General features: G+C 46.9%; 6 protein-coding genes across 8 annotated transcripts; 5 read left to right on the top strand and 1 right to left on the bottom strand.

Moving 5' to 3' along the window:
- Window positions 1-10,282: 10,282 nt before the first annotated feature.
- On the bottom strand, window positions 10,283-14,168 carry RANGRF (RAN guanine nucleotide release factor). Its single transcript, XM_072149942.1, has 5 exons — window positions 13,840-14,168; window positions 11,664-11,780; window positions 11,337-11,493; window positions 11,116-11,210; window positions 10,283-10,600 (listed from the first exon to the last, which is right to left on the bottom strand). Exons 1-5 carry the CDS (start codon window positions 13,974-13,976, stop codon window positions 10,483-10,485), a joined length of 624 nt encoding a protein of 207 aa, XP_072006043.1. The 5' UTR covers window positions 13,977-14,168; the 3' UTR covers window positions 10,283-10,482.
- A 1,915-nt stretch (window positions 14,169-16,083) lies between these two features.
- LOC140128323 (uncharacterized) lies at window positions 16,084-23,801 on the top strand. The gene is made up of 23 exons (XM_072149941.1): window positions 16,084-16,204; window positions 17,488-17,546; window positions 17,760-17,852; window positions 17,921-18,048; window positions 18,137-18,274; window positions 18,492-18,554; window positions 18,919-19,071; window positions 19,165-19,261; window positions 19,342-19,559; window positions 19,678-19,834; window positions 19,921-20,129; window positions 20,266-20,383; window positions 20,462-20,667; window positions 20,977-21,091; window positions 21,166-21,335; window positions 21,754-21,851; window positions 21,931-22,034; window positions 22,640-22,690; window positions 22,804-22,984; window positions 23,169-23,268; window positions 23,344-23,434; window positions 23,501-23,593; window positions 23,669-23,801. Exons 1-23 carry the CDS (start codon window positions 16,182-16,184, stop codon window positions 23,779-23,781), a joined length of 2,778 nt encoding a protein of 925 aa, XP_072006042.1. The 5' UTR covers window positions 16,084-16,181; the 3' UTR covers window positions 23,782-23,801.
- A 1,166-nt stretch (window positions 23,802-24,967) lies between these two features.
- On the top strand, window positions 24,968-35,024 carry LOC140128322 (uncharacterized). Its single transcript, XM_072149940.1, has 8 exons — window positions 24,968-25,176; window positions 25,422-25,484; window positions 32,126-32,197; window positions 32,269-32,357; window positions 32,666-32,720; window positions 33,145-33,301; window positions 34,082-34,279; window positions 34,819-35,024. The coding sequence occupies exons 1-8, from the start codon at window positions 25,165-25,167 to the stop codon at window positions 34,905-34,907; spliced, it is 735 nt and encodes a 244-aa protein (XP_072006041.1). The 5' UTR covers window positions 24,968-25,164; the 3' UTR covers window positions 34,908-35,024.
- A 5,088-nt stretch (window positions 35,025-40,112) lies between these two features.
- Window positions 40,113-69,591, top strand: LOC140128611 (uncharacterized). Its single transcript, XM_072150309.1, has 14 exons — window positions 40,113-41,414; window positions 42,830-42,865; window positions 46,337-46,418; window positions 47,086-47,154; window positions 48,854-48,886; window positions 48,961-49,085; window positions 50,705-50,952; window positions 51,544-51,697; window positions 59,152-59,514; window positions 63,865-63,943; window positions 66,143-66,190; window positions 67,264-67,382; window positions 67,500-67,647; window positions 67,971-69,591. The coding sequence occupies exons 1-14, from the start codon at window positions 41,247-41,249 to the stop codon at window positions 68,078-68,080; spliced, it is 1,782 nt and encodes a 593-aa protein (XP_072006410.1). The 5' UTR covers window positions 40,113-41,246; the 3' UTR covers window positions 68,081-69,591.
- Window positions 69,592-72,104: 2,513 nt separating this feature from the next.
- Window positions 72,105-80,352, top strand: WRAP53 (WD repeat containing antisense to TP53). Of its 2 annotated transcripts, none has more exons than XM_072149937.1 (11): window positions 72,105-72,289; window positions 72,967-73,857; window positions 73,937-74,035; window positions 74,951-75,059; window positions 75,834-75,922; window positions 76,019-76,109; window positions 76,368-76,500; window positions 76,744-76,952; window positions 79,577-79,680; window positions 79,762-79,896; window positions 80,037-80,352. In XM_072149937.1, exons 2-11 carry the CDS (start codon window positions 72,995-72,997, stop codon window positions 80,206-80,208), a joined length of 2,004 nt encoding a protein of 667 aa, XP_072006038.1. In that variant the 5' UTR covers window positions 72,105-72,289; window positions 72,967-72,994; the 3' UTR covers window positions 80,209-80,352. The 2 variants fall into 2 exon arrangements, with proteins under 2 accessions (XP_072006038.1, XP_072006040.1); XM_072149939.1 differs by lacking the exon at window positions 72,105-72,289 and adding an exon at window positions 72,317-72,466.
- Window positions 80,353-85,682: 5,330 nt separating this feature from the next.
- LOC140128320 (uncharacterized) lies at window positions 85,683-96,362 on the top strand. 2 transcript variants are annotated; one of them, XM_072149935.1, is made up of 6 exons: window positions 85,683-85,856; window positions 94,279-94,385; window positions 94,471-94,704; window positions 95,262-95,389; window positions 95,498-95,567; window positions 95,890-96,361. In XM_072149935.1, the coding sequence occupies exons 1-6, from the start codon at window positions 85,751-85,753 to the stop codon at window positions 96,037-96,039; spliced, it is 795 nt and encodes a 264-aa protein (XP_072006036.1). In that variant the 5' UTR covers window positions 85,683-85,750; the 3' UTR covers window positions 96,040-96,361. The 2 variants fall into 2 exon arrangements, with proteins under 2 accessions (XP_072006036.1, XP_072006037.1); XM_072149936.1 differs by lacking the exon at window positions 85,683-85,856 and adding an exon at window positions 86,894-86,984 and having other exon boundaries at window positions 95,890-96,362.
- The last annotated feature ends 15,367 nt before the right edge of the window (window positions 96,363-111,729 follow it).

Genomic DNA, 111,729 nt, shown 5'->3' with positions numbered 1-111,729 from the left:
CGAATGTAAACTTGGGGTACACAGCACAAGAAAACCGTACACTGCCGCCATAGATGGGGGGCATCACTGTCCCATTATTGGTGCATTATATTGGACACATCTCACTACATGACACCTTGTTATTGTCTCGTGATTACACAACATGGAGGATCCCTGTTGTCACCCACCAGCAGCGTCACGTGTTGCTAGGAAACATACAGAACCTATATCACAGCTGTCACTCAGAGAATGGTTGTTATTACGTCCTTTAGCCTCTGTGGCTATCACATAGGGCAATAAAGCCATTAGCGGGGGTTGTTCATGTGTGTGATTATTATTTATTATCCAGAATTACTAGATAAGTCGTAGCGAAAGTGCAGGAAGGTGACGGGTCACATCCTCGGATACCTATAGGGCAGTGTTGGCGAACCTATGGCACGGGTGCCAGAGGTGGCACTCTGAGCCCTCTCAGTGGGCACTCAGGCTGTTGCCCCAGCTTAGAATTCACCAAACAGGACTTGAGGGATCCTACTGCAGGCCCAGGTAGCCCTGGACGTGAACCACCCTGGGTCTGAGACTGCAGGAAGAGAAGGTGTGGACAGGGTCAGATTATCATTGGAGCCACTGAAGCTCCTGCTCTTGGTCACACAATTCTTCCTGTTCAGTTGGTTGTCAAGGGAAGTTCCAATAGCAATCTGAATTTTCCAACTTTCTGTCAACGATATTGGTGCCCTCCGGACCGCTGAAATCTGCATATAGCTGTATAGCACGGAGCAAGAAGATTTTAATAATGTAATGCTAGAATTGCTGTGTTGGCACTTTGCAATAAATAAGTGGGTCGGGTTTGCATTTTGGGCACTTTGTCTCTAAAAGGTTCGCCATCACTGCTATAGGGTCACCGCCCTTGTAACTGGAAGATATTGGCTACGATAACTGAGGTATCGGGTTCTGCATCATCCCTATAAGATAATAAAGAGGGGCTTCTACCGGCCTTCTGGGGTCTAGCGGAGGATCCACATAATATGGAGGACGGGTGAGGAGGCCGCCTAATCTGGTGGTCCCCCACACATAACAATTCCTGCTTCTAATGGGGCCATGAAAAAAATCATCATCTAACACTGGTGTAACAAGACTCTACTGGGCCCTGGTGCAAACTTTGGATGGGGGCCCCAATATACCTAAACCCTCACTGCCACCTGCCCTGCACATTACACCTGAGAACACACATACATGCGACACAGAATTATACTGATAGACCTTATATGTGGTGTCCAGCAGCCCATTAGTGAGATGACAGCAGAGGCCCCCTTGATGAAATGTCAGTAGGTGCCCCCTTAATGAGATCTCATAAGACGCCCCCTTAATATGCTCATAGCAGCCCCTTAATGATTCGTCAGTAGACGCCCCCTAAATGAAATGTCAGCTAAGGTCACCTTAGTGAAATGACAGCAGAAGCCCCCAACAGACGTCAACAACCCCCTTAATTAGATGTCAGCAAAGGCCCCTTTAATGAAATTTCAGTGGAGCCCCCTTTAATGAAATGTCAGCAGACACCCCCTTAATGATATGCTCACAACAGCCTCCCTTATTGATATATTTTCCAGCAGTTCTTATTAAAGAAATGCTCACAGATTAAATACTAATGAAATACTAACAGAAGCCCCTTAAATGAAATGCAGCCTCCTTAATTAAATGTCGGTAGAGAGCACCTTAATAATATGCTGTCAGCAGCCCTCTTAATGACACAAAAACAATAACCTCTGTACTCACCTGACCCAGCGATCCCACGGCTTCCTCTTCTCTCTGGCAGAAGTGCATGGAGATGCATGTCTCTCCAGGCACCGTAGCCTCGCACACTGTATGATACGGCGGTAGCGCTGCTGATAACATCATCAGTGTGTGCAGGCGCAGCGCACACATATCCAAATGCCTGCACCGCTATTGTAATGAATTTTATGCGTGCCTGACACCCTTACAATGGATTCTCCTCACCTCTGACGGGACCCACAAACTACGGGCCCAGGTCCAGCACCGGTCCATCGTTACGCTATTGTCATCTAGAGATGCACAGCCAGTATAATGTCCCGGCCTCCTCTATCCTCGCCTGCAGAGGAGATGGTCTTCCATCAGAAAAATCCGTCTGTATCACCACACATAAACGATGTCCCTATACTCTGGACATCGCCTCCTCCATCCTCACGTTGTAGAGGACTTGGTCTTCATCATTCCAACCTGTGCAGAACGTGGCCTTCACACCTTCAAAGCAGCCTTATCCAGTGATCCATTTATCCTTCTGCGTAGACCATGATGTTGTCTAACCCCAACTTGTCTTAAGACACAGTCTTCTCAAACCTTGACCTGTACGCAACATGAATCCCCCCATTTCCAACCTGTAGAGAACATGGTCTTCTCCAGCTCTCCAGAAGAGACATGCTCTTCTCAATCCCCAACCCTGTAAGGGACATGCTCTTCTCAATCCCCAACCCTGTAAGGGACATGCTCTTCTCAATCCCCAACCCTGTAAGGGACGTGCTCTTCTCAATCCCCAACCCTGTAAGGGACGTGCTCTCCTCAATCCCCAACCCTGGAAGGGACGTGCTCTCCTCAATCCCCAACCCTGGAAGGGACGTGCTCTCCTCAATCCCCAACCCTGGAAGGGACGTGCTCTCCTCAATCCCCAACCCTGGAAGGGACGTGCTCTCCTCAATCCCCAACCCTGGGAGGGACGTGCTCTCCTCAATCCCCAACCCTGGGAGGGACATGCTCTTCTCAATCCCCAACCCCGTAAGGGACGTGCTCTTCTCAATCCCCAACCCTGGAAGGGACGTGCTCTCCTCAATCCCCAACCCCGTACATGCACTTCTCAATCCCCAACCCCGTAAGGGACATGCTCTTCTCAATCCCCAACCCTGGAAGGGACGTGCTCTTCTCAATCCCCAACCCTGGAAGGGACGTGCTCTTCTCAATCCCCAACCCTGTAAGGGACGTGCTCTCCTCAATCCCCAACCCTGGAAGGGACATGCTCTTCTCAATCCCCAACCCTGGAAGGGACGTGCTCTTCTCAATCCCCAACCCTAGAAGGGACATGCTCTCCTCAATCCCCAACCCTGGAAGGGACATGCTCTCCTCAATCCCCAACCCCGTAAGGGACATGCTCTTCTCAATCCCCAACCCCGTAAGGGACATGCTCTTCTCAATCCCCAACCCTGGAAGGGACGTGCTCTCCTCAATCCCCAACCCCGTACATGCACTTCTCAATCCCCAACCCCGTAAGGGACATGCTCTTCTCAATCCCCAACCCTGGAAGGGACGTGCTCTCCTCAATCCCCAACCCTGGAAGGGACGTGCTCTCCTCAATCCCCAACCCTGGAAGGGACATGCTCTTCTCAATCCCCAACCCTGGAAGGGACGTGCTCTCCTCAATCCCCAACCCTGGAAGGGACATGCTCTCCTCAATCCCCAACCCTGGAAGGGACATGCTCTCCTCAATCCCCAACCTGTAAGGGACATGCTCTTCTCAATCCCCAACCTGTAAGGGACATGCTCTTCTCAATCCCCAACCCTGTAAGGGACGTGCTCTTCTCAATCCCCAACCCTGTAAGGGACGTGCTCTTCTCAATCCCCAACCCTGTAAGGGACGTGCTCTTCTCAATCCCCAACCCTGTAAGGGACGTGCTCTTCTCAATCCCCAACCCCGTAAGGGACATGCTCTTCTCAATCCCCAACCCTGGAAGGGACATGCTCTTCTCAATCCCCAACCCTGGAAGGGACGTGCTCTTCTCAATCCCCAACCCTGTATGGGACGTGCTCTTCTCAATCCCCAACCCTGTATGGGACGTGCTCTTCTCAATTCCCAACCCGTAAGGGACATGCTCTTCTCAATCCCCAACCCCGTATGGGACATGCTCTTCTCAATCCCCAACCCTGTATGGGACGTGCTCTTCTCAATCCTCAACCTGTATAGGACGTGGTCTTTTCCATACCAACCTTTATCGAATGTAGCCTTCTTTACCGTCAAAGTATTCATACGTATAACTTATCCAGTTACTTGCCACAGGACATGGTCTCCTCCATTCTTGACCTCTGTATATGGTCTCCTCCAGCCCTGACCTATATAGGACACAAAGCTCCCATTTCCAACCAATAGAGGACATGGTCTCCTCCATTCCTGACCTGTGTATGATATGATCTCCTCTAGCTCTGACCTGTATAGGATATGGTTTCCTCAATCCCCAACATATATGGTGCATGACCTGCTCAACCCCCAACCTGTATAGTATGTGGTTTACTCCTCCACCCGTTGGGTCATCTTAATCCCTAAGCAGTTGGGATGTGTTTTACTTTATCCTCAACTAATCAACTTAAATCACCTTGTGTTATCAACTACTCTACGGATAAAGAAGACCCCGGATAGGAAGACAGATTCTCCATCATCAACCTGCCTAGGACATGGTTTTGTTAACCCTCAAAGAGGTCGTCCGGCAGTCTCTCCATACAGATTTTGGTTTCTTTCATCCTCAAACTAAATAGGAAATAGTCTTGCCCATCCTAAAAATATTCCCCCTATATAGGACCCGGCCTTCTCCATCTTCAGCCTGGGGAGAACATGATTTTACACACTGATAAAAATGTCCTCCAGTAGATGAAGATCGTCTTCTCCATCCTCAATGGGTATAAGACAGTGGAGGCGAACCTATGGCACGGGTGCCAGAGGTGGCACTCAGCACCCTCTATATGGGCACCCTTGCCATCACCCCAGGGTAGAGTTTGCCAGACAGGACTCAAGGTGTCTTGCAGTCCCAGGCAGCCCAGGACCCCAGAAGGAAGCTACAATGATAATCCAAACTTGTTTTCCTTCTTTCTATTGTATTGGTGACCTCAGGTGCCTATACAATTTAAACCCGTGAAAGAGTAGTTAATAATAAGTTACTGCTTAAATTGTTGGATTGGCACTTTGCGAAAAATACGTGGGTTTTGGTTGTAGTTTGGGCACTCGGTGTCTAAAAGGTTCGCCATCACTGGTATAGGACATGGCTTGGTCACCCTTAATGCAATCACCGTTATAATGTACATGACCTTCTCCCTCCTCCAATAGTCCGGGTTGGTCTCCTCCATAGGACATGGTCATCTTCTCTCTCCGTAGTATCTCATGAAGGTCATCGCCTCCTAGTGGATGTCAGTGGTGATGCTTCTGTGTCCCACACTCAGGACGTGACCTTCACGTGTCAGTAGCTCAGGGATGACAATGTGTTCCCACCTCCAGGTCTCCTCGCTTGCTGGTCACCAGGGGACTGTATATGATGGGGACCAGAAGCCCAGAACATGAGGGCTTCCTACTCATTGTCACCGTCCTCCTCTGCTGTATAACCAAGTGACATGCTGTATATACGGTATATGAGTAGTGCCGCCCCACGGCCCCAGTGTGCCCTGATTCCTCATGATTCCTCTAGTGCTAGGAGATGCTGTGTGCTTACAATGTGCTTAGATTATCAGGGTGCAGGGTTTATATACACTTTTATTTAGCTTCTGAACATTCACTGGAATCTGCCACATAGAGAGAGTTGAGATCCAGGAGATGGATATAACACACAATGACACTATCAGCCCTGCTACCTCCCCTATAACACACACAGAGTCAGCTCTGCTATAAAGACATTATCTGTAGCTTGTAGAGCAAGTCTCTGCACACTGCTGCTTGCCGACAGGAAGTGCCTGTGCCTGAGCTTGTCTTGTATTGCAGGGGGAGGGGCAGGGAACACTGCATCCTGCAGACAGGAGAAGCTATTCATGCAAAGAATCTGTCCTGCCTGAACCTACTCAGAAGAAGATTTATGGTCGGATCCTGGGGCAACCAAAATTGTGTACACCAGGACTGATAGACTAAGGTTGGAATTACATCTCATAGGCTGCATTTTTGTTAACAGTGACAGTGAATTAGAGAATGTGTTATTTTGTTATATCGAGTACATTATAGAATAACCCTTTAATCTCCTGCTTGGGCATTGATATAGTGTCCTAACGATACAATGCAGACAAAACTAAAGACATACCGGAGATATTAGAGGGAGTCATAGTTGAGTTTTTTTTACCTACTTGGTTATTTTTTCTCCTTCCTCTTTTGCCCGTCCCATGTCGTCTTCTATTTTGCCTTATTGCCCCTTTAGTCTTGTGCTGCAGAAGACAAGAACCTCTGGACGCTGAATGGCATCATGGGTAGCACGATAGCGCCCTCTATGGGTACATACAGATTAGCCTGGGCAGCCATGGCAGCTGAGTAACTTGTATGTATTTTATGGAATATGGAGAGAAATATGTTCAGGTCTGAATTTCTTTGGATTTATAAATAAAGCTTTAAATAAAAAAAAATAATAAAAAAAAAAAGACGAGTCACCATGTGGCAGCGTTATTTTCCCTTACGGTATTGGTTTTCCATCGTGCGACACATACTATATGGCAGTATTATATTTCTCAGCGCACTGCGGTGTTATTTATATACTTTATGGCAGGATTACATTTACAGACCATAGGGCAGGATTATTTTATAACCGCACTGTGGTATTATGGTAATTTCCCCATGCTGCAGTATTATATATACACCATATGGCAGTATCTTTTTCCACAGTATGGGATGATCTCTACACCACATGGCGCTATTATCTGTATCACCGTAGTGTGATATTATTATTATACCTTCTGGTAGGACTTTTTCTTCACCGTATGGCAGTATTACTTGTGCTCCATATGATATTATATCAGAACTGTGCAGAAATGACATGACACAGGGTCCTAGGACTTGTGGAAACCATCGGTGGATGTCTCTGCCCCATTAACGACATGAATTTCCTAAATAGAACGACCTCTAACCTCCAGTCCTGTGTCCCCGGTCTAATTATAGGGACAAGTGTTCTTCATGAGGAAAGGTCAGGACAAAAGGACTAATGAGCGGAGGATAACGGGACTCAACAGTGTGGAGGAAGATTAGAGGCAGGAATCCAAAATATTCCTCAAACCCCTCAGGTAGAAGATGTACATAGGGGGCAGTATTATAGTAGTTATATTCTTGTACATAGGGGGCAGTATTATAGTAGTTATATTCCTGTACATAGGGGACAGTATTATAGTAGTTATATTCCTGTACATAGGGGGCAGTATTATAGTAGTTATATTCTTGTACATAGGGGGCAGTATTATAGTAGTTATATTCCTGTACATAGGGGGCAGTATTATAGTAGTTATATTCTTGTACATAGAGGGCAGTATTATAGTAGTTATATTCCTGTACATAGGGGGCAGTATTATAGTAGTTATATTCCTGTACATAGGGGGCAGTATTATAGTAGTTATATTCCTGTACATAGGGGGCAGTATTATAGTAGTTATATTCCTGTACATAGGGGGCAGTATTATAGTAGTTATATTCCTGTACACAGGGGGCAGTATTATAGTAGTTATATTCCTGTACATAGGGGCAGTATTATAGTAGTTATATTCCTGTACATAGGGGGCAGTATTCTAGTAGTTATATTCTTGTACATAGGGGGCAGTATTATAGTAGTTATATTCCTGTACATAGGAGGCAGTATTATAGTAGTTATATTCCTGTACATAGGGGGCAGTATTATAGTAGTTATATTCTTGTACATATGGGGCAGTATTATAGTAGTTATATTCTTGTACATAGGGGGCAGTATTATAGTAGTTATATTCTTGTACATAGGGGGCAGTATTATAGTAGTTATATAATTGTACATAGGGGGCAGTATTATAGTAGTTATATTCCTGTACATAGGGGGCAGTATTATAGTAGTTATATTCCTGTACATAGGGGGCAGTATTATAGTAGTTATATTCTTGTACATAGGGGGCAGTATTATAGTAGTTATATTCTTGTACATAGGGGGCAGTATTATAGTAGTTATATTCTTGTACATAGGGGGCAGTATTATAGTAGTTATATTCCTGTACATAGGAGGCAGTATTATAGTAGTTATATTCCTGTACATAGGGGGCAGTATTATAGTAGTTATATTCTTGTACATAGGGGGCAGTATTATAGTAGTTATATTCCTGTACATAGGGGCAGTATTATAGTAGTTATATTCTTGTACATAGGGGGCAGTATTATAGTAGTTATATTCTTGTACATAGGGGGCAGTATTATAGTAGTTATATTCCTGTACATAGGGGGCAGTATTATAGTAGTTATATTCCTGTACATAGGGGGCAGTATTATAGTAGTTATATTCCTGTACATTGGGGGCAGTATTATAGTAGTTATATTCCTGTACATAGGGGGCAGTATTATAGTAGTTATATTCCTGTACATAGGGGGCAGTATTATAGTAGTTATATTCCTGTACATAGGGGGCAGTATTATAGTAGTTATATTCCTGTACATAGGGGGCAGTATTATAGTAGTTATATTCCTGTACATAGGGGGCAGTATTATAGTAGTTATATTCCTGTACATAGGGGGCAGTATTATAGTAGTTATATTCCTGTACATAGGGGGCAGTATTATAGTAGTTATATTCTTGTACATAGGGGGCAGTATTATAGTAGTTATATTCCTGTACATAGGGGGCAGTATTATAGTAGTTATACTCTTGTACATAGGGGGCAGTATTATAGTAGTTATATTCCTGTACATAGGGGGCAGTATTATAGTAGTTATATTCCTGTACATAGGGGGCAGTATTATAGTAGTTATATTCCTGTACATAGGAGATAGTATTATAGTAGTTATATTCCTGTACATAGGGGGCAGTATTATAGTAGTTATATTCTTGTACATAGAGGGCAGTATTATAGTAGTTATATTCTTGTACATAGGGGGCAGTATTATAGTAGTTATATTCTTGTACATAGGGGGCAGTATTATAGTAGTTATATTCCTGTACATAGGGGGCAGTATTATAGTAGTTATATTCCTGTACATAGGAGGCAGTATTATAGTAGTTATATTCCTGTACATAGGGGGCAGTATTATAGTAGTTATATTCCTGTACATAGGGGCAGTATTATAGTAGTTATATTCTTGTACATAGGAGATAGTATTATAGTAGTTATATTCCTGTACATAGGGGGCAGTATTATAATAGTTATATTCCTGTACATAGGGGGCAGTATTATAGTAGTTATATTCTTGTACATAGGGGGCAGTATTATAGTAGTTATATTCCTGTACATAGGGGGCAGTATTATAGTAGTTATATTCCTGTACATAGGGGGCAGTATTATAGTAGTTATATTCCTGTACACAGGGGGCAGTATTATAGTAGTTACATTCCTGTACATAGGGGGCAGTATTATAGTAGTTATATTCCTGTACATAGGGAGCAGTATTATAGTAGTTATATTCCTGTACATAGGGAGCAGTATTATAGTAGTTATATTCTTGTACATAGAGGGCAGTATTATAGTAGTTATATTCTTGTACATAGGGGGCAGTATTATAGTAGTTATATTCCTGTACATAGGGGGCAGTATTATAGTAGTAATATTCCAGTACATAGGGGACAGTATTATAGTAGTTATATTCCTGTACATAGGGGGCAGTATTATAGTAGTTATATTCTTGTACATAGGGGGCAGTATTATAGTAGTTATATTCTTGTACATATGGAGCAGTATTATAGTAGTTATATTCCTGTACATAGGGGGCAGTATTATAGTAGTTATATTCTTGTACATAGGGGGCAGTATTATAGTAGTTATATTCCTGTACATAGGCGGCAGTATTATAGTAGTTATATTCCTGTACATAGGGGGCAGTATTATAGTAGTTATATTCCTGTACATAGGGGGCAGTATTATAGTAGTTATATTCCTGTACATAGGGGCAGTATTATAGTAGTTATATTCCTGTACATAGGGGGCAGTATTATAGTAGTTATATTCCTGTACATAGGGGGCAGTATTATAGTAGTTATATTCTTGTACATAGGGGGCAGTATTATAGTAGTTATATTCCTGTACATAGGGGGCAGTATTATAGTAGTTCTATTCTTGTACATAGGGGGCAGTATTATAGTAGTTATATTCCTGTACATAGGGGGCAGTATTATAGTAGTTATATTCTTGTACATAGGGGGCAGTATTATAGTAGTTATATTCCTGTACATAGGGGGCAGTATTATAGTAGTTATATTCCTGTACATAGGGGGCAGTATTATAGTAGTTATATTCTTGTACATAGGGGGCAGTATTATAGTAGTTATATTCTTGTACATAGGGGGCAGTATTATTGTCTGAGGGAGTGAATACTCTTCATCCTCACAGTATGGAAAATCAATACAACACATAAGATTTGGAAAATTATTTATCAAAATATATGTTTTATATACAGAATTACATGTAGTGTAGAAAAAGGGGTTAAAAGGAACCCAGGTCCTTCCAGGAGGCTGTGACCTTCCTCAGGTCCTTATATACTCCCCTCCCCCAGGTTACAGGGTGCGGACCCCGGGGGGCCTAAATATCCACCTCATTGTCATCACATCCTCATCAGCCGAAGACTCCCGGATCCTGGAGCTGGAAACTGCACAGGAGACGATGGAAATCATCAAGTGTCCAAGGAGAATAAACCCCAGAGGAGACGGAAACCGAACTACTGCTGGAGGGACTGGGGAAGACAAGAGACAGAGATCACACGGATAGAATAGCATCAGATATAATAGGGCAGACTCACAGCTCCACCCACTGTCTGTATAACCCTGCAGGGGGAGGGGCCTGTCATAGCTCCACCCTCTGTATCATCCTGCAGGGGAGGGGCATGTCATAGCTCCACCCTCTGTATCCTCCTGCAGGGGGAGGGCCAGACTCATAGCTCCCCCAATGTCTGTATAACCCTGCAGGGGGAGGGGCATGTCATAGCTCCACCCACTGTCTGTATCATCCTGCAGGGGGAGGGCCAGACTCATAGCTCCCCCAACGTCTGTATCACCCTGCAGGGGGAGGGGCATGTCATAGCTCCACCCACTGTCTGTATCATCCTGCAGGGGGAGGGCCAGACTCATAGCTCCCCCAACGTCTGTATCACCCTGCAGGGGGAGGGGCATGTCATAGCTCCACCCACTATCTGTATCATCCTGCAGGGGGAGGGGCAGACTCATAGCTCCTCCTATCTGTTTAACTTACTCAATGGCTACCGGGTCATTGAAGGTCACCAGGAGGTCGGTGGCGTGCTGCGGTATCCGAAATAACGCCATATGTATCTTCACCGTATTCTGGGCCTAAAAAGGAAAAAAATTTACATGCGACAATCTTGCAGCAGAACTCAATGAGGACCCGTCCGCACTTAATCTCTGCTAAACTACAACTCCCAACAGGACAGAGCACAGTGTGAGTGGCCGACCTACCTGCTCATTGAATTTGGAGACGAGCTGGTGCCCTGTGAGTGCCCATGCACTGGAGCAGCCGCTGAGGGATAGCTGTGCCAGCGGCAGGGGCTCCACACTCACCACCTCCGCCCTGCCCTGGGCCTCATTACTGGCAGCGACGTCTTCAAAGTGGTATCTGCAGCAGAGAAAGGAGCGTCCGAGTGAGGAAGGGGTTAACACATACCCTGAATCCTATGGTGTGCAGAGAAGCTTTTACAGCAAAGCAGTAAAGTGTTGTCTCACAAGGATGTACTGCCATCTGGTGGCCAATGTGATAACTGCAACCAATAGAAATCTCCCCCTCACCTGGCAGCGTCCGGGTCCGACATCCCCTCCTGGTACTCCAGCAGCTCCACAATCAGGCTCTGATCCGTGTGAGCGTGGACAAACACCTCCTGGTTATCAGGGATCTCACGGAGGTCACTGGTGGAAAAACATGTCTATAGTGAGCGCACAGGAGCTGACACTCTAATCCTGAGCCCAGTGTATACAGGAGGAGGTATATACATCATATATATACCCCAGGAGCTGACACTCTAATCCTGAGCCCAGTGTATACAGGAGGAGGTATACACATCATATATATAACCCCAGAAGCTGACACTCTAATCCTGAGCCCAGTGTATACAGGAGGAGGTATATACATCATATATATAATCCCAGAAGCTGACACTCTAATCCTGAGCCCAGTGTATACAGGAGGAGGTATATACATCATATACATAACCCCAGGAGCTGACACTCTAATCCTGAGGCCAGTGTATACAGGAGGAGGTTTATACATCATATATATAACCCCAGGAGCTGACACTCTAATCCTGAGCCCAGTGTATACAGGAGGAGGTATATACATCATATATATAACCCCAGGAGCTGACACTCTAATCCTGAGCCCAGTGTATACAGGAGGAGGTATATACATCATATACATAACCCCAGGAGCTGACACTCTAATCCTGAGCCCAGTGTATACATCATATATATATAACCCCAGGAGCTGACACTCTAATCCTGAGCCCAGTGTATACAGGAGGAGGTATATACATCATATATATAATCCCAGAAGCTGACACTCTAATCCTGAGCCCAGTGTATACAGGAGGAGGTATATACATCATATATATAACCCCAGGAGCTGACACTCTAATCCTGAGCCCAGTGTATACAGGAGGAGGTATATACATCATATACATAACCCCAGGAGCTGACACTCTAATCCTGAGCCCAGTGTATACATCATATATATATAACCCCAGGAGCTGACACTCTAATCCTGAGCCCAGTGTATACAGGAGGAGGTATATACATTATATATGTAACCCCAGGAGCTGACACTCTAATCCTGAGCCCAGTGTATACAGGAGGAGTATATACATCATATATATAACCCCAGGAGCTGACACTCTAATCCCGAACCCAGTGTATACAGGAGGAGGTATATACATCATATATATACCCCAGGAGCTGACACTCTAATCCTGAGCCCAGTGTATACAGGAGGAGGTAGATACATCATATATATACCCCAGGAGCTGACACTCTAATCCTGAGCCCAGTGTATACAGGAGGAGGTATATACATCATATACATAAACCCAGGAGCTGACACTCTAATCCTGAGCCCAGTGTATACAGGAGGAGGTATATACATCATATATATACCCCAGGAGCTGACACTCTAATCCTGAGCCCAGTGTATACATCATATATATAACCCCAGGAGCTGACACTCTAATCCTGAGCCCAGTGTATACAGGAGGAGGTATATACATCATATATATACCCCAGGAGCTGACACTCTAATCCTGAGCCCAGTGTATACAGGAGGAGGTATATACATTATATATGTAACCCCAGGAGCTGACACTCTAATCCTGAGCCCAGTGTATACATCATATATATAACCCCAGGAGCTGACACTCTAATCCTGAGCCCAGTGTATACAGGAGGAGGTATATACATCATATGTAACCCCAGGAGCTGACACTCTAATCCTGAGCCCAGTGTATACAGGAGGAGGTATATACATCATATATATAACCCCAGGAGCTGACACTCTAATCCTGAGCCCAGTGTATACAGGAGGAGGTATATACATCATATGTAACCCCAGGAGCTGACACTCTAATCCTGAGCCCAGTGTATACAGGAGGAGGTATATACATCATATATATAACCCCAGGAGCTGACACTCTAATCCTGAGCCCAGTGTATACAGGAGGAGGTATATACAACATATATATAACCCCAGGAGCTGACACTCTAATCCTGAGCCCAGTGTATACAGGAGGAGGTATATACAACATATATATAACCCCAGGAGCTGACACTCTAATCCTGAGCCCAGTGTATACAGGAGGAGGTATATACATCATATATATAACCCCAGGAGCTGACACTCTAATCCTGAGCCCAGTGTATACAGGAGGAGGTATATACATCATACATGACCCCGGGTGCACACACATGACACACAGCGGCACCTGACATCCCGTGTATTGGGGGGCAGCAGGGCGGTGAAGGCTCCTCCATACAGGGGTCTGTGCTCGGCGCTTTCCTCCATGGTCTCGGGGTGACAACTCCCGGCGTGCGGCGAAGAATAAACTACATCTCCCGTCATGCAGCGGTGCTAGCGCGGCCGACTTCCGGTACGAGTCATCTCCATCATTATAGTTTTGTTTTTGTCTCCGGTTCCTAGTGTTTTATTATGATTTTAGTAATGTTTCTCACTTCTACTTCATGATTTTAGAAATTTTCTGCTGCGCGGAAGTCACGTTGGAAAGAGGCCAAGCTCGCCTCAGCGCATGGAGGGTTTCACGCATGCGCGTTTATCTCTGAGCGGCCGCTTGTGGTTAGTGTTAGTGTAGTGCGCATGCTCAGAAAGAACCGCACCACACGCAATTAACCCTTTGCTAATAGATGTGTCTCTCCAAATGTTTTCGTGTTTTTAATGCGTTTTTTTTTAACCCTTTTGCAGAAAAATAGACAAAAAAAACCCCCACTTTAACTATTTTGCACAATAAATATTGTCACATCTTCACTGGTTACATGATGTGTGCGGCCAATGCCCAAAGCATAAATGAGGTGCACGCCAAGGGATATCGCGACTTAGGGTGGCGGCACACGTGGCGTTTTGAACCTGTTTTGGTCATGCGTTATTTTTTTTTAAATGCATCCCTTTTGTCCAGATTTCCCAATTAAAAACGGACAAAAACGGATACTTTTTTTTAAAAAAAATCGCATTCGGACTGAAAACGCATGACTAAAAATGGACTAAAGAGGGTTCAAAGCGCCACGTGTGCCAGGCCGGGTTCACACATTGCGTTTTGTCTGCATTTTACAACGCATTACAGCTGCTAGGGAGAGGTGATGTGCCTAATTACATCAGTGTTAACATTTCCGCTTACAAAATGCATCATAAACGCGATGTTGACGCATGTGTTAACATTGCGTTTACAAACGTAAACGGTAATGTAATTAGGCAAATCAACTCTCTTCAGCTGTTGTATATGCGTTTCAAACGCAATGAAAACGCGACCAAAACGCAACGTGTGAACGCGCCCTCAGGGTGTGTTCACACGTTCAGTTTTTCGGATGCTGAGAACATATCATGGAAAGCCACCGCTCCTCCTCCTTCTCCTTCTTTTTCTTTTCACTCCTGGTTTAGACATTGTGAGGGCGCGTTCACACGTTGCGTTTTGACCTGCGTTTTCATTGCGTTTGAAACGCATATACAACAGCTGAGGAGAGGTGATTTGCCTAATTTCATCACTGTTAACGCATGCGTTAACAAAACGCATCGTAAACGCGATGTTAACGCATGCGTTAACAAAGCGTTAACGCATGCATTTTGTTAACGCATGCGTTAACATTGCGTTTACAAACGTAAACAGCAATGTAATTAGGCAAATTACCTCACATCAGCTGTTGTATATGCGTTCCAAACGCAATGAAAACGCAACCAAAACGCAACGTGTGAACGCGCCCTAAACTGCATCTGAAAAACTGACCGTGTGAAGGCAGCCACAGGCCGCGGTCACACGTACCGCTAGGCGCCCGTCATAACGCGACGCTAGCGCACAGGGGGAGGTCCTTGGCCCGAACGCACATGCGTTTCCAGGGAAACGCAAGCGATTGTTAAGCCGATCGCATGCGTTTCTCTGGAAACGCATGTGCGTTCAGGCTGAGGACCGCCCCCTGTGCGCTAACGTTGCGTTATGAACGGACGTCTAGCGGTATGTGTGAACGCAGCCACAGACATGGAGAGCGGCGACGCTGTTCCCAGCAGTAATGTTTTCTTAATCCTGGGGGCGCGTTCACACGTTGCGTTTTGGTTGCGTTTTGATTGCGTTTGAAACGCATATACAACAGCTGATGTGAGGTAATTTGCCTAATTACATTACCGTTTACGTTTGTAAACGCAATGTTAACACATGCGTTAACGCTTTGTTAACACACGCATTAACACCGCGTTTACTATGCGTTTTGTAAACGGAAACGTTAACAGTGATGTAATTAGGCAAATCCCCTCTCTTCGGCTGTTGTATATGCGTTTCAAACGCAATGAAAACGCAGGTCAAAACGCAACGTGTGAACCCGCCCTCGATGCCTTTGAACCTGCATGCGGCTAGAACTGCAGGGTGTGAACACTAGTCTGCAGCACCACAGACACGAGGACCACGGCCACTGATTAGTAACCGGTGATGATAATGGGCAGCACCTGACCCACCCTTTATAAGAGGCTCCTGGACCTTGCAGCTCCTTGTATCCTGGTATTCATGACTGTCTGAGCTCTGGGCCTGCTGCCTCATCGGGCTCTGCAGTCATGCACTTCACACTCCTCACTGGGTATGTCCTGGTACTACAAGTCCCAGCAGTTCTTATGCTATAGGGTGTATAGTATGCATAGTACCCTGGGTGGTGTATCTCCTCTTGTATATCCCTCTGCTGTATACCGGACCTAGTTATATGCACAGTACTACTTCCTAGACTTAATGTTAGCTGGTGCTCAGTACTACTTCTCATAACTTGTGTGTAGGGCTGGCGGCACATGTGGCGTTTTGAACCCGTTTTTGGGCAGTTTTAAGCAGTCTGTTTAAAAAAATGCATCTGTTTTTTGACCAGTTTTACCAGTTCTCTTAATTTAAAGGGAACCTGTCACCAGGGACCTAAATTTTTTTTTTTTTTTTTTTACTAAAGACAGATTGCACTGCAGGTGTCATGGGCTTTTACAAACGTGTCTCTCTGCCTTTTCCAAGAATTTGTATTACTATATAATTGTGTGTTATAACTTACTCTTGCATCCTGACAAAATCCTGGGGTAGTCACAGGGGCTGGACTTTGGTTTGGATGCATTTAAAAAAAAAAACATGTGACTTGTCTGAGCTGCAGGCTGTCTCCATGTTTGTGCTCCTGTACAGCTTGTCCCTCCCCCACTGTCATCTCACCAGGCTGTGACCTCTGAGAAGGAGCAGGAGGTGGGGCTGTACAGGAGCACAAAGATGGGGGGGGGGGGGCTAAGCTCTGAGGAGTGAGTAACACAGACGAGCCACATGTTGTCTTTTGAAATGCATCCAAACCAAAGTCCAGCCCCTGTGACTACCCCAGGATTTTGTCAGGATGCAAGGTAAGTTATAACTCAGTTATATTGTAACGCTAATGCTTAGAAAGGCAGATTTGCACTGCAGGTGTAATAAGTTTCTGCAACCTGTCTTTAGTGAAAATGAGGTCCTGGTGACAGGTTCTCTTTAAAGCTGGTCACAAAAGCTTTTTTTTTTTTTCGGACTGGTTAAAAACTGCCCAAAAAAACAGGTTCAGAACCCCACGTGTGCCGCCGGCCCAGGTTAGGTTGTGCACGGTTCTACTTCTCATAACTTGCGTGTAGGTTGGGTTGTTCGCGGTTCTACGTTTCTACTAGCTGTAGTATCAGCACAGTCCCAGTACAGTACTACTGCTAGGTTACTACTTTATACTGAGCTCTTACTTTGCACAGTACCACTACTTACCTTGTGGACACTTATTGGTTACTAGTTGTACATTACGGATCCTGCACGACTTCTCCAGGTAGCGTTGATGTCTCTATACTGGGTGCACAGTACAAGGTCTCACTGCCTAATCTACTTCTTGTTTAGGGTGATGTTGCTCTGTCTCGGTGGCCCCTGCTTGGCTCAGATCCAGAATTTCCCCCCGGGTAAGTATAAATTCTAGTCCCTTTCTACTTGGGCTTCCAACATCACTTGTATCTACTTGTGGTTGGAGTTCAAGGAACCTAATAATTTACGGGGCCTGTGGTATCCTACGATTAAGTTTCGGCGGGTTATCTTTGACCAACACCTCAGTTGTGTCCTGTGGAGATGTTCATCAAGTGTTTGGTCTTGTCTCTTATCTCTCACGTCTTGGGCAGGTGTCTCCGAGACAGAATGTCGTACTCGAACGTTTTGGGTCTGGGTGAGCCAAGATTTCTTTGGGTCCGATCCATGGCAGCTGGAGGTGGTCGGTGAGTAAATAATCTTTGTATTTGATGGGTGTCTCCTCGATGTGCTCTTCTAAGCGTCTTCATTGCAGGTGACTCTGGTGTAATGGATGTGATGTTCCCGAGTCGGGCGGCTCAGTGTGGCTACACGCTCACAAATGATGTATATGGAAATGTGGAAGTCAGAATTTCATTCCTTGGCTGCTGGGTGAAGAATACAGTAGGTGTCCTAGATGAAGGTATCTCCATGAGCTTAGCTACTGAGTCTTATTTACCTCTGACTACTTTTTCTTCTTGATTTCCTTCAGAATGACAACAAGTTTGAAGTCAAGTTTCAGTTCCGATTGGACAGGGACGGCCAGATCAGCATCTATCCACTATCCATGTCCTGCCTCACCGATTCCTGGGTTGTGAGGGAGATGGTCTGTGAGGAGAACTACATGGAGGTGACTACTGATGACCTACAACCCTATACCCTAGTTGTTTATCTTCTGGTTCTTAACCCTACCAAAACCCAAGGCCGTGTGATGCCCTCTACATGTGACCATGGCCACCTTCTTCTTGTCTCTGGTTCTACTACTCATTCATGTATCCATTGCCCATGACCAGCTTTGACCTGGTATACGTGTGTCGGTATTTTTATGTGTTTGCCCTTCGTTGCAGGTCTCTGTTGCGAGGACGACCTCGTCGACTATGCCTCATATTCTTTCTACAGCTGAACCTGTGGTGAGTCTATTGTTTGTAGATGTAGGACTGAGTTGGCCAAGGCTACTTTTGCCTCTGTCTATGCGCACTTAATGCAGTGGGCATCAATTTTAGGGACTGTTTGATTCCTTTAAAAGCCAAATCTTTGCTTCAGTGACCCTGCTTCGTGTTATTTGCCTTTGAGGGACCTTCCCACAGCGCAAAGGTGGTCTTTCACCAGCATCGCTACGATTCTTTGGCATATGTGGCAGGTCAAAACTTTTGGCTTTTTGGTTTTCTGAATCTTTGGCATCTTTTACAAAGGGTACCTTGGTATAATGTGGGGTCAGATGATTAGTGGTCACTGCATCAAAACCACAACCATCTTCTGTTTTTCTACTCCCAGGTGGGCATCTCTCAGAGTTGGCAAGTTGCATTTAACTCTAATGCAGGAATTCCTGCTAAAGATGCCATTGCCAAAGGCTATGGGGTCATTGCAACAGCAACTAGAGTGGTCTTCAGAGCCCCATACAAAACCCCAGAATCCCAGGTTAAGAAGGTAAGGGGCATCTAGAGATTTGGTGGTTGTGTCCCTATATGGTAGGGGTGGATCTTTTTGTGGTCTAATCTTATTCTGGTGACTCTTTCACAGATTGGTAACTATAACATTGATCTTCTCCCGAGTAATACAATGTACTTCAAAACCCTTCTCCGGATTATTGTGGACACAACGCTTGCATGTCCAAATGGTAAATGTCTATTATGGGGTTGGGGGGGGTGTTGTGTCACTTTTTGATTACTCATTCATGTTCTTGATGCTTCTGCCCAGATCCTCCAGTCTTCTCAGCTGATGCCCTCTCCTGGCTTTCTCCAACAATCATCTCTCCTCTACTCAGTGGAGATGTCACGAACAAAGCCTTTTATATGGGGATCAATGGAAAACTGATGAATGAGACCACGATTGAGGAGTACAACTATGTATTTCAAACTGACCCCATCACTGTAGAGGTCACCATTCCCTATGGGTCTCCTGGTGGCTATGTAGAGGTTGGTTATAGTACAGGACAAGATCCTCAAGGTTCTAGGTTGAGATTATGGGTGGTAGTATTGGGACAATGGTTGCCCCCACAGTTCATTCTTGCTCCTGGATTTATCTGTTTTGCAGAGTGATATTGTGAATAACACTTACATGACGATGTACAAGATCAACCTTATCCTTCAGCGCAGTTGGTTGGGTGTCAATGGAGATGACTTCACCAGACATACATCTTATAAAGCGATCACTGCCCCTGTTACTGTACAGATTCCTGTCTTCCTGGACCGTAAGTTTGGGGAAAATTTGTTAGATTTAATGAGTTGTAGAATAAACCAGAAAAAATGTGCACGTCAATATCCTGATCTCTTGTAGATACCCTCAATACAACCAACTACTTCAATGTGTCCTTGGGAAACTTCTACTCTGATATGAAAATGAAGTCCTTCATCATCCACAATGTTCCTGTTCCGCTTCCTGCATTGGGGCCAAAACAAATGACTGTTGTGGCCACCACCAACCCCAACAACACTCGGGTTTTCTACCTTACAGTGCCCTTCTCTGATCCCCTTGTGGAACAGAAGGTAGGAACCATGGTTGGGACCACCATTACTTCCATGGACAGTTACGTAGCGAAGTAGGGCTAAACTACAATTGGTAACTTGTGGACAGGAGTGGTATTTTTGTCATGAATGGTCTCATTAAATTTTCTTTCACCAGTATCTTGGCGGTAAAAGAAGGATGTATATACTCTACGTCACCTATATATTGACCCATGTGTCAAAAAACAAGAATTTGACATATCCAGGTGTTGTGGAGTGTGTCATAGAGAATGTTGGTGAGTACTGATTCATGTTTACTATGATGTATCCAATACATTTGAGCCACTTACAGATTTGAGACTTTCCATTTCTAGAGCCTCCAGAATTCACAAGTAGCTGCAAAAATGACCGAATGGTCCTCACCATAAAAAGAGGTAATATGGATTACTACTTGCTTCCATACATCCGGGAGCTTCCTCTAAATGATGCCCTGGTCAGATCGCAGAATATCACTGTCCGAAGCTCAGAAGCCTTCATGTACATCGAAGTGCCCTTCACTGCTGTTGGTCTGATTCACGAGGTAAAATGTTAGAATAGTAAAATTGGAATGGACTTAAGTGGGTAAACTCGAAAGGCAAGCTGGCACCAAATTGATCTAACTAGACCCTACAACAGCATGGTCACCACATGGCATTGATGGACCACCAAAATTTTGGAATCATAGCCATAGACTCAATGTGTCACTAATTCCAGGCTGTAACTGGATGTAGAACCTGATGGCAATGTGGTGGTGTTGCAGTAATGCTTTACAGCAGCCCATGGAACTTGAGTAGATGGGTATACATATCCAATTGTGGTGATGCTTGTTGTATGTATCCTAACACCACAGGTGGTCACGTTGTCCGGCTCCGTCGTGCGTCTAAACTTCACTTTCAGAAGTAACCGGACTGGGGAAGTAATGTTTTCGTATTCCTTCAGCTGTCCCTTCCCTCCAAAGAATCTAAGTGAGTCCCCTTCTAACAAACTCCAGTGTCTACCCACAGCCTACACTAAAAATTGTGTCTTGCCCAACCCACAGCCTGCCTATCCAATGGTACCATGATTGCAGTTATTGACAGTACACTCTCCAAACCTGCCTTTGATGCCCAGAAGGCCCACTTAAGAGATCCCAAATGCACCCCTCAGGAGTCTACGTCAGAGCAAGCACTCTTCATCTTTTCAGCATTCACTTGTTGGACCACACGCCGGGTAAGAACATTTATCTACCATATACCTATAAACTTTGATTCTGGCTTTAACGTTAATGGGTGTCATGGTGAAATGTGGATCAATGACCTCGTGACTAGCCTTCAAGGGCAAAGTCATGTGTCATGCCCAATTGGATGAGCTCTATGGCAGAGGTTTAACTAGTTTGGGGTCCTTGAGGTGGCTGAAAGCACAGTAGAGCCCCAAGTCTTGATGTACCCCCTCAGTTTACCAAATCACAAGATTCGCCTGTATAAATGGATGGATGGTCTTGAATGAGACTAAAAACCCCATGGAAATGTTGGCCTCCATGAGGGCTCCTTCTAGGAGCCAATGCTATGGATTGTTGGATTCAGAAAATCCCAGTGTTGATGGAAGTGCATAAGCTGATGATCTAAATCTTGATCTTCTCAACTTCTAGTTGGAGGATGATTATCTGGTGTATGAGAATGAAGTGACTTTTGATCGGCAAGTGTTGTTTCCAGCGCAACCCATCATTTCCAGGGATTCCTACTATAGGTGAAGAAACTCATTCATATTCAACGTAAGTTTGTAGCTTCCTTTTGATCCTATATGATACTTTCTTTTTGTGGTCTAGGTTGACTTTGAGATGCAGATATCCGCTCAAAGAAACCTTGTGGGTCAGTGCACAGAAATCTAATGGAGCAGCCAAGCCGGGAATTGCCAACTCTCCAGCAAAAGGTGACTATTCCAAAAAAGTTGAATCTTGGTTTTCACAAGATCTGGTTTCGGACTCTTGATGTGCACCAAAGAACTCTTGGCCTATAGCAGTGATGGCGAACCTTTAGGATACAGTGCCCAAACTACAACCAAAACCCACTTTTACGTTGCAAAGTGCCAACATGACAATTTGAGCAGTAACCTATTGATCTGTTGTATCACAAGTTTCAATCAGATTGGCGTCCTGAGGACACCAATACAATAGAAAGCAGGAGACATTAGGATTGTAGCTTCCCTTCAGGCTCCCCTGAACAGAAAGATTCAGGGGACCCAAAGCAGGAGCTCCAAAGATAATCCATCTCTGCCCACACCTTTTCACACCTCCTTCTCCTCCTGTAGTCCTGTTAGCCAAGTAAGGTGTCACTTTTAAAATGGCACTGAGCGTGACACGTCCTGGGCTGTCTTGGACTGAAGGGGGAAGCCTTGAGTCCTATCTGGTAAATTCTGGACTGGGTGCCCACAAAGGGCTCCGAGTGCCACCTGTGCCATAGGTTTGCCACCGCTGTCCTATAGTTTTGAAACTTTTCCAGCTTTGTCCTGGCATTGACTTAAGTTTTGTCTTATAGTATTACGGAGGAGAGCCAGGAATCATGTTGCTGACCTGAAACTTGCTAAAGGTATAGTGGTGAACTTTCTCCTTCCACAGGGTCCATGTGCAAACTGGTCCCTAGATCTTAATTTCGGCATCCTTTAGTCAATATTCTGTTTTATCCACTTTGACCCCAAACAGATGAAGCCTACGCAACATTTTACCATAATGAAGACTTTCCGGTGTCGGTGCAGCCTGTTGCTGTGCTATACTTCCAGGCAGGGGTGCATGGTACAGAACCAGTTGCTGCACTAAAGGACTGTTGGGCTACAACCTTCCCTGGCCAAGACGGGATCACACGATGGGATCTGATATTGAATGGGTGAGTAAAACAGGAAGTCTATAACCAACTTGGAGTGCAAAAAATTCTTTATCTTCATCAAGAATTTCAAGAACAACCTATGGGGTTTCGGTGTGGGCAAATCTCCTTGGAGATGGTTCATGTTTAGGGTCCCCTGTAGAGCAACCATCTTAAACTAAATTATTCTTGTGTACTTCACGTTTAGATGTGGTGCAGAAACTGAGACCTTCTCCACAGAAGTCCAGACATTTGGAAACGGGCTGCCACGATTTAAGGTGACCCTGCATGAGGCACCAACTAGTCAGGTAAAGGAAGAGGATTGGGTTGTGGGATGTTGGCTTATGATAGTTTACAATGGCTAAATCATGGGTTTCCTTCAGCTCTTCATACATTGTGTGGTTGTTATCTGTGATGCCTTCACTCCGCCTGAGAGCTGCCCTCAGACCTGCAACGAGACGCGACCCCTCCAAGGTAAGTGTAGTTAATTCGCTTATGGGATAATTATAAGGAACCCGGCTGATGTACTATCTCTTCCAGATAAAAGATCTGACCCTCTCCCCAGTGAGGTGGTATCTGCTGGTCCTGTGAAGATCCTGGCACATCCCAATGGTGTGTCTTATCGCCATGTTGGTAAGTTTCACACTACTCTTCCTGACCTGAACAAGTGGGTTTCCTTCTTCTCATCCAATTAATTTCTCTTCACAGCTGCAGAGACCTCATCGTCTACATGGACTTGGGTGCTGTCGCTTGGGCTCGCCGTCATCTCGGCTTTTACTGTTGCTGCGGTTTTCCTCACAATTCGGCTATTTATACACTGAATAAAAAAATTTTCTAATTATCTTGGTCTATTCATCGAATTGGGAAACTTCGTCCATTGTAACTGGTTTTGTAATCGCAGTGTAGATGGATATCGCTGCCTCTAGTGTTGAGCCAGAGGTTCTTCATGGATTGGGTCGTTCAGTGCAGTTGCCATGTGAGGCTCGGTACTTGGGTTATCCAACTCTCAATTGATTGAGGCTTTGCCTTGAATGGGTAAAACTTGCAAAATGTAAAGCACTGGAGTTGAGTGGCTTTTTCAACCATGAAGAACATAACTGTTAGAGGAACTAAAACAAAAGCCTAAAGCACAGATCACTTTGTGGGTTACACTTCTTCTGACTTGTGGTGGGAGGTAATGTTTCGTAGTAACAACATGAACGCATCACAGATCATCTAAAGTCACAAGGCTCAGTGTGGTCTTCCAGGGAAGAGTCATCTGTGTATGAAGAATTAATTTTAGGCAATGCTTCCTGAGAAATCTGTAGACCTCATGGTTTGGGGCTTCGTGGTCCTCACCAGGGTTACTTGAGTCTCCACAGGTTGTGCTCGGACAGCAGAGCTCAGGGTTTTTAATCAGACCATGTGCTGGTGGAGTCCTCTTGGTGGACTGATGCTCAGTCTGGGTTCCACGTCTTGTTGAGTAGTGGACATGCTTCCCTATTGCATGGCCTAAATGTATCCCTCAAAACAATATTGGGCTTGGTTCTGTCTAACGTAATCGTTCCTAAAGAATAAAACTCTCTGATTACGATAGGTAATGGATCTTGTTTTGGGTCGGTCTGTGACAGTGGTTTACACCAGTCCAAACAAGACCTAAGGCTGCTTGTAGATGGCCATGGTCAGCACATGGAATATGGGAACAATCTGGCATTAAACACCACCCAGTGTCACAGAGGAAGCCAACACAATAGTCCTGGTGGGGGAAGAGTCTTGTCGTGGTGTCCAGACCACACTTTATGTGATGTGAGCACTTGACATGCACCACATCCCGCTCAAAGGACATGATAAAAACATGTTACATGTGATGAACCTGCGCACCATGGATGAGGCCACATGTCAAGGATTCGAGACACTGAAGACTCCAGTAGGCCTCAGCTCTGACATGTGGTGGTGGCTCCCGTGCCGTACTGAGGGTAATCTTTCACAAATGCCTTAGGTGTCCCTGGTGATGGAGCTGCATTCTCCACCTCAGTGTACGGCAGAAGATGGTGGGAGGTTACAATGAAGGCGGCTCCTCCAGTGTGTGCGAGGACCAGGCCTCCTACATAGGAGGAGGAGGATAATGCACAGAGGAGAGGATGGCTGCCGCTCAGAGGATGTGATGAATACCGGAGACTGAGCACTGACCACAGGGGGTGGAGGCGGCTACAACCAGAGGTGACATGAACCTCCGAGTAAGTGCTGGGTGCAGGAGGGGGATACACGGGGTGCTTGTATATAGGGATCAGGGGCAGAGAATGATCTATGCAGCATCACTGCAGGAGAAGACATCCCGGCTCATACACATCATCCCTGCAGAGCGATGTCACCTCCTGTATAATATCACTGCTGCATGTTCTGTATACTGTACCCTGTATATACTACTACCCCCCCCCCCCCAATATACATATATCACACACTGACATCACTGCACCTACAGGATGAAGAAAAGCAGAAACTGGACCAATTCCTGACTGACCTGTCACTACTAGGATCCCTACAGGTAACTATTCCTCTACATAGGGGGCAGTATTATAGTAGTTATATTCCTCTACATAGGGGGCAGTATTATAGTAGTTATATTCCTGTACATAGGGGGCAGTATTATAGTAGTTATATTCCTGTACATAGGGGGCAGTATTATAGTAGTTATATTCTTGTACATAGGGGGCAGTATTATAGTAGTTATATTCCTGTACATAGGGGGCAGTATTATAGTAGTTATATCCTTGTACATAGGGGGCAGTATTATAGTAGTTATATTCTTGTACATAGGGGGCAGTATTATAGTAGTTATATTCCTGTACATAGGGGGCAGTATTATAGTAGTTATATTCTTGTACATAGGGGGCAGTATTATAGTAGTTATATTCCTGTACATAGGGGGCAGTATTATAGTAGTTATATCCTTGTACATAGGGGGCAGTATTATAGTAGTTATATTCCTGTACATAGGGGGCAGTATTATAGTAGTTATATCCCTGTACATAGGGGGCAGTATTATAGTAGTTATATTCCTGTACATAGGGGGCAGTATTACAGTAGTTATATTCCTGTACATAGGGGACAGTATTATAGTAGTTATATTCTTGTACATAGGGGACAGTATTATAGTAGTTATATTCTTGTAGATAGGGGGCAGTATTATAGTAGTTATATTCCTGTACATAGGGGGCAGTATTATAGTAGTTATATTCTTGTACATAGGGGGCAGTATTATAGTAGTTATATTCTTGTACATAGGGGGCAGTATTATAGTAGTTATATTCTTGTACATAGGGGGCAGTATTATAGTAGTTATATCCTTGTACATAGGGGGCAGTATTATAGTAGTTATATTCCTGTACATAGGGGGCAGTATTATAGTAGTTATATTCTTGTACATAGGGGGCAGTATTATAGTAGTTATATTCTTGTACATAGGGGGCAGTATTATAGTAGTTATATTATTATACATAGGGGGCAGTATTATAGTAGTTATATTCCTGTACATAGGGGGCAGTATTATAGTAGTTATATTCCTGTACATAGGGGGCAGTGTTATAGTAGTTATATTCCTGTACATAGGGGGTAGTATTATAGTAGTTATATTCCTGTACATAGGGGGTAGTATTATAGTAGTTATATTCCTGTACATAGGGGGCAGTATTATAGTAGTTATATCCTTGTACATAGGGGGCAGTATTATAGTAGTTATATCCTTGTACATAGGGGCAGTATTATAGTAGTTATATTCCTGTACATAGGGGGCAGTATTATAGTAGTTATATTCTTGTACATAGGGGGCAGTATTATAGTAGTTATATTCCTCTACATAGGGGGCAGTATTATAGTAGTTATATTCCTCTACATAGGGGGCAGTATTATAGTAGTTATATTCCTCTACATAGGGGGCAGTATTATAGTAGTTATATTCCTGTACATAGGGGGCAGTATTATAGTAGTTATATCCTTGTACATAGGGGGCAGTATTATAGTAGTTATATTCTTGTACATAGGGGGCAGTATTATAGTAGTTATATTCTTGTACATAGGAGGAGTATTATAGTAGTTATATTCTTGTACATAGGGGGCAGTATTATAGTAGTTATATTCCTCTACATAGGGGGCAGTATTATAGTAGTTATATTCCTCTACATAGGGGGCAGTATTATAGTAGTTATATTCCTCTACATAGGGGGCAGTATTATAGTAGTTATATTCCTCTACATAGGGGGCAGTATTATAGTAGTTATATTCCTGTACATAGGGGGCAGTATTATAGTAGTTATATCCTTGTACATAGGGGGCAGTATTATAGTAGTTATATTCTTGTACATAGGGGGCAGTATTATAGTAGTTATATTCTTGTACATAGGGGGCAGAATTATAGTAGTTATATTCTTGTACATAGGGGGCAGTATTATAGTAGTTATATCCTTGTACATAGGGGGCAGTATTATAGTAGTTATATTCCTGTACATAGGGGGCAGTATTATAGTAGTTATATTCTTGTACATAGGGGGCAGTATTATAGTAGTTATATTCTTGTACATAGGGGGCAGTATTATAGTAGTTATATTATTATACATAGGGGGCAGTATTATAGTAGTTATATTCCTGTACATAGGGGGCAGTATTATAGTAGTTATATTCCTGTACATAGGGGGTAGTATTATAGTAGTTATATTCCTGTACATAGGGGGTAGTATTATAGTAGTTATATTCCTGTACATAGGGGGCAGTATTATAGTAGTTATATCCTTGTACATAGGGGGCAGTATTATAGTAGTTATATCCTTGTACATAGGGGGCAGTATTATAGTAGTTATATTCCTGTACATAGGGGGCAGTATTATAGTAGTTATATCCTTGTACATAGGGGACAGTATTATAGTAGTTATATTCTTGTACATAGGGGACAGTATTATAGCAGTTATATTCCTGTACATAGGGGGCAGTATTATAGTAGTTATATCCTTGTACATAGGGGGCAGTATTATAGTAGTTATATTCCTGTACATAGGGGGCAGTATTATAGTAGTTATATTCTTGTACATAGGAGGAGTATTATAGTAGTTATATTCTTGTACATAGGGGGCAGTATTATAGTAGTTATATTCCTGTACATAGGGGGCAGTATTATAGTAGTTATATTCTTGTACATAGGAGGCAGTATTATAGTAGTTATATTCTTGTACATAGGGGGCAGTATTATAGTAGTTATATTATTATACATAGGGGGCAGTATTATAGTAGTTATATTCCTGTACATAGGAGGCAGTATTATAGTAGTTATATTCCTGTACATAGGGGGCAGTATTATAGTAGTTATATTCCTGTACATAGGGGGAAGTATTATAGTAGTTATATTCTTGTACATAGGGGGCAGTATTATAGTAATTATATTCCTGTACATAGGGGGCAGTATTATAGTAGTTATATTCTTGTACATAGGAGGCAGTATTATAGTAGTTATATTCTTGTACATAGGGGGCAGTATTATAGTAGTTATATTACTGTACATAGGGGGCAGTATTATAGTAGTTATATTCCTGTACATAGGGGGCAGTATTATAGTAGTTATATTCTTGTACATAGGAGGCAGTATTATAGTAGTTATATTCTTGTACATAGGAGGCAGTATTATAGTAGTTATATTCTTGTACATAGGGGGCAGTATTATAGTAGTTATATTACTGTACATAGGGGGCAGTATTATAGTAGTTATATTCCTGTACATAGGGGGCAGTATTATAGTAGTTATATTCCTGTACATAGGGGGGCAGTATTATAGTAGTTATATTCCTGTACATAGGGGGCAGTATTATAGTAGTTATATTCTTGTACATAGGAGGCAGTATTATAGTAGTTATATTCTTGTACATATGGGCAGTATTATAGTAGTTATATTCCTGTACATAGGGGGAAGTATTATAGTAGTTATATTCTTGTACATAGGGGGCAGTATTATAGTAGTTATATTACTGTACATAGGGGGCAGTATTATAGTAGTTATATTCCTGTACATAGGGGGCAGTATTATAGTAGTTATATTCTTGTACATAGGAGGCAGTATTATAGTAGTTATATTCTTGTACATAGGAGGCAGTATTATAGTAGTTATATTCTTGTACATAGGGGGCAGTATTATAGTAGTTATATTCTTGTACATAGGGGGCAGTATTATAGTAGTTATATTCTTGTACATAGGGGGCAGTATTATAGTAGTTATATTCCTGTACATAGGGGGCAGTATTATAGTAGTTATATTCTTGCACATAGGGGGTAGTATTATAGTAGTTATATTCTTGTACATAGGGGGCAGTATTATAGTAGTTATATTCCTGTACATAGGGGGCAGTATTATAGTAGTTATATTCTTGTACATAGGGGGTAGTATTATAGTAGTTATATTCCTGTACATAGGGGGCAGTATTATAGTAGCTATATTCTTGTACATAGGAGCAGTATTATAGTAGTTATATTCTTGTACATAGGGGGCAGTATTATAGTAGTTATATCCCTGTACATAGGGGACAGTATTATAGTAGTTATATTCCTGTACATAGGGGGCAGTATTATAGTAGTTATATTCTTGTACATAGGGGGCAGTATTATAGTAGTTATATTCTTGTACATAGGGGGCAGTATTATAGTAGTTATATTCTTGTACATAGGGGGCAGTATTATAGTAGTTATATTCTTGTACATAGGGGGCAGTATTATAGTAGTTATATTCTTGTACATAGGAGGCAGTATTATAGTAGTTATATTCTTGTACATAGGGGCAGTATTATAGTAGTTATATTCCTGTACATAGGGGGCAGTATTATAGTAGTTATATTCTTGTACATAGGGGGCAGTATTATAGTAGTTGTATTCCTGTACATAGGGGGCAGTATTATAGTAGTTATATTCCTGTACATAGGGGGCAGTATTATAGTAGTTATATTCCTGTACATAGGAGGCAGTATTATAGTAGTTATATTCCTGTACATAGGGGGCAGTATTATAGTAGTTATATTCCTGTACATATGGGGCAGTATTATAGTAGTTATATTCCTGTACATAGGGGGCAGTATTATAGTAGTTATATTCCTGTACATAGGGGGCAGTATTATAGCAGTTGTATTCTTGTACATAGGGGACAGTATTATAGCAGTTATATTCTTGTACATAGGAGGAGTATTATAGTAGTTATATTCTTGTACATAGGGGGCAGTACTATAGTAGTTATATTCTTGTACATAGGGAGCAGTATTATAGTAGTTATATTCTTGTACATAGGGGGCAGTACTATAGTAGTTATATTCCTGTACATAGGGGGCAGTATTATAGTAGTTATATTCTTGTACATAGGGGGCAGTATTATAGCAGTTATATTCCTGTACATAGGGGGCAGTATTATAGTAGTTATATTCCTGTACATAGAGGGCAGTATTATAGTAGTTATATTCTTGTACATAGGGGGCAGTATTATAGTAGTTATATTCCTGTACATAGGGGGCAGTATTATAGTAGTTATATTACTGTACATAGGGGGCAGTATTATAGTAGTTATATTCCTGTACATAGGGGGCAGTATTATAGTAGTTATATTCCTGTACATAGGGGGCAGTATTATAGTAGTTATATTCCTGTACATAGGGGGCAGTATTATAGTAGTTATATTACTGTACATAGGGGGCAGTATTATAGTAGTTATATTCCTGTACATAGGGGGCAGTATTATAGTAGTTATATTCCTGTACATAGGGGGCAGTAATATAGTAGTTATATTCTTGTACATAGGGGGCAGTATTATAGTAGTTATATTCCTGTACATAGGGGCAGTATTATAGTAGTTATATTCCTGTACATAGGGGGCAGTATTATAGTAGTTAAATTCTTGTACATAGAGGGCAGTATTATAGTAGTTATATTCCTGTACATAGGGGGCAGTAATATAGTAGTTATATTCTTGTACATAGGGGGAGGTATTATAGTAGTTATATTCTTGTACATAGGGGGCAGTATTATAGTAGTTAGGCTCCTGTACATAGGGGGCAGTATTATAGTAGTTATATTCCTGTACATAGGGGGCAGTATTATAGTAGTTATATTCCTGTACATAGGGAGCAGTATTATAGTAGTTATATTCTTGTACATAGGAGGAAGTATTATAGTAGTTATATTCTTGTACATAGGGGGCAGTATTATAGTAGTTATATTCTTGTACATAGGGGGCAGTATTATAGTAGTTATATACTTGTACATAGGGGGCAGTATTATAGTAGTTATATTCTTGTACATAGGGGGCAGTATTATAGTAGTTATATTCCTGTACATAGGGGGCAGTATTATAGTAGTTATATTCCTGTACATAGGGGGCAGTATTATAGTAGTTATATTTTTGTACATAGAGGGCAGTATTATAGTAGTTATATTCCTGTACATAGGGGCAGTATTATAGTAGTTATATTCTTGTACATAGGGGGCAGTATTATAGTAGTTATATTCCTGTACATAGGGGGCAGTATTATAGTAGTTATATTCTTGTACATAGGGGGCAGTATTATTGTAGTTATATTCCTGTACATAGGGGGCAGTATTATAGTAGTTATATTCTTGTACATAGGGGGCAGTATTATAGTAGTTATATTCTTGTACATAGGGGGCAGTATTATAGTAGTTATATTCCTGTACATAGGGGGCAGTATTATAGTAGTTATATCCCTGTACATAGGGGGCAGTATTATAGTAGTTATATTCCTGTACATAGGGGGCAGTATTATAGTAGTTATATTCTTGTACATAGGGGGCAGTATTATAGTAGTTATATTCCTGTACATAGGGGGCAGTATTATAGTAGTTATATTCCTGTACATAGGGGGCAGTATTATAGTACTTATATTCTTGTACATAGGGGGCAGTATTATAGTAGTTATATTCTTGTACATAGGGGGCAGTATTATAGTAGTTAAATTCTTGTACATAGGGGGCAGTATTATAGTAGTTATATTCCTGTACATAGGGGACAGTATTATAGTAGTTATATTCTTGTACATAGGAGGCAGTATTATAGTAGTTATATTCCTGTACATAGGGGGCAGTATTATAGTAGTTATATTCTTGTACATAGGGGCAGTATTATATTACAATAATGTTCTGCTATCACTCCAGGGCTTCCGATACTTCCAGCCATGGCTGAGGGGGAGAGAAGAGATATTACTGACTGTGGTGAATGATGATGTGGTGAGTGCACACAATGGCGGTATTACACAGTCTGATGTCCTCCTTACTTCCTCTGACCTTGTATCTCCTAGGGTTGTCCTCCTCCTCGCTCTCCGGGGTCTCTTAGCAGTGACACCAGTTATCACCTTCCTACATGTAGCAGTGACCAGTCCACACCTCGGTAGGTCCAGAGCCTCCTATTTGGTGCAGTGTGTCATGTTGGGCGTCATTTACGGATTGATGAAAGTTTAACTATTTTATTTTCAATAATTTAGATTTTTAGTGAATGAGTCCTGTTCCCTTTCCTGGTCCGTATCCTGGTTCTGGTCACTCAGCTGCTGATGGTTTATCTCTACTGATTCACTGCAACAAATCCCCTGGCTGTATGGTCAGAGGCTAAATGTTCTCATTCACTGACAGCAAGCAGAGAACTTGGAAAACATTGAATTGAACCCAAATAACACCCTCTTCTCTCTTCCTCCCCCCCAGGGGTTCTGCGCTGCTGCCTCCGGCTTCTCCGTGTGATCGGGAGATCGCTATTCCTGTAAGATTTATATTCCAATGCTGCTATTAAGGGGAAGTCCCACATTGTATAGTCATTGCCTATACTGGGGTCTTACAACTGGGACCCCCACATACCACAAGAGCTTACAGTCTATGAGGATGAGGGGATGACACAAGAGGTAAAAGAGCTTGTAGTATGGTCCAGCCAGAATAAATGAACCCCTTTACTGCTGTAGACCACCAGTGATACCAACAATAGCCCTGTTACTGCTCTAGACGACCAGAGATCCTGACATTAACCCCTTTCATGCTTCAGTCCACCCGGGATTCCACCATTAACCCCTTTACTGCTCTACACAAATGGGGATAGGAACCATAACCCTTTCTTTACCCGTGACCTCCAGGGCAGGTTTCATAGTGTATGTTCTGATATCAGCCTCTCATGTCACACATATATATTTCAGGAGACGCACTGCACCCTGTTCCTGCTGGCAGCGTATGCCAAGTATGGGCGCCCCTATGTGTGGGTGAGGTCCAATCATCAGCGATTCACCGGCACCGAACTGTGCGATAGAGACTCGCCCCTGATGCTGCCGTCTTATACTGAGTGGGACACGAAGGGTGAGTGCAGCGCCTGTCATAAGAGATAAAGAGATAGATGGATATGAGATAGATGGACATAAGGTAGGTGGATTCATGGTTAATATTAACCCCTTCACGACCATTGTATCGGGTCTTCAGTGGCGAATCAGAGGAAGGTTGCGGGATATTGCGTCCTGCAGGAGCTAGCACATAACTCAGCCCAGCCCTGGCACTAATACGCGGTTATAGAAAAGCTCCGATCCAAGGTGTTTAACCCCTTAGACCTCACTGTATAAGGAGCTGCGGAGGGAGCGAGCTCCCTATGGCACTCCACTGCTGCTACTGCAGGGTGCCCATGACGCCCTAATAGAGGCTAGTGACTTACATTATAGGGCACTGCAGTATACAGGTAGTGCAGTGCATGGAGTACTGTGGGACAAAGTAATATTAAAGAAAAAAAATCTAAAAAAAAAATAAAAAATTGAAAAATTGCCTGTAAAATCACAAGAAAATAGAGGAAAAACAATGCCCAAATAGACATATTTCAATCATCCATCCCACAAAATTGTACTATTAAAAACTGCATTTTGGCTCCCCAAAAATAAGACTCCAGAGAACTACATGGACAGAAAAATGTCAAAAAAGTTATCGCTTGTAGAAAGAAAAGACAGAGAAGTTAATAGATAGATATGATATAAGATAATAAGATAGATATATATGAGATAGATATGAGATAGATATAATATGGATAGATGTAAGAGAATGTGTGTGTAATACTTTGTCACTAGTCAGTAACCCCCTCATGTCTCCTTCTCTCAGATGTGGGGGTGTGGCACATTGTGTGGGATGTGGTCAGCACCTGTGTCTCTCCGCCCCCGAGGAACCCCCTGGCTGTGGACTTTACCTATCTGAAGTCTCTTCCCCTTCCGGAGAGGTCACTCTCCTCGGGGGCTTTGGTCAGTTTCTTTCATAACTTATTGGTGAGAGAGCCTCGGGGCACCCCCTTATTCTTATACGGTAAGTCTTATATTATTGGGGGCTCATGATTTTGTTTATTCATACAGGTTTACATAACAGGACAGATTCAATCAACAGCCAAGCCTACTGAAGTAAAAAAAAACTACTTGAGTAAAAATCAGTATTTGGTTATTATTATATGTTAGATTGAAGGGTTGGTGCTCTCTGTCTTGGAGCCACGTCTGATTGGTGCCGGGCCTAAGGCACTCGACTGTCGGGAGACGTATATTCGACAACATAGGATGGCAGTGGGTGCACAGAGCGGTATGGTGCAGCACCGTAAAGCTCAGTAACCGGGCGAAAAGATAGATGTCATATCTTTCCTCGTATTACGGCGCCGTGCGTCATGTATCTCTATGGAGAGTCATAGGGGCCGGCGTGTGCATGTAGCCTAAGCGACACACCATGACACAGCGTACAGTGCATAGAGTGTTCCTTTAAGACGTCCATACTATAGATACTTGCAATCTCTTGTATCTATGGCCTGTTCAGTGATGCCATAACCTTATGTCATTCTACTTTTTTAACCGTTTCTTTAGTGTGGGAGGAGCTAGCTGACCTTACACGCCTCCATGCTAACACCCTACAGGATTTAAAGGAGCAGAACCTCATCAAGAACCTGATCTAACCATGTACAGCCAAGATTTATCCAACACACAGAGGATCGGTGTCTCCCCATTGTCCAATAACTATGCCCCCCCCCTCCTGTGTTATCCTTAATGTTCTAATAAAATAATCAAGGGTTTCCTTTGTTCGTCTATCAGTTTCTCTTTTTATCAATCCAACTTCATTGGTCTGTTTACATATAGTAGAATATATACTGGGTATGACCTGTGTCCTTATAATAACAGCATCGTGATCATCGAGACCAAGGATGGGACCTGGGAACGTTTCTTTGGTGGCCCCAACTCCTAAGTAATACTAAAACTAAACTAAATATGACACCTAAATATATATCTAAAGCTGCTACTGACATGAAATTCTCATTAGATGTTGGAAACGACCCATCCATTCCACCATAGATGTCCAGAAATTCCGTGAAATAATAAGAACGTGTGAAGAAACGGAGGTGCAAAAAGCCATAGAAAGTCATGACACCAGCTGAAATTTATCAGTAATTAGGAAGCAATCAAACCTCTTAGTGATAAATAATGTCAACCTGTTCACCCGGAAGCTTATAAAAAGGAGTCTCATTACCAAGGTGCCCCACAAGAACAATCTTATGATTGGTATGATCAGGGAGATGTCTCAAGACCTTCACACTGCTCCAGCGAGGGCTCTTGGGGGACCATTATTTAGGAATGGAAAGAAGATTATTCCACCATAAATCAGCCATTACCAGGTCCAAGATTTCAGACAGACAGGTGAAAAGAATTATCAGAAGAGTTGTCCAAAGGCCAGGGACCATCTGTGGAGAGCTACAGCGAAGATCTGAAAGAACAATGATCGGCCATGATTGAGGCCAAGTAGAAAGGATCCCCGTAGAGTTACACAGACGGCACTACAAACATTTAGGGGATACAGCTTGTGCTAGTAACACTAAGAAACTTCTCCAGATCGTGTATATTTCCAGTAACATGGCGCTCACCCCGCACCACACCCGCCACGTGCAGAAGGCTGTGATACTTGGCAGGAGGACCACCATTCATTACTGCTCCCTGTGAGGCTCACAAATCGGGCTGCAGTTTTGGGGTGGGTCAAGGCACAAGCTCATCAGAAAGAACTAAGCGGAGCTCCTTGTGTATTCTGTGATCTGTGCGTTACCAAATCCATGGTATTATCTACATGTTTCATGCCTCGATTCTAAGCCACACAATTAGGAGGTGCCAAGCATAAGCCTAGGCCCCTATCCCCATCCTGAGGGGGACGGGGGGACAAGCATGCTCCTAAGAAGGAACGAGGATTACTGAAAACAGGCAGAGACACCATTAAGTGTAGAGCAGCAGGTCTCAACCTGTGGGTCTTGACCCCCTTGAAGGTCGAATAGGAGTTGTCTAAGACCATCGGAAATATGAGTTTTCCGCTGATCTTAGGAACCTTGAGACCACGGGGCAGAGTGGTGGCTCCCATATGTGGCAGTGGATCATGGGAGCTTTCAGCTGCTCTCCATCTATTACACAGAATGTGAGATGCCGCACGGGTGCCGGGACAAAGGCTGAAGAGGACTACGGCCAGATATGAGTGCAAAGGGCGGCTAGTGAGAGGAACAAGGTAAGAAAGTTTTGTTTTATTCCATATGCCACTGGAGGCATTCCTGTGATTATCGGGCTAATCACTGTGACTACTAGGGGTAGGAGCTATGACTACTACCTCCTTGGAGGGGGGGGGGGGTGCTGAGTCTGCTGGCTCCTGGGGGTGGGTGGTGAGACTAGTGGCTTCTGGTGGCCGGTGCTGAGACTGCTGGCTCCTTGGGACGGGTGCTGAGACTACTGGCTCCTGGGGGCGGATGCTGAGACTGCTGGCTCCTGGAGGCGGGTGCTGAGACTACTGGCTACTGGGGGCAGGTGTTGAGACTACTGGCTCCTGGGGGGCGGGTGTTGAGACTGCTGGCTTCTGGGGGCGGGTGTTGAGACTACTGGCTCCTGGGGGCAGGTGTTGAGACTGCTGGCTCCTGGGGGCAGGTGCTGAGACTGCTGGCTCCTGGGGGCAAGTGCTGAGACTGCTGGCTCCTGGGGGCAGGTGTTGAGACTACTGGCTCCTGGGGGCAGGTGTTGAGACTGCTGGCTCCTGGGGGCAGGTGCTGAGACTGCTGGCTCCTGGGGGCAGGTGTTGAGACTACTGGCTCCTGGGGGCAGGTGCTGAGACTGCTGGCTCCTGGGGGCGGGAGCTGAGACTGCTGGCTCCTGGGGGCGGGTGCTGAGACTGCTGGCTCCTGGGGGCGGGTGCTGAGACTGCTGGCTCCTGGGGGCGGGTGCTGAGACTGCTGGCTCCTGGGGGCGGGTGCTGAGACTGCTGGCTCCTGGGGGCAGGGGCTGAGACTGCTGGCTCCTCGGGGCGGGTGGTGAGACTACTGGCTACTGGTGGAAGGTGCTGAGACTGCTGGCTCCTGGGGGGCAGGTGTTGAGACTGCTGGCTCCTGGGGGGGTGTGCTGAGACTGCTGGCTCCTTGGGGCGGGTGCTGAGACTGCTGGCTCCTGGGGGCGGGTGCTGAGACTGCTGGCTCCTGGGGGCGGGAGCTGAGACTGCTGGCTCCTGGGGGCGGGTGCTGAGACTGCTGGCTCCTGGGGGCGGGTGCTGAGACTGCTGGCTCCTGGGGGCGGGTGCTGAGACTTCTGGCTCCTGGGGGCGGGTGCTGAGACTGCTGGCTCCTGGGGGCGAGACTAGTGGCTCCTGGTGGCGGGTGCTGAGACTGCTGGCTCCTTGGGATGGGTGCTGAGACTGCTGGCTCCTGGGGGCGGATGCTGAGACTGCTGGCTCCTGGAGATGGGTGCTGAGACTACTAGCTACTGGTGGAAGGTGCTGAGACTGCTGGTTCCTGGGGGCAGGTGTTGAGACTACTGGCTCCTGGGGGCAGGTGTTGAGACTGCTGGCTCCTGGGGGCAGATGCTGAGACTGCTGGCTCCTGGGGGCAGGTGCTGAGACTGCTGGCTCCTGGGGGCGGGAGCTGAGACTGCTGGCTCCTGGGGGCGGGTGCTGAGACTGCTGGCTCCTGGGGGCGGGTGCTGAGACTGCTGGCTCCTGGGGGCGGGAGCTGAGACTGCTGGCTCCTGGGGGCGGGAGCTGAGACTGCTGGCTCCTGGGGGCGTGTGCTGAGACTGCTGGCTCCTGGGGGCGGGTGCTGAGACTGCTGGCTCCTGGGGGCGGGAGCTGAGACTGCTGGCTCCTGGGGGCGTGTGCTGAGACTGCTGGCTCCTGGGGGCGGGTGCTGAGACTGCTGGCTCCTGGGGGCGGGTGCTGAGACTGCTGGCTCCTGGGGGCGAGTGCTGAGACTGCTGGCTCCTGGGGGCGGGTGCTGAGACTGCTGGTTCCTGGGGGCGGGTGCTGAGATTGCTGGCTCCTGGGGGCGAGTGCTGAGACTGCTGGCTCCTGGGGGCGAGTGCTGAGACTGCTGGCTCCTGGGGGCGAGTGCTGAGACTGCTGGCTCCTGGGGGCGTGTGCTGAGACTGCTGGCTCCTAGGGGTGGGTGGTGAGACTACAGGCGGTCCCCTACTTAAGAACACTCGACTTACATACGACCCATAGTTACAAACGGACCACTGGATATTAGTAATTTACTGTACTTTAGCCCTAGACTGCAATAAACAGCTGTAACAGTTATCACAGGTGTCTGTAATGAAGCTTTAGTGTTAATCCTGGTTCTTATGGCAACCCAACATTTTTAAAATCCAATTGTCACAGAGACCAAAAATGTTCTGGCTGGGATTACAATGATAAAATATACAGTTCCGACTTACATACAAATTCAACTTAAGAACAAACCTACAGTCCCTATCTTGTATGTAACCCGGGGACTGCCTGTACTGGCTACTGGTGGAAGGTGCTGAGACCGCTGGCTCCTGGGGGTGGGTGCTGAGACTGCTGGCTCCTGGGGGCGGGAGCTGAGACTGCTGGCTCCTGGGGGCGGGAGCTGAGACTGCTGGCTCCTGGGGGCGTGTGCTGAGACTGCTGGCTCCTGGGGGCGGGTGCTGAGACTGCTGGCTCCTGGGGGCGGGTGCTGAGACTGCTGGCTCCTGGGGGCGGGTGCTGAGACTGCTGGCTCCTGGGGGCGGGTGCTGAGACTGCTGGTTCCTGGGGGCGGGTGCTGAGATTGCTGGCTCCTGGGGGCGAGTGCTGAGACTGCTGGCTCCTGGGGGCGAGTGCTGAGACTGCTGGCTCCTGGAGGGGGGTGTGGCGGGTGCTGAGACTGCTGGCTCCTGGGGACGGGTGCTGAGACTGCTGGCTCCTGGGGACGGGTGCTGAGACTGCTGGCTCCTGGGGGCGGGTGCTGAGACTGCTGGCTCCTGGGGGCGGGTGCTGAGACTGCTGGCTCCTGGGGGCGGGTGCTGAGACTGCTGGCTCCTGGGGGCGGGTGCTGAGACTGCTGGCTCCTGGGGGCGGGTGCTGAGACTGCTGGCTCCTGGGGACGGGTGCTGAGACTGCTGGCTCCTGGGGACGGGTGCTGAGACTGCTGGCTCCTGGGGGCGGGTGCTGAGACTGCTGGCTCCTGGGGGCGGGTGCTGAGACTGCTGGCTCCTGGGGACGGGTGCTGAGACTGCTGGCTCCTGGGGGCAGGTGCTGAGACTGCTGGCTCCTGGGGACCAGTGCTGAGACTGCTGGCTCCTGGGGGCGGGCGGTGGGGTCAAGCTAAAAGTTACAGATATGAAGTAGCAATGAAAATAATTTCATGGTTGGGGGTCACCACAACATAAGAAACTGTAATAAAGGTTTGAGATGTGTATATCCTGTATACATGGACAGTGCACAGTACTACTACTCCTATCCTGTGTATATGGGCACAGCACACTACTACTACTCCTATTCTGTATATTTGGACCTTGCACAGCACAGTACTGCTACTCCTATCTTGTATATATGGACAGTGCACAGCCTGTATATTTGGACCTTGCACAGCACCACTTCTCACGTCCTTCCTGGGTTGTGTTCACACTGCACAGTAATTGTTCTCTAGTGTCCCGTGCTCTCTCTGGTCTGTACAACCTTTCCCCTAGTAGCCCCAGAGATCTTCCTGCAGTCCTCCTGTGGGTCCTCCGCCTTCTGGTGACACAGTCCAGGTGTCTGTAGCATCCAGCACCACCCTCTGTCCTGTGTGGCCGTGGTGGGGTGGTCTTCTTCTTCTGTCTATCCTCCTCCTCCTGTCACAGTCTGGCACAGTTCCCCCCGCTCTCGCTCCTCCTTCCTCCTCTCCTTCTATTTCCTGTCATTCTTCATTTTCTTCTTTTTCTGGAGTCCATCCAGAGACCAGAAAAACACAAGAGCGAGTGCAAGCGAGCGCAACTCCCCGAGAGTCTCCTTCTCCTCCAGACTTGTCCTCCTCACGTTGTCTTCTACTCCTCGTGAGACCGAGAGACCACCCTTCACCCTGTGCGGGAGACAGACCACCCTTCACCCTGTGCGGGAGAGAGACCACCCTTCACCCTCTGCGGGAGAGAGACCACCCTTCACCCTGTGCGGGAGAGAGACCACCCTTCACCCTCTGCGGGAGAGAGACCACCCTTCACCCTCTGCGGGAGAGAGACCACCCTTCACCCTCTGCGGGAGAGAGACCACCCTTCACCCTCTGCGGGAGAGAGACCACCCTTCACCCTGTGCGGGAGAGAGACCACCCTTCACCCTCTGCGGGAGAGAGACCACCCTTCACCCTGTGCGGGAGAGAGACCACCCTTCACCCTCTGCGGGAGAGAGACCACCCTTCACCCTCTGCGGGAGAGAGACCACCCTTCACCCTCTGCGGGAGAGAGACCACCCTTCACCCTCTGCGGGAGAGAGACCACCCTTCACCCTCTGCGGGATCTTCTCCATCTCCACGACTCTCCTCCCAGGCCTCGGGATTGGAGTAATGAATATCCTGGTAACCCTTCATAGTCCGTGGTGGGGGGGCGATACAAAATGGCGTCTCTACGGTCAACATCGACTCATCGTTTCGTCCAGTCTCCACTAGAGGAACATTTCTGAAACAACCAAAATTTTCCGAGTCAATCACACTTTTTTCCCGGTATTTTTAGGTTTTCTTATGGTCATGGGCCCCCGATCTTCATCCCTCATGAGGGGGGTGTCTTGTCTTCATTAGATCCTCTTCACATCCTACAAAGGCTTCGGAAACTCTTCCTAAAGTTGACCACCAGACGTTTTTGAATTTTTGGAAAATTAACTTCCTAAATTTTTGACTTTTCGATTTGTTCAGAGATGTAGAGGAGGGTGTCTGCTGCAGGATCTTTTTTTGGGGGGCAGATATTGGATCTTACTTTTGCCGGGGGTGGTGGATGCAGGTGGTGGGACCATAGGATGAGTTAGAAGGAAGGGGCGTCCGATGTCTCGCTGGAGTAAGAAGCGTACCGGCAGAGGTTCTCTGCTTCCGCTGTTACTCCTGGCGCTGGCACTAGGGGGCACCTCGCTGGTCCTGGCATCTCTGAACCTCCTGCTGACCACCACCACCTGGGGCCAGAACCTGTGCCAAGGACCGGCACCGCACCAGCAGGTAAGGACTATGGCACATCCATATCCAGCAGCCCCGACCCAATGTCACCATGTACTAGGGAGACTGTATCACACGGCTTAGATACAAAGAGCTAGAAGACTGGACAGCATCACAGAGAATAGGATTAGATACACAGCTCAGCAGACAGTATCACACAGGATAGGATTAGATACACGTCTCGGCACACAGTATCACACAGGGTAGGATTAGATACACAGCTCAGCAGTCAGTATCACACAGGGTAGGATTAGATACACAGCTCAGCAGACAGTATCACACATGAAGGGATTGGATACACAGCTCAGCAGTATCACACAGGATAGGATTAGATACACAGCTCAGCAGGCAGTATCACACAGGATAGGATTAGATACACCGCTCAGCACACAGTATCACACATGATAGGATTAGATACACCGCTCAGCACACAGTATCACACAGGATAGGATTAGATACACAGCTCAGCAGGCAGTATCACACAGGATAGGATTAGATACATGGCTCAGCAGACAGTATCACACAGGATAGGATTAGATACACAGCTCAGCAGACAGTACCACACAGGACAGGATTAGATACACAGCTCCGCAGACAGTATCACACATGATAGGATTAGATACACAGCTCAGCAGACAGTATCACACATGATAGGATTAGATACACAGCTCAGCAGACAGTATCACACAGGGTAGGATTAGATACACAGCTTAGCAGGCAGTATCACACAGGGTAGGATTAGATACACAGCTCAGCAGACAGTATCATACAGGATAGGATTAGATACACAGCTCAGCAGACAGTATCACACAGGATAGGATTAGATACACAGCTCAGCAGACAGTATCACACAGGATAGGATTAGATACACAGCTCAGCAGACAGTATCACACAGGATAGGATTAGATACACAGCTCAGCAGACAGTACCACACAGGACAGGATTAGATACACAGCTCCGCAGACAGTATCACACATGATAGGATTAGATACACAGCTCAGCAGACAGTATCACACAGGATAGGATTAGATACACAGCTCAGCAGACAGTATCACATCTGATTAGATACAGTGGATGTACTAGATGTATGTGCAGTTAGTAGGGGTCCGGTCTTCTGCCCTCCTGGCGGCCATACTACTATCAGACTGACGGGCCGGGGAGAGCTCATGTCAGCCCCAGGTCACATGACAAGCTTTATGTATCCGCGCTGAACATGCCTCCTTCCAGGGGCCTGCAGAACACCAGAGAGGGGGTCCTTGCATCCTTCCTCCATGTAGGACATTACTTTACAGACTGCAAAATACTCCAGTCACAGCCAAAGCTGCATACAAAGCAAGAACTACAGAGGTTTAAACTGTAAATGCAGCTTTGGATGTGAGTAGAGTACATGACCTGATTTTTATGCTTATGTACCTTAGGTGGATCCGCTGCAGGAGCCCATCGCTGACACCCAGGTAAGAGATTAACATGCCCCATGTATGACGTCGCTCCAAATATTAGAGGGGACAATGGCCTCTATCTGCTGTAACACTATAAGGCTGTTCATTGGACGGGCAGAGATTCGCATTCTCCATCCAACAATATATGACCTATGAGGACAATAACAGATTATAATAAATGCGTCTTTATACTGAAAATACCCCAAATTATTTCCCTCTCTCACCCCATAGTAGTGGGCGGGTTCAGCTAGTGTGATGTCAGAGCTGTGTGCTCCGCCTTGTATGATGTCAGAGCTGTGTGCTCCGCCTTGTATGATGTCAGAGCTGTGTGCTCCGCCTTGTATGATGCCAGAGCTGTGTGCTCCGCCTTGTATGATGTCAGAGCTGTGTTCTCCGCCTTGTATGATGTCAGAGCTGTGTTCTCCGCCTTGTATGATGTCAGAGCTGTGTGCTCCGCCTTGTATGATGTCAGAGCTGTGTGCTCCGCCTTGTATGATGTCAGGGCTATGTGCTCCGCCTTGTATGATGTAAGAGCTGTGTGCTCCGCCTTGTATGATGTCAGAGCTGTGTGCTCCGCCTTGTATGATGTCAGAGCTGTGTTCTCCGCCTTGTATGATGTCAGAGCTGTGTGCTCCGCCTTGTATGATGCCAGAGCTGTGTGCTCCGCCTTGTATGATGTCAGAGCTGTGTTCTCCGCCTTGTATGATGTCAGAGCTGTGTGCTCCGCCTTGTATGATGCCAGAGCTGTGTGCTCCGCCTTGTATGATGTCAGGGCTATGTGCTCCGCCTTGTATGATGTCAGGTCTATGTGCTCCGCCTTGTATGATGTCAGAGCTGTGTGCTCTGCCTTGTATGATGTCAGAGCCGTGTGCTCCGCCTTGTATGATGCCAGAGCTGTGTGCTCCGCCTTGTATGATGTCAGAGCTGTGTGCTCCGCCTTGTATGATGTCAGAGCTGTGTGCTCCGCCTTGTATGATGTCAGAGCTGTGTGCTCCGCCTTGTATGATGTCAGAGCCGTGTGCTCCGCCTTGTATAATGTCAGAGCTGTGTGCTCCGCCTTGTATGATGTCAGAGCTGTGTGCTCCGCCTTGTATGATGCCAGAGCTGTGTGCTCCGCCTTGTATGATGGCAGAGCCGTGTGCTCTGCCTTGTATGATGTCAGAGCTATGTGCTCCGCCTTGTATGATGTCAGATCTATGTGCTCCGCCTTGTATGATGTCAGATTTATGTGCTCCGCCTTGTATGATGTCAGAGCTGTGTGCTCCGCCTTGTATGATGTCAGATCTATGTGCTCCGCCTTGTATGATGTCAGATCTATGTGCTCCGCCTTGTATGATGTCAGAGCTGTGTGCTCCGCCTTGTATGATGGCAGATCTATGTGCTCCGCCTTGTATGATGTCAGATCTGTGTGCTCCGCCTTGTATGATGTCAGAGCTGTGTGCTCCGCCTTGTATGATGTCAGAGCTGTGTGCTCCGCCTTGTATGATGTCAGAACCGTGTGCTCCGCCTTGTATGATGTCAGATCTATGTGCTCCGCCTTGTATGATGTCAGAGCTATGTGCTCCGCCTTGTATGATGTCAGATCTATGTGCTCCACCTTGTATGATGTAAGAGCTGTGTGCTCCGCCTTGTATGATGTCAGAGCTATGTGCTCCGCCTTGTATGATGTCAGATCTGTGTGCTCCGCCTTGTATGATGTCAGAGCTGTGTGCTCCGCCTTGTATGATGTCAGAGCTGTGTGCTCCGCCTTGTATGATGTCAGAGCTGTGTGCTCCGCCTTGTATGATGTCAGAGCTGTGTGCTCCGCCTTGTATGATGTCAGATCTGTGTGCTCCGCCTTGTATGATGTCAGAGCTGTGTGCTCCGCCTTGTATGATGTCAGGGCTATGTGCTCCGCCTTGTATGATGTCAGGGCTATGTGCTCCGCCTTGTATGATGTCAGATCTGTGTGCTCTGCCTTGTATGATGTCAGAGCTGTGTGCTCCGCCTTGTATGATGTCAGAGCTGTGTGCTCCGCCTTGTATGATGTCAGAGCTGTGTGCTCCGCCTTGTATGATGTCAGAGCTGTGTGCTCCGCCTTGTATGATGTCAGAGCTGTGTGCTCCGCCTTGTATGATGTCAGAGCTGTGTGCTCCGCCTTGTATGATGTCAGAACCGTGTGCTCCGCCTTGTATGATGTCAGAGCCGTGTGCTCCGCCTTGTATGATGTCAGAGCCGTTTGCTCCACCTTGTATGATGTCAGATCTGTGTGCTCCGCCTTGTATGATGTCAGAGCTATGTGCTCCGCCTTGTATGATGTAAGAGCTGTGTGCTCCGCCTTGTATGATGTCAGAGCTGTGTGCTCCGCCTTGTATGATGTCAGAGCTGTGTGCTCCGCTTTGTATGATGTCAGAGCTGTGTGCTCCGCCTTGTATGATGTCAGAGCTGTGTGCTCCTATGCTGCTCCTTCTCCCCTCTCACAGCATGGAACTCACAGAAAAAGAGACAACCTAGAACCCCAGGGATAACAAAATTCTAAAGCCCCATGAAGATACTATAGAAGTTAATGGAGTACAGTTTGAGCTTGGATTCACAAGGGTCCCTTTAAGGTACCTGCCTGATGACCCCCAGTCTTGTGATCTCTGTGATTCTCAGTGGTAAGATCCTCAGTGATCAAACACTTATTCACTATCCTGTGGATCTATCATGAGAAGCCCGGGGCATTACTCATAGATGGAGGCACAGAGACTGTGGTCATCTTCTTATATCTGTTATATCAACTTCTACAATTCTGCTAATAAGTCAAAGGGCTCCGAGGGGTCTTTCCAGAGTGCTGTAGCTTCACAGGCTGTTACAATGAGATACGCAGGTATCTCCTCCTCATGCACTTCCTGCTTCTGCTAGATTAGATAAGTAGAGGGATTATGGAGAGAGCAGGGGGAAGCAGCGACACATTCTGCTCGTTGTAACAGCCTTTAAATCTTCAACACTGAAAGACTCTGGAAACACTCACCAGAGCCCTTCTGGCTCGTTAGCATAATTTTAAAAGTTGATTTTAGAAGGAAGAGTCCATGGATAAAAAGTCATGGTGCCTGGATCTATGAGTCATGTCCCTGGTTTATCATGTTGGTTAGATTTCCTTTAAGGCTTTTGGGTCTTGCTGCAAAACATGGGCTTGTTCCAATTCACCAGACCTTCAATACTTAAAAGGGGTATCCAAGTTTTGAAAAAGTAATCAAAAATTTCCCAAATCCTTTAATAGAAAGCAATCCATAGCAACTCCGAAGGTGCCCCCGGTCTGCAACTCATAGGTGAATTGCCTACTCACTGGTATCATGACTTATCAGTAATAGTGGTACAACCTGTGTCCCGCTTGTTGGTGGTTAGTAAACCAGAGACCGGGGAGCCGACGGAGCTCCAACTCTGGATCATCAGGGAAAGAAGAAGTTATTGTATATTTTAGTATCTGAATCAATGTTTAATACATTTGTGCCTTCATCTTCTTAGCTCTATTACCAGAATGTCTGGGAAAAACATCAACTTCTGTATCAGAAGCTAACGGAGGATAGAAGACGTCACCGGCGATCAGGTAATGGCCATGTTTACGTGGGACAATATCCAGTATCTGAAGCGTTCATGCGTCCGATCATCAACACTTGTCAAAAGTGAAACTTCATTTTACGGTATTAAAAAATTACAGTAGCTTTCTTGAAAGTTTCTTAAATTTGAGAAAATATTTTCCAAAAAAGTTGCCCGAAAAAGTAAAACTGGTACAAGTAGAACTTGGATGTTATTTTAGGTTGTCCAAGATGTGGAAGGGAGTCCTCAGGTGACGTAAAAGATAGGTTCTTAAGTTGAATTTGTAAGTCGGGAACTGTATATTTTATAAATGTCACCCCAGCTAAAAATTTTTTGGTCCCAGTGACAATTGGATTTTGAAAATGTTGGGTTGTAAATTACCAACATCCAGAGGTCCGTTTGTAACTAAGGGTCGTCTGTAAGTCGGGAGCTCTTAAGTAGGGGACTGCCTCTAGTTAAAAAACTAGAACTTTGCCGTAATAACCCAAAATGTAGAGCTTAACGATAAGCTGCCCAAAAAGTGGAGCTTAACTTCACTCATGCCTAATCTCTAGCTCTAGCGATTAGCACGCTCAACCCTATACTGTCATAAGAGGTAACATCGTACCTGGTAAAGGATCAGTGGCTCATCTTTTTTTTCCAATCTTTTGATATTTTCTCTTATTATTTTTTTCCAGCCAATGGAAACCGAAAAAACAAAAACAATAATCGGAAATCTTCCACAGTGACGGCAGCTCACTACGAAGGTAACGCTCCAGAAATCTTTACCCCTTTGTTGTAGATTTCTTAAGTCTTCTCCTAGAGAACAAGGACGTAGACTTCAAGGAAGAGAAACTCCCTCATCGACATCATTGAGCATCTCATACTTTACAGCTGGAGATATTCTCTAACACAACAGTCCAGTAATAGTAAACATCTAGGGCAGTGGTGGCGAACCTATGGCACGGGTGCCAGAGGCGGCACTCAGAGCCCTTTCTGTGGGCACCCGGCCATCGCCCCAGCGCACCAGACAGGACTCAAAGACTCTTCCTGCAGTTCCAAGCAACTTAAAAGATGCTGCTTTCAGTCATATTTTGATACTGACTTCACTACCTGGGACTGTAGGAAGAGGGAGAATGAGTAGACAGGGCTGAAATATCTTTGGGGGACCTCCTGCTGACCCCATGATTCTCTGTGTACAGAGGGACACTGGGAAGAAGCTAAAATGCTGAAAATTTTCCATCTTGTCCTCAGGAGGCCAATATGATCAAACGTTGTTGAGGAACAGGGAGCAATAAGTTACTGCTTTAATTTTTGGTTGGCACCTCGCAACAAATAAGGGGGGGTTTGGGTTGTAGTTTGGGCACTCGACCGCTAAAAGGTTCGCCATCACTGATCTAGGGGAACAGGTTTCAGGGGGAAAAACACCTCGTCAATAAGAAAAGGCAACAGTGAACACAGGTTCAGATGTGGTCTACAGAAAGAAGGGGCATTGATGAACACCTAACTCTTTGCATCCTTCAATAGGTGCCACCGTTGATTCTGACGTAGTTGGGAATCTTCTCCATGGCCCCACCGTTTCAGAGAATTCAATTTTATTATTCTTGAATCTCTACTTCCATATGGATGAGCCAGGGTGTCTGGTTCAGCTCGGGGCCACCTAAAAGTAGATAGTCTAAAGGTGAATGAACAGAGGGGCACTTATTAAGATGCAACGAGTTGGAGTTTTCGAGTATCAGATAGTGAACTCCGGTGGACCTGATTGGGAAAGCGACACAAGCAGGAAATCGGGCGCATGATCTTAGTGATGTCCATGATCGTCGGACAACGCACAGCGGGGATCGTGCAGGATCGGGTAAGTAAATGTGCCCCAGTGGGCATTTCGCGATCCAGCGGCGGGTTCTCCGTTGAGGATTCGGGTCTACCGGCAATTCACTAAAGGTAGTGCGCCCGATGTCCACCAGGTGTCGCTGCGCTGATGTCCGTCGGAGTTCGCTGCAGTTCACTGTCCCATCTTGGGTGCTGGTAAGCGTATGTCAAGCGGCACATTTTTTTTAAAAAATTCTGTGTTTTTTTCCGAATCCGTCGGGTTTTCCGACGGCCACGTCCCCCCATTTCCGTCGCGTGCATGCCGGTGCCGATGCGCCACAATCTGATCGCTTGCGCCCAGAACCCGGGGCAATTCGACGCAAACCGGTAATTTTCCAGAAACCTGACGAAACAAAGCGATTAGGGCCCTTAGTAAATGACCCCCATTGTGTCAACATGGATCAGACCAGGATTTTAAATCAGAAGGATAAACCAAGAATTTGAGAGATGTACCTATTAAAAGTGGCCACCGAATTCCTACTAGATCCTCATCAGTCCTGTAGAACTGATCATCTGGAAATTATATAGGATTTGGGGCAAAAAATGAAGGTTTTTATCTGATGAACTATTTTGTGTTTTTTTTTTTTTTTTTTGCAGTTAAATTCCAAAAAGAGGGAAAGATGAATGCAGGTAAGCGGATGACCAACACCTTCTCCTCCTCCTTCCATTCCGTGATATCCACCTGTAACCTTCACGTTTTGCAGATGATAACGGTACAATCCTGCACTGGATGGAAGTTCCACGAAATTCTACCAACCCGGTCAAATATGACGCCGTAAGGGGGGAGTTTATAGTCAACGTCAAGGGATTGTTCTACTTGTATTGCCAGGTAAGAAGGATCGCCACGAGTTCCTTTCTTCTTCTTCTTTTGGTATCTTCAGCCATAACTACTGCCTCCAGTTGCCATAAGACATCTCCATCCCTGGTCACATGGTCACAAGATGATAAGAATCATAGCTCAACAATGGGTTATAACTTGAATTATATCTTCTGACTCCACCAAATATGTAATTTCTAAAGCCTATTCTTATCTACTGCGAGAATAAAGGTTTGAGAAAGACCTGGATATTCCCTTGCATGATAGATAATGGGATCATCTTGTTGAAGTTGGTGGGTCAGGGCAACTTCCAGAGGTCTCTTGCAGCAACTTGTCTTCCACTGGACATCTTCTCGAAATCCGACATTCTTGATTCTTATTTCTGACTAGCGAGTCAAGAAAACCCTTAAAATAGAAAGAGCCGATCCCACGGAAATGTAACTCGCAGTTAATAAATATCGGCATCCTTAGAAAAGAGGAATAAATCAGAAGGCTACGTCATTGTGTCATGTGAACGTTCTGGAGGATGTGGTTGGGCGTGTGGAGTCAAGTGCTGAGTAAGTGTTACATTGCGTGTGTGCTGGACGTGCCAAAGGGGAGGAGAGAGAAGCTTATGTGATGGATTACAAGTATAACGTGTGGTTTACCGAGAGAAAGAGCGAATTATACTGGCGGGTAATTAACAGAATGAAACGAACACATTGGGGCTCATTTACTAAGGGCCCCGCGGACCACATTTTCGTCGGACATCGCGACGATTTTTGGTTTGCACCGAATAAAATGGTTTTTTGGCACGTGAACGGATTTTGGCGCAATCGCGCCGGCTTTCATGTGACACAAATCGGGGGGCGTGGCCGTTGGACGATCAGATGGATTCGAACAAACCGTGGGATTTAACCTAAAAATTGTGTCGCAAGCCAAGCACATAGAAGAAGGTTAACTCCGGCGGACCTGATCGGGGATAGCAACACATTCAGGATATCGGGCGCACCATCTTCGAGTTCATCCTCGTCGGACAGTGTGGATCGGGGATCGCGTAGGGACCGGGTAAGTAAATGTGCCCCATTTATTTTTTATCTGTAGCTCAATCTTCTCTATCAATCTTGATGTCATTTTCAAGCCAATGGTCTTTCCTCTCGGTCTACCTCTTCTTTGGACATATTGGGGGTCATTTACTAAGGGCCCGATTCGCGTTTTCCCGACGTGTTACCCCAATATTTCCGATTTGCGTCGATTGCACCTAAATTGCCCCGGGATTGTGGCGCACGCGATCGGATTGTGGCGCATCGGCGCCGGCATGCGCGCAACGGAAATCGGGGGGCGTGGCCGAACGAAAACCCGACGTATTCGGAAAAACCGCCGCATTTAAAAACCGAAAAAGTGTCGCTTGGGGAACGCTTACCTTCACCTGGTCCGAGGTGGTGCATTCCGGCGCGATGAGATGACTTTCAGCGCAGCAGCGCCACCTGGTGGACGGCGGAGGAACTACCTTCTTAAATCCCGGCCGGACCCGAATCCAGAGCAGAGAACGCGCCACTGGATCGCGAATGGGCCGGGTAAGTAAATTTGCCCCATTCTGTTCCTCCTGGTTTCCGTGCATGTTAAACATTTCAATCTCCATTCTTTCCAAGGTGCACTTTAATGAGGACCGAAGCAGCTACATCAAGTTGGATCTTCTACTGGATGGAAATCTGATCTTTCGCTGCTTGCAAGAGTTTTCCACTACTGCTGCTAGCATCCGAGACCCAAAACTGAAGACATGCAGTGTGTCAGGGCTGGTGGTCCTTCGTCCTGGCAATGCCCTCCGTATCAAAACTCTACCTAAAGTGAGCTTGAAGGTCGAGCACTTTCTCACCTATTTTGGACTTTTCCAAGTTCACTGAAAATTTTGCTTTTGTAGTTGGTTGGGAAAACCCAGCAGAACTTTCCATTATTATGCCCTGTGCCTGGATTTAGAAGTCATACAACTTTAAAAACTCTCTGTAATGAAAAAAAACTGTGATGATGCCGAACAGTGAACCAACTGATGGGCACAGATGATGCAATTCCAAACCTAGGATTTCAAAACTACCAAAAAGTATTATACAAAGTAGACTTCATGTCAAGAACAATGGCTGTGATGTTACCGGGCACTGATAAGTCAACAAGAAAGCAGAACCTTCGGCAGCCCCCCCCCCCCATATAAAGAGAAGTTAAAATCCACAGGAAGTATTACGTGATTGCAGGAAGAAGAGACTGTTATAATAAGGAGAGGACAAAGAGCAGAACTTGTATAACTAACTACATTGTTGGTGGTTTAACTATCTAGAGTTTACAGTTAAGTGAAGAGAATAGTCCAATACCAAAAAGGATCAGTAGGACTGGCCATAGTCTACTAATAGTCCATGTTCTCGGTCATCTAGAACAACCATATGTCAAGTCTATTCCACCTATAGTAACCATATGACCCGTGTTCCTCTCCTGTTTTCAGGCTTGGTCTTCGTTATGCCTATGATGTCCATGACTTATTCCACCAGCCCTGGTCTAGAAGTTGGGCCTTCTCATCTGTGAGAGAACATTCCATCAAACCAAAACGTATAAGTAGGACAGGCCATAGTCTATTAACAGTCCATGTTCTTGGTCACGTAAAGTAGAAACCCTCCATCTGTTGTGGTCGAGCGCCCGAGAGGAGTCCACATTTCCTATAGCGACCATAAGAACATTGCTTCTCTCCTGTCTTCAGGTTGGGTTCTACGTGTTGACTATGGTGTCTAGGACTTCTTCACCAATTAGTTGAGTCTTCTCATTCTATGACCCAAAAAGAATTACACGTTGTCAATCCAGTGGCGGTTCTACTCCATTTGGTCAATAATCTTGCCAGTCACAGCCTTCGTGAAAGTCACTCTTCCTTCACTTTTCATATGACTTCATGGAAACCGACCATCAAACCAAAAGTTTGGCCTTCTCATCTGTGAGCGAACAGTCCATCAAACCAAAACGTATAAGTAGGCCAGGCCATAGTCTGTTAACAGTCCATGTTCTTGGTCACGTAAAGTAGAAACCCTCCATCTGTTGTGGTCGAGCGCCCGAGAGGAGTCAACTTTTCCTATAGCAACCATAAGAACATTGCTTCTCTCCTGTCTTCAGGTTGGGTTCTACGTGATGACTCTGGTGTATATGACTTCATCACCAATTAGTTGAGTCTTCTCATTCTATGACCCAAAAAGAATTACACGTTGTCAATCCAGTGGTGGTTCTACTCCATTTGGTCAATAATCTTGCCAGTCACAGCCTTCGTGAAAGTCCTTCACTTTTCATATGACTTCATGGAAACAGGCCATCAAACCAAAACGTTTAAGTAGGACAGGCCATAGTCTATTAACAGTCCATGTTCTTGGTCACGTAAAGTAGAAACCCTCCATCTGTTGTGGTCGAGCACTGGAGAGGAGTCAACTTTTCCTATAGCAACCATAAGAACATTGCTTCTCTCCTGTCCTCAAGTTGGGTCTACGTGATGACTCTGGTGTCTATGACTTCATCACCAATTAGTTGAATCTTCTCGTTCTATGACCCAAAAAGAATTACACGTTGTCAATCCATTGGCGGTTCTACTCCATTTGGTCAATAATCTCGCCAGTCACAGCCTTCGTGAAAGTCCTTCACTTTTCATATGGCTTCATGGAAACCGACCATCAAACCAAAAACTATGACCTGCTGTAGTCCAATAAAAGTCCATGTTCTCGGTTATGTAGAGCAGACCACTGTATGAGTTGTGATTGAGCACTAAGTGGAGTCCAGTTGGGCCCAGTGATCATGAGAAGTCCCAATTAGAAACAAAGCTTTGGTGCATCCAGTGGAAGCTTCTGCTCATTCGGTGAATGGGTCTTTCATTGCCTTCTCCAAAGTTGATGGGGTGTAGACCACTCGTAAGAAGTTCTGCGTAGAAGACATGCACCTTACTCCTACCAAGTAGTATTAGCAGGACAACAGGGTTCAGTATATATACCCAGGCCTCAGAAAGTCTCCACAGGCCTGATGTACGCAGCAGCTAGTGAATGTTTTATATCTTTTTTTTATATTTTTTCTTCTTCACTCCACCCCACTAACCTTACAGAATTTTGGGTGAATTTTGTGATTTTTTTTCCAGAGCACCAATGATCTGTAGATATTAGGACCTGTAATAACCTGATATTTGCTAAATCTATATAACATTCATCACTTTCAAATAAAAGTATATATTTTATACATTGGTCCATGTCAGATGTTTTTGGTTTTTTTTTAAATTTTTCAACCATCGGTATTAAGAAGAGTCATTCTCTGTCTCAAATCTTTTTACGGGAATTTTTTCTACTAATCAATCCACATTCACCAACAACAGATGTCGCTCTGAAACAATTGGATTTTCTCCAAGAATTCAGTGCCATCATTTTCAGAACTCAATGGGGCTCATTTACTAAGGGCCCCGCGGCCGCACTTTTGCCGGGTTTCCCGCCTTTTTCCGTTTTGCGCAGAATTTCGCCGGGATTTTGGCGCACGCAATCGGATTTTGGCGCGATCGCACCGGCTTTCACGCGACAGAAATGGAGGGGCGTGGCCGACAGAAAACCCAGATGGATTTGGAAAAACTGCGGAATTTAAAAAACGAAGTGTGTCGCAAAATCAAGCACTTACATGCACCGGGACGAAACAGGTGAACTCCGGCGCAGCAGCGACACCTGGTGGACATCGGGCGCACGACCTTAGTGAGTCACCAGGTGGAAGGCGGGAGTGGGTAGATATGAGGCGTGCATAGGTAAGCGTTCAAGTAGGCATTCAGTAGGCGTGCATAATTAGGAATTGAAATAGCGCTGTGCCGTCTGTGTGACGCCCACAGGAGCGCCCAGTGCCAATTAGCATACTTTACAAAGATAATAGGGCACATTTAGTACGGGCCGTGCGCCAGTTTTCTTTTGGACTTTCCATGTTCTTTTTAGTGCAAACTGCTTGCACAGATATATAAGAAGTGTCTGCACATTTGTGGCACACGTGACCCCTTCTTTGGCTCAGCTGCACTAGGGATCACTCGACAGAAATTATAGGGTGTTCTGGTGCTCAGTTGGACCAGGGGCCAGATTTAACATGCAAAATCCGACACAAGTGTATCGCACGCCCCATGTTAAAGGTGCACCGAATAAAAAAGTGGTGCACTCTGCCGGAGCTGTGCAGGGGGCGCTGGATTAATGGACAACGTGCGCCAGGAATCCTGAATCTGGCGCCCCCTGCACACTACACAGGTAACTGCACATAGTACACACTGCACATAGTACACACTGCACATAGTACACACACTCCTCATAGTACACACCCTGCACATAGTACACACCCTGCACATAGTACACACCCTGCACATAGTACACACCCTGCACATAGTACACACCCTGCACATAGTACACACCCTGCACATAGTACACACTGCACATAGTACACACCCTGCACATAGTACACACCCTGCACATAGTACACACCCTGCACATAGTACACCCCCTGCACATAGTACACCCCCTGCACATAGTACACACACTGCACATAGTACACACCCTGCACATAGTACACACTGCACATAGTACACACCCTGCACATAGTACACACCCTGCACATTGTACACACTGCACATAGTACACACCCTGCACATAGTACACACTGCACATAGTACACACACTCCTCATAGTACACACTGCACATAGTACACACCCTGCACATAGTACACACCGCACATAGTACACAGGACACTGCACATAGTACACCCTGCACATAGTACACACTGCACATAGTACACACCCTGCACATAGTACACACCCTGAACATAGTACACACTGCACATAGTACACACCCTGCACATAGTACACCCTGCACATAGTACACACTGCCCATAGTACACACACTCCTCATAGTACACACTGCACATAGTACACACCCTGCACATAGTACACACCCTGCACATAGTACACACTGCACATAGTACACCCCCTGCACATAGTACACCCCCTGCACATAGTACACACACTGCACATAGTACACACCCTGCACATATTACACACTGCACATAGTACACACCCTGCACATAGTACACACTGCACATAGTACACACCCTGCACATAGTACACACTGCACATAGTACACACACTCCTCATAGTACACACTGCACATAGTACACACCGCACATAGTACACAGGACACTGCACATAGTACACCCTGCACATAGTACACACTGCACATAGTACACACCCTGCACATAGTACACACCCTGCACATAGTACACACTGCACAAAGTACACACCCTGCACATAGTACACCCTGCCCATAGTACACACACTCCTCATAGTACACACTGCACATAGTACACACCCTGCACATAGTACACACCCTGCACATAGTACACACTGCACATAGTACACACCCTGCACATAGTACACACCCTGCACATAGTACACACCCTGCACATAGTACACAGTGCACATAGTACACACTGCACATAGTACACACTGCACATAGTACACACCCTGCACATAGTGCACATTGCACAGAGTACACACTCCACATAGTACACACTGCACATAGTACACACCCTGCACATAGTACACACCCTGAACATAGTACACACTCCACATAGTACACACTGCACATAGTACACACCCTGCACATAGTACACACTCCACATAGTACACACTGCACATAGTACACACTACACAGGACACTGCACATAGTACACACTACACATAGTATACACTGCACATAGTACACACTCCACATAGTACACACTGCACATAGTACACACCCTGCACATAGTACACACTGTACATAGTACACACTGCACATAGTACACACCCTGCACATAGTACACACTGCACATAGTACACCCTGCACATAGTACACACTGCACATAGTACACACCCTGAACATAGTACACACCCTGCACATAGTACACACTGCACATAGTACACACTGCACATAGTACACACCCTGAACATAGTACACACCCTGCACATAGTACACACCCTGCACATAGTACACACTGCACATAGTACACACCCTGAACATAGTACACACCCTGCACATAGTACACACTGCACATAGTACACACTGTACATAGTACACACCCTGCACATAGTACACACCCTGCACATAGTACACACTGCACATAGTACACACCCTGCACATAGTACACACCCTGCACATAGTACACACCCTGCACATAGTACACACCTATATCATTTTGTTGTCCTTACCTAACAGCAGCATCACACAAGGTTAGAGAATCCAGACGAAAAGTTGATCCCTGGGATGGTCTTAAGTCTAAATTCACAATGCAATGCATCAAAACCAAATTTTTTAGTCGGTCAGAAATGTGAAAAAAATGTTTTACCTATTATGCTAGAAATTAGGAAAAATACTAGAAATTTTCAAACTGGAAGTTCTTCAAGCAAACTTTCTAAGGGACGAACGTAACATTTTTGGCTTGACTTTAAGGAACAGAAATTGACCTGCATCAAAAATAATTGAAATACTAAATTAGAGTTTCTTTAAAATTATTTTTTTTTTATATAAATATTGGGGCTCAATTACTAAGGGTCTGAACGCCGCACTTTTGTCGGGTTTCGCGATTATTTCCGTTTTGTCCTGGGATTTTGGCGCATGCGATCGAATTTTGGCGCATCAGCGGCGGCTTTAACGCGACAGAAATCGGGGGCGTGGCCGTTGGACAACCCTAAGGATTCGGACAAACCGTAGAATTTTAAAAACGTGATTGTGTTTCAAGATCAAGCACTCACATGCACCGGGAAGAAGAAGGTGAACTCCGGCGGACCTGAGGGTGGAAGCGACAGATGCAGGAACTCAGGCACACGATCTTAGTGAATTGCGCCGGACCCGAATCCTCGTCAGACAATGCACCACGGGATTGCGACAGGACGGGTAAGTAAATCTGCCACGTTGTGTCAGGATCAGAGGTAGTGGTTCCACTGGACCACCGCGGACGATGACATAAGCCGACACCTGGGACCAGAGTCTAAGTGGTACCCGGTTTTCACCAGAGCCCGCCGCAAAGCAGGTTGGACTTGTTGCCGCATGGTACCACCAGGTCGTTCCAAAGTAGTGCAGAATCCTAAAGGAAAACTCGTGGTCAGAACCAGGCTGTAGGTCAGGACAGGCAGCTCAGGATCAGAGTCAGGGACATAGCAATAGGTCAGGACAGGCAGCACAGGATCAGAGTCAGGAACAGGCTGTAGGTCAGGACAGGCAGCACAGGATCAGAGTCAGGGACATAGCAATAGGTCAGGACAGGCAGCACAGGATCAGAGTCAGGAACAGGCTGTAGGTCAGGACAGGCAGCACAGGATCAGAGTCAGGGACATAGCAATAGGTCAGGACAGGCAGCACAGGATCAGAGTCAGGAACAGGCTGTAGGTCAGGACAGGCAGCACAGGATCAGAGTCAGGGACATAGCAATAGGTCAGGACAGGCAGCACAGGATCAGAGTCAGGGACATAGCAATAGGTCAGGACAGGCAGCACAGGATCAGAGTCAGGGACATAGCAATAGGTCAGGACAGGCAGCACAGGATCAGAGTCAGGGACATAGCAATAGGTCAGGACAGGCAGCACAGGATCAGAGTCAGGGACGTAGCAATAGGTCAGGACAGGCAGCACAGGATCAGAGTCAGGGACGTAGCAATAGGTCAGGACAGGCAGCACAGGATCAGAGTCGGGGACGTAGCGATAGGTCAGGACAGGCAGCACAGGATCAGAGTCGGGAACGTAGCGATAGGTCAGGACAGGCAGCAGGGAATCAGAGTCAGGGACATAGCAATAGGTCAGGACAGGCAGCACAGGATCAGAGTCAGGGACATAGCAATAGGTCAGGACAGGCAGCACAGGATCAGAGTCAGGGACATAGCAATAGGTCAGGACAGGCAGCACAGGATCAGAGTCAGGGACATAGCAATAGGTCAGGACAGGCAGCACAGGATCAGAGTCAGGGACATAGCAATAGGTCAGGACAGGCAGCACAGGATCAGAGTCAGGGAAGTAGCAATAGGTCAGGACAGGCAGCACAGGATCAGAGTCAGGGACGTAGCAATAGGTCAGGACAGGCAGCACAGGATCAGAGTCAGGGACGTAGCAATAGGTCAGGACAGGCAGCACAGGATCAGAGTCAGGGACGTAGCAATAGGTCAGGACAGGCAGCACAGGATCAGAGTCGGGGACGTAGCGATAGGTCAGGACAGGCAGCACAGGATCAGAGTCGGGAACGTAGCGATAGGTCAGGACAGGCAGCACGGGATCACGGGAGTCAGGAACAGGCATGGAAGCACAAAGATCCGGCAGGGGACACAGGAAGAGGTTGAGCCTTTATTAGGTAGCCAGGTGGTCAGCGCCAATTAGTGGTGCACTGGCCCTTTAAATTGCAGACGGCAGGGACGCGCGTGCTGAAGCGAGGAGACCGTCGCTGGAGTTCGGCAGGGCAGGTGAGGTTGCAGGCTAGAAGGGGCACACGGAGGCACATGGGTTGTGCTTACCACCCGCAACATGGGTCGCAGGAGCCGCCGTGACACAATGACATACAGTAAAAATCTCTTACCAGCACTGATGTGTGAGGTGCTTGTCCGCAGAGCTGGCACTCCACTGATCGGACGTCTACTTTCGAGTCTATAGAGCTTTTGTCACTTTCTTTGGCAGGAACAAACGTCTTGGACACGGTTCGGACTTTCTCTGGGAAAAAAAAAAAAAATCACCTGCTTTGCATAGAGCATTTTCCTGGTGAGTCATTTAACTCATCGTTCTCCCTCCTCTCTAATGGATTTATCGACGTGAGAAAGCGACTTGCCCGACCTTATCAGGGACTCCGGAGGAAGGGGGTGGAGGGCCGGCAGCTGATGAAATATCTCGAGCTGGTCCATAGTGACTACCGTTTGGCTGGAGTCTCCTTCATCTCGGGTTTACGGTTGTACTCTCTTCCTTATTCTCAGGGCTGTCTCTTTCCAGGACATCTCTCTCTCTCTCTCAGCAGTCTAAGATTTCGGTCTTAACACCAGTCACTTTCAGTTTCATTGCTTGGTTTCTAGACTTTCCCCTTTTTTGGCTCAGTTTTGTTTCTTCTCTTTCCTATCTCCGACACAATCTTCTTGGTGCCACATTCCTTATTTCTTTGCCGTACGGACGTTTCTCGGATGAAAAAATCTTCAGGATGCAATAATCCCACAATCTCCGGGTCACTGTACAACGCTGTTCCCGTCTTGTCCTGGAAGGTCATGTCTCATCCAGTGACCTTCAACCTGGGTCCAGGCCTAGCCCGAGGCTTGTGGAGTGGGACGGGGTCTTGGTTGGGGGTCCTCCTTTGCCTCATGGCTTTGGTCTACCAGTCCGTTTATCTGGGGAACCTACAGAGGGAGCTTTCTATATTCCAGAAGGAGCAGTCCACAGTGGAGGTAAGTGCCTCCTGATGAGATCTTTTGATGTCCTGATTATAGGGTTAACAATGCCTCAACACCGTCTTACCAATTTTTGCATAACCACAATCCAGGCTCCGGGTTCTGTGTAACTCCTATATACAATGGCTGTGGCACTTATGCAGAATTATCTAATATTACCGGAGAACTTGGCTGTAATGTAATCTCTTTGTGCTTTATAGGTCACGTTGGGCAAATATTAACTCGTGTTCACTTAATGAAACGGATTAAGAATAATAACAGGATACAGGGAAAGTTGGGTACGAATCATAAAACGCCGGAGATAAAATGATGATATACGGGATAGGTTCTGTAGGTTTGTTCTTAAGTTGAATTTGTATGTAAGTCGAAACTGTATATTTTATCATTTTAATAATTTTAGCTCCAGAAAAAAAAAAAATTTTTTTGCCCCAGTGACAATTGGAGTTTAAACAATTTTTTGCTGTAATGGGACCAAGGATTATCAATAAAGCTTTATAACAGACACCTTACAGCTGATCATTGCAGTCTGGGACTATAGTAACATCCGGAGGTGGTCTGTCTGTAACTAGGGGTCGTCTGTAAGTCGGGTGTCCTTAAGTAGGGGGTCGACTGTCCTTAAGTAGGACACCCGACTTATAGACAACCGCTTTCTGCCCCCTGTGACCTCTATGGATGCTTTAGGATAGTCCCAGGCTGGAAGGTGTCTGTAATGAAGCTTTATAGATAATCCATATTCCCATGAAAGCACAAAATTGAGAAAATCCATTTGTCACAGAAAACAAAGAAAAATTTTTGTCTGGACCTACAATTATAAAAATATACCTGCTCCGACTTACATACAAATTCAACTTAAGTACAAATCTATCTCAAAATCTATCTTGTACTTAACCCGGGGATCTCCTGTATATATATATATGAAAAAATCTGCAAAAATATCATTTATATGCCAAAAACAATGGCAAAAATCACAAAGCAAAATAATAAAAATATCTGAAAATAAAAAAAACACGGCTGTAATAAAACTATAATAAAATGTAGATGTAGGATTGGTTCGTGGTCCGAAACCTTAAAGAAAAAAACTTCAAACAACTAAATGGAAAAAAAAAAAATTGATAAAAACTAAAATAATATGGAAATAGTAAAATATATACTATTGTAGAACTGTATTCCTAGAAAAAAGATGATTAGTAAGGTAATCCTATAAACAATGATATTCATCATCCAGTAATAATCATATACAACTACGTGGTCATTTGAAATAGAAAAATAATTATAAAAGAAACAAAAATAATAACATTTTACTACTTATAATAATAATTACAATTGGCATTTTATATATAGATGTTACTATACTTATCACTTTTATGCATTTATTCGTTGTCATACAGACTCCTTGACAATACGTGGATCACAGCCGCTGCGTTTTGCCATCGGGACCCCAATTTACTCCATTTTCTTGTTTAGTTTTTACCAGTTTTTTAAAAATTTTTACAATATCAACTTTGTTTTTTTTCTAGTTTTTTGCTAGTTTTTGCTCTCCGGTGGTGGCAGAAAGGGGAAGATACGAGTAATTTTTATTATTAAATAACAACATTGTTTCTAGTTTTTTTAAATGTATATATTTTACGGATTGTTTGAATTCAGACCAATTTTTAGATGTTTTTCCCCTATATTCTTAACTTTATTTTGAGTTCAAATTGAAGATTCAAAGTTACAACTCCTTATATTCCAAAACCTCACAGCCCCTCAGTCTCTTAGGGCACATTTACTTACCCGTCCTGACGCGTTCCCCGAAAGTGCATTGTCCGACTGGAATGTATATCTGCCGTTATTCACTTAGATCGTGCGCCCAATATCCTGCATGTGTCACTTCCCCGCTCAGGTCCCAGGAGTTCACCTTCTTCTTCCTGGTGCATGTAAGTGCATTGTCCGTGTATAATGCTCTGTGCGGGGAGTCACTAAGATCCTGCCCCCGATATCCTGCATGTGTTGCTTCCCCGCTCAGGTCCCCGGAGTTCACCTTCTTCTTCCTGGTGCATGTAAGTGCATTGTCCGTGTATAATGCGCTGTGCGGGGAGTCACTAAGATCCTGTGCCCAATATCCTGCATGTGTCTCTTCCCCGCTCAGGTCCCCAGAGTTCACCTTCTTCTTCCTGGTGCATGTAAGTGCATTGTCCATGTATAATGTGCTGTGTGGGGAGTCACTAAGATCCTGCACCCGATATCCTGCATGTGTCGCTTCCCTGCTCAGGTCCCCGGAGTTCACCTTCTTCTTCCTGGTGCATGTAAGTTCATTGTCCGTGTATAATGCGCTGTGCGGGGAGTCACTAAGATCATGCGCCCGATATCCTGCATGTGTCACTTCCCCGCTCAGGTCCCAGGAGTTCACCTTCCTCTTCCCGATGCATGTAAGTGCATTGTCTTGCGACACAATTTGAATCTTAAATCCTGCGCTCAGTTCGAATCAGTCGGATCGTCCCACAGCACACCCCCTGATTTCTGATGCATGAAAGACAGCGCCACTGCGCCACAATCCGATCGCGTGCGACGCAATCCCCAGTTAAATACCTGTCACAGCAGTGCAATCCCCAAAAAAGTCGGAAAATCCGACGACCGACGACAATCCGTGGACCCTTAGTAAATAAGCCCCAATGTCTTTCTTTGGTCCCTGACATGATAATGGTCTCTAATTAGCTTGGACTATCCGTCTGTTTTGAGTCTGGAGTCTGAACGTTTGGGTCTAGTCTGGGGTCTGATCCGTGGTCTAAATATTGATGCCTGTATAAAGGACTGATGGGGTGCCACATGGTGGTGCTTATGTACCGTAACATTGTTGAAGTTACTAAGAATACAATGTTGGGGTCAGAAAAGAGAAGTACAAGTCTAAATTTGCTGCTTAGGAATAGTCGTGGGGTGAATGTATAGAACGAAAGGTCTTATCACAGTAGGCATTGACCATTGGTGTTGTACACATAGGAAGATACTGAAATCCGATAGATGAGGGATGAGCATGGAATGGTGAACAAACAAGGTAGATTGATAGTTGGATGGACTGAACTCTAGTATCCACAAGAAAAGAAGAGGAGGATCTCAGTATAGTCCATGTAATTGTTCTACAGATTTTTTTGCCTGCAGACCACACCCGCCCCATTGAAAGTAATGCTTCTCGTCCTTAAATACGGCAAATACGGCTACGGGATGGAACAGTGAGCACAACGGACCTTTCCGTCCAACTATTGCTGTCTATGGGGGACGTATGTATGGCCGCAAGCATGTTGCCTAAGTTGGGTGGGATGCGAATTCTTAAAAATAGTGCTTTTTTGATCAAATAACGTTTCATTAAAAACTTCAACAGTCTCTGTTTTCTGTTTTCATAAGCACAGAGACACAACACAAAGACAAACCAAAAAGAATAGAACAATTCAATATAGCAACCCCCCCCTAGTGAGCACCATAGTCCTCAAGTGTTAGAGAGTCCATCAGTCGTAGAAGCCTTCATCTATAGGCAAACATAAACTCCCAATGCAGAGATACTGGAAAGTCATAAGCAGTAGGTAGCCCCCAGAACAATTAATGGAGAACCTATGTCTCTAGCCTAACCCCCCTCTAAACAGTGTGTCTTTATTGAGTGATAATGGAGCCATCCATGGAACGTCCAACCATGATCCCCATGAACCATGAATACTCTTGAATTTCTTAAGAGAGTTTCTCTTCTTATATACTAAGTTGCCTAAGCGTAGAGTAAGGTTCACTCTAACCTGGGCGGTTCAACCTCCTTCCCGTGGAAGGCAATTCATTTATTTGCTACGTACTTTAGTCGTAAAACCACCAGCTTGTGACTTTCCAACACGTTAAGATGAGATACATGACCCAACAAGCAAATAACTGGGGTACATCCAACGTTTACTGGAGACTTTCGTCCAGCATCGCCGTAGTTTAGGACAGTTCCTTCAAAATGACTTCTAGTGAAGGGCAGGCAGTTTGGATTAAAGGTTGACCCAACACAGGAGGACCTCTTATCAACACAACGTCTTTGCCCCAGGCAAAGGTCCTCTATCTCACAAGTCTAATGTTACTGTGGAATGGTAGGAGACATTTCAGGGAGCTGTCACCTCATTCAATGTGGCCATGTGTTGGCATTCCATTTCTCTACGATTCTACCCAATTAGTCCTTACTATCAGTTGGGGAGAACTGGTAAGATCCTACACCTGCTTATGTATGTAGGATTGTTGGCCAATCCCAATGAGATCTTACAAATGTTATTGTAAGTAAGTTGAAGTGTTGCAGCTGATCTTTGACCAGGATGGCAAAGCCAAGAATACCTAACCATTGCCTTTCCATTACAGGTGAGAAAGTTCTGCGAAACACAACTCTGCCCCCGACAGAAGAGAGACATCCAGGGGGTCCGAAAACGGAGACACAACGGTGAGACGACCTGAAGGATGTTTTAACCTTCTGCCCATGTTTCTCTCCATCATGATCCCATTGTTTAGCCCGGGACATTTTTTTCCCACTGCTTCTTTCTCTTGGCACACAGAGAAGATTGTGCAATCATCTCTTATAATGAAATTGTCAGCTAAAAGTAATTCATGGCCATTGTTATAGAGACAATACACTGCTTACGCCGCCACTTTGGCACACGACATGTTTCCATGCGATGGAGCCAGATAATACAAAGATCTCGTAGATTAGACCGGACAGAGTAAAAGTCTGGCGAGCACTTGACCGCTCACTCAGCAAAAAAAGATCAGGTTTCAGACCACAGATGGAACACGGTGTAGCTATGCCAAGAGTGCGATGTGAAAGATAAACCTGCAATTACCTAGAAGATTATCAGTAAACATTCATCCTCGTTAGAGGAAATGTCTCCATGGGGTCTCCATTGGACTCGGATTTGACCTTCTTGCTTAAGTTCCATAGTTAGCACTTTTGATGGACTACTTGTCTGGTCAGTGACCCTTACTTAGTTTCCCATACTTATTCTTCCATCAATTTCTCCCCAGTACGTTCTGGAGATTCTCACCCTATTAATTGAACATAATTTTCCTTAATCTGGCATAGCCCCCATTAAGGATTGAAGCCGTTTGCCGATGAGTGCCTGGAGCTTGCTGTACTTCCTGCTTTGGCTCGGCTCACGAGTTTTGTATACAGGATTGGTGGACTGGGGTTGTCCTTGTTTGGCTTTTACTGTCTCGATACGATGGACCAATCTTCTCATGATTAGAGTTATACTGTGAATTTGGTCTAAATATTGTCACAAATCACGTTAGTAAATGGGGGAGTTGGTAATTCCGATGTGGCCAGTTGTGAAGAACAGCGATGACCGGTGGTCTGTTACTTTTGTGACTGCCTTGGAGGGAGACATCCTTTGTTCAATCATTTACCTACTTCTATACAATGGGCATCTTTAGTGAGTCTTGTGAGGTTTTATGTGAGTAGAAGCAGAGCTGCAGTGAGCACGCATGGCCTCTGTGCACAGAATGGAGCTGTCCTACAACCTTTGTTACATCTGGAGGCACCTAACATCAGTAGAGCATGGAGAATGGGTGGTGTTGGATCTGCCCCGATCTCATACAGTTAACGTTAAATCAATTGTTTATTGGAAGTTTATTTTACAAGTGTTTTTTTTCCAACATAAACAAATTGTCACGGGGGCCCCTCTCGGGACGCAGGCGCACCCGTGTGTCTACATGTGCCCTGTTATCTCACTTACCTCTCCGGCGCCATCTCACGCGACTCGGCTCGTGCGTCCCCGACTCATAGCGCAAGTGTGTGCCAGCTCTGTAAAATTTAAAGGGCCAGTGCGCCGCTAACTGGCGCTGGCCGGCTGTCAATTCTGTTAAATAGCCGGCTCTTCCTGACGGATCTTTGTGCCTTGTGCATAAAGAAAGCTGTGTTCCATACCCTGTGCTGTTATTGTGATTTCCCGTTGTGACCCCAGTTCCATTCCTGACTACGCTCCTTCGCTGCCTGCCTTGAACTATTGCTACGTCCCTGACTCTGATCACGTGCTGCCCAACCTGACCTCCTGCCTGTCCCCGACTACGGTTTGGCGGGCTCTGGTGACAACCGGGGAACCACTTAGATTCCGGTCCCAGGTGTTGGCTTACGTCATCGTCCGCGGTGGTCCAGTGGGTCCACTACCCCTGAAGCCTGACACAAATACAGTTGAGTTTATCTGCTGGATATATCATCAAAATATCAAACCCAAAAAAACACTTTCAAATAGAGACCAGGCCTTGTTACAAATAATTGAGCGTGTACATGGGCACTCATCAGCTCTGCTTTATTTCATGCTTGTGCCATCCACTCGGAGACTATCTATTGCTGTCAGAATACAATAAGGATAACCATGTGAATGGTCCTAGAAGCTGAATACCCTTCACGATCACATCATTATTAACAAAGTAATTCAGAAAATTGAGGAATATATTTGACACCCTCATATGTCCATGCCCAGTAGATGGCAGATACAAGAACTTTATGATGGACAGGAAGGGTAAAGTAACGTGACAACCACATTGACGTTCCCTGTAGGTTACACGCTCCATCTGCTCACTGTAAATCCCTGTAAGTCGGACAATCATTTTCCGCATTGTCTAACCATGTTGGTTTTTGTTTTAGGTAATCGTTCTCTGCTCCACCTGGTACCAAAGTTGATATATTCCAATGGTAAGAATCTTCTTTGCAACTTAAAATATTAACTTTCTTATAATATATGGTTTTATTCAGAAACAAATTGGATCCTCCAAACTGGAACAAATTGATAAGTCACATGTAAGAACAATGCAGATACTAATCTTCTCCAGAACCTTCTAGTTTAGTCTAGAGACTTCTTATTAGTCATTCTATCACTGTCATGGGTGCCCTTGCGACCTGTGTCCCGGGTCGCAGTCGCACCCATGCCCCACTCCACTGCCCTGTCGGATCACTCACCTCATCTCGATCCATCGCTGACTCTGGTGGTACGGCGCGCGTGCCCCCGCATCCTCGGGTGCGCGTACGCCGGCTTCCTGAGTTTTAAAGGGCAGTATGCAGATAATTGGCACTGGCTGGCCGCACTTTCTGCTTCAGCCCCTTCCTGTGTCCCCTGTCGGTTCTTCGTGCCTTCTGCCCTAGAGAAAGCTGTGTTCCCTGCCCCTTGCTGTTATTGTGATTTCCCTCTGTTCTGTTCCTGACTATGCTCCTCCGCTGCCCGTCCTGACCTCCTGCCTGTCCCCGACTACGAGTTTGCTCAACATCTTTGCACCTCGCCTAGGCTGCCACCACGGACAGTCGCACCTGTGGAACGACCTGGTGGTACTCTTGTGAAAACCGGGTGCCACTTAGATTCTGGTCCCCAGTGTCGGCTTATGTCATTGTTCGCGGTGGTCCAGTGGGTCCACTACCCTAAAAGCCTGACAATCACTTTACAGCTCATGATGAAGGTGTTCTTCAGCCAAGTCTTTCTTTGTCAACTCTTCCAAGCGCTTATTTCTTATCTGAATAGCTAAATCTTCTCGTAGACTACCCAAATTATCATAAGGTTTCATTTTCCTACTGAAGCCTTATGAAGCCATACTTGTCTGTTTCTTTCCATCCACGCTAGACCTTGTTTTAATGTAGAGGTCTCCAATCGGTGATGCAACATCTGAACTGCGACTACCTTTGGCCGGAGAACCATTGGTTGGAGATCATATGTAGGCTCCATCTAATGAATATCATCCAAGATTTCCTTATCTCAGTCTTTTCTCCCTTTGTCTCAGCCTCCCAAGACCGTACGGAAATCTCTTGGAAAGTGTTTCTAAAGGAAGGGAAATCTCTAGAGGTCGAAGGCAAAAGTGTTCAGGTGAAGCACTCTGGGATCTACTTAATCTACAGCCAGGTATGAAACTTCGCTCTTCAATGTCTTTGGTACAATTCATTCTCACCTTGGCTACTCCGAGCTATAGTTTTATATCATTGACTCCAAGCTAAAGTTTTGTAACCTCTCTTATTTTAGGTGTTTTACAAGGATAATACATACACCATGGGTCATATCATACTACGAAAGAAAGATGGAGACTCCGAGGACAGTGATAAACTTCTCAGCTGTATACAGAGCATGCCGGGGGATAGAGCTTTGGCATATAACACTTGCTACACGTCAGGTAAGGCGGCTCATGTCTAGATGAGGCTCGAAGACTGGACAAGTCCCCGGATGATGATGATGATGCTCTTCTCCCTCGAGTCCTCCATTTCTTATCCACAAACCTGTGAGACGAGGGGTCTGGGATTTATTTTCTTGAACTCTTCCAGATGTGTTTTGCAAACAGCCAAACAGCCCTCTCCATATATCCCAAAAATAGGAGGAATCCAGACAAATCTGTGTATATTTACAGCACATTGGTGGTTCCATGATTATGGGGCCGTACGAGGCAGAGCGCAGCCATAAGTGGATATTATCTGACATGTGTATTTTGCTTTCCCGTAGGAGTTTTCCGGCTCTGCAAGGGACAGACGATCAGCCTGGTCATCCCACGAATCAATGCCACTCTGGACATCAGTAGCCAAGCCACGTTTCTTGGAATCGTCAGATTGTAGCTGCCAGACTTCTGCCCAAAGGAAAACCCCAAAAATCCTGAGTGTGGTTCCTCAATTATAGGGTAGTGGAGAGTAAAGCCAACAATAAGCCTGTCCCCTCCTACAGGATTATAACACAGAAGACTAAAAAGATTCTTCTACTTCACATGCAGGAAAATATCTCACTGCCTCCTCCTGCAGGGTAGTACTGGTAGAAGTGCCCTACACAAAGCTCTAAATGTTCTGACTACCGTAGTCTGCCCCTCCTCCTGCAGGGAAATACAGATAGGAGGAGGAGCTATGAGACTGCCCCTCCTCCTGCAGGGTGATACAGACAGAAGGAGAAGCTATTAGTCCGCCCCTCCTCCTGCAGGGTGATACAGATAGAAGGAGAAGCTATGCATCCGCCCCTCCCCCAGCAGGGTGATACAGACAGAAGGAGGAGCTATGAGATTGTCCCTTCTCCTGCAGGGTGATACCGATAGGAGGAGAAGCCATTAGTCCGCCCCTCCCCCAGCAGGGTGATACAGACAGGAGTAGGAGCTATTAGTCCGCCCCTTCTCCTGCAGGGTGATACAGACAGAAGGAGGAGCTATTAGTCCGCCCCTCCTCCTGCAGGGTGATACAGACAGAAGGAGGAGCTATTAGTCCGCCCCTCCCCCAGCAGGGTGATACAGACAGAAGGAGGAGCTATGAGATTGTCCCTTCTCCTGCAGGGTGATACAGACAGAAGGAGGAGCTATGAGTCTGCCCCTCCCCCAGCAGGGTGATACAGACAGAAGGAGGAGCTATGAGTCTGCCCCTCCCCCAGCAGGGTGATACAGACAGAAGGAGGAGCTATGAGATTGTCCCTTCTCCTGCAGGGTGATACAGACAGAAGGAGGAGCTATTAGTCCGCCCCTCCTCCTGCAGGGTGATACAGACAGAAGGAGGAGCTATTAGTCCGCCCCTCCCCCAGCAGGGTGATACAGACAGAAGGAGGAGCTATGAGATTGTCCCTTCTCCTGCAGGGTGATACCGATAGGAGGAGAAGCCATTAGTCCGCCCCTCCTCCTGCAGGGTGATACAGACAGAAGGAGGAGCTATTAGTCCGCCCCTCCTCCTGCAGGGTGATACAGACAGAAGGAGGAGCTATTAGTCCGCCCCTCCTCCTGCAGGGTGATACAGACAGAAGGAGGAGCTATTAGTCCGCCCCTCCTCCTGCAGGGTGATACAGACAGAAGGAGGAGCTATTAGTCCGCCCCTCCTCCTGCAGGGTGATAAAGACAGAAGGAGGAGCTATGAATCTGCCCCTCCTCCTGCAGGGTGATAAAGACAGAAGGAGGAGCTATGAGTCTGCCCCTTCTCCTTAAGGAAGATACAGAGAGAAGAGGAGTTATAAGTCTGTCACTCCTCCAAAGTAGGGATCATACGAATTTGCCCTTCCCCCCTTACCTCTTGTCCTGCAGGGAGTTACAGAAAAAGCCTTTCTTTCCATTGCTCTGGTTGTTCTGTCTCTTTGCACTACATGTTATACAATATCTCTATTATGTTACGTACTTTTTTATTATAATAAAGATATATATATAAAATCTCGTGTCTCTGCATTAGATTCTTCAGCTGCAAGGCCAAAAAAGATGTAAAGAACGGTTCAAGGTTTTCTTTTGTATACCCAGGAATGGTGGGGGACAGGGGGCCACATTATGAGGGGAAGGGACCACAATATGAGAGGGATCATGAAGGACACGCTGCAACAATATGTTTAGGATGGAGAACAGGAGGCCACAATATGAGAGGGGATGGAGGACAGGAGGCCACAATATGAGGGGGATGGAGGACAGAAGGCCACAATATGAGGGGGATGGAAGACAGGAGGCCACAATATGAGGGGGGATGGAGGACAGAAGGCCACAATATGAGGAGGATGGAGAACAGAAGGCCACAATATAAGGGGGACGGAGGACAGGAGGCCACAATATGAGGGGGGATGGAGGACAGGAGGCCACAATATGAGGGGGATGGAGGACAGAAGGCCACAATATGAGGGAGGATGGAGGACAGGAGGCCACAATATGAGGGGGATGGAGGACAGAAGGCCACAATATGAGGAGGATGGAGAACAGAAGGCCACAATATAAGGGGGACGGAGGACAGGAGGCCACAATATGAGGGGGATGGAGGACAGGAGGCCACAATATGAGGGGGATGGAGGACAGAAGGCCACAATATGAGGGGCATGGAAGACAGGAGGCCACAATATGAGGGGGGATGGAGGACAGGAGGCCACAATATGAGGGGGATGGAGGACAGGAGGCCACAATATGAGGGGGACGGAGGACAGGAGGCCACAATATGAGGAGGATGGAGGACAGGAGGCCACAATATGAGGGAGGATGGAGGACAGGAGGCCACAATATGAGGGGGATGGAGGACAGGAGGCCACTATATGAGGGGGACGGAGGACAGGAGGCCACAATATGAGGGGGATGGAGGACAGGAGGCCACTATATGAGGAGGATGGAGGACAGAAGGCCACAATATGAGGAGGATGGAGAACAGGAGGCCACAATATGAGGGGGATGGAGGACAGGAGGCCACAATATGAGGGGGATGGAGGACAGGAGGACAGAATATGTTGGAGGATGGAGGACAGGAGGCCACTATATGAGGGGGACGGAGGACAGGAAGCCACAATATGAGGGGGGTGGAGGACAGGAGGCCACAATATGAGGAGGATGGAGGACAGGAGGCCACAATATGAGGGGGATGGAGGACAGAAGGCCACAATATGTGGGAGGATGGAGGACAGGAGGCCACAATATGAGGGGGATGGAGGACAGGAGGCCACAATATGAGGAGGATGGAGGACAGGAGGCCACAATATGAGGGGGATGGAGGACAGGAGGCCACAATATGAGGGAGGATGGAGAACAGAAGGCCACAATATGAGGGGGATGGAGGACAGAAGGCCACAATATGTGGGAGGATGGAGGACAGGAGGCCACAATATGTGGGAGGATGGAGGACAGGAGGCCACAATATGTGGGAGGATGGAGGACAGAAGGCCACAATATGAGGGGGATGGAGGACAGGAGGCCACTATATGAGGGGGACGGAGGACAGGAGGCCACTATATGAGGGGGATGGAGGACAGGAGGCCACAATATGAGGAAGGATGGAGGACAGGAGGACAGAATATGAGGGGGATGGAGGACAGGAGGCCACAATATGAGGAAGGATGGAGGACAGGAGGACAGAATATGAGGGAGGACAGGAGGCCACAATATGAGGAAGGATGGAGGACAGGAGGCCACAATATGAGGGAGGATGGAGGACAGGAGGCCACAATATGAGGGAGGATGGAGGACAGGAGGCCACAATATGAGGAGGATGGAGGACAGGAGGCCACAATATGAGGGGGATGGAGGATAGGAGGACAGAATATGAGGAAGGATGGAGGACAGGAGGCCACAATATGAGGGGGATGGAGGACAGGAGGCCACAATATGAGGGGGATGCAGGTGGGGAAATAGACATGGTTAGGCATGGACCCTGGGTCCAATCAGCACCAGGAGGCAGAGAAGAGCAGGAGCGGAGAGCGGTGCAGGATTTCTCAACACTAATTTCAGAAAAATGTCAGCATGACCAAAGTTAAATTGATGGTATTGATATACAATTGATATACACTGATGGTATCACACATAGTGGGCTTAGATACACTGGATGGTATCACACATAGTGGGCTTAGATACACTGATGGTATCACACATAGTGGGCTTAGATACACTGGACGGTATTACACATTTCCGGCTTAGATACACTGGATGGTATCACACATTTCCGGCTTAGATACACTGATGGTATCACACATTTCCGGCCTTAGATACATTGCTGTTTATCATTTCCTCTATAAAACTTACCACTGTTTATCAAATCTGAAATTTATTTCCCAAAACAAATATGGCCGTCGGACAACTTCCGGTGTTCATCCGAAATATCCGGTGTAATTACAGCACACGATAGGGGGAGTTTTCCGTCTCGCCTTCGTATTGGTTAGTTATTTTCCCGCCCATATGCGTGTGGTTGCCGCCCCATCATGGGAGTTCGCTGTTGTGAAGAACTTCCGTCGTTCCTATTGGACGTTTTCTAGTCCCCGCCCATGCATTGCATTCTGATTGGCCCGCGATTGTGGTGGGCGGAAGTGTCGCCTGTGTGCTGTCCTGGATGGCGCTGCACATGGATCCCCAGCAGGTAACTGTCCCGTAGTGTGGCCGGAGCTAGTGCGGGGGTCTATCTGTGTCCTTACCACAGCCGGGGCACCATTATGCAAATGAAGACGTTTGACGTCACATGCTCATACTGCCCAATGTGGAGCTCCCCTTTAATTCCTTCCTGTCAGTGAATGGAAACCTGTAATCTTACATCCAGGTGTGGTATCATCACCGACCCATTGTGACGAATCTTCCACTGTGAGCTCAGGTGGAGACACTTGTTCAGCTTCTCAACAGGAGCCATTCACTGACAGCAAGCAGTGATCTTGAAAGTAGTATTTGAATTGATACAAAAAGTTGTGTACACCCAGCTGAGGGCTTGTTGCAATGTACCAGTATAGGTAGAAGCTCTGGGACACTGATACATTGCACCAGACCTGCAGCTGTGCATAGAACTGTATACTGCAGGTATAGTGACTGATCAGACGGCTGAAGACAACTGTAACGACTCCTCAGCTGTAACAAGTACAGGGTCACGATAGGACTAGTGGATGTAAATAGTCCACGGTGTCCGTAGCGGCCAATCACAGCACAGCAACATAGGACATCTGCGCTGTGATTGGATAATAGAGACAGTGCGTCCCATACATAAGGACAGTTATTAATTATGGAGCAGCCCTCTAAGGAGTCCTGTTAACTCTTTCTATCTCGGGCCAGGTGATGTGACCAGACGGAGGCGGAGCCTATGGAGGAACATACAGTAACGGGTGTAGCCGAGGTGGTACGGGAAGAAGAGGAGCAGGAGCCAGTGGTGGCCCCAACTGTAATGATGGAGGAGCCCATGGTGGTCCCAATAGTAACGACTGATGCCCAGGAGCTGGCGGTGGTCCCCTCTATGAGGACTGTGGAGCTGGAGGGGGCCCCAACGGTAAGAACTGAGGGCCAGGAGACCCCAACAGTGATGGAGGAGGAGCCCATGGTGACCCCAGTAGTAAGGACTGATGCCCAGGAGATGGTGGTGGAGCCCGTGGGGACCCCAGTAGTAAGGACTGATGCCCAGGAGATGGTGGTGGAGCCCGTGGGGACCCCTGTAGTAAGGACTGATGCCCAGGAGCTTGTGGTGGAGCCCATGGTGGCCCCAGACGTAAGGACTGATGCCCAGGAGCTGGTGGTGGAGCCCGTGGTGGCCCCAGACATAAGGACTGATGCCCAGGAGCTTGTGGTGGAGCCCGTGGTGGCCCCAGACGTAAGGACTGATGCCCAGGAGATGGTGGTGGAGCCCATGGTGACCCCAGTAGTAAGGACTGATGCCCAGGAGATGGTGGTGGCCATGAGGACGGAGGATCTGGAGGTGGCCCCATCGTTCCTGAGTGATGGAAATGCTGGAAGCCCAGGTAGACATCCTTCCGATCCTGTAGAAGGAGAAGATCATGTGATGAGGGAGGAGCATGCGGGGGACGTCCTCCTGGATGAAGGTCCGGCCCACACCGAGGATTATGGAGCAGCAGGTGAGAGGTCCTGCCCTGACCTGGTGTGTGCTGAATGTGGAGAAGACGCTGAGGTGGAGGACCCCGCGCCTGGGGCTGAGACCCCAGAAGAGACCTACAGGTAAGGGGGTCCGGGCCCGGTACCTGCACACCTGTGCCCCTCCCCCATGGTCATTACCCATCCTCCTCTTCTCTTCCAGTCCTGCAGAGTACAGCTTCTCCGGGCAGCCGTGGGCACTGACGGGCGCGTGGGCCGAGTACTGCAACCTCCCCGAGAACTTCCTGAAAGGCTGCAAGTGGTGAGTCCACAAGGGGGTAATCTGCACAGTGTTACCCCCCCTTAGGAGCATTGGAGAGATGGGGTGAGTCCTGGAGCTGGCTGCTGATTGGCCGTGTACAGTAGTCATGTGATCGGCTCAGGGGGTCAGCGCTATAGTCCTGCAGCACCGGAATAACATGAGATTTGCTGCATGACACAATGTCTCAGGGGCCGGAATGCTGCCAGCACCAGGGGAGGGGCAGTACTATGGGCAATTGGCCGGCTCGGTGTGTACCACTGCGGCTGATTGGCCGGCTCGGTGGGCAGCACTGCGGCTGACTGGCCGGCTCGGTGGGCAGCACTGCGGCTGACTGGCCGGCTCGGTGGGCAGCACTGCGGGTGACTGGCCGGCTCGGTGGGCAGCACTGCGGGTGACTGGCTGGCTCGGTGGGCAGCACTGCGGGTGACTGGCTGGCTCGGTGGGCAGCACTGCGGGTGACTGGCCGGCTCGGTGGGCAGCACTGCGGATGACTGGCCGGCTCGGTGGGCAGCACTGCGGGTGACTGGCCGGCTCGGTGGGCAGGTGACTGGGGTTGGTAGGTGTCCTCTGCTTGTATTTTGGGTCACATTGATCCCTCCTGCATTTCCCTCTTCTGGTTGATTCCGGACTTTTTGGGATTTTCTCTCTATGACTTTTATGCAAATCCAAAAATTAGGGAAAATCCAGGGATGAGTGAGACGCTGAGTAACTACCGGATCATACAGGACCCGGAGAATAAGGGAAACTCCGGCAACACCGGAGCCGAGGCTGCCCCGACTAATGCCCAATCATGTCCGGGTCACCTATAGGGCGTGTACCGGGGGAGGGGTCACCTCTCGGGCGCTGACCTTGGGGGGGGGGGGGAGACACTGATGGGACTTTTTTTTAATGAAGTTATTTTGTTCTGCTCCCCAGGGCTCCGGACGGATCCTGCATCCTGACCAACAGCGACGACAACGTCCTGAGGATTTATAACCTTCCTCCAGAGCTGTACTCCGCAGAATGGGACCTCCTGCAGGAGATGGTAGGGAGTCACCCTGCAGGGGGAGGGGCAGGCTCACAGCTCCTCCTTCTCTCTCTATCACCCTGCAGGGGGAGGGGAATACTCACAGCTCCTCCTTCTGTCTGTATCACCCTGCAGGGGGAGGGGAATACTCACAGCTCCTCCTTCTCTCTCTATCACCCTGTACTGCAGTGGGAGGGGCAGACTTGTAGCTCCTCCTCCTGTCTATCACCCTGTAGGGCAGTGATGGCTAACCTATGGCACTGGTGCCAGAGGTGGCACTCAGAGCCCTTTCTGTGGGCACTCAGGCCATCACCAGAGATGACTCCAGGTATCTTCCTGCAGTCCCAGACTTGCTGTGCACAGAGCTATTTTAAAGTGACAGCAGTACCTGGGACTATTTTCTGCTTTATTGGTGTCCTCAGGGGCTGGTATCAATGAAAACTGTGACAGAGAAAGGAGTATAAATCACAAATTACATTTCTGTGTTGGCACTTTGCGACAAATAAGCGGGTCTTTGTTGTAGTTTGGGCACTCGGTCTCTAAAAGGTTTGCCATCACTGCTGTAGGGGAAGGGGAAGACTCATAGCTCCTCCTCCTGTCTATCACCCTGTAGGGGGAGGGGAAGACTCATAGCTCCTCCTCCTGTCTATCACCCTGTAGGGGGAGGGGAAGACTCATAGCTCCTCCTCCTGTCTATCACCCTGTAGGGGGAGGGGAAGACTCATAGCTCCTCCTCCTGTCTATCACCCTGTAGGGGGAGGGGCCTAATTTCTCCTTCCTCCTCTCTTGCAGGCCCCGGTGCTGCGGATGGCGGAGGGAGACACCATCTATGATTACTGTTGGTTTCCTCTGATGAATTCCTCTGATCCGGCCTCCTGCTTGTAAGTCTCTGTAAAGTTATATTCTCACAGCTGGGGGTTTGTCACAGTGTAATAGTGTAGGACGCTCCTGTAATGACCCGATGATATCTCCCTCAGTGTCACCAGCAGCAGCCGAGACAATCCCATCCATGTGTGGGACGCCTTCACCGGAGACCTCAAGGCTTCTTACAGGGCCTACAACCACCTGGTGAGTGTCACCCTGCAGGGGGAGGGGCTGGTGCTTGGTATAGCCCGGCAGGGGGAGGGGCCAATGCTTTGTATTGCCCAGCAGGGGCCGTTGCTCGGTATGGCCCGTGGGGGGAGGGGCCGTTGCTCAGTATGGCCCGTGGGGGGAGGGGCCGTTGCTCGGTATGGCCCGTGGGGGGAGGGGCCGGTGCTTTGTATTGGGGAGGGGCTGGTGCTCGTTATTAGTGACTGTTATAATGGCGCCCCCTGTCTTCCTCAGGATGAGCTGACCGCCGCACACTCGCTGTGCTTCTCTCCGGATGGGTCTCGTCTCTTCTGCGGGTTTGATAAGATGGTTCGGGTGTTTGACACTTCTCGGGCCGGCAGGGACTGCGAGTCTCGCCCCACTTTCCGTGAGTAATGATGATGTTGTGCTGAGTTGGAGCTTTGTAGTTCCTTCTCCTTTCCTGGATCAGCGCATACGACTTCCAGTACAACATCACCCGGGTTATCCCTGAAAGACAGATATTCAGTCCCTGTCACCCATGGGTGCTGTACTGGCAGCTGTATTGCTCATCACCCAGCTTTCCCAGAACCAGATAACACTCGCACACATGAGAGAAGCCTCTTCTTATGTCCCTATTGTCCTGGTACAGAGAAGAAGTTGGGTCAGCCCGGGATCATCTCCTGCATCGCCTTCAGCCCGGCGCAGGACATATACGCCTGCGGATCCTACTCCCGCTGTCTGGGCCTCTACTCCTACGAGGAAGGGGTGACCCTCGCCGTCCTGCACGGACCCATCGGAGGGGTCACACACCTGCTCTTCTCTGCAGACGGGCGCTGCGTCTTCTCCGGAGGCAGGAAGGTAAATTATCCAAAAATACATGGAATCAAATGCTAAGATGGCTGATAACAGAGAGTAATAGATTGTATCCCCCTGTACAGTCTCCTCTCCCCGGGATGTAATGGCTGATAACAGAGAGTAATAGATTGTATCCCCCTGTACAGTCTCCTCTCCCCGGGGTGTAATGGCTGATAACAGAGAGTAATAGATTGTATCCTCCCCTGTACAGTCTCCTCTCCCCGGGATGTAATGGCTGATAACAGAGAGTAATAGATTGTATCCTCCCCTGTACAGTCTCCTCTCCCCGGGATGTAATGGCTGATAACAGAGAGTAATAGATTGTATCCCCCCCTGTACAGTCTCCTCTCCCCGGGATGTAATGGCTGATAACAGAGAGTAATAGATTGTATCCCCCTGTACAGTCTCCTCTCCCCGGGATGTAATGGCTGATAACAGAGAGTAATAGATTGTATCCCCCTGTACAGTCTCCTCTCCCCGGGATGTAATGGCTGATAACAGAGAGTAATAGATTGTATCCCCCCTGTACAGTCTCCTCTCCTCGGGATGTAATGGCTGATAACAGAGAGTAATAGATTGTATCCCCCTGTACAGTCTCCTCTCCCCGGGATGTAATGGCTGATAACAGAGAGTAATAGATTGTATCCCCCCTGTACAGTCTCCTCTCCCCGGGATGTAATGACTGATAACAGAGAGTAATAGATTGTATCCCCCCCTGTACAGTCTCCTCTCCCCGGGATGTAATGGCTGATAACAGAGAGTAATAGATTGTATCCCCCTGTACAGTCTCCTCTCCCCTGGATGTAATGGCTGATAACAGAGAGTAATAGATTGTATCCCCCCTGTACAGTCTCCTCTCCCCGGGGTGTAATGGCTGATAACAGAGAGTAATAGATTGTATCCCCCCTGTACAGTCTCCTCTCTCCGGGGTGTAATGGCTGATAACAGAGAGTAATAGATTGTATCCCCCCTGTACAGTCTCCTCTCCCCGGGATGTAATGGCTGATAACAGAGAGTAATAGATTGTATCCCCCCCTGTACAGTCTCCTCTCCCCGGGATGTAATGGCTGATAACAGAGAGTAATAGATTGTATCCCCCCTGTACAGTCTCCTCTCCCCGGGGTGTAATGGCTGATAACAGAGAGTAATAGATTGTATCCCCCTGTACAGTCTCCTCTCCCCGGGGTGTAATGGCTGATAACAGAGAGTAATAGATTGTATCCCCCCCCCCCCCCTGTACAGTCTCCTCTCCCCGGGATGTAATGGCTGATAACAGAGAGTAATAGATTGTATCCCCCCTGTACAGTCTCCTCTCCCCGGGATGTAATGGCTGATAACAGAGAGTAATAGATTGTATCCCCCCCTGTACAGTCTCCTCTCCCCGGGATGTAATGGCTGATAACAGAGAGTAATAGATTGTACCCCACCCTGTACAGTCTCCTCTCCCCGGGGTGTAATGGCTGATAACAGAGAGTAATAGATTGTATCCCCCCCTGTACAGTCTCCTCTCCCCGGGATGTAATGGCTGATAACAGAGAGTAATAGATTGTATCCCCCTGTACAGTCTCCTCTCCCCGGGATGTAATGGCTGATAACAGAGAGTAATAGATTGTATCCCCCCTGTACAGTCTCCTCTCCCCGGGGTGTAATGGCTGATAACAGAGAGTAATAGATTGTATCCCCCCTGTACAGTCTCCTCTCCCCGGGATGTAATGGCTGATAACAGAGAGTAATAGATTGTATCCCCCCCTGTACAGTCTCCTCTCCCCGGGATGTAATGGCTGATAACAGAGAGTAATAGATTGTATCCCCCCCTGTACAGTCTCCGCTCCCCGGGGTGTAATGGCTGGTAACAGAGAGTAATAGATTGTATCCCCCTGTACAGTCTCCTCTCCCCGGGATGTAATGGCTGATAACAGAGAGTAATAGATTGTATCCCCCTCCCCTGTACAGTCTCCTCTCCCCAGGGTGTAATGGCTGATAACAGAGAGTAATAGATTGTATCCCCCCCTGTACAGTCTCCTCTCCCCGGGATGTAATGGCTGATAACAGAGAGTAATAGATTGTATCCCCCCCTGTACAGTCTCCTCTCCCCAGGATGTAATGGCTGATAACAGAGAGTAATAGATTGTATCCCCCCCTGTACAGTCTCCTCTCCCCAGGATGTAATGGCTGATAACAGAGAGTAATAGATTGTATCCCCCCCTGTACAGTCTCCTCTCCCCGGGATGTAATGGCTGATAACAGAGAGTAATAGATTGTATCCCCCCCTGTACAGTCTCCTCTCCCCGGGATGTAATGGCTGATAACAGAGAGTAATAGATTGTATCCCCCCCTGTACAGTCTCCTCTCCCCAGGATGTAATGGCTGATAACAGAGAGTAATAGATTGTATCCCCCCCCTGTACAGTCTCCTCTCCCCGGGGTGTAATGGCTGATAACAGAGAGTAATAGATTGTATCCCCCCTGTACAGTCTCCTCTCCCCGGGATGTAATGGCTGATAACAGAGAGTAATAGATTGTATCCCCCCTGTACAGTCTCCTCTCCCCGGGATGTAATGGCTGATAACAGAGAGTAATAGATTGTGCTGTACTTGGGGTGAGATATTAATGACTGGACCTTTGCAGGACCCGGAGATCTTGTGCTGGGACGTCCGTCACCCCGGGAAGGTCCTGACCTCTCTGAGACGCGACGTCTCCACCAATCAGAGGATCTACTTTGATATGGACAGGTGAGTCTTGGCTCCGCCCCTTTCACCTGTCTGGGGGCGGGATGTGTTACATGAGGTGTAATATTTTCTGTCTCTCCGCAGTTCGGGCCGGTACCTGCTCAGCGGGGACACGCAGGGGGTGGTGTCAGTGTGGGACATGTCCTGCCCCCCGGAGGACGGCGTCCTACCCCCGGCGCTGCACTTCCAGGCCCACAAAGACTGCGTGAACGGCGTCAGGTACAGTCTGAGATTCAACACAAACCTTAAAGATTTTTCACATTTTTTATAATGGAAATTTTCATGAAAAACTGAAAATATTCATACTGGCCACTAGGGGCGCACTGTCTATGAGATGTTTCCCTTGTCTCCGCCCACAGCCTGCACCCGTCCCTCCCCATCCTGGCCACCGCATCCGGACAGAGGAAATTCCCAGAATCGGACGACAGCGCAGACGAGACCCAGCAGAAAATCAAGAAAGCGAAACGCGTCCGGAGCGGAGAGAACTCGCTGCAGCTCTGGTGGTGCGGGGGCAGCAGTGACACCAAGTAGAAGGGGCACCGGGTCATGTGCCAGGAAGAACTATCAGAGGACATTACCCCACAGACACCGGAGGAGACCGGGGGGGCCAGTGTTTTATATTCTGTACATATATGTATATATTTTATACCTGTATAGCAATAAAGCTCCACACAACCGCATCCGACTATTATAGAGGGCAACGGGGGGAGGGGGGGCAGCTATACAGAGGAGAGGGGCAAGTGTGTGTAATACTGCCCCCTATGTACAGGAATATAACTACTATAATACTGCCCCCTATGTACAGGAATATAACTACTATAATACTGCCCCCTATGTACAGGAATATAACTACTATAATACTGCTCCTTATGTACAAGAATATAACTACTATAATACTGCCCCCTATGTACAGGAATATAACTACTATAATACCGCCCCCTATGTACAGGAATATAACTACTATAATACCGCCCCCTATGTACAGGAATATAACTGCTATAATACCGCCCCCTATGTACAGGAATATAACTGCTATAATACCGCCCCCTATGTACAGGAATATAACTGCTATAATACCGCCCCCTATGTACAGGAATATAACTGCTATAATACCGCCCCCTATGTACAGGAATATAACTGCTATAATACCGCCCCCTATGTACAGGAATATAACTGCTATAATACCGCCCCCTATGTACAGGAATATAACTGCTATAATACCGCCCCCTATGTACAGGAATATAACTGCTATAATACCGCCCCCTATGTACAGGAATATAACTGCTATAATACCGCCCCCTATGTACAGGAATATAACTGCTATAATACCGCCCCCTATGTACAGGAATATAACTGCTATAATACCGCCCCCTATGTACAGGAATATAACTGCTATAATACCGCCCCCTATGTACAGGAATATAACTGCTATAATACCGCCCCCTATGTACAGGAATATAACTGCTATAATACCGCCCCCTATGTACAGGAATATAACTGCTATAATACCGCCCCCTATGTACAGGAATATAACTGCTATAATACCGCCCCCTATGTACAGGAATATAACTGCTATAATACCGCCCCCTATGTACAGGAATATAACTGCTATAATACCGCCCCCTATGTACAGGAATATAACTGCTATAATACCGCCCCCTATGTACAGGAATATAACTGCTATAATACCGCCCCCTATGTACAGGAATATAACTGCTATAACACCGCCCCCTATGTACAGGAATATAACTGCTATAACACCGCCCCCTATGTACAGGAATATAACTGCTATAACACCGCCCCCTATGTACAGGAATATAACTGCTATAACACCGCCCCCTATGTACAGGAATATAACTGCTATAACACCGCCCCCTATGTACAGGAATATAACTGCTATAACACCGCCCCCTATGTACAGGAATATAACTGCTATAACACCGCCCCCTATGTACAGGAATATAACTGCTATAACACCGCCCCCTATGTACAGGAATATAACTGCTATAACACCGCCCCCTATGTACAGGAATATAACTGCTATAACACCGCCCCCTATGTACAGGAATATAACTGCTATAACACCGCCCCCTATGTACAGGAATATAACTGCTATAACACCGCCCCCTATGTACAGGAATATAACTGCTATAACACCGCCCCCTATGTACAGGAATATAACTGCTATAACACCGCCCCCTATGTACAGGAATATAACTGCTATAACACCGCCCCCTATGTACAGGAATATAACTGCTATAACACCGCCCCCTATGTACAGGAATATAACTGCTATAACACCGCCCCCTATGTACAGGAATATAACTGCTATAACACCGCCCCCTATGTACAGGAATATAACTGCTATAACACCGCCCCCTATGTACAGGAATATAACTGCTATAACACCGCCCCCTATGTACAGGAATATAACTGCTATAACACCGCCCCCTATGTACAGGAATATAACTGCTATAACACCGCCCCCTATGTACAGGAATATAACTGCTATAACACCGCCCCCTATGTACAGGAATATAACTGCTATAACACCGCCCCCTATGTACAGGAATATAACTGCTATAACACCGCCCCCTATGTACAGGAATATAACTGCTATAACACCGCCCCCTATGTACAGGAATATAACTGCTATAACACCGCCCCCTATGTACAGGAATATAACTGCTATAACACCGCCCCCTATGTACAGGAATATAACTGCTATAACACCGCCCCCTATGTACAGGAATATAACTGCTATAACACCGCCCCCTATGTACAGGAATATAACTGCTATAACACCGCCCCCTATGTACAGGAATATAACTGCTATAACACCGCCCCCTATGTACAGGAATATAACTGCTATAACACCGCCCCCTATGTACAGGAATATAACTGCTATAACACCGCCCCCTATGTACAGGAATATAACTGCTATAACACCGCCCCCTATGTACAGGAATATAACTGCTATAACACCGCCCCCTATGTACAGGAATATAACTGCTATAACACCGCCCCCTATGTACAGGAATATAACTGCTATAACACCGCCCCCTATGTACAGGAATATAACTGCTATAACACCGCCCCCTATGTACAGGAATATAACTGCTATAACACCGCCCCCTATGTACAGGAATATAACTGCTATAACACCGCCCCCTATGTACAGGAATATAACTGCTATAACACCGCCCCCTATGTACAGGAATATAACTGCTATAACACCGCCCCCTATGTACAGGAATATAACTGCTATAACACCGCCCCCTATGTACAGGAATATAACTGCTATAACACCGCCCCCTATGTACAGGAATATAACTGCTATAACACCGCCCCCTATGTACAGGAATATAACTGCTATAACACCGCCCCCTATGTACAGGAATATAACTGCTATAACACCGCCCCCTATGTACAGGAATATAACTGCTATAACACCGCCCCCTATGTACAGGAATATAACTGCTATAACACCGCCCCCTATGTACAGGAATATAACTGCTATAACACCGCCCCCTATGTACAGGAATATAACTGCTATAACACCGCCCCCTATGTACAGGAATATAACTGCTATAACACCGCCCCCTATGTACAGGAATATAACTGCTATAACACCGCCCCCTATGTACAGGAATATAACTGCTATAACACCGCCCCCTATGTACAGGAATATAACTGCTATAACACCGCCCCCTATGTACAGGAATATAACTGCTATAACACCGCCCCCTATGTACAGGAATATAACTGCTATAACACCGCCCCCTATGTACAGGAATATAACTGCTATAACACCGCCCCCTATGTACAAGAATATAACTGCTATAACACCGCCCCCTATGTACAGGAATATAACTGCTATAACAACGCCCCCTATGTACAGGAATATAACTGCTATAACACCGCCCCCTATGTACAGGAATATAACTGCTATAACACCGCCCCCTATGTACAAGAATATAACTGCTATAACACCGCCCCCTATGTACAAGAATATAATTGCTATAACACCGCCCCCTATGTACAAGAATATAACTACTATAACACCGCCCCCTATGTACAAGAATATAACTACTATAACACCGTCCCCTATGTACAAGAATATAACTACTATAACACCGTCCCCTATGTACAAGAATATAACTACTATAACACCGCCTCCTATGTACAAGAATATAACTACTATAATACCGCCCCCTATGTACAAGAATATAACTACTATAATACCGTCCCCTATGTACAAGAATATAACTACTATAATACCGCCTCCTATGTACAAGAATATAACTACTATAATACCGCCCCCTATGTACAAGAATATAACTACTATAATACCGCCCCCTATGTACAGGAATATAACTACTATAATACCGCCCCCTATGTACAAGAATATAACTACTATAATACCGCCCCCTATGTACAAGAATATAACTACTATAATACCGCCCCCTATGTACAAGAATATAACTACTATAATACCGCCCCCTATGTACAGGAATATAACTACTATAATACTGCCCCCTATGTACAAGAATATAACAACTATAATACTGCCCCCTATGTACAAGAATATAACTACTATAATACTGCCCCCTATGTACAGGAATATAACTACTATAATACTGCCCCCTATGTACAGGAATATAACTACTATAATACTGTCCCTATGTACAGGAATATAACTACTATAACACTGCCCCCTATGTACAAGAATATAACTGCTATAATACTGCCCCCTATGTACAAGAATATAACTACTATAATACTGCCCCCTGTGTACAAGAATATAACTACTATAATACTGCCCCCTGTGTACAGGAATATAACTACTATAATACTGCTCTCTATGTACAGGAATATAACTACTATAATACTGCCCCCTATGTACAAGAATATAACTACTATAATACTGCCTCTATGTACAAGAATATAACTACTATAATACTGTCCCCTATGTACAGGAATATAACTACTATAATACTGCCCCCTATGTACAGGAATATAACTACTATAATACTGCCCCCTATGTACAGGAATATAACTACTATAATTCCGCCCCCTATGTACAGGAATATAACTACTATAATACTGCCCCCTATGTACAAGAATATAACTACTATAATACTGCCCCCTATGTACAAGAATATAACTACTATAATACTGTCCCCTATGTACAGGAATATAACTACTATAATACTGCCCCCTATGTACAAGAATATAACTACTATAATACTGCCCCCTATGTACAAGAATATAACTACTATAATACTGCCCCCTATGTACAGGAATATAACTACTATAATACTGCCCCCTATGTACAAGAATATAACTACTATAATACTGCCCCTATGTACAGGAATATAACTACTATAATACTGCCCCCTATGTACAGGAATATAACTACTATAATACTGCCCCCTATGTACAGGAATATAACTACTATAATACTGCCCCTATGTACAGGAATATAACTACTATAATACTGCCCCCTATGTACAGGAATATAACTACTATAATACTGCCCCCTATGTACAAGAATATAACTACTATAATACTGCCCCTATGTACAGGAATATAACTACTATAATACTGCCCCCTATGTACAGGAATATAACTACTATAATACTGCCCCCTATGTACAGGAATATAACTACTATAATACTGCCCCTATGTACAGGAATATAACTACTATAATACTGCCCCCTATGTACAGGAATATAACTACTATAATACTGCCCCTATGTACAGGAATATAACTACTATAATACTGCCCCCTATGTACAGGAATATAACTACTATAATACTGTCCCCTATGTACAAGAATATAACTACTATAATACTGCCCCCTATGTACAAGAATATAACTACTATAATACTGCCCCCTATGTACAGGAATATAACTACTATAATACTGCCCCCTGTGATGTGGCTGCCCCTCCCCCGCTCTCTCCTCTTCCTCCTCCTTCCTCAGTCTCTGGTCGCTAGGTAACTCCTGGTAAACACTCCTTGTAGCTCTGGTGTCCTCAGTCCTGCGGCTGCTGATTTCTTAGCCATTATGTGTGATGAGTGTCACCCCCCTGCGCCTCCTGCACCCCGCACTCCCGCTCCTGCACAGTTGGGGGTCCGGGGGTCTCCGCTCTCCTCTGTGTTTCCTATTCCTGGTAGGTGATTTTTCCTATAACTCTGATTTGTCTGCAAATTCTGTGACATAGAAATGAGGTTAAAAAGTTTCCTTTTTTCAATCCTTTTTGAAACTATGATACAAAGTATAGTTGGGGTATTGCAGTACCTCATAGTGAGCGGCAGGTGGCGACGTTTCCTTGCAAATCAATGAGTCGTAATCAGTGACCGCAATGAGCTCCGTTTTTTCCGATTTTCTACCCCTATTAGAGATTTCTGGTGGGTGAATACAATTCCGGAGACGCAGTTTAGACTGACACTTACATATAAAGTGGACTGGGGGACAGTAGGCTGGAGGGGAACTCGATAAAATTTGTGATTTTTATGAGTTTGATCCTCCGTAAGTTTCAAACTTTGGCCGCGCCGGTCGTGGTGTTGGTTATTTCTTCTCTAATGGGTCTAGTGGCAGCTGCTAAACTTTTGTGGATCCTCTGCCCGTGAGATGACCCCTCCTCTAGCGCTATAAGCAGCTGGGGCGACGCTATAATATATTCGTCAAGTTTCGCCGCGGTGCCGCCACCGCCGCGCTGACACAGAGAATTACGCAGCTAAAAATAATGAGCGGCACTGATTAGCCCCATTTACAGGCGGAGGAGCACATCCCCCCCCCCTCCCCCCCGACTGACGAGACGACGCGGGCACCAACACATCTGTCCTGTTCACATGGAAATCAGCAGTTTATAGAGACGGCTTCTAAGAAGTGCGGCCCTACTTAAAGGGGAACTCCATACCTCAAGGTCACATCAGCACCGCAGCATTGAAAGATCTCCATTAAGACTTTGGTAGAATGGTGTGGACCTCTCCAGATCCACAAATAACATTTGAACCGGACCAGAAGATCTTATCTTTGTGCTGGCAACCCAAGGGTCAGAGATGACATCTCATGACTGACTGCCGAAGATCAAGAGGTGGCCTCTCTAGGTTGGCAACCCAAGATCCAAAGATGTTTTTCCTGGATTTGGAACCCAAGATCCAAAAAAATGGAATCTCCAGATCTAGTGATGACATTTGAAAAAGAATAGAAGATCCCAACCCAAGATCCAGAGATGTCCTATCCAGACTGACAACATTAGCTCTAACCATGTCCTCCGATAATACAAGGTGCAGAGGTAAAACGCGATGTCTCCTGAATGGCAGACCAAGATAACATTTTTATAGGGCCAAAAGATCCTTATCCTGGTTTTTCTGTTGGCAACCCAAGATCCAGAGGTGACTTCTCCCGACTGTCAACCCAAGATCCAGAGGTGACTTCTCCCGACTGTCAACCCAAGATCCAGAGGTGACTTCTCCCGACTGTCAACCCGAGATCCAGAGGTGACTTCTCCCAACTGTCAACCCAAGATCCAGAGGTGACATCTCACGACTGTCAACCCAAGATCCAGAGGTGACATCTCACGACTGTCAACCAAAGATCCAGAGGTGACATCTCACGATTGTCAACCCAAGGTCCACAGATGTTTTTCCTGGATTCACAACCCAAGATCCAAAAAATGGAATCTCCAGATCTCGGTCTTTCTGTTAGCAACCAGATCCAGAGTTGACATCTTGTGATTGTCAACCCATGATCCAGAGGTGACATCTCACAACTGTCAACCCAAGATCCCGAAGTGACATCTCGAGACTGGCAACCCAAGATCCACAGGTAACTCTCGAGACTGTCAACCCAAGATCCCGAGGTGACATCTCAAGACTGGCAACCCATGATCCAGAGAAGACATCTCTCAATTGGAAACATTAGCTCTAAAGATGACTTCTTGACCAACATTTACAAATTGGCAACCCTTTCCAGATCTAGTGATAACATCTGACCAGATAGCTTCCTTTTGACAACCCAAGATCCAGAGATGAGATTTCCCCACTGGCAACCCAAGATCTAGAGATGAGATATCCCCACTGGCAACCCAAGATCTAGAGGTGACCTTTGGCAAATTACAATCTAATCTGCAATTTGGAAGGTCACCTCTGGTTATTGGGTTGCCAGTCGGGAGATGTCACCTCTAGATCTTGGATTGCCAGTCGGGAGATGTCAACTCTGGATGGAGATTTTCTGACCCCATCTGGTCAAGTGTTCTCCATATATCTAGAGAGGTCATCTCTGGATCTAAGGTTGCCAATGTGTAGATAGTTTTCTATTCTACAGATGTCATCTTTAGGGCTTATGTTGCTAGGCTGGAGATGTCATCTTTGGATCTTGCGTTACCAGTCTGGAAAGATCATCTCTAGATTTTCCAGAGATGTTCTTTCCAGACTTCCAATGAAAGATCCAGAGATAACATAACAAGGCTAGCAACATCAGCCCTAAAGATGACATCTCTAACCTAGGAAACCATCTACCCATTCATTGACCTTTCTAGAAATACTGATAACATTTGACCAGAAGGGACCAGAAGATCTAAATCCAGGAGGGACATCATCCTGTTGGCAACCCAAGATCCAGAGATGATCTCTCTAGATTGGCAATCTTAGGTCCAGAGATGGTTTTTCCAGACTGGCAATACAAGATCTAGAGATGAAGCTCTAAGCGGACTCAAGACTCGCAAACCAGCATCTACAGATTGGCAACCTTGGCTCCAGAGATAGATCCAGAGATGGCTTCTTTAGACTGGCAACCCAAGATCTAGAGATGATCTTTCCAGACTGGCAATAGTAGATCCAATGATGACATCTCTGGTCTGGCACTAGAAATTGGGCTTCATTAGGATCTATAAGTGTCTACCAAAACCTCACTGAACCCATTACCTACAGGACATAGGCACACGTACAAGACTGCCCTCTAGTTAACATTTTTAGGGTAATTTTGTTACCAGTGCTGGTCATGGGGTCGTGGTCCTGACCCAGTGGGGCAGTATCATAATACCGTATAACCGCACTCTCGAGACTCATTGTCTGACCGTCACGCTCTTGCTTTGGTTTTTTGTGGTTCCTAATCCGCACCATTCCCCCTTCCCCACCGAATAAATTATTATTGGTTTGTAGTGTAAGATGTGACCTCGCTGGTGGTTGTGACCACCAGGATTCAGAATTCTCCTAATATCTTGGTGCCCCCCTCCCCCCCGTGGTGATATAAGTGGGGAGATGTGACCCTCTAATATCAGAGGAACAGGAAGAAAAATCTAATATTTTCCTCGTATTTAGAAATTCGGGAGATACGCGGGAGATGATTGCCGAGGGGCTGGTTGTCATGGTGACGGCTGCCCTCGTTAGACCATCGTGCTGGTTTTTAAAGCGACTTGATAAAAACACGCTAACAAAAAAATACCCGACCGCAAGCCAAAATATTAGGAAATTGTAGATTAATGATGTGAGGAGAGCGAGGAGCCAGAGATTCTATATCATAAAATACTCTGCACCCCCCCGGGGGAACCACAGGATCAGCACAACCCTCTCCTGAAATACTCTGCACCCCCCGGGGAACCACAGGATCGGCACAACCCTCTCCTGAAATACTCTGCACCCCCCGGGGAACCACAGGATCAGCACAACCCTCTCCTGAAATACTCTGCACCCCCCGGGGAGCCACAGGATCAGCACAACCCTCTCCTGAAATACTCTGCGCCCCCCGGGGAACCAGAGGATCAGCACAACCCTCTCCTGAAATACTCTGCACCCCCCGGGGAACCACAGGATCAGCACAACCCTCTCCTGAAATACTCTGCACCCCCCAGGGAACCACAGGATCAGCACAACCCTCTCCTGAAATACTCTGCGCCCCCGGGGAACCACAGGATCAGCACAACCCTCTCCTGAAATACTCTGCGCCCCCCGGGGAACCACAGGATCAGCACAACCCTCTCCTGAAATACTCTGCACCCCGGGGAGCCACAGGATCAGCACAACCCTCTCCTGAAATACTCTGCACCCCCGGGGAACCACAGGATCAGCACAACCCTCTCCTGAAATACTCTGCACCCCCCGGGGAGCCACAGGATCAGCACAACCCTCTCCTGAAATACTCTGCAGCCCCGGGGAGCCACAGGATCAGCACAACCCCCTCCTGAAATACTCTGCACCCCCGGGGAGAACCACAGGATCAGCACAACCCTCTCCTGAAATACTCTGCACCCCCCGGGGAACCACAGGATCAGCACAACCCTCTCCTGAAATACTCTGCATCCCCCGGGGAACCACAGGATCAGCACAACCCTCTCCTGAAATACTCTGCGCCCTCCGGGGAACCACAGGATCAGCACAACCCTCTCCTGAAATACTCTGCGCCCCCGGGGAACCACAGGATCAGCACAACCCCCTCCTGAAATACTCTGCACCCCCCGGGGAACCACAGGATCAGCACAACCCTCTCCTGAAATACTCTGCACCCCCCGGGGGAACCACAGGATCAGCACAACCCTCTCCTGAAATACTCTGCGCCCCCCGGGGAACCACAGGAACAGCACAACCCTCTCCTGAAATACTCTGCACCCCCCGGGGAACCACAGGATCAGCACAACCCTCTCCTGAAATACTCTGCGCCCCCCGGGGAACCACAGGATCAGCACAACCCTCTCCTGAAATACTCTGCACCCCCCGGGGAACCACAGGATCAGCACAACCCTCTCCTGAAATACTCTGCACCCCCGGGGAACCACGGGATCAGCACAACCCTCTCCTGAAATACTCTGCACCCCCCGGGGAACCACAGGATCAGCACAACCCTCTCCTGAAATACTCTGCGCCCTCCGGGGAACCACAGGATCAGCACAACCCTCTCCTGAAATACTCTGCACCCCGGGGAGCCACAGGATCAGCACAACCCTCTCCTGAAATACTCTGCACCCCCCGGGGAACCACAGGATCAGCACAACCCTCTCCTGAAATACTCTGCACCCCCCGGGGAACCACAGGATCAGCACAACCCTCTCCTGAAATACTCTGCACCCCCCGGGGAGCCACAGGATCAGCACAACCCTCTCCTGAAATACTCTGCATCCCCCGGGGAACCACAGGATCAGCACAACCCTCTCCTGAAATACTCTGCATCCCCCGGGGAACCACAGGATCAGCACAACCCTCTCCTGAAATACTCTGCATCCCCGGGGAACCACGGGATCAGCACAACCCTCTCCTGAAATACTCTGCACCCCCGGGGGAACCACAGGATCAGCACAACCCTCTCCTGAAATACTCTGCACCCCCCGGGGAACCACAGGATCAGCACAACCCTCTCCTGAAATACTCTGCACCCCCCGGGGAACCACAGGATCAGCACAACCCTCTCCTGAAATACTCTGCACCCCCCGGGGAACCACAGGATCAGCACAACCCTCTCCTGAAATACTCTGCACCCCCGGGGAACCACAGGATCAGCACAACCCTCTCCTGAAATACTCTGCGCCCCCCGGGGAACCACAGGATCAGCACAACCCTCTCCTGAAATACTCTGCACCCCCCGGGGAACCACAGGATCAGCACAACCCCCTCCTGAAATACTCTGCGCCCCCCGGGGAACCACAGGATCAGCACAACCCTCTCCTGAAATACTCTGCGCCCCCCGGGGAGCCACAGGATCAGCACAACCCTCTCCTGAAATACTCTGCACCCCCGGGAAACCACAGCATCAGCACAACCCTCTCCTGAAATACTCTGCACCCCCCGGGGAACCACAGGATCAGCACAACCCTCTCCTGAAATACTCTGCGCCCCCGGGGAACCACAGGATCAGCACAACCCTCTCCTGAAATACTCTGCACCCCCCGGGGAACCACAGGATCAGCACAACCCTCTCCTGAAATACTCTGCACCCCCCGGGGAACCACAGGATCAGCACAACCCTCTCCTGAAATACTCTGCACCCCCCGGGGAGCCACAGGATCAGCACAACCCTCTCCTGAAATACTCTGCGCCCCCCGGGGAACCACAGGATCAGCACAACCCTCTCCTGAAATACTCTGCACCCCCGGGGGAACCACAGGATCAGCACAACCCTCTCCTGAAATACTCTGCACCCCCCGGGGAGCCACAGGATCAGCACAACCCTCTCCTGAAATACTCTGCACCCCCCGGGGAACCACAGGATCAGCACAACCCTCTCCTGAAATACTCTGCACCCCCCGGGGAACCACAGGATCAGCACAACCCTCTCCTGAAATACTCTGCGCCCCCCGGGGAACCACAGGATCAGCACAACCCTCTCCTGAAATACTCTGCACCCCCCGGGGAACCACAGGATCAGCACAACCCTCTCCTGAAATACTCTGCGCCCCCCGGGGAACCACAGGATCAGCACAACCCTCTCCTGAAATACTCTGCACCCCCCAGGGAGCCAAAGGATCAGCACAACCCTCTCCTGAAATACTCTGCGCACCCCGGGGAACCACAGGATCAGCACAACCCTCTCCTGAAATACTCTGCACCCCCCGGGGAACCACAGGATCAGCACAACCCTCTCCTGAAATACTCTGCACCCCCCGGGGAACCACAGGATCAGCACAACCCTCTCCTGAAATACTCTGCACCCCCGGGGAGCCACAGGATCAGCACAACCCTCTCCTGAAATACTCTGCACCCCCCGGGGAACCACAGGATCAGCACAACCCTCTCCTGAAATACTCTGCACCCCCCGGGGAGCCACAGGATCAGCACAACCCTCTCCTGAAATACTCTGCACCCCCCGGGGAACCACAGCATCAGCACAACCCTCTCCTGAAACACTCTGCACCCCCCGGGGAACCACAGCATCAGCACAACCCTCTCCTGAAATACTCTGCACCCCCCGGGGAACCACGGGATCAGCACAACCCTCTCCTGAAATACTCTGCACCCCCCGGGGAACCACAGGATCAGCACAACCCTCTCCTGAAATACTCTGCACCCCCGGGGAACCACAGGATCAGCACAACCCTCTCCTGAAATACTCTGCACCCCCGGGGAACCACAGGATCAGCACAACCCTCTCCTGAAATACTCTGCACCCCCCGGGGAACCACGGGATCAGCACAACCCTCTCCTGAAATACTCTGCACCCCCCGGGGAACCACAGCATCAGCACAACCCTCTCCTGAAACACTCTGCACCCCCCGGGGAACCACAGCATCAGCACAACCCTCTCCTGAAATACTCTGCACCCCCCGGGGAACCACAGGATCAGCACAACCCTCTCCTGAAATACTCTGCACCCCCGGGGAACCACAGGATCAGCACAACCCTCTCCTGAAATACTCTGCACCCCCGGGGAACCACAGGATCAGCACAACCCTCTCCTGAAATACTCTGCACCCCCCGGGGAACCACAGGATCAGCACAACCCTCTCCTGAAATACTCTGCACCCCCCGGGGAACCACAGCATCAGCACAACCCTCTCCTGAAACACTCTGCACCCCCCGGGGAACCACAGCATCAGCACAACCCTCTCCTGAAATACTCTGCACCCCCCGGGGAACCACGGGATCAGCACAACCCTCTCCTGAAATACTCTGCACCCCCCGGGGAACCACAGGATCAGCACAACCCTCTCCTGAAATACTCTGCGCCCCCCGGGGAACCAGAGGATCAGCACAACCCTCTCCTGAAATACTCTGCACCCCCCGGGGAACCACAGGATCAGCACAACCCTCTCCTGAAATACTCTGCACCCCCGGGGAGCCACAGGATCAGCACAACCCTCTCCTGAAATACTCTGCACCCCCCGGGGAACCACAGGATCAGCACAACCCTCTCCTGAAATACTCTGCGCCCCCCGGGGAACCACAGGATCAGCACAACCCTCTCCTGAAATACTCTGCACCCTCTGGGAACCACAGGATCAGCACAACCCCCTCCTGAAATACTCTGCACCCCCCGGGGAACCACAGGATCAGCACAACCCCCTCCTGAAATACTCTGCACCCCCGGGGAACCACAGGATCAGCACAACCCTCTCCTGAAATACTCTGTGCTGCTGTCCCATCCACCACGTGATTGGCTGTTGAACTTGCCGTCAGACATTTTTCCTCCAGCTTGTCCTGGCCCTGGTGTTGTTAGTTTTGGTAATAATCCCAAGGGGGACATTGCTGACCCCAGCGCTGGTAACCGGTCAAAGGTCAAGAACGTGGATTTTATGGGACACAATGAAGCCGGGCTGTGCAAATAAAGAGGCGAAACATTTACAGACGTTTTATAGAGAGCCGCTGGTTCACACTCGGAAAATAAGTGACACAAAGAGAACCATGGAAACAGCTAAGACCCTCACCCAGCTTTCCCCCAATCCTGAAAGGCATAATATTCAAAAAATATAAGACAGCCCCTTTTATTTAAAGGGTAACATCGATACACCCGTCCACAGGTCATGTCCCTTTCAGTTGCAATACCAGACGCATCCTATGAAGCAGTGTGGCGCTGTTTCCTGAATCCCCTTCCCCTTTAAATATTCTAATGTGACCTCTCACATACAAAAATTCTATATTTTTTGGTTTTTGTTGTCTTCACAGAAGCTAAATTTGGGCAGAATGTACCATGTGAGTCGTGTGCCAGGCTGCGTGCCACCATCGACAGGGTAGAGAAGGAAAAGGAAGAGGCGATAAGAGACCAAAACCAGGTGTGAGGCGTCAGGAGTCAATCACTGATCATGTGACCAAAGGGCTTCCAAAAATATTTACTAAGTGCCCCTTCTGCCCCCACAGTCCTTCCAGGAGCGGCTGGTGGAGATCTCCAGGAACCGCAAACGTCTTGAGGAGGAAAGGATCAGGACACTGAGGCAGAGGATCAGGAAAGAGCTGGAGGACGAAATGGCGCTGCTGCGGCGGAGCTGGGAGGCGGAGTCTACCGTGGTCGTGGAGGAGGCGTGTCACGAGACGCAGAAACGGGCAGAGCTGGAACGGGAGAGGGAGATACAGGCGGTGAAGGAGGCAGCAGAGGTAAGATAGTAAGTAATCATGCCAGTTCTGATTGGCTGACATTAGCGGCTTATTAAATCGTAATTGAAAAAGAAGCTTCTGGGCGTGACCAGGGGGATAGTCCTCCTCCCAGATACACGCCCATGCTTACCTTACTATATCATTAGACATAGACCCTATATATACACCGTTAACTCCCAGTCGCATCATGGAAGGTGGCATTTTCTATGACAAGGGCCACTGGGGCCCCTGGCTGACAACACACCTATCACGTGGGCCAATGCCACCCGAGGACCCCAATGTGGCACAAGCCTCAAGTGGACTTTTCTACAAACTTGTATCAGATTCTGATGTTAATGAACCTCATCTCAGTTCCTTCATCCTATAATTGGTAGATTATTGGAAAAAATACAGGTAAAGGAACCTCAGGGGCGGGACTAGGAGGAGGTCCTCATATAACCCCACCCACGCTTACCATACCAGTGAATACGGAGATTACATTATACCCGGATTCTATAAAGCATTGACAGACCTGGTGAAGACTACTCTACTCATCATCCATTCTTTGTTATCCCTAGTCGTATTACAAGGCGCAGATGAAGGACGCTGTGCGCGAAGCGGTCGCGGAGGAGCGGAGATGCGCTGAGCTGCAGAAGGACGCACTGAGGACACAACACCAGGAGGAACTGAAGCTGTTTCAGGAAAGGTGAGAGATTTGTCCTCTCCTAAGTAATGGGTCACATCACGCGTCCGGGGCAATACAGGACAATAACCCCCAGTATCCTGTACTGACCCCATCATCCACTATGTGCAGGATCTGTGACGTGCAAAAGCAGCTGAAACGTGTCGCCCGGGAGAAGAACGACTTTGAATGTCAATTTCAGGTATTTATATAGATAGATTTCCTTTGCTATTGTAGGAGGGGCTTGAGGACAGGGGCGGGCTTGTAATCCGCCCCCGCGGAGCCTGTGTAATAATGAACACATTACAGCTGTATCTGGGATTATACTCCAGAGCTGCATTCACAATTCTGCTTAGAGGAAACCAACAGCAAGCTTGTTCACAGACCAAACCATAGCAGCTGAGCTGTCACCATGTACCATGTGCAGACACTGAACAAGCAGGGGGCGCCGGGAGAGAACAGCTCTGCAGAATAGTGAGTGCAGCTCTGGAGGAATGGACTGTAAATCGCCCCCTTTCTTTCAGGAGCTGCAGCTGAATTACAAGAGATTTATCGACCTGACAGACTCCGCCCTCCACTCCGACTACCTCCTGCGCCTAATCCGGCTTGGGAAACCTCCGGGATACGCCCACGCTGCCGTCCAGACGGACACAGATATTGCATCCATAGACTGAAAGATTTGTCTATCAGCCAATCTGGAGTACGGAAGCCTTAAAGGGACATGCACGTAATAAAAGGCATCCTCTCTTGTACCTCCATGGTTGATAGAAATCCATGTATGTGCAGGGAACCTCTTCTAGTCCAACGGATTATTCGTATTATGTATGATATCCTGCAGTGTTCTCTGCCACCACTAGAGGTCCTCAGTGCTCCATTGTGGTCCCTCTATACATTGACTCTACACTTCCCCGTAGCCTCCAGCATCCTACCCCCAGCGGATGATGGATAATACGAAAAAAATCCCAATCCTGCACTGATCATGTTTTATTCTCCAGTCACATCCAGAGCTGCTGCTAAGCTCTCACTGCTCCTTGCTGCAGCTCTGGATGTGACTGGAGAATAAAACATGTAGCTGCTCTCTATCCCAGGTGCATACTACATCTCCTACAATGGGAGTTGTGGCCGCAGCTCTGGTTGTGACTGGAGTAGAAGGTTTGGTTAGGATTAGGTATACGTTTAACCAGTGCGATGCTGAGGAGATTTGTGTGATTTAGTGTAATCAGGTTTTAATTGAAATATCACGGAGTAATTAGAGCAGGGACAAGTGTAATTATGTCATCTGCTCATTATCCTATTAACGAGTGTCAGATCCGTCCTCGTACACGATGTCCGTGCCGGATCCAGATTTGCGTCTGTACAATTATGTGTCATGAACAAATATCTTGCGCTTACAAATCTCGGGAACATTGCACAGGATTAGAAGAACAAAGCTGCTTGCTCCATGAAACAGCGCCACTCCTGCCCAAAGGCAGTTTCTGATATTACAACCTGTTACCAACAATAGTACATATTAACACTTCTTGTGCATAATAACTCAGGGGGCGGTGCATAGTCACACTTCCTGTTTCTAATAACTCAGGGGGTGGGGCAGAGTCACACTTCCTGTTTCTAATAACTCAGGGGGCAGTGCACAGTCACACTTCCTGTATCTAATAAATAAGGGTGCGGGGCACTCACACTTCCTGTTTCTAATAACTCAGGGGGCAGTGCACCGTCACACTTCCTGTTTCTATTAACTCAGGGGGCGGGGCATTCACACTTCCTGTTTCTAATAACTCAGGGGGTGGTGCACAGTCGCACGTCCTGTTTATAAAAACTCAGCGGGCGGGGCATGGTCACACTTCCTTTTTCTAATAACTCAGGGGGCAGGTGCACGGTCACACTTCCTGTTTCTAATAACTAAGGCGGCAGGGCACTGTAACACTTCCTGTTTCTAATAACTCTGGAGGCAGGACACAGTGACACTTCCTGATTTTAGTAACTCAGAGGGCGGGATCACAATGACACTTCCTGTTTCTAATAAGTCGGGGTGGGGATACAATGACACTTCTTGCTTCTAATAACTCAAGGAGTGGGGACATGGTGACACTTCCTATGTATAATAACAGTGGGTGGGGGCTCATAACTAGTGGGCAGAGACATGGTAAAACTTCCTGCTTATAGTAACAGTAGGTGGAGACAGTCACACTTCCTGTTTCTTATAACTTGGGGGTGGAGGCACAGTGGAACTTCCTGTTTCTAACTATGCGGGGGTGGAGACATATTAGCACTTCCTGCGTCTGGGTTATTTAAGGGGCGGGATAATTGGCTCTTTCTATAGCATTGTGGAAGTGTCAGTCTTTACTGTGGGGCTGTCATTCTATTCAGGACGAGCAGATCTATGGGCCCCGGCTCTGCAATGTATGAACTGGATTCTCAGTCTTTGTTCTCTGCTGAGTGTCTGTTCGCAGCAGTGGGTTTGTTACTGCTGCAGATTTCTCTGGGTGACCATATGCTTCATCCTCACAGCAGGCAGATGAGCCGACAGACAGTGTGAACACGAGCAGAATGTGCCTCCTGCGGGTGCAGTGTATAATGCATACATCCCATTATGTGCTGGCAGTAGACATGTCATCAAATGCATCTGCTCAGCTTCCCTGCAGCTTTGGGTGTGACTAGAGCGCATCTAGCTGTATAGAACTGGGTACACTGCACATTAAAACTATTACAGACCTTGAAGAATGTATTTCTGCTGCCTCTTATTAACTTAACCAGTAGAATTTTGGGTGCAGCTCTGGATGTTACTAGAGGATGGGACATAAAATAGAGGTTGTTGTGTTAGGAGGCGGCGCAGACCAAATGAGTCTGATCTGAGATCTGATAATTTTGAGATCTGGTTTGGGGTCTTGATAGTTGTGGTCTGGGGTGTCTGATATTTGATACATTTTTTTGGTATGGAGATCTGAAATCATTTTGGGATCTGATTTGTGATGCATTATGGAACATATTATATTATTGGAATATATAATGTATTGGGGCCGGGAATTAGTTTTTACCCGGGGCCCGAATTATTTTTGAGCTTGCGGTCTAAATTCGTTTTGGGCTGGGGCCTGGGGTTGGAATTAACTTTGGGCTGTGGATTGAATTTTGGTCTGAGGTCTGAATTAGTTTTGGGCTAGGGCCTGGGGTTTGAATCAATTTTGGGCTGGGGTCTGAATTCATTTTATCCTGGGGTCTGAATACATTTTGTGCTCGAGTCTGAATTAGTTTTGGGCTGGGGGTCTGACTTAGTTTTGGTCTGGAGTCTGAATTAATTTTGGCCTGGGTCCAGAATTTGATTTGGGCTGGGGCCTGGGGTTTAAATCAATTTTGGGCTGGGGTCTGAATTAGTTTTGGGCCGGGGTATGAATATGTTTTGGGCCGGGGTATGAATATGTTTTGGGCCGGGGTATGAATATGTTTTGGGCCGGGGTATGAATATGTTTTGGGCCGGGGTCTGAATTCGTTTTGGGCTAAAGCTTGAGACTGAATTAGTTTTGGGCTGGGGCCTGCGATCTGTCTGTATTCATTTTAGGCTAGGTTCTAAATTAATTTTGTGCTGGGGTCTGAATTAATTTGGGGCTAAGGCCTGAGACTGAATTAATTTTGGGTTTGGGTCTGGGATCTGTCTGAATTAGATTTGGGCTGGGGTTTGAATTAGTTTTGTGTCGGCGTCTGAAATCATTTTGGGCTGGGGTCTGTCTGAATTAATTTTGAGCTGGGTTCTGATTTAATTTTGGCCTGAGGCCGGAATTAGTTTTGGGCTTGGGTCTGGGGTACGATTTTGGGCTCGGAATTAGTTTTGGTCTGGGGGCTGAATTCATTTTTGGCTGGGGTCTGTCTGAATTAGTTTTGTGCTGGAGCCTTAATTTTAGATTCTGGTTTGGGATTTGAATTCATTTTGGGGTGTGGTCTGAGATTTGACTTTATGTTGGCCTTAGTTTGGGATCTGAATTTATTCACATTATTAATGTTTGAATAAATATTGTGGTGTTGTGTTTAAACCGATGGCGGAAATTTGCTTACCAAAATTTTGTTTTCCTTGAGTCTGTTCAGCAGCACACACATGGGGCTGCTCCCTTAGGTACAACCAGAAGAAATCAGACTAATAAGCAACAGAATACAACAATTAACCAATGGCTAGATGACTCCAGATTTCAGTAAGCAAATTCCTGCTTTTATTGTCTGGTTAGCAGCTCACACATGGGGACTTACGGAGCAGTACTCAATGGGAGGGATCTTGTGTTGCCTTGTTTAGCAGCGCTTTACCCTCAGAACCTTCAGAACCCGGGATGTCCAACCTGTAGTGTGTACTGAAGTCGAGGGTGAAGACCATGTGGCTGCTCTGCAAAGTTACTGAAGAAACACTTGACCGATTTCTGACACCGAAGCTGAGCGGGTGGAACGAGCCTTGATTTGGGGCTTCCTGACCGGACAGAGAATATCTTTCTCTGATGATCTTTTACCCATCTAGCGAGAGAAGCCTTGTTAGCTTTTAACCCTTTGGAAGAACCATGGAACTGAAGAAAAGGAGGATCTGATTTCCCAATAGAAGGGCAGTGATCAATTATTTGGATGCCACTTCTTCCAACACCCGGAGTATGTAGCATCTTTGATGGTTATTTGTAGGCTCTGGAATTAGAGGATGCTGAGACTTTGGGTATGAAACCTGGTTGGGTACGGAGAATAATACAATCAGGAAGAATACGGAGTTATGGATCTTTGGAAGAAAGTTCTTGTAGCTCTCCCACGCGCCCGGCTGAGATACCTGCGACTTGTAAGGCTCAAATGGACGACCTCTCAGAGCTTGGAGAACCAGGGACAAGTCCCAGCAGGGAGCAGGCCTGTCAACTGCCGGTTCTGAATGCCCTCAAAGAAATGCCTAAGGAATTATTAGAAAATTTTCGATTCCAACTGAGCATTGATCGCAGGAAAATGCACTTTCAAAGGGTTGTATTTTAGGCCTTTATTGAACTCTTCCTGCAAGAATGGAAGGTGCGAAGGAAGTAAATCACAAGACATTTCTGCTGAGATGCACCATTTCTTGAAGATATTCCAAATTCTGTTATATACAGTAACAGGAGCTGGTTTTCTGGATGAGAGAAGTGTACTGAGTACAGATTCTGAAGGACCAGCTCCTAGGAGATTGCTCCCCCCACAGCCTCCAGGCCGTGATATGGAACTGATGAGGATGATGGAGGTCCTTATGCAGGAGTAGGTCAGGCCGTGATGGAAGTTTGTTATATCTTCCTTTTGACAAAAAGAGAATGAGCAAAAACCACGTTTGACGTGGCCACAAAGAAATCATTGCTATAGCTTCCTCTTCCAGAGTCTTCCTGAGAACCTGCGGTATTAGAGGAATCACATAGATCAGTTTTTCTGACCAACAGATGGACAGACCTGCCGGACACAGGGAGCAGGAGTTGTCCAGTTTTTCGGTTTTGGTAGCAATATTTCTAGAGGAATCCTCCAAACATTTTACTGCTTTAAAAGTTTTTTCCCTTTCTACCTCTTCAGAACGTAAACGTCTTGGGAATCATTGGAGTCGTCCTGGGAGGATAGATCTATATCTTATCCCTCAGAGAGGACATTATCAACATCATCATCATCTGAGGGACCCCTGCTTAGAAGAAGAGACCCTGATCTCCTCGTGGTGTGAGGCTCCGGCTTCCTGAAACACCTCCGCTACCTGCTGCTTAAACTAGGACATGAAACCCTGAGCTCCATCTCTGGTACCGAAGACATTGTACTAGAGGAATAATCATCTGGTGCAGGCTGTTCACATTGCCTGGATAACCTGTGCTCTTCCTCCTTCCACTCCTCAGACAGACTTCAGGGCGAGTATCAGGTGAGGACATCTGAAACAGAGCATCGCAGCGTAGCAGAGCACAGCATTCTGAAAGCCAGCCATCCTTAGGCTTAGAGGAGCTCAGCTGCCTGGTAAGCGAGTGCTGGGCGAGATTTGGCAGCGGACATTTATAGATCTTGTGATAACCAGGAGATTTGTCTTATGGCGGTTAACACGTTTCATATTGCTCCAGACCTGAGAATAGGCAGGGAGGAGGGGTAAGCATACTACTCTCTCCATGCTGCATCCCTCCTGTACCCTCTCTCACTTCCCCATCTTTTGAGGTCCACCATCCTCCCGGCTCACCCAACCAGTCCCTTCACCACTTTACCTCTTGGCTCCCTTACTTTCTATCCTGTGACATTCCAGCCATCATCATCATGGGAGACTATAACATCCCTACTAACACTCCCATTTCCCCTCCTGCCTCTCAGCTCCTATCACTTACTACTTCTCTAGGTCTTTCCCAATCTCTAAATCTCCCGAAACATCCAAGACCTGGTCTTCTCCACTTTATTCAATATCTAATTTTACCAATTCTTCCTTTCCATTCATTCTATTACTTTCAATAACACTTCACCTCCTCAGAATCCTTCTACCCATCATTCATACCGGAACCCAAGTTCCATTGATACTCACCAACTTACAGTCATTCATTGTCCTAACCTGGCTACTAACCATAATATTCATATTGTCAGGTGAGATAGCACCAGTCTCTATCCGAAATTTCCAACACAGACGCAGACAACCTTGGCACCCGTACAAAACCTGTTTCCTTCGGCAGCAATTCAGGAGTGAAAAACATCTGTGGAGAAAATCGTGCACGTCTGCAGACATTCTTCGCTTCAAATTGATGCCCTTCACCTTGCTAAACAGGTCTATTTCACTAATCTAATATCCTCTCTCTAACAACCCCAAAAGATTCTTCAATCCTTATTACTTACCCCACTAATCCCCTTCCCTCCGGTACCTCACCTTGTTATCTCTCTTCCTTTGAGCCGGAAGAAGTGTCCAGGCTCCTTTCCTCTGCTCGCCCCACTACCTGCATCAGTGACCCCATCCCCTCGCCCCACTACCTGCATCAGTGACTTCATCCCCTCGCCCCACTACCTGCATCAGTGACCCCATCCCCTCGCCCCACTACCTGCATCAGTGACCCCATCCCCTCGCCCCACTACCTGCATCAGTGACCCCATCCCCTCGCCCCACTACCTGCATCAGTGACCCCATCCCCTCGCCCCACTACCTGCATCAGTGACCCCATCCCCTCGCCCCACTACCTGCATCAGTGACCCCATCCCCTTGCCCCACTACCTGCATCAGTGACCCCATCCCCTCGCATATGGTACAGTCTCTCTCCCCAGCTGTCACTTCTCACCGCACTAATATCTTCAACCTCTCTCTCCTGTTGTTGTCCCCTCTTCTTTAAAGCTGCCCCCCCTGCACCCCCATTACTAAAAAACCTTCCCTGGACCCATCCAATGCTACTAACTACCCACCAGTTTCTAACCTCCCTTCCATCTCCAAACTCCTGGAACGCCTGGTGTATTTTTGACTAACCCACTTTCGCTCCTCAGCTCTTACTAAAGTGTCCACTCTGCTAAATCCAAAGGTGACTCTTCTCTCCTAGTTCTTCTGGATCTCTTGGCAGCATTTGATACTGTGGTCCACCAGCTCCTCCTCAGGAGGCTTCACTCCATTGGCCTGGAGGACCCGGCACTCTCTTAGTTTTCTTCCTATCTCTCTGACCGCACTTTCAGTGTCTCCTTCTCTAGATCTTTCTCTTCTCCTCTTCCTCTCACTGTTGGGGTCCTCAGGGCTCAGTCCTAGGTCCTCTCCTCTCAGTGTCAGGGTTCCTCAGGGCTCAGTCCTAGGTCCTCTCCTCTCAGTGTCAGGGTTCCTCAGGGTTCAGTCCTAGGTCCTCTCCTCTCAGTGTCGGGTTCCTCAGGGCTCAGTCCTAGGTCCTCTCCTCTCAGTGTCGGGGTTCCTCAGGGTTCAGTCCTAGGTCCTCTCCTCTCAGTGTCGGGGTTCCTCAGGGCTCAGTCCTAGATCCTCTCCTCTCAGTGTCGGGTTCCTCAGGGCTCAGTCCTAGGTCCTCTCCTCTCAGTGTCGGGGTTCCTCAGGGCTCAGTCCTAGGTCCTCTCCTCTCAGTGTCGGGGTTCCTCAGGGTTCAGTCCTAGGTCCTCTCCTCTCAGTGTCGGGGTTCCTCAGGGCTCAGTCCTAGATCCTCTCCTCTCAGTGTCGGGTTCCTCAGGGCTCAGTCCTAGGTCATGTTCTCTTCCCTCTATCTGACCCCATTGGACAAAGGCATCAGCAGATTTGGTTTCCAGTATCATCTTTATGCTGATGACCCCCAGCTATATACCTCTGCACGTAACATCACTCCTGCCTTACTCCAGAACACTAGTGATTGACTTTCTCTTCTTGAAAGTTAATCTTTCTAAGACTGAACTTCTTATTTTTCCACCATCTACTAACCAACCCAACCCTGACCTCTCCATCTCGGTCTGTGGGATCACTATAGCACCGAGGCAGCAGGCCCGCTGTCTTGGGGTTGTGCTGGGCCTCTCTTTTGCTCCGGATATTCAATCTCTTGCTCGCTCTTGCAACATGCATCTCAGAAACATCTCCAGAGTCCGACCACTTCTTACAATTGAAACCTCTAAAATGCTAATTGTTGCACTAACTCACTCTCAACTAGACTCCTGTAACTCCCTACTAATCGCCTTCCACTCGCTAAACAGTTTCTGCCAGTCTCCTTCCAAGTTTAAAATAATAACCCTCATCCACAAAGCTCTGCACAGTGCTGCACGTCATCTCTCTTCTCTCATCTCAGTCTATCGCCCTTCCCGTGCTCTTCGATCTGCCAGTGATATTAGATTTGTCCGCAGTGCTACAAGATGGGCTTTCCTTGGGAATTCTATCACAAAAAGAAGCATAGTTTCTCTATGTGTCTGATCCGGTGATTCCGATATTCCATACAGTACCCAAATTGCACAAAAACAGATTTCCCCCCTCCGATGCACCCCATTGTGGCTGGCATCGGGTCTTTGTTTGAACATCTCGGAGCCTGGCTTGACTCACTGCTTCAACCCCTGGTCACGAGGTGTTTTGGCTATTTGAGAGACAGCAAACATGTATTGTCTATAGTAGAACACACTGTATGGCACCCTAACTTTTCATGGCTCTCTTGCGACATAGAGGATTTGTACACTAGTATCCCTCACTCCCTGGTACCTATAGCCTTGACTTACCATCTAGACAAATATTCAGAATACTCTCCTGACTTAAAAAAATACATCCGAAAAGTAACACATTTTTTACTTACGTCTAATTATTTTCAGTATGAAGGAGACTTCTTCCTACAGAAGTCAGGCGCGGCGATGGGGGCTAAATTTTCCCAATCGCTAGCCAATCTTTTTGTCGCCTGATTCCAACCCATTCATGACTCAGGTGGCCAGATACGGCCGTTTCATTGATGATGTCATCATAATACGGGATTCTGACGAGTCATCTATTTCAGCGTTTTTCTTACCTCAACAGTAATCCTTTCAATTTATTTTTTACACATTATTGGCATCCCAACCAGTGTAACGTTCTTAGATCTAGAACTCAATTTAGATGAGGTGTGTGGCTGCATATACACTGCCACATTTCGGAAAGATACGGCTAGAAATACCATTTTACACGGTTCTTCATGCCACCCTACCCGAAATGCTCAGAGCGAAGCGTAATTGCTCCACTGAAAATTGAAAAATCTCAGATTACCAATAGACTTTCATGGATTTTACACCGAGCTGATAATATTAGCTCCACAAAATCTAGAAGAGACCTCTTATCCACACGCAAAATTGTTAATAGGCAAAAAAAATGTTCAAACTACACCAACATTTTGTCACTACATTTAGCATGGAATACAATAAAATACAAGGTTTAATCAAAAAATATCTACCCATGCTATTTCAGGATGACGACTTACGAAAAATTCTAGCTGAAGGATGTAGTTTTTCCACAAGGAGGGCACCAACCCTGGCAAACTTACTGTCCCCTAGTGCCATCAATGTTGCCAATACAGCATCTCCCAACAATGGCTACCTGCTGAAGGTTTTTTCAAGTGTGCGGCCAATATATGCAGATGTTGTGCCTTTGCACAACCGAGGAAAGAGATAGCAAGCAACATTGACAATACTCTGCACCCAATTAGGGAATTTATAAAATGTAATACACGCAATGTGATTTACTGTATAACCTGTAATGCCTGCAATGTGGTTTATGTAGGTTGCACTAGTCGCAGTCTCAAAGAGAGAATCCGGGAACATCTCAATGGGGTTAATCCAGATGCCGGAAACCCTTCCAATGCCGCCAGACATTTTTCCATCCGACATCATAAAGACTGTCACGGGTGGACCCGCGACCCAAATCGCGGGTCGCGGGCTCACCCGTGCCTCTCGCCCCCCGCTAGCGCCGCGCCAGCGCGTCTTACCTCTCCCCGCTCCCGAGTCTCGGCCTCGCTCCGTGTGCACGCGCGCGGCACTTCCAGGAAATTTAAAGGCCCAGCGCGCCATTAATTGGCGCTGGCCATATTGCCCAAATCTATATAAGCCTGCCTCTTCCTGCAAGCCCTGCCGGATCTTTGTGCCTCTCAGCCTTAGAGAAAGCTCTGTTGCGATTTGCCTGCGTTCCAGTGTCTCCTGCGTTCTAGTGTCTCCTGCGTGACTGACTCGCTCCGTGTTCCTGTGTTGCCTGACTCCCTCCGTGTTCCTGTGTCCCTCCGTATTGCTGTCGTGAGTTCTGTGTTCCCGTACCCTTCTGCTTGGACCTCCTGTTGCTGACCCCGGTTTGGATTCTGACGTTGCATCTCTGCCGCCTGCCCTGACCCTGTGCCTGGACTGTGACCTCGAGCTTGACTGCTGTTTCTGTACCTCAACCTTGGCCGCCACTGCAGACAAGTCACGCCTGAGGAATGACCTGGTGGTACCACGCCGCAGCTTGTCTAACCCGCTTTGCGGCGGGCTCTGGTGAAAACCGGGTACCACTTAGACTCCGGTCCCAGGTAGTGGCTTGAGTCATCGTCTGCAGTGGTCCAGCGGATCCACATCCCGCAAGCCTGACAAAGACCATGTAAGTTTTTCTTTTAGTGGCATTGAAAGGGTCAAGCCTAACATAAGGGGAGGTAATCGAAGAAGAAAGCTGCTGAACCGAGAAGGATACTGGATCTTGATAAGAGACAGCATTCACCCTGAAGGTCTCAATGTTAGAAATGACTTGATTTTAAACTATCGATACATTTTTATATAAACCTGTTTGTACATATTCACATATTGTCACATTATTTTGTTTTTCTGTGTGTTTATTGTATCTCTTGTAGAACCCTGAATACGCTAGTATTGAGATGCACTAATTGCCCGGCACCTTCGGGTCTGCCCAGCGTATTAGACCGCTCTCAAACATTCAGGGATATCTATGATTAGGGACCTTAGTGTCTGAAACGCGTCAGATTGATATTCGTTTTTGCACCTTATCCTTGCACTTTGTATTGTCTCATCTTGGATAAATAAAGCTGAATTATTTATAACGGAGTTGGTGAGTGCCAATCAAACTCTTTCTTTTGGATTTGGATTTGCTTGTGAAAGTGGAAGACTCTTTCCTGGATTGGGCACCTGGTGGTGAGCGCACCTCTTCTGTTCCTTTACATTCCTACTGATATTAGATTCATCTCTACTTTTATTTGAACCTCTTGCACACAACTCCAGGACTTCTCCCGAGCTGCACTGATTCTCTGGCATGATCATCCCCGGACTTTCAGACTCATACCCTCCCTCCAAAGCCTCAAACGTGCTCTTAAAACCCAGGCAGGCCTATCATACGCCCTAACTACATGAAACGTCAACTCGCTTTACTAGCGTATCCTGTGTTCTGCACCCTTCTGTTATCCAGAAAAGCTACTGTGCCATCCACCTCCCCACCCCCTCATCCTCATAGACTGTAAGCTCTTGTGTCATCCCCTCATCCTCATAGACTGTAAGCTCTTGTGTCACCCCCTCATCCTCATAGACTGTAAGCTCTTGTGTCACCCCTCATCCTCATAGACTGTAAGCTCTTGTGTCCTCCCCTCATCCCCATAGAGTGTAAGCTCTTGTGTCACCCCCCTCATCCTCATAGACTGTAAGCTCTTGTGCCCCCCCTCATCCCCATAGACTGTAAGCTCTTGTGTCACCCCCCTCATCCTCATAGACTGTAAGCTCTTGTGTCACCCCCTCATCCTCAAAGACTGTAAGCTCTTGTGTCACCCCCTCATCCTCATAGACCGTAAGCTCTTGTGTCACCCCCTCATCCTCATAGACTGTAAGCTCTTGTGTCACCCCCTCATCCTCATAGACTGTAAGCTCTTGTGTCACCCCCTCATCCCCATAGACTGTAAGCTCTTGTGTCACCCCCCCCCCATCCTCATAGACTGTAAGCTCTTGTGTCATCCCCTCATCCTCATAGACTGTAAGCTCTTGTGTCATCCCCTCACCCTCATAAACTGTAAGCTCTTGTGTCATCCCCTCATCCCCATAGACTGTAAGCTCTTGTGTCATCCCCTCATCCTCATAGACTGTAAGCTCTTGTGTCCCCCCTCATCCTCATAGACTGTAAGCTCTTGTGTCCCCCCTCATCCACATAGACTGTAATCTCTTGTGTCACCCCCTCATCCTCATAGACTGTAAGCTCTTGTGTCACCCCCTCATCCTCATATCATGTAACCTCTTGTGTCACCCCCCTCATCCTCATAGACTGTAAGCTCTTGTATCACCCCCTCATCCTCATAGACTGTAAGCTCTTGTGTCACCCCCTCATCCTCATAGACTGTAAGCTCTTGTGTCACCCCCTCATCCCCATAGACTGTAAGTTCTTGTGTCACCCCCCATCCTCATAGACTGTAAGCTCTTGTGTCATCCCCTCATCCTCATAGACTGTAAGCTCTTGTGTCATCCCCTCACCCTCATAGACTGTAAGCTCTTGTGTCATTCCCTCATCCCCATAGACTGTAAGCTCTTGTGTCATCCCCTCATCCTCATAGACTGTAAGCTCTTGTGTCCCCCCTCATCCTCATAGACTGTAAGCTCTTGTGTCCCCCCTCATCCACATAGACTGTAAGCTCTTGTGTCACCCCTCATCCTCATAGACTGTAAGCTCTTGTGTCACCCCTCATCCTCATAGACTGTAAGCTCTTGTGTCCCCCCTCATCCTCATAGACTGTAAGCTCTTGTGTCACCCCCTCATCCTCATAGACTGTAAGCTCTTGTGTCACCCCCTCATCCTCATAGACTGTAAGCTCTTGTGTCACCCCTCATCCTCATAGACTGTAAGCTCTTGTGTCCCCCCTCATCCTCATAGACTGTAAGCTCTTGTGTCACCCCCTCATCCTCATATCCTGTAACCTCTTGTGTCACCCCCTCATCCCCATAGACTGTAAGCTCTTGTGTCACCCCCTCATCCTCATAGATTGTAAGCTCTTGTGTCACCCCTCATCCCCATAGACTGTAAGCTCTTGTGTCACCCCCTCATCCTCATAGACTGTAAGCTCTTGTGTCACCCCCTCATCCTCATAGACTGTAAGCTCTTGTGTCACACCCTCATCCTCATAGACTGTAAGCTCCTGTGTCACCCCCCTCATCCTCATAGACTGTAAGCTCTTGTGTCACCCCCTCATCCTCATAGACTGTAAGCTCTTGTGTCACCTCCTCATCCTCATAGACTGTAAGCTCTTGTGTCCCCCCTCATCGTCATAGACTGTAAGCTCTTGTGTCACCCTCTCATCCTCATAGACTGTAAGCTCTTGTGTCACCCCCTCATCCTCATAGACTGTAAGCTCTTGTGTCCCCCCCTCATCCTCATAGACTGTAAGCTCTTGTGTCACCCCTCATCCTCAAAGACTGTAAGCTCTTGTGTCCCCCTCATCCTCATAGACTGTAAGCTCTTGTGTCCCCCCCTCATCCTCAAAGACTGTAAGCTCTTGTATCATCCTCTCATCCTCATAGACTGTAAGCTCTTGTGTCACCCCCTCATCCTCATAGACTGTAAGCTCTTGTGTCCCCCCTCATCCTCATAGACTGTAAGCTCTTGTGTCACCCCCTCATCCGCATACACTGTAAGCTCTTGTGTCACCCCCTCATCCTCAAAGACTGTAAGCTCTTGTGTCACCTCCTCATCCTCATAGACTGTAAGCTCTTGTGTCCCCCCTCATCCTCATAGACTGTAAGCTTTTGTGTCACCCACTTATACTAATAGACTGTAAGCTCTTGTGTCACCCCCTCATCCTCATAGACTGTAAGCTCTTGTGTCACCCCCTCATCCTCATAGACTGTAAGCTCTTGTGTCCCCCCTCATCCTCATAGACTGTAAGCTCTTGTGTCACCCCCTCATCCTCAAAGACTGTAAGCTCTTGTGTCACCTCCTCATCCTCATAGACTGTAAGCTCTTGTGTCCCCCCTCATCCTCATAGACTGTAAGCTCTTGTGTCCCCCCTCATCCACATAGACTGTAAGCTCTTGTGTCCCCCCTCATCCTCATAGACTGTAAGCTCTTGTGTCACCCCCTCATCCTCAAAGACTGTAAGCTCTTGTGTCACCCCCTCATCCTCATAGACTGTAAGCTCTTGTGTCACCCCCCTCATCCTCATAGACTGTAAGCTCTTGTGTCACCTCCTCATCCTCATAGACTGTAAGCTCTTGTGTCCCCCCTCATCCTCATAGACTGTAAGCTTTTGTGTCACCCACTTATACTAATAGACTGTAAGCTCTTGTGTCACCCCCTCATCCTCATAGACTGTAAGCTCTTGCGAGCAGGGTTCTCAAACCTATTGTTCCATATGATTGTTGTTGCTCTGTAGTATTTTATTTGTATATTTGTCACCTATAATTTGTAAAGCTATGGAATATGATAACACTATAAAAATTAAGACAATTAGATTCCTGTACATAGGGGGCAGTATTATAGTAGTTATATTCCTGTACATAGGGGGCAGTATTATAGTAGTTATATTCCTGTACATAGGGGGCAGTATTATAGTAGTTATATTCTTGTACATAGGGGGCAGTATTATAGTAGTTACACTCTTGTACATAGGGGGCAGTATTATAGTAGTTATATTCTTGTACATAGGGAGCAGTATTATAGTAGTTATATTCTTGTACATAGGGGCAGTATTATAGTAGTTACACTCTTGTACATAGGGGGCAGTATTATAGTAGTTATATTCCTGTACATAGGGGGCAGTATTATAGTAGTTATATTCTTGTACATAGGGAGCAGTATTATAGTAGTTATATTCTTGTACATAGGGGGCAGTATTATAGTAGTTATATTCTTGTACATAGGGGGCAGTATTATAGTAGTTATATTCCTGTACATAGGGGGCAGTATTATAGTAGTTATATTCCTGTACATAGGAGGCAGTATTATAGTAGTTATATTCCTGTACATAGGGGGCAGTATTATAGTAGTTATATTCTTGTACATAGGGGGCAGTATTATAGTAGTTATATTCCTGTACATAGGGGGCAGTATTATAGTAGTTATATTCTTGTACATAGGGGGCAGTATTATAGTAGTTATATTCTTGTACATAGGGGGCAGTATTATAGTAGTTATATTCCTGTACATAGGGGGCAGTATTATAGCAGTTATATTCCTGTACATAGGGGGCAGTATTATAGCAGTTATATTCCTGTACATAGGGGGCAGTATTATAGTAGTTATATTCCTGTACATAGGGGGCAGTATTATAGTAGTTATATTCCTGTACATAGGGGGCAGTATTATAGTAGTTATATTCCTGTACATAGGGGGCAGTATTATAGTAGTTATATTCCTGTACATAGGGGGCAGTATTATAGTAGTTATATTCTTGTACATAGGGGGCAGTATTATAGTAGTTATATTCTTGTACATAGGGGGCAGTATTATAGTAGTTATATTCCTGTACATAGGGGGCAGTATTATAGTAGTTATATTCCTGTACATAGGGGGCAGTATTATAGTAGTTATATTCTTGTACATAGGGGGCAGTATTATAGTAGTTATATTCCTGTACATAGGGGGCAGTATTATAGTAGTTATATTCCTGTACATAGGAGGCAGTATTATAGTAGTTATATTCCTGTACATAGGGGGCAGTATTATAGTAGTTATATTCTTGTACATAGGGGGCAGTATTATAGTAGTTATATTCCTGTACATAGGGGGCAGTATTATAGTAGTTATATTCTTGTACATAGGGGGCAGTATTATAGTAGTTATATTCTTGTACATAGGGGGCAGTATTATAGTAGTTATATTCCTGTACATAGGGGGCAGTATTATAGTAGTTATATTCCTGTACATAGGGGGCAGTATTATAGTAGTTATATTCCTGTACATAGGGGCAGTATTATAGTAGTTATATTCTTGTACATAGGGGGCAGTATTATAGTAGTTATATTCCTGTACATAGGGGGCAGTATTATAGCAGTTA

This window comes from Engystomops pustulosus, chromosome 4, assembly GCF_040894005.1.
Source record: "Engystomops pustulosus chromosome 4, aEngPut4.maternal, whole genome shotgun sequence".
Lineage (NCBI taxonomy): Eukaryota > Metazoa > Chordata > Amphibia > Anura > Leptodactylidae > Engystomops > Engystomops pustulosus.
Note: the sequence above shows the minus strand (reverse complement) of the source record. Positions and strands in the feature narration are given on the sequence as shown.

What these genes read in the sequence shown, in the direction of transcription:
- LOC140128323 (XM_072149941.1), top strand. Translation starts at nt 16,182, where the DNA reads ATGCACTTCACACTCCTCACTGG. An exon ending in ATGAGGCACCAACTAGTCAG is followed by an intron (nt 23,269 to 23,343) that starts GTAAAGGAAGAG and finishes GGTTTCCTTCAG; the next exon opens with CTCTTCATACATTGTGTGGT. An exon ending in TGTGTCTTATCGCCATGTTG is followed by an intron (nt 23,594 to 23,668) that starts GTAAGTTTCACA and finishes TTCTCTTCACAG; the next exon opens with CTGCAGAGACCTCATCGTCT.
- RANGRF (XM_072149942.1), bottom strand. Translation starts at nt 13,976, where the DNA reads ATGACGGGAGATGTAGTTTATTCTTCGCCGCACGCCGGGAGTTGTCAC. An exon ending in CCCAATACACGGGATGTCAG is followed by an intron (nt 11,781 to 13,839) that starts GTGCCGCTGTGT and finishes TTTTTCCACCAG; the next exon opens with TGACCTCCGTGAGATCCCTG. An exon ending in AATGACCCGGTAGCCATTGA is followed by an intron (nt 10,601 to 11,115) that starts GTAAGTTAAACA and finishes TGTCTTCCCCAG; the next exon opens with TCCCTCCAGCAGTAGTTCGG.
- LOC140128322 (XM_072149940.1), top strand. An exon ending in CACTACTAGGATCCCTACAG is followed by an intron (nt 25,485 to 32,125) that starts GTAACTATTCCT and finishes CTATCACTCCAG; the next exon opens with GGCTTCCGATACTTCCAGCC. An exon ending in CACCCCCTTATTCTTATACG is followed by an intron (nt 34,280 to 34,818) that starts GTAAGTCTTATA and finishes CCGTTTCTTTAG; the next exon opens with TGTGGGAGGAGCTAGCTGAC.
- LOC140128320 (XM_072149935.1), top strand. Translation starts at nt 85,751, where the DNA reads ATGTGTGATGAGTGTCACCCCCCTGCGCCTCCTGCACCCCGCACTCCC. An exon ending in CTCTGTGTTTCCTATTCCTG is followed by an intron (nt 85,857 to 94,278) that starts GTAGGTGATTTT and finishes TTGTCTTCACAG; the next exon opens with AAGCTAAATTTGGGCAGAAT. An exon ending in CGGTGAAGGAGGCAGCAGAG is followed by an intron (nt 94,705 to 95,261) that starts GTAAGATAGTAA and finishes TGTTATCCCTAG; the next exon opens with TCGTATTACAAGGCGCAGAT.
- LOC140128611 (XM_072150309.1), top strand. Translation starts at nt 41,247, where the DNA reads ATGTCTCGCTGGAGTAAGAAGCGTACCGGCAGAGGTTCTCTGCTTCCG. An exon ending in CAGTCCATGTTCTTGGTCAC is followed by an intron (nt 51,698 to 59,151) that starts GTAAAGTAGAAA and finishes CTTGGTTTCTAG; the next exon opens with ACTTTCCCCTTTTTTGGCTC. An exon ending in AAAGTTGATATATTCCAATG is followed by an intron (nt 66,191 to 67,263) that starts GTAAGAATCTTC and finishes CCTTTGTCTCAG; the next exon opens with CCTCCCAAGACCGTACGGAA.
- WRAP53 (XM_072149937.1), top strand. Translation starts at nt 72,995, where the DNA reads ATGGAGGAACATACAGTAACGGGTGTAGCCGAGGTGGTACGGGAAGAA. An exon ending in TTCCTGAAAGGCTGCAAGTG is followed by an intron (nt 74,036 to 74,950) that starts GTGAGTCCACAA and finishes TCTGCTCCCCAG; the next exon opens with GGCTCCGGACGGATCCTGCA. An exon ending in GACTGCGTGAACGGCGTCAG is followed by an intron (nt 79,897 to 80,036) that starts GTACAGTCTGAG and finishes CTCCGCCCACAG; the next exon opens with CCTGCACCCGTCCCTCCCCA.